At 34.9% G+C, this 144,179-nt stretch overlaps 1 protein-coding gene and 1 pseudogene across 1 annotated transcript; one reads left to right on the forward strand and one right to left on the reverse strand.

Annotated features, from left to right (window-relative positions):
• Positions 1–2,674: 2,674 nt before the first annotated feature.
• On the reverse strand, positions 2,675–84,084 carry LOC127546649 (cation channel sperm-associated auxiliary subunit beta-like). The gene is made up of 5 exons (XM_051973661.1): positions 84,036–84,084; positions 83,691–83,845; positions 80,785–80,942; positions 55,359–55,546; positions 2,675–2,712 (listed from the first exon to the last, which is right to left on the reverse strand). The coding sequence occupies exons 1-5, from the start codon at positions 84,082–84,084 to the stop codon at positions 2,675–2,677; spliced, it is 588 nt and encodes a 195-aa protein (XP_051829621.1).
• A 13,429-nt stretch (positions 84,085–97,513) lies between these two features.
• Positions 97,514–144,179, forward strand: part of LOC127546650 (60S ribosomal protein L24-like) — a 50,520-nt pseudogene continuing 3,854 nt past the window's right edge.

Consider the following 144,179-nt stretch of genomic DNA (forward strand, 5'->3'; position numbering starts at 1 on the left):
TCGTCGAAAGGGCCCATCAAACTCTGAAAAGAATGATTTCAAAATTACAATCAGGCGCTGAAATTCTATATCCTCGCGCTGGCAATTCTAAAACCTTGTTACACCATGCACTTTTTGTGCTGAACTACTTAACTCTTGATGCAGATGGAAAGTCTGCGGCAGATCGCCTTTGGCACCCCTCCACAGCGAACAACTATGCGCAAGCAAAGTGGAGAGACCCAATAACCAACCAATGGCATGGTCCAGACCCTGTCCTCATATGGGGGAAAGGACACGCCTGTATTTATGATTCCCAAGCTCAAAATGCTAGATGGCTCCCAGAACGCTTAATAAAACTCTTTAACTCACCCAGGGACCCCCCCTGAGGTTATATTTCTCCTCTGCTCTCTTTCAGATGGCTCCGGTTTACGCCCTGCTAATCTCCCTTCTGACCCGGGACATCGTTCATATCATCGAGGCACAGTACACCATCATGAACTACACCTGGACAGTCAGTAATGGCGCAGGTGATATTATCTGGAGCACGTCTAAACTCACACACGAGGCCTGGTGGCCCACATTATATCCAGACCTTTGTAAATTAGCCCTGGGGGCTCCTGCCAACTGGGATTTAGAAGGATATTATGACCAACATAAGGCCCCCTCCTATCCCTCCCCTCCCGGGAGACTCGGCCTTGACCCATGGGGAGGCTGTGGTGCGCATAGCAGGAGAAGCATGTTAAGAACAATCACCTTCTATGTCTGCCCCGGTTTCCATAGGGACCGTTCTTGGAATACGAAATGCGGTGGCTTAGCTGATTATTACTGCCATAATTGGGGATGTGAAACAACAGGAGATACTCATTGGGCTCCCTCTTCCTCATGGGATTTTATTACTGTAAAAGCTAACTATACACACCACAGTCCAGGAAGCGCAGGATGGACAAATTTGCCAGAGTGTGCAGGATGGTGTCATCCCCTGCGTATCCAATTCACTGACTCAGGCAAAAGACATAAAGAATGGACTCAGGGTGTCTCATGGGGCCTAAGACTGTATAAAGAACGTAATGATGATGGCCTATCCTTCACTATAAAACTTAGGAAGGAAGTTCCTAGCCAATACCCAACAACAACTATAAGCCACAACCCCGTGCTCAAAAAAGAAATCTACCCCCCCTTCATAGGCCCCAAAACTGTGCCCAAAAAAGAAGTTTACCCTCCTCTCATAAGCTTCCAACCTGTGCTCACAAAAGGAACCTACCCTCCTCTCATAAGCCTCAAAACTGTGCTCAAAAAAACTTACCCTCCCCTCCTCAGAACTCCCCGTTCTATGATCCCTGTATCCTCTGCATTACCTCCCTTTTCTATTATTCCTAGACCTACCTTACCTACCAGTCCCTCTGTCCTCTTCCCAGTTGTTACTATCTCTTGTGCACGCCTCAGCGCATACTCTCCACAATCTTAATTACACCCAAGATAAGGAATGCTGGATTTGTTACTCGGCCATGCCACCCTTCTATGAAGGCATAGCCTGCCAAGGAGACCTGATATTTACAGACGACCCCTCCCATTTCCGATGGAATACAGGCTCAACCAAAGGACTCACCCTGAGTAAGATTACTGGCCTTGGGCTTTGTATAACAGCTCCGCATCAACCCCTCCCTCTCGCCCTTGAGCCTGTTTGTAATACAATAATAGAAATTGACTTTTCTTACATATATGTGGCGGCCCCAAATGGGTCTTACTTCGCTTGTTCCTCTGGGCTCACCACCTTTGTCCCCTCTCAAACGTTTATCTCCTCCCATGACTTTTGTGTTCTCATCACGCTCTTCCCTCACATTACCATTCGTCCACCTGAGGACCTTCTGTCTTTTTGGAACACGGGCACCCTCCCCCATGCCAGGTCCAAAAGGGAACCCCTGACCGCCATTTCACTTGCTGTTGTAATTGGGTTGGCAGGGGCCGGTACCAGGATAGCCTCCCTAGTCACCTCTAATCAGCAATATTCTCAACTTAGTGCTGCTATAGATAGGGATCTCCAAGAGCTTCAGGCAGGTCTAGAACATCTCAAAGACTCAGTTGCCTCCTTAGCAGAAGTGGTTCTACAAAACAGAAGGGGATTAGACCTGTTATTTTTACACCAAGGAGGTCTTTGTGCTGCATTAAAAGAGGAATGCTGTTTCTTTGTAAACAAACTTGGTCTAGTGGAAAATAGCATTCAGAAAGTGAAAGACAGTCTAGAAAAACGTAAGAAAGAGCGAGAACAACAGGAGTCTTGGTATGGAAATTGGTTCTCCTCTTCCTCTTGGCTCACTACCCTGCTCACAAGCCTCTTGGGACCCCTCATTGGTATCCTTCTTTTAATATCTTTCGGCCCCTGGGCCTTTTCTCGACTAACCGCATTTGTTAAGTCTCAGGTGGACACAGCTGTTCAGAAGAAAGTTCATATCTACTATCAAAACCTTCCTAAGGCAGATTCCCATGAAAACCTCACCATCAACGAGCCTGGTGCAGCCTTACAATTTTCTACCATGGTCGTAAATGACCCCTGGTATCGCAGATGGTGGGCTCGGCTGAAGTCCCCTTGTGCCAGCTGTGGGTGAGCCAATGACGGGATTATTGTGGCCCCATATTTCAGGATCATCATACCCTCTGGCTGCAGGTACACCCAATGACGGGATTATTGTGGGTCCGTTTACCAGATGCACACCCCGGAGGCTTGATTCTGGGGTGCTGGGACGGGGGCCACCCACATAGCCTAAGACAGGGGTCCTGCCCTTTTCTGGCCTTTTCAGGTTAGATTACTTGGGTACTGAATATGGATGCCGGTCACATAGCCTAAGACAGGCCTCCCACCCGTGCACAAATAAAAAATTAAAGGGGGACATGCCAGAGACCATGTCCTTGGAATCAAAGAGCTGCATGCCCTGGGAATCAAAGAGCTAAGGAAGTTCCCACACAAACACTGAAGCTATAACCTTGTCATAAATAAACTATTCATCCCAAATTCCTGAGACAAGATAATGTGAGTCCCAGGAAATTGGCCCTATCAGCCCAGGTGCGAGATAGCTGCCAGGCTCCAGGATGTCTGCTACACATTTGGTGTAACACCCCTTACCTTACAACCCCCCATTCAGAAATGTATATAACTGGACTCTCTTCACTCATTAAACTGAGACTTTGTTTCACCCCAACTGGTCTCCCTCCTCATTTCTAACCCCATTACGTTTCAGGCATAGCCTTACAGACAAATTCCAGTCTTGGGACCCGCACTTTGATGGCCCGCTGGACGGGTCAAACAAGTAGTGGAAATGATAAAAGATAAAACTGAAGTACTTCTGCACAAACTTTCATTCTCTTCTCAACCCTTTACAATCTTGCTTCCAATTTTATCATTCCACCAAAACTGCTCTCTTCAGAGGTAATAAAGGATCTCTTTATTAAGAAATATAATGGTCTTTTTATATCCTCATGCTTCTTGATCTTTCAGCAATCTTTGAATTGTTGTTCACTCTTCTGTTTGATACATTCTTTCTAAATTTTCACAATATCACGCTCATCTGGTTTTCCACCTTTTTATATGATCCCTTCTTCACTGTCTCCTTTGCTAAATCTTACTCCAAATAATGCCCTTTATTCACAGATGTCTTTCTGGGACCTAAATATCCATTTATATTGCTTCACTTATAAGCTCCGAGGGATTTAATTATCATTTCTATTTTAATGATTCTCAAATCTACTTATCTTCTCCCACTCACTCCCACAGAACTTTTCTCACATTTCTAAATGTTTCTCAGACTTTTTTAAATGGTTGTTTGGTAGACATCTTAAACTTAATATATTTAAAAACAGAACTCATTTTTCTTTTCCTTTAAATCCTTCCTATTTCTTATCTTCTCTGTTACTATATAAGGCAATACCATCTTCCCAGATTCTCAGGCTCATAATCTATAAGTCATCCTCAATTCTTCCTTATTACCTCCCATATCCACAGTATTGCCAAGGCTATTTCACTTTTGTAACATCTCTCAAATAATCCCCTATTCTTTCTTCTGACTCTCTCTAGAGCAGGCTCTCATCAAGCTCATTCCTGGATTATTGCAATTGTCTGCAGATGGATCTACCAGCCTCAAATTTCTCCTCCATTCTAATCCCGTCTCTAATCAGTCACTAAAGTGGCTACAGAACAAAAATACAGGTCTGATCATGTCACCCTCTTACTCAAAAAATTGCAATGGCTTTCTATTACCTTCAGGAGCAAAATGTTCTGTTTGTCATTCAAAGTCTTTTATACCTTTCTTCCTAACATATTCTCAGTGACACTGGCCTCCTGGCTATTCCAAGATACCCTCTCTCTTGGCTCTTGGCATTTTCTCTGACTGATCTCCATTCCTGAAATGCTCTTCCTCCTATTTCTCTTCTTATACTTTTATTTCTGAATCTAGTTGAGGATGTGATTCAAACTATTACCATCTTTCTTCTCCGAATTCTTCCAAAAAAATTCTTTTGAAATAGACCTAAGAAGTTTCTTTTTGTTTTGCTTTTAATGGATTTTCTTCCATTCAAATCTATTCTGAATACTATTTTCTAATTCATGGCTATTTAATTACTTGTTCCCTCTCTTCTTTTTGTTCCTCTTGGCAATAAAACTTGTGTTTTATTGCATTTGAATTCCATTTTCTTTTATGTTGTTTCTTTTTTAAGTTATTCCCAATCCTATTTTCTATTCTTTCTTAGCCTCAGAAATATCACTTTATTAAGAAAGCAATTTTAAACTGAAGACATGACATATATAATGGAAACAACTTGGATCCCAAGGAATTATCCATCTATCAACAAGCACAAATTCTAGGGATATAAAGGAAAGCAAATCCCATCCTTACCCTGAGGATACTTACATTTTAATAAGAGAGACAACATATGTAAATGTTGATGCATACAAGATACATACAGAGCAGATGGAAGAAAAACTAAAGGGAGTGACCAGTATCTATAGGAACTGGGAAAGGACAAAACACTTGTACTGACACTTAAAATTAGACATTCTAAGAGGCAGAGAGATAAAGCAGATGAACTTTCCAAGTAAGGAGAACAAAAATCAAGTAGTATGACTAAAAGAGAGAGGATTAAACATTTTTCTTTCCAAAATAATCTTTCAATCCTCTCAAAAATAAGAATTACACCAAAAGATAATTTCAAATCATCCATGATCTTGCAGCCCTGTATACACACCACCTTCTTCCTCAACCCCACTTCCATCTATCCCATGGAAACCCAAAGAATAGAGGTTTTGTCTAAAAAGTAGCACAGCCTTATGTACTGTAATATTCTATAACCATACTCAGTGAGAAGTAAACTGGATCAATATATTGTACTTGAATCTACCAGACTTGAAACAAAAGTAACTAGCATCCAGAAGTCATTTGGAACAAAACTCGAGTTCAATAAAATATTAATTATTCAGTATATGAAGAGACTGATAAAGTTTTAAAGTCCAGCCACTAGGTTAAACTCCATTTAAAAAGATAAAATATCAGAAACTGAAAACAGGAAAACATAAGAGAAAAAGATTGAAATTATCAGAGAACTCAGGAGAAAGAAAATTCAAGGACACTGAGAACAAGAAAATAGGCAAACAGGGAAGAAATTAATAGTAGAAGTGAACATGATTTTCAGTTAAGTCAAATGAGTTTAGATTTGAAAATGTGATCCTTACAAACTTGCTGTTAATTTTTTTTTTGTTTTTCCCCACTTAAATATTTCCCTTCTAGTTTTAACTTCTTATGTTTATGTCATCATCCATTTTATCTTTTGCCATCCTCCCTACTCTTTGTTTAATCATGGACTATTTCCTTATCAATATCTTTTAAACCTAATTTCTTCCTTAAGCCTCAAAATGATAATATGCTGTATGTTTAAATCCTGAATCTATTTAGAGCTTATTTTGGTATATTTTGTAAACTCCTGGTTTATACCCAGTTTCTGTCAGACTGTGTATACCAGTTTTCTTTTTTTTTTTTTAAAGGCTACTTTCTGATTTTTATTGTAGCTAAATGGTTTTTAATTACTGCTTTTTTTAGATCTTCTATTTCCATCCAACTCCTCCCACCTTTCAAAAGGAGAAAATCTAGAGAGAATTTTCAAGACTGTTAAAACTTCTGAAAGGATCTTCTTATGACATTTCTGTCATAAATCCAGATCAACCTTAAAGATGATTATGAGTGGCCAGTAGTACAACTTATAGCAAATCTTTCCTAAGAGAAAGAAATCCATAAATTCAATGTTCCCATGACTTACAATGTCAAGATTACCAAGTAGCTAGCATCTGAAACATTGCTGGACTAGGACTGGGTGTGAACACCTAAAATAGAATGCATTTTTACCTCCTAGAAAGCATCACTTTTAAGAATTTGGTAGCTACAAGTTCTTCAAAATGGTTTAGTTAGAAACCTTCTAGATTCTTTTCTATCTTGATTCTCATGGCCTGAGCAATACTATGATTTTATTTAATTACATACAGGTTTGCCAAAAGGAGGAGAGAAAAAGACGTTGTTTGCTTTGAAATGACATGGACATCTGGAACCTGGTTCAGAAGGCAAGCCAAAAGAAAACTGGGAATTTGAAAGGGAAAAAAATGTAAAGAGAAGCTACCATTTGAAAAAATAAATCATTAAATAGAAATGGGGATACTATGTTTTGTATGTACCACAGTACTTAGGAGATAGTGGTATCAGATTATAGAGAGCAGCAGGACATTTAAAAGGGTATTTAGTGAAGTTTTAACAAATGCTCCATGTTTTTCAATTGTCTACAATCAGAACTCTCTCACCTTAGTAATAAACCATACCCAGAGCCATGACAGATTTGGGACATAAAGAGAGACATTGCTATAACAATAGTAGTGAAGGCCTTTTCTGCCCACAAGAGGGACCATGGAAGAAACACTGAAGGCTATCATCCTTCACCAACTTAAATGATCATGATATACATATCAATTTTCCCAGAAGTATTTTTATATAGTGAGTTCTTATCCTAATTACTGTATCCTTTGGTTTTATCACACACCAGGTTACTAGTTGCATTTGTTTCTATAAGTTGCATTACACTAATATACTATTTCTCAAACAATACCAAAACATTTTGATAACATAGTTTTCTACCTGGTCCTATGAAGTTTAATTATTTCCTACTCCTTCCCTTCCTCCCTTTGAGATTTTTTTTTGTTTGTTTCATCAGATGAATTTTGTCAATATTTTTCTGATGGTATAAAGTACTTCTCTAATCATTTAAATACTGGGATACTAAATAAGTGAATTAATGTACATAGTATTGTTATTCCTTATAGTACTGGCTTGGTCCATCCATGAGCAATTAATATTTCCATATTAAGTTTTTTTATAGTTGTATTAATATAGCTCCTGTTTGTGTTTTTGCAGGTAGACTCCTAAATATTATATGAATTCTGTAGTTATGATAAATGGAATTTATCTTCCTATATATTCCTGCTAAGTTTTATTAGTAATATACAAAAATGCAAATTATTTGTGCATATTTATATGCCCTATAATTTTTCTTGTTATTTCAATTATTTCTTACATTTTTTAAATTCTTTTTTTTTAAAATTTTATAATAACTTTTTATTGACAGAACCCATGCCAGGGTAATTTTTTACAACATTATCCCTTGCATCACTTCTATTCCGATTTTTCCCCCTCTCTCCCTCCACCCCTTCCCCTAGATGGCAAGCAATCCTATATATGTTAAATATGTCGCAGCATATCCTAGATACAATATATGTGTGCAGAACTAAACAGTTCTCTTGTTGCACAGGGAAAGTTGGATTCAGAAAGTAAAAATAACCTGGGAAGAAAAACAAAAATGCAAATAGTTTACATTCATTTCCCAGTGGTCTTTCTTTGGGTGTAGCTTCTTCTGTCCATCACTTAATTAAATTTTTGACCTCTAAATAAATACAATCATTGGCAGGAAATGATCATTTTATTTTCTCTTTGCTTATGTTTATTTCCCCAATTTACTTTTCTTGTCCTATTGCCATAGCAGCATATTTAGCACTATATATAATACTAATGTAATGAAAGGATCTCCAACTAATATCTATTATATATAATGCTGATTTTTGTTTTTAGACAGATAATAGAAAAGCTCCATTTTTCCATATCTTCTTTCCTTCTGCATTTATCATTATAATCATATTGTTTTATTGTTGTTATTAGAAAGGTAAATTATGCTTACAATTATATTAATATTGAACCAATCATGCATCCTTGTTTAAGATCTAGCCAGATTGGTATATAACTTATTTGATATATCGCTATAAGAGCTTTTTCTAACATTTACTTAAAATTTTTGTTATCAACACCCATTAGGGATGGTAGTCTTTAGAAAGGATTCATAACTTTTTGTGTGATGGATCCCTTTGTCAGTCTAGTGAAGACCCCTGACCCCAGCTCAGAATAATATTCTTAACTGAATAAAATAAAATATATCATGTTTATAAAAATGTCTCCCAACTCCCAAAATTGCTGCTCCCTAAACCTAAAATTCTCTCTCTCCTCACCTTAATCTCATATTTTTTCTAGGTACCTTCATGTCCCACCTAAAATTTCACTTTTCACAAGAATTTTTTCCTGATTTCCTATTTTAATACTAATGCTTTCCTTCAAAGAGTAGCTCAAATTTATTATAAATACATGTATGTATAACATCTTCTTTCTATAAATTTGTTTAAATATTGTCTTCTACATTAGACTGAGTTCCCTGAAAGCAAGCACTAGTATCTTGTTGAGGATGGATTAGAGCATAAAGAAACATGATGTAGTTAATCAAATTAAAACACTTCCTATAGTACCTTTCTTCAGCCCAGATAATGGCTTTGAGTCTCTTACTTCTGTCTTTGGCCTCAAGTCTTTTTTCTCTAGTGTTCCATAAGCCTTCTTAAACCTGATCCAACTTGAACAAGATCCTGGCCTCCTGTCTGAACTCATTCAAGATATATCTTCTGCTTCTGCCTGATGAGAAATGGGCTAACTAAACTTCACAGGAATTAACATTACGTCTTGCCACTAAGAAGGTAACACTGAGGGAGAAACATGAACAGCCCACCCACCTCTATCTTTCAATGGACTTCCTTCCTGTCAGTGATGTGTCTGAATTTATTTTCAGAAGTTATACTCCCATTTCATCAAATGTTCCTCACTATTCTAATCCCACCAAATTTGTTGCCTACACCTCACTGTTTAAATCCCCTTATTTCTATCTTTATCAGCTAACTTAACTATCCACTAATATCCCATTTAAAATCCAACAATTAATAAGCTTGCTTTTCTCTTAAAACTTTTCCTTCTTCATTCTTTCCATTTTTGTCACTCACTGATGCACTAAAAATTTGTGTGACATAATCTCAACTAGATCTTCCCTGAAACAAAACCTATCTTTTAGACCTTTCTAATTCACTATGTCCTCCTCAAGCCTCTCAATGCATCCCATACTCTCCATTCTCACAAGTAGAACTTTGACTCATTTCTTCCTAAAGATAATATGATCAGCTGAAAGCTTGATCTTATCCCTTCTACCTCAATTCATATCACACAGATACTTTTCCTCACTATTGACTCCATTACCATTTTATATAAAGTGACTAAAACATTTACATGCATTCTTGATTCCATTCTGTTCTATGTTCTTCAGCAGATTGCTCTATCTCCACAGACTCACTACACTTCAATCTCTTCCTGTCTCTTGTATACTTCCCTGCTGCTTACAAATATGCCCATGTCTTCCCATTCTCCAAAAAGCTCTCATTTATCCAGTACATCCCTGTTAGCTATCATCCTACATCTCTTCTTTCAAAAGTTGAACTCCCTGAGAAAATTATTTAGAATTAGTGCTTCCTCTCATTCTCTTCAAAACTTTCTGTAATCTGGTCTAACTTCATCATTCAAATAAAAGCATTCTCTCTAAAATTACCAATATTTTAAGCACCAAATTTAACAACTTAGTCTCACTTCTCATCTTTCTAGGTATCTCTAAATTGACAAGTGTCAATAGATAATATCAATCACCTTCTTCACTTGGAAACAATCTTCTCTCTCCATTTTTCTGATACTGTAATCTCTTTATTATTATATGTATCTGTCTGTTTCTTCTCATTCTTTTTTCTGGATCTTTATCTAAGTCTTATTCACTAGTTATGGGTGTTCCTGAAGTCTTTGTCTTAGATCCTCTATACTATCTTAGTTGTGCTCTTATTGATTCTACGTATTCAATTTTTTTTTTTTCATGTACATGATTCTTAGGTCTATTGATCTAACCCTTATCTTTCTCTTGATTTTGAGTTTTAATTGTCTAACACCTAGGAATGATATCATGTATTTGATTTATTAATCAAACATATCAATATTAGACCTCTCATCTTTCCCCAAAACATTCCCTATTGCATTATCATCTCATTCACCCAGGATCACATCCCATCTTTTACTCACTCCCTCTCCCATCATATATACAATTCAGATATTGTCTTCCCAACTCAACTTTTGCAAAATCTTTTATATTATTTTCTAATATAGCCATTATCCCAGTGTCCTTATATCAAACTTGGACAATTGTGATAGCTATTGGATTATAGGTAATCTAAGGCCAGATTGATCGTATCCTTGGTTTCACTGCTACTCTTAGGTTCTTTAAGCTCACTGGGGCTTCTAATATCCCTGTACTGGATGGAATATACTCTTAAGAGGTGTAACCATTTCACTGAGAAGGTACTGTTCTAATATGGAAATCTATCATTATAATAACCCTGCTTATCCCAAACATATACTTTCTTTGATCTTTGATATACTTCCTTTCTCCCCTTCCCATCGCAGTTCCTTTTCCTCCACTTAATTTATCCAATTTCCCCCAGATCAATTTCCAAAGAAATGATAACTCCTTCATGATTCACCTATTGAGTTGGTAACCCAGGATGTCCTGATCCCCTATGATATATTACCTCCTGTCTTACCATTGACATGATTGCCTATTCCACCTAGTGACATTTATTCAGTTAAACGAGGTCACAGTTCGTAAAATAACTACTGATTTATTTAAATTGCTTTATATCATTAGCTAATTTTCTTTTTTAATCTATTAATTTTTTATGCTTACTTCAATTTCTTAAAAGTAGTATCTTATAAACATATAATAATTGATTTAATTATGTTTTTATCATTTAATATTTTAAAAGAATTTCTCATTGGTATATTTTGTTTTTACTTCTACTTAATTTTCCTCACATCCTTCCCTTTCACTATTTCACAGATATCCATATCATTTTAACCAAGTAGGTTTTTTTTAAGGAAAAAGAAAAATGGGAGAAATCATCAAAAAACAATATATTAGGGGAAAAAAATCTGATAACAGAAGCATGAAAATTCCACCTCTGCAAAACAGTAGGAGAGTGATATCTTTTCATATCTTATATGGATTCAAGTTTGTTCTTTATCAGTCAGCAACATTAATTTTCCCCCAAAAGAATTTTAAAAATAATAAAATGACAGCTAGTTCAACACTGGGTAGAGCACTTGCCCAGAAATCAGTACCATCTGAATTCCAATCCGGCCTCAGATATTTAATCTTTCCTAGCTGTGTGACCTGGGCAATCCCAATTGCCTTGCCAAAAAAATTAATTTTCAATTGTTTTGTTGTTGGAATCCTTACTAACTGCTAAGTAATTAGAGTTGATCTAATCTTACAAGAAGTTGTTTTGGCCAGAACCTGAAACAAGGTACTAAGTAGAACTAATTAAGACAAGGCTTGTGTTCACACCTTTACTCACTGGAGTCCACAAGTATGCTAGCTTCACAAAGTAGACTTTCTACTTTCAGGGAGTTCACACCTCCCTTAAAGTTCATTGGGCCAGAGAGCACTATGGGAGAAAACCCATAATCCCATTCTCTCAGAAGAGGCAGATAAAAGGCCAGCGATGAGGGATCTATGGCAGAATACATTTTTTCCTCTTGGCTGGCTGATCGCGCTGGACTCGAGAGGAACGACTCTGGGGCAGAGAACACTTTGACGGATTTCAGTGGAGCTACGCCAGAAGCCCTCTCTCCACGGCAAGTTGGTGACTGGGCTCCCCAGAAGGAGATAAGAGAGACCTTCCATCTCTGTCTTGGTTGGAGGCAGAAGAAAGCAGAGGCAGAGGCTGAAGGACAGAACCTTTGGATTTGGAGACATCCGAAGGGCTCCAAGCCTCTAAACCGGCTGTGCTTTGAGAAGAACAAACTCCAACATTTGAACTCTAACATTTTGTGGTTGTGCTTTCCATTTATATTGTGGTGTCACTATGTGTAATGTTTATTTCTATGTGCCATCAGTTTATGTGAAGTTTTCCTGAGCTTCCCTGTATTAATCATATTTGTAGTTTCAAATACGACAGTAAAATTGCATATATAAACAACAGTTTATTTAGCCATTTTTTAGGGTATGGGCATCTATGTTGTTTCTAGTCCTCTGCTATCTGAGAAAAGTACTGTGACAGTTTAGTGTATATAGAAACTTTGTTTAATCAATGACTTCTTTATGGTATATATTTAGTAATGGAATCTCAAATGTCAATTTCAGTCGTCTTATTGCATAATCTCAAGTTGCTTTCCACAGCTTCCCCAACAATGCATTTAGGGTGCCTATTTTACTATAATTCCTCCAACACTGACTATTATTGTTAATTTAAAGGCTGTAAGGTGAAGTTTCAGAGTTATTTATAAGATTTATATTTCTCTTATTATTAGTGATTTGGAAAATTCTTTCATTTGATATTAAAAGTTTGAAATTGTTCTTTTTAGAACTGTTTATCCATAGCCTTTGATTACTTATCTGCTGGAAAACATTTATCTTTTTTTTGTTTTTTTCTTGGCTTAAGGGTGTTTATAAGTCAAATATTCTATTCACTACTAGATATTTTTGTGGGCTTGTTAATTTGCTTTTTAATGAAATGTCTCAGATTCCTTTCTTCTGTAAAACTTCTGTATTTTTGTGTTGATTATTGAGCACAACTTGATCCCCATTGTTTTGGTTCATAGTCCCCATGTTCTAAATTAATCCTAAGAAGTATTGGTAATTAGATCCATTTGACAGAGCCACTGAAAACTGCAGTAAGATACAAGACTTAGGATGCAGGGAAATTCTAGTTCTTAAAAGGAAATAATTGAAAAAAAGAAGATACGATGGGGAAAATGAAACTTTTAGACTTAGAAAAAAGTAGAACAGTGGCAGCAACGTACTGCAGTGTCAATAGAGCACCAGCCCTGAAGTCATAAGGACTTGAGTTCAAATGTGACCTGGGCCACTTAACACTTCCTAGCTGTGTGACCCTGGGCAAGTCACTTAACCCCAATTGCTGCAGCAAAAAAAAAAAAAAGATAGAACAGGGTATCAGAGAAGATAAAGACATCAGAAATTGTTGAATTGAATTACTCAAGTCTTTGATAAAATTAAAAATATAAACTAATTCATAAAAAAAAATTCAGGTTGATGTATATCCCCTCCTGAACTCATGGAAAAGTTCAAACTCACAAACTACCATTAACTTGGTTTATAAGGTCTGTTACTACAGTGTTAAAATTGAGAGACCTGAATGGCTGCCAATAGTCCTTTCAATTCTATGGTTGGCCCTATTCTAAGGTAGTCATGTCTTCAAAAATTATGCCATCAAGATCAATTCAGAAGAAAAAAACAATGTGAAGATCTTCACCACTGATCTCAAATAGAGAGACTGAAGAAATAAAATTTTTGAAGAAAAAATAATTACATAAAATTCCCCATAAAATCACAATTGTTTATGGCTCTTTTAAGATTTTTATAATTATATTGAAATATCTTGAATGTACCTTGACAGATTGATTTCAATATCTTTTCTTTTTCATTTGGGAAGTATTTTGAATAAGATTTCCTTTCTGTTATTTACTTTTGAATTTTGTTATTCCTATTTGGAAATGTCAATAATTTTGTAAACTTATTTTGTTTCCCACTAGTTTAACAAAGTTAAAAATTATCACAATTCATCTCTTTCTTATTATCTAGGGATTTCTAAGTAAATCATCCTGTATTTGCAAATACACTTCTTTGTGTTTATGCCTCTAATATCTCTCTTGCTTTATTACTATCAGTAAGAGTTACAAAAATATTCAAAATAATTAGAGACAAGGCATCCTGGCCTTACTCAGGAATTTTATAAACATAACCAGAAGCACTTAAAGGGGCATAATTGAAATATATGCATTGTTTATTGTTGAACTGTATTATTATAATAAAACAATAATTTCATTTAAATTAGACTAGACATTTGGTGCCCCACCAAAAAAAATATGAGGGTGACATTGTAGAGCTAGACAAAATAATATTATTGTTGAGAGACAGAGAGAAGAGAGTGAAGAAGAGAAAGAGGAGAACTAAAAGTCACTATGTGCTGGACACTATACTGAATGCTATTAAATTAATTATCTCATTTAATTCTAATAATAACCCTGGGAGGTAGGTATTGCTATTGTCCCATTTTATGATTGCGAAAACTGAGATTAGTGGACTTTAAGTGACTTTCCCCGAGATTAAACAGTCAGCAAATAATTGAGGTCAGATTTGAACTCAGGCCTTGTTGTTTTATCCACTGCACAGTCAGATACCTTTTTTGAAGAAACAAATAGAAGAATTTTAAAAAGTAATAGTGAACAAGTAGGTAGGAACAGAGGTTAGTATTACTTTATCTCAAACTATATTTTATAGCAGTAATTCTTTTTTTTTTTAATGCATGAAAGATTTATTTTACATTCTTGCAAGAATAGGTGCCTAGATGAGTAGACATATCTTTGAAATTCCACAGGCAGCATTTTATTTCCTATTCTGAAATAGGATTCTTCTTCTGATTCCCCATTAATTGGATGTTACAGAAGTTACATGATCTGAATTTCCCTCCAACCCTCATTACATAGCCATTACATTACATAGCTCTCAAGGAGCTTACACTCTAGAAAAGGGAATATAACAGGAGGACTAAGGGTGAAGAATAAAAAATTGTTTTCAAATCTCCAGACACCATCCCTGATCATAAAAGTAAGTCCCTGATCCCAAGAAGCTTCCATTTTTTTGGGAGAAGATAAACTCCACATTTGATTATTCCTTGATGTCCTTGTGGGTTTCAGTTTTCTAATTTAAGTTTCATTTCTCCAATTTAAACTGTGGAAACAAAATGTCCATCCATTTCTCATAATTTTCTTTTTTTTTTCCTTTTTTAATGATTTGGTTTCCACATTCTTTTCTAACCCGTTTAATCTGACTAATTTTTTATATTCCACCTCATAAAGTCTTATTGACTGCTGCACAGATCTCCTTACACAGGATAAATAAATAATCCGTGAATTCACTGCTAATTCTTCTCATAGGGCTGTACTAGAAGTGAAACTACTTCGAATTATAACACCTTCCTCCTCTTCCTGCCAATAATCTTTTCCCGGCCATTCTCCTAGTGATATCTAACTATTCTGCTATTCCCTTCATTGTTTCTCTGGTGTAACTTATCCAATAATATATACTCACTAGAGTAGGAATGACCCAAATCCAGAACTAGATTCTTAGCCTTGGATTCATCAGTTACTATCCTTGACTTAATTCTTCCTGATTCAGTCTTACTCTCTTCATTGAATACCAAGATAAAAAGAATAGCCAATGGATTGGGGCAGAAGTGTCCACAGTTCCAGGCAAAGATGGTTTGAGAGTGCGGTTTCCACAGTACCACACAAGGTTTCATAGCAGTAATTCTCAAAAAGAATCTGTTTGCACAATGAATCAAGAACCAGCTTCAAAGCCACAAAAACCTGTCCAAGTCCTGCTTATGACATATGTTTGGCTGAGTAACACTGCAAAAGTCACTAAGCCTCTCAATGGCTCAGGTGACTCTCAAAGAGAAATTACAAATTATTTGTTGACCCACATTGTTAGTGAAAATTCTTGCAGGAAAAACTTTTGCCAATGAAATCCCAGGTTGAGACCCCCCCAAAATAAGAAAACAAACCAAAGACACAAAAAAATGAAAACTATTTTGTTTTACTTAAAAAGGCAGAAATGCTTATCGCTACATATTGAAAGCAAGACTTAGAAACAATGAAACATAATATGGTTTTCAATAAACTTAATTGCCGCTGCTACTACTATAGCATTTATAAAACATTTATTATGTGCCAATTGCTGTGTTAAATGCTTTACAACTATTATCTTATTTGAACAAAGATATCCAATTTGGCAAGAACAATTAGAAATCTGAAATCAGTCCTGCAAATTAAGTTTTAATCATATGTTATTTCATAAGTCATAAAAAGCTACAAGTGGAAATATGGCTTAGATACAAAAAGTAAAATCATCTAAAATAAAAGGAAACTAAAAGAACGCATCTTATACTATGGCAGGAAAAATTTTTTAACTAAAGGGAATGAAAAGATCATAAAAGATACAAAATCTTTAGTTATATATATATATATATATATTTTAAATCTTCTGCACTTACAAAAGCAATGCAACTATGAAATGAGGGGGAAAATGTCTTCATAGAAATTTCTCCAAAATAAAACCAAAATTCAAATGGAACAGAGAATTGATACAAATATGTATGTTTTTCCCTTTCTAGTTCACATCTTGTGTACATTCACAAGTTAATAATAATTATTATTATGTACCAGGCATTATGCTAAATGCTTAAATAAATATCTCATTTGATCCTCACCACAACCCTCATAAGTAATTGTTATTATTATCCTTATTTTACAAAGGGAAAATTGAGATAAAGAAAAGTTAAAATGACTTGCATAAAGTCAGAGAGCTAAATGTGCATCTCTGTCTCACTTAAATCTGATTATGCACAAGTAAAAATATCATTCTTGTGATGTCATTGGCTGTTGGAATCCTTACTAACTGCTAACTAATTAGAGTTGATCTAATCTTACAAGAAGATGTTTTGGCCAGAACCTGAAACAAGGTACTAAGTAGAACTAATCAATACAAGGCTTGTGTTCACACCTTTACTTGGAGTCCACAAGTATGCTAGCTTCACAAAGTACACTTTCTAACTTCAAGGGAGTCCACACCTCCCTTAAAGCTCATTGGGCCAGAGAGCACTATGGGAGAAAACCCATAATCCCATTCTCTCAGAAGAGGCAGATAAAAGGCCAGCGATGAGGGATCTATGGCAGAATACATTTTTTCCTCTTGGCTGGCTGATCGCGCTGGACTCGAGAGGAACGACTCTGGTGCAGAGAACACTTTGACGGATTTCAGTGGAGCTACGCCAGAAGCCCTCTCTCCACGGCAAGTTGGTGGCTGGGCTCCCCAGAAGGAGATAAGAGAGACCTTCCATCTCTGTCTTGGTTGGAGGCAGAAGAAAGCAGAGGCAGAGGCTGAAGGACAGAACCTTTGGATTTGGAGACATCCGGAGGGCTCCAAGCCTCTAAACCGGCTTTGCCTTGAGAAGAACTCCAACATTTGAACTCATAACAATTGGCTCTCTTCAAAAATGAAGAACAAGCAAGAAAAATAAGAATTATTCTATCCTGAATAAATTATGAAAGGATATAAATATGCACTTTTCTATATGGAAATGCAAGCTATAAATGATCATTTGAAAGAATGCTCTAAAATACGAATATAAGAGAAATAAAAATTAAAACAACTCTCAAGTTCCACTTCACCCCATTAGATTGGCAAAGATGATAAAAGATGATAATACACTGTGATGGAGTTTGGGAAAATAGGCACCTTGATTCCCTTTTGGTGAAGTTGTAAACTGGTCTAAACTTTCTGGAAAATTATTGATAATTAAAACTCAAAAAGTCACTAAAATGTAAAGCTTATTTCCCTAGAGATAATATTAGTAAGTATATGGCTACTAGAAATGCAGAATGAATGTCCCCATGTATATCAAAATATTTATAGAAACACTTCTAGAGAAGGTAAAGAGGGGGAAAAAGTAGATATATATCAATGGAAAAATAGTTTTTAAAAAACTTTGATATAAGAATGGAAAAATATTACTGTGCTATTTTTTTTAAATGAATATGAAAAGTTCAGAGAAACTCAGGAATATTTTCAAAAAGTGCTACCAGTATGGCAATTTACATAATGGTACAATAATGTAAAAAGGGGTAGAGGGGGAACATTGAAATAAATCAAAACTCTATTAAATGCTGTGAATAGTTGTGACTTCAAACAATTAACAATGAAGCACATCCCTATCAAAGCAGAGAAGTGACAGTCTATAGATACAGATATGATTGATGTATTTATTTTATAAAACTATACTTCTTTATTAAGAAGGAAGGGAATCACTGGAACAGGGAGTAATTATAATATATGTATGTTTATGTTCTCTCTCTCTATCTCTCTCTCTGTCTCTCTAACCACACACACACACACACACACACTTTGTCACATAAATGTATCTATGTGCATACAATATATATCTATATTGTGTGTACACACACATATATACTAGTTAAATATATACATATAAATATATACAAGCCACATTTGTTGACATATATATTTATACATACATATATTGTGTTTGCATATATATACATATACATGCATGATTTTTTGGCCCTATGTGAATATAGAGACAATATAATTTCTCTATATAATACAACAACATATGGCATGCATACACATATGTGTATACATGTGCATATTCCTATGTATGTATACTTACAGATATATAAATATATATGATATATATAAAGTTTAGACCAATATATTTATAACATATACATATGATTTGTACATAGACATATGTATATAATGGTATTTAAAGAATGATCACAAAATATTTGAAATTTAAGTAAATTAGCTATACATGTATGTATTTTCAATTCAAAACTGAGCATAAAGTTTTGATTAACTCAGTACTGAATTTGATGTATTTTAAAAGTTGAGGTTTGAAAATATAAAAGATTTGATATGAAAGCAAAAGAAAATTGTCAGGAGAATAAAAAAAATCTTAAGAGGAACCTCTAAAATGTTCTGCAAAAGAATAAATAAATATTCCAAATGTCAGTAGAAACATATAATAATCAAGACAAGGATGGGAATCCTAAAATTGTGAGCATAATTTACAGAATTTAAGAAAAAAAATGCAACTCACTGTGTGATACAGATGACAAAACCTTAATTTTAAATCCAAAGGTAGCCCCCAGATCAAGATATTTAATTATGTTTCTTCCTGTGTTAACATTATCAAGTACGAGTCCATGTTTACAGGAGGATGTAGTAATGAACCATCCAGAATCATTTGAAACCCCAAATTTATATAAGAACCACTGAGTACTTGGAATCTTCTTAAGTAAAAACACATTATCAGGCATGGTAGCAAGAGCTAAAGCCATAGAACTATTTAAAATATCAACAATTAGGAGGCTGCTATAACCAGGAATCACCACAGTCTTCATAATGTCAATATTTCTAAATACAGGGGTTTTATTTCTGGATTCTGCAAAAAAGAAAAAAGAAAAATCTTGAGACATTTTATTTAAGAGAAATTAATGTATTTTTAGCAGGAAAATGGATTAATACAACTGACAAAAGAATTTTTTATTTGTAGCCTAAATCAAAGATTCTAAGATTAGATCTAAGTTATTCCATGATGCAATAATATATTCCTTTTTTTGTTTGTTAAAGCTTTTTATTTTTCAAAACATATGCATGGATAATTCTTCATCATTAACCCTTGCAAAATCATGTTCCAATTCCACCCCCTTTTCTTCACCCCCTTGCCTAAATGGCAAATAGTCCAATATATGTTAAATATGGTGGAAATATGTTAAATCCAAGAAAAATCAAATCTAACTTGAGAAAAAATGAGAAAAAAATAAAATGCAAGCAACCAACAACAAAGAATGAAAATGCTATGTGGTGAACCACACTCAATTCCCACAGTCCTCTCTCTAAGTGTAGATGGCTCTTTTTTATCATAAGACCATTGAAACTAGTCTGAATCATCTCATTGTTGAAGAGAGCCATTTCCATCAGAACTGCTCATCCTATAATCTTATTGTTGTGTACAATGATCTCCTGGTTTTGCTCACTTCACTTAGCATCAGTTCATGCAAGTCCCTCCAGGGCTTCCTGAAATCTTCCTGCTTATTGTTTCTTATAGAACAAAAATGTTCCATAACATCCATATACCATAACTCATTCAGTCATTCTCCAACTGATGGGCATCCACTCAGTTTCCAATTTATTGCTACTTCAAACAGGGCTGCCACAAACATTTTTGCACATGTGGGTCCCCTTCCCTCCTATGAGATCTCTTTGGGATATAAGCCCAGTGGAAAGATTGCTGGATCAAAGGGTATGCACAGTTTGATAACTCCCTAGGCATAGCTCCAGATTGCTCTCCAGAATGGTTGGATTCATTCACAATTCCACCAACAATGCATCAGTATCCCAGTTTTCCCACAATCCCTCTAACATTCTTCATTATCTTTTCCTCTAATCATAGCCAATCTGAGAGCTGTGCAGTGGTGTCTCAAAGTTGTCTTAATTTGCATTTCTCTGATCAACAGTGATTTAAAACATCTTTTCATGATTAGAAATGGTATCAATTTCTTCATCTGAAAATTGTTCATATTCTTTGACCATTTATCAATTGTAGAATGGCTTGAATTTTTATAAATTTGAGTAAATTCTCTATATATTTTAGAAACTAGGCCTTTAGAGGACTTCCAGCCAAGATGGCAGAGAGGAGGCACATAGCTGTGTAACTCTGCGTTTTCTCTCAGAATCCATTTCATTACAAGCCTCTGAATTAATGCTTGACTGAAAAAAACCCCACAAATAGTTACCAAGAGAAGCCATCCTTGAAATTCGCCAGGAAAGGTCTGTTTTTGCTTGAGGATGGGGACGGTTTTAGATCGGGCACAGGCTGAGGGCAGCAGCAGCGAGAGCACGGGAGCAGACTGGAGAGAGGGTGGGGAGTGATCGCAGCCGTCTCTGCGGGGAGAGCTTCGCTACAGGACTGGATACTTTGCTCTGGCAGCGAGCCAGCAGCCCAGCAGAGAAGCTTAAAACACTGGGGGGGGGGGGGGGAGGGGAGAGGGTGAAGAATACAACCCCAAACAGCTGGAGTCTCTCGGGACCTGGCCACCGCTCCCCCCCACCTCCCAACACACACACAGTGACTCAGCACGCTCTGGGATCTCAGAGCACAAGCACAGCACAATCCTGCTAGTGCCTCACTGCTGCCCCCCGAAGTCTGTAGAGGAAGCTCGATAACACCACCCAGCCCCTCCCCCAAAGAAAGCAGACTCCATTCAGGGGTTTGTTGTTTTTTTTCTTTGCTAGTTAGTCTTTGATTCTTTGACAAAATGAGCAAAAAATTGAAGAGGACGTTAATCCTTGACAGCTTCTATACAGATAGAGAGCAGACTCTAAATCCCGGGGAGACTAAAAACAGACTGTCCCCAGGTGAATACTCAAAGGAGGAGAGCATCTGCTCCTCAGCACAGATGAACCTCATAGAAGAAATTAAAAAGGCTCTCACAAGGGAGCTAGAAGAAAAATGTGAAAAGGAGAGGGAGGTTTGGCAAAAAAGTCTGGAGAAGTCATCCCACTCAGTTAAAGACAGAGTGGATAAAGAAATAAAATCCTTGAAAAATAGGATTAGTGAACTGGAAACAGAAAATAGCTCTCTAAAAAATAAAATTGGCAAAATGGAAAAAAATTCCATAGAACAAAAGAACTCACTTGGACAGTTAGAAAAAGATTTTTAAAACGTGAGTGAAGAAAATACTTCATTGAAAATCAGAATCGAACAAATGAAATTGAATGACCCGAGGAGACAAGAAGAATCAGTCAAGCAAATCCAAAAAAATCAAACAATGGAAAAGAATGTGAAATACCTTCTGGGGAAAACAACAGACCTGGAAAACAGATCTAGGAGAGACAATCTGAGAATCATTGGACTCCCAGAAAAGCATGATGAAAAAAATAGCCTGGACACTATTTTCCAGGAAATTATCAAAGAGAACCGCCCAGAAGTCATAGAAACAGAGGGTAAAATAGACATTGAAAGAATTCATCGATCACCTACTGAAAGGGATCCTAAAGTCAAAACACCAAGAAATATAGTGGCCAAATGCCAGAACCCTCAGATGAAGGAAAAAATATTGCAAGTGGCTAGAAAAATCCAATTCAAGTATCGAGGAGCCACAATAAGGATCACCCAGGATCTGGAAGCATCCACATTAAAGGATCGAAGGGCCTGGAATATGATATTCCGAAAGGCTAAGGAACTTGGTATGCAACCAAAAATAACTTACCCAGTGAGAATGAGCATCTTTTTCCAGGGAAGAAGTTGGACATTCAACGAAGTAAGCGAATTTCACCTATTTTTGATGAAAAAGCCAGAACTTAACAAAAAGTTTGATCTACAAATATAGAACTCAAGAGAAATCTAAAAAGGTAAAGATTAATCTTGGGAACTATATTTCTGCTATAAAGATGTATAAAGAATACATGTATACCTTGTTCTAGAAACTAGATGTGGAAAGGACATTGTACCAGAAAAAGGGTAAAGTGGGGGTACTACATCTCATGAAGAGGCAAAGGAAACCTATTATATCTGAGAGAAAGAATGGAGGGGGATGAATATAGTGGGTATCTTACTGCCTTCAGAATTAGCTTTAAGAGAAAAATTTTAGACATATTCAATTTATGGTGAAACTTCTCCCACCTCATTGAAAAGTGAGAAGGGAAAAGTGAAAAGGGAAGGAATAAGCTAATTGGAAGGGAATACGGAAACTGTGAGGGAAAGGGGTAAAATAAGGGGAGGAACTCTAAGGAGGGGGGAAGGATACTAAAAAGGGAAGGCTGTGAGAAGCAAGTGGTACTCACAAGCTTAATACTGGGAAGGGGGGTAAGGGGGAAAGAAGGGAGAAAAGCATAAACAGGGGTTAACAAGATGGCAAGTAATACAGAATTGGTCATTTTAACCATAAATGTGAACAGGGTAAACTCCCCCATAAAGAGGAAGCGATTAGCAGAATGGATTAAAAGCCAGAATCCTACAATATGTTGTTTACAGGAAACACACCTGAAGCAGGGAGATACATGCAGGTTAAAGATAAAAGGTTGGATCAAAATCTACTATGCTTCAGGTGAAGTCAAAAAAGCAGGGGTAACCATCCTGATCTCAGATCAAGCTAAAGCAAAAATTGATCTAATTAAAAGAGATAAGGAAGGGCACTATATCTTGCTAAAGGGTAGCATGGATAATGAAGCAATATCAGTATTAAACATATATGCACCAAGTGATGTAGCATCTAAATTCTTAAAAGAGAAATTAAGAGAGCTGCAAGAAGAAACAGACAGCAAAACTAAAATAGTGGGAGATCTCAACCTTGCACTCTCAGAATTAGATAAATCAAACCACAAAATAAATAAGAAAGAAGTCAAAGAGGTAAATAGAATCTAGAAGAATTAGATATGATAGATCTCTGGAGAAAATGTAATGGAGACAGAAAGGAATACACTTTCTTTTCAGCAGTTCATGGAACCTATACAAAAATTGACCATATATTAGGACATAAAAACCTCAAACTCAAATGCAGTAAGGCAGAAATAGTAAATGCATCCTTTTCAGACCACGATGCAATGAAAATTACATTCAACAAAATGCCAGGGGAAAGTAGACCAAAAAATAATTGGAAACTAAATAATCTCATACTAAAGAATGATTGGGTGAAACAGCAAATCACAAACATAATTAATAACTTCACCCAAGAAAACGATAATAATGAGACATCATACCAAAATGTATGGGATGCAGCCAAAGCGGTAATAAGGGGAAATCTCATATCTCTAGAGGCCTATTTGTATAAAATAGAGAAAGAGAAGGTCAATGAATTGGGCTTGCAACTAAAAATGCTAGAAAAGGAACAAATTAAAAACCCCCAGTCAAACACTAAATTGAAATTCTAAAAATAAAAAGAGAGATCAATAAAATTGAAAGTAAAAAAACTATTGAATTAATTAATAAAACTAAGAGTTGGTTCTATGAAAAAACAACAAAATAGACAAACCCTTAGTAAATCTGATTTTAAAAAGGAAAGAGGAAGATCAAATTGTTAGTCTTAAAAATGAAAAGGGAGAACTTGCCACTAACGAAGAGGAAATTAGAGCAATAATTAGGAGTTACTTTGCCCAACTTTATGCCAATAAATTCGACAACATAAATGAAATAGAATACCTCCAAAAATATAGCTTGCCCAAACTAACAGAGGAAGAAGTAAATATCCTAAATAGTCCCATCTCAGAAAAAGAAATAGAACAAACTATCAATCAACTCCCTAAGAAAAAATCCCCAGGACCAGATGGATTTACATGTGAATTCTATCAAACATTTAAAGAACAATTAACTCCAATGCTAAATAAACTATTTGAAAAATAGGGATTGAAGGAGTCCTACCAAATTCCTTTTATGACACAGACATGGTACTGATACCTAAACCAGGTAGGCTGAAAACAGAGAAAGAAAATTAAAGACCAATCTCCCTAATGAATATTGATGCTAAAATCTTAAATAAAATATTAGCAAAAAGATTAAGGAAAATCATCCCCAGGATAATACACTATGACCAAGTAGGATTTATTCCAGGAATGCAGGGCTGGTTCAATATTAGGAAAACTATTAGCATAATTGACTATATCAATAACCAAACAAACAAAAACCATATGATCATCTCAATAGATGCAGAAAAAGCATTTGATAAAATCCAACATCCATTCCTAATAAAAACACTTGAGAGCATAGGAATAAATGGACTTTTCCTTAAAATAGTCAGGAGCATATATTTAAAACCATCAGTAAGCATCATATGCAATGGGGAAAAACTGGAACCTTTCCCAGTAAGATCTGGAGTGAAGCAAGGTTGCCCACTATCACCATTATTATTCAATATTGTATTAGAAACACTAGCCTCTGCAATAAGAGTCGAGAAAGAGATTAAAGGAATTAGAGTAGGCAATGAGGAAACCAAACTATCACTCTTTGCAGATGATATGATGGTATACCTAGAGAACCCCAGAGATTCTACTAAAAAGCTATTAGAAATAATTCATAATTTTAGCAAAGTAGCTGGATACAAAATAAATCCCCATAAATCCTCAGCATTTTTATACATCACCAACAAAATCCAACAGCAAGAGATACAAAGAGAAATTCCATTCACAATAACTGTTGATAGCATAAAATATTTGGGAATCTATCTACCAAAGAAAAGTCAGGAATTATATGAGCAAAATTACAAAAAAAGTTTCCATACAAATAAAGTCAGACTTAAATAATTGGAAAAACATTAAGTGCTCTTGGATAGGCCGAGCGAATATAATAAAGATGACAATATTCCCTAAACTAATCTATTTATTTAGTGCTAAAACAATCAGACTTCCAAGAAAATATTTTCATGATCTAGAAAAAATAACAACAAAACTCATATGGAACAATAAAAAGTCGAGAATCTCAAGGGAATTAATGAAAAAAAAATCAAATGAAGGTGGCCTAGCTGTACCTGATCTAAAATTATATTATAAAGCAGCAGTCACCAAAACTATTTGGTATTGGCTAAGAAATAGATCAGTTGATCAGTGGAAAAGGTTAGGTTCACAAGACAGAATAATCAACTATAGCAATCTAGTGCTTGACAAACCCAAAGATCCTAACTTTTGGGATAAGAATTCATTATTTGATAAAAACTGCTGGTACAACTGGAAATTAGTATGGCAGAAATTAGGCATGGACCCACACTTAACACCATATACCAAGATAAGATCAAAATGGGTCCATGACCTAGGCATAAAGAACAAGATTATAAATAAATTAGAGGAACATAGGATAGTTTATCTCTCAGACTTGTGGAGGAGAAAGAAATTTGTGACCAAAGATGAACCAGACACCATTACTGATCACAAAATAGAAAATTTTGATTATATCAAATTAAAAAGCCTTTGTACAAACAAAACTAATGCAAACAAGATTAGAAGGGAAGCAACAAACTGGGAAAACATCTTCACAGTTAAAGGTTCTGATAAAGGCCTCATTTCCAAAATATATAGAGAACTGACTCAAATTTATAAGAAATCAAGCCATTCTCCAGTTGATAAATGGTCAAAGGATATGAACAGACAATTTTCAGATGATGAAATTGAAACTATTACCACTCATATGAAAGAGTGTTCCAAATCATTATTGATCAGAGAAATGCAAATTAAGACATCTCTGAGATACCACTACACATCTCTCAGATTGGCTAAGACGACAGGAAAAAATAATGATGAATGTTGGAGGGGATGCGGGAAAACTGGGACACTGATGCATTTTTGGTGGAGTTGTGAATGAATCCAACCATTCTGGAGAGCATTCTGGAGTATCAAAAAGACTACAGTGTTTTAAATCTTGTTTTTTTCATAAACATATTTTACTTTTTATCAAAAAAAAAAAACTTTCCACAAATACTGTGATTTATATTCTTCATGAACACATGTTCAGCACATTGCTATGGGAAGTGACTCAGGAAACATTCTGATTTTCTTCTCAACCATAAACTTTTGAAATCTTTTATATTTGCTAAATATGGTGTTATACAGAGCAGAATTTGAGAAAGTTGAAATGATATGATTCCTTTTGGCTATAAATTATGCCCAAAAAATTATCAAATTGTGCATACCCTTTGATCCAGCAGTGTTTCTATTGGGCTTATATCCCAAAGAAATACTAAAGAAGGGAAAGAGACCTGTATGTGCCAAAATGTTTGTGGCAGCCCTGTTTGTAGTAGCTAGAAACTGGAAATTGAATGGATGCCCATCAATTGGAGAATGTCTGGGTAAATTGTGGTATATGAATGTTATGGAATATTATTGTTCTGTAAGAAATGACCAGCAGGATGAATACAGAGAGGCTTGGAGAGACTTACATGAACTGATGCTAAGTGAAATGAGCAGAACCAGGAGATCATTATACACTTCGACAACGATATTGTATGAGGATATATTCTGATGGAAGTGGACTTCTTTGACAAAGAGACCTAACTGAGTTTCAATTGATAAATGATGGACAGAAGCAGCTACACCCAAAGAAAGAACACTGGGAAACGAATGTGAACTATCTGCATCTTTGTTTTTCTTCCCGGGTTATTTTTACCTTCTGAATCCAATTCTCCCTGTGCAACAAGAGAACTGTTTGGTTCTGCAAACATATATTGTATCTAGGATATACTGCAACATATCTAACATATATAGGACTGCTTGCCATCTAGGGGAGGGGGTGGAGGGAGGCAAAGGAAAAAATTGAAACAGAAACGAGTGCAAGGGATAATGTTGTAAAAAAATTACCCTGGCATGGATTCTGTCAATATAAAGTCATTATTAAATAAATTTTTTTTAAAAATCCACTTAAATCCACATCTCTATTTCAGATTTCATTGTGCAAATAGAAATGTATATAAATATGTGCATTATATTTGCATGAATTTATAAATATATATTTGTATATTTACATGAAACATGTACATATATGAATACATAGATTGATAAATTTAGCCAGAAAACATGTAACTCCTAATTTCACCCAATAATTTTCCAAAGCATAGATATCTCTGTGGTTTGTGTATTGTAAGGAGGAAATAGATTAAATAATTTTAATCAAATCCATGTATTGATTTTTATTTTTCCTCCAATTACAAGTCAAAATCTTATAAAAATAAATGCTAAAAACTGTCTTGAGTTCCAAATTGTTCTCCATCCCTCATTCCACTCTTATGAAAAGGTCAGGCAACTTGATATAGATTATATATGTGCTATCATGTAAAATCTACTTCCACATTAGTTATGAAAGAAAAAAAAACAATGAAAAGAAAAAAAACATTTAAAAAAATAATAAAATGAAAAAGATATGTTGGAATTTGCATTCAGAGTCCATCAGTGTTTTATTTGGACATGGTTGGGATTTTCCTTCATGAATCTTTTGTACTTGGATCACTGTGTTGCTAAGAGCTGAATCGTTCATAATAAATTGATTTTTATACAACAACAAAAAAAAAAAAAAGAAAAGAAAAGAAACTAGGCCTTTATCAGAACACTTGAATGTAAAAATGTTTTCCCAGTTTCCCAGTTTTATATTCCAAAAGAATCATAAAATCCATGGTTTATAAGGAATCATATACGTCATACATTTTAACTGCACACCTAATGTAGGAATTCCCCTACAACATCATTTACAAATGATGTTTTTGCTCTCTTTAACACTTTTAATAACTGTAAATTCACTCCCTTGGAAAGCATTTTTATGGTCTTAAACAGATCTTTAAAATATAATCATAGATAGTTAATTGTCTGAGACCAGATTCGATCTCATGAAGATGAGTACTTCTGACTCGAAACCAGTAGTCTATCCACTGAGCCATTTAGCTAAATCAATGGTAATCCTAATCCCAAATCAATTTCCCTATAAATTCCATTTATTTCTTACAAACTTCCCTTTTGGTTCAAAGTATATAGAATTAGTCTAATTCTTCTTCCATAAACTAAATCTGTAGAAAGAATATTCCTTCAAATAAAGGTTATGCCTTTTACTCCCCCCCCCAAAAAAAATGGCTTATATAAAAACCTAGGCTGGACTCTGGTTAGGAGTTATTTTTTAGTTTGTATTCCCTCCCCTCCTTTTTTTATTCAAAGATACCTCTTTAAGAATGTGTCTCTATTTAGAGGTAAAATATACTCAGATCTTCGTGTATCAAAAAGACTACAGTGTTTTAAATCTTGTTTTTTCATAAAAAATATTTTACTTTTGATCAAAAAAAAACTTTCCACAAATACTGTGATTTATATTCTTCATGAACACATGTTCAGCACATTGCTATGGGAAGTGACTCAGGAAACATTCTGATTTTCTTCTCAACCATAAACTTTTGGAATCTTTTATATTTGCTAAATATGGTGTTATACAGAGCAGAATTTGAGAAAGTTGAAATGATATGATTCCTTTTGGCTATAAATTTTATAATTCTATATGATGACTTCTCAGATTTCTTTGAAAAATAAAAGATTATTTAAATGAGACTACAGAGCAAACTGACTTTCATGGGAATTTCTTCTTCAATACAAACATCAGAAATAGTGTGGGGCAAGACTCTTTCAAACATGGCCCTATATACTTTGAATGACTTATTTGTATTTTGTAACAATGGCAGACTTTGAAAAAGGTTCATGTTGTACATTGTGGTCTATTCAGATTGAAAGGGTGTCAGTCAGGCCCATTTGCAGTTTATAAAGATCTAAGACAGAAAGTCTTTTCGCACTGCGGATAGACAAAAAGCACCTGAGCTGTTGACTGAGATCATACCCTTTCCCCCTTTGTATAGATTCTCTCAGTGTCCTTTCTCCATTCACCCATATACATAGGTGAGACTGAAAGTTAAAAATGAGGTTAATATTTTTGATTAAGTCAAAAGAAATCAAAGACTGGGTTTTGGAACTGGGTAGAATTCCACTGTCTGTCAGATGTCAGACCTTAGTGTCATGTTCTGGTAGCTTTCTGGAGGTCTTGGGACCAGCCTTCATTTCAGCAGAATAATCACTGCAAGAATAGTCAGGGATAAAGTCCAAAATCTTTATTATCTCCTTTATAAGTCTGTCTCTTTCACCTGGGGCCTGGCTAGCTTTCTGGAGGCCCTGGGGAATGGATCTTAGTTTCAGTGGAGAAACTGCAGGAGGCAGGAGAGACACCAGAGGCTGGTCCAAGAAGGAATCTCTCCAAGTGCAGGAGGCAGGAGAGCCACCAACAGTTTCTATCTTGAAGTCTCTTTTTGGCTGAATTTGTCTTATGTACTCTATTACAATTACATCATTACAGTATACTGAGTATAAACCAATCATTATATTACTAAGGAACCATTATTTGTTGTAAGACTAAATCAATCAAACTGAACTAGAGAACTCACATGCTAAACTAGATAACTATTGTATTATCAATTCCACTGAGTTAACACCTTGTTGTAGGATTAAATTAATCATACTGAGCCTTAAATATTTCTCCAAAGTTCCTGCCCTTTACACCTTAGAGTCTATAAAAAAGAGGTTCCTAGTGGAACAATGTACTCTACCAAGGTGTCTCTCCAAGAGAGAAGCACATGGGAATAACATGTAAGGATAGCAGAGGTCCTGCAGCATCAAGTATGTGGTAGCCTATATGTTTCCTAAATGTGGATCCCTGATATTTCATCTCTGAAACTTAAATTTTACTGGAATTTTTTGCATCACAATCAATAGCCAATTTAATTGTACCTGTTGACTTCAGAGCAAGGTTCAAAAGAGCAATGTTCAAGCCCTTCTAGGTTCCCAGAAGACTATCTAGAACAGAATGTTATATTTGGTGGGCTTCCATTTCTTGGCAAAGGTTTATTATTTCCTTCTCCAGCTCATTTTACAGATGAGGTACACAGGGTTAAGTGACTTGCATAGAATCACAGACATAGTCTGAGACCAGACTTGATCTTATGAAGATGAGTACTTCTGATTCCCAGTCCAGCACTCAATTCACTGAGCCACTTAGCTAAATCAAAGGATAATCTAGGAACTATTCTCCACTGGACTTCAGTAAGAGGGAAGGGAAGATTTCTCTCTTCTCATAACCCCAGGAGTAATATGCTACGACCACATGACAGTAGAAGATGTACTTGAATAGAAGTAAGCTTAAGCCTGTGAATGTATTATCTCATACCCTTTATGTCTCCTTTCCTGAATATGGGTCTATAGATGCCAACTCTAAGAAACAGATATAATGTGGTAGCTATGGTATGAGTTAATAATATGAAGTGTAAGAGTTTTGAAGCTGTGTCAGATATTCCATGAGATGTGATTCCCATAATGCCTCTTTGCATTCTTCTTCAAGGAAATGATTATCAATAGGTATAAAGAGCCAGAATTCTGGAGAAGTATACTTGAAAGAAATATACTTGAAACAAGATGTTAATTCAGAGAAATTGATGCGACAATGGTTATCTAGTTTACAAATATACTTAGTACTTAGCATGGTTCTCTAAGTTGACACATAATCAGTATTCTGTAATGATGTAATTACAATAAGGTATATAAAAGCCAATGAGAACTGGAAGAGAGACATTCCATCTTCCACCATCCTGGTGGCTCTCCTGCTTTATACATTCCTCCACTAAGACCAAGGCCCTTCTGAAGGTCCCCCAGAAAGCTAGCCCAGCCCCAGGCGAAGGAGACAGACTGTGAAGGAGATAATAAAGACTTTGGACTCTATCCCTTACTATTCTCCTGGTGATTACTCTGTTGAAACCAAGGCCCATTCAAAAGACCTTCAGAGAGCTAACCAGAACATTGCAAATAGGATTATTCCAAGTTCCTGAAATCCTAAATAGTCACATCTGATGATGCAGAGGGCTCTGATCTCAGGAATTGCTTGGAGATGAGGTGAATGTAAACTAGCACTGTCATCTCTTTTAGCAATCCCATAAAGCTATCCTTTTTTTCCAAAAAAAATATGTTTGTGATCTTTTTATTGGTCCCTGTGTTTCCATTTATTCAAGCCTTTGAGATATTTTTATGTCTTTTAGCACTTAGCATGGTTCTCTAAGTTGACACATAATCAGTATGTTGTAATGATGTAATTACAATAAGGTATATAAGAGCCAACGAGAACTGGAAGAGAGACATTCCATCTCTGTACACATTCAGTTTGAAATGCCTATACACCATCCAGCTCAAAAAACAGGTAGTTGGTCTTATAAGATGGAACATAAACTGAATGTATGGCTCTGTGAGACACCCACAAAGAGATGATTAAACCAATAGAAACCAAAATCACTGAGATTATAGGGGAAAGAAAAGAAGGCTCAGGATAAATGGGCCATAACCACTATTAGAATATTATAATATGGATAATGCATCAGCAAAACCACTGAGAAGGTGCAATCAAATAAGTATGAGGAAAAATAGAGCAAGTAAGTAGTGTCATAAAAAAGATAAGAGTATGCAGGAGGAGAGGAGGACAAATAGCAATTTTTCTTTTGATTTTTCTTACTTCTTTCCTTATTAACAGACTCTGCAGGCTCTTTGTATTCTTGTTCAGACAATTCTTTCATCTTTGTCAATCCAACAATCAACACATTTAACAAACATTAAGAAATTTAATATGTACATGAAAAGATAGTGCAATAAAGTAGAGAACTAGAGTGAAGGTACAAAGTTTTGGGTTAAAGTTTGGCTCATTACCTATACCATCTATATATTTGTGGGCAACCCACTTGAATCTCAGTGTTCTAAGAGTTCTACTATCTAATTAGCAGAAGTGGCAACCTGCTACCTAATGTTTCCCTATACTTATGAAATCACAGGTATATTTATTCACTCGCTCAAAGCTCTAGACATTGAGAATTTAAAGATGAAAAATTATTCATATTCTGCCACTGAAGAAGAAATAATACACACCTATTGCAGAGAAGAATGAGACATCTGGGAAAGGCACTATGAGAAATTTGAGGAGAGAATGATAGCTATCCTGTTAATGAGAGAGAATAGTTGACTTCATGTCAACTCTAGTTGGGGCTCAAAGGACCAACTTATAATTTGTTTATGCTATTCCAAAGTAAAAATATATTTCCCAATGTGGGAAAGAACTGAATAGAGTGAAACAAACTATCTTCTACCACAAAAGCTGTTATTTAGTCAAATATTTTTGACTGCTGTCACATTATTTATTTATATTAAGTTTGTTGTATGCTAAAATGTCCAAATCTTTTTTTCAAACTGTGGATTAGTTTATTCTTTCCCCAAATGTTTACTTATAATAAATTTCACTTTTAAAAAATTCAGTCCATCATCTTATATCTTGGATTCCAAACCATTTTCTGACAAATTCAATATACTTTCACCTTCTGTTTTATGGCTTCCTTTCTCATCTCAGGTACATATTTTAAAATGTTCTGCATAATTATGAGATAAATGCAAATTAAAACAATATTGAAGTTTCAAATCATACTATACAAATCAGCAAAAATGATAAAGGAAGGGAATAATAATGTTGAAGAGATTCTTAAGATGATAGGTATACTGATTCATCATTGGTGAAGAAGTGAATCAGTACAAGCATTTTGTAAACCAGTCATAACTACTCAAGAAAAGTAATTCAAATGTCTACATTTAAATTTCAAGGATTGATAAGAAGAAAGTCTCCAATTCAACAAATTACTGACAGTCAGACTTTTTGTTGTAAAAAAAGAAATGAAAAGGCTTCCAGGAGTGGAGCCAAGATGGCAGTGAAGCCAGACAGCTATTTGAGCCCTTCAATTCCCTCAAAAAGCGCATTAAATCAAGCCTCTGACCAGGCTGAAGAGCTGAAGAGGCTGACCAGAATGAAACCACTCTCCAGCTCAAGAGAGATTAGAAAAACTTCAAGAAAGGTCAGTTTCACTGCAGTGAAATGGGTGTTCAGCTCATATAGAGTCTGTGAAAGCTAATGAGAGGGTCTTAAGAGATACAAAAAAGACTAATAGGTTTTGTTGTTGTTGTTATTGTTGTTGTTGCATCTGGCCAATTATATTTTTTTAAGGAATTGCTTTCCTTTTCCAAGGTGTTTACTCTCTTTTGCATACTTCTCATTTCTTTTTTCATATTTTCTTCTACATCTCTTTTTTTGCCTTTTAAAGTCTTTTATGAGCACTCCCAAGAAGGCTTTTTGGGCTTGAGACTAATTCATATCACTCTTTGAGATTTTTTCTGTGGACATTTTATCCTTGTCTGGGTTGGTATTTTGCTTCTCCTGTCACTATAGTAGCTTTCTATAGTCAAAATTCTTTTCTTTTTCTTGATCATATTTTTTTCCTTTTGGTATTTCCTCTTTTTTTACTTTTACTTTTTACTTTTAAGATCAAGCTCTGCTGCTGGTCTCAAGGAGGTGCAGCTCTGAGCATTGACTTTGAACACAGGGGCCCCTTATATTTGCAAGGATTAGCTTTATATGGTCTTTCCAAGAAACAGCCTGGTTTCTCAGAATTTTCCTTCTGAGTTTGAACTAGGAACTGCCCTACTGGTTTGCTCTACAAGAATCTCAGTTGCTGATCTGTTGTGATTAAGACCCTCTCATTAGCTTTCCCAGACTCTATATGAGCTGAACACCTATTTCACTGCAGTGAGACTGACCTTTCTTGAAGTTTTTCAAATCTCTCTTGAGCTGGAGTCTGACGTAATGAAACCACTCTCCAGCTGAAGAAAATCATATATTGAAAACATATTAAAAATTAAAGAACAGGAAAAGTGGAAAGTAATGACTCCATGAGACATCAAGAATCAGTTTTTAAAAATTTTTAAAATGAAAAAATGGAAGAAAATGTAAAACACCTGATAGGAAAAACAGTCAACCTGGAAAATAGATCCAGAAGAGATAATTTAAAAATTATTGGTCTACCTAAAAGCCATGACTTTCTTCATGGCATTCTGCATTCTTCAAAAGATCATCCAAGAAAATTGCCCCAATATTCTAGAAACAGAGGGGGAAAATAGTCACTGAAAGAATCTATCCATTACTTCTGGAAAGAGATCCCACAAGGAAAATCCCAAGAAACCTTGGTGCAAAACTCAGAACTTCATTTTCAAGGAAAAAATACTGCAAGCTGCCTGATAAAAACAATTCAAGTATCAAGAAGTAACAGTTAGGATTACCCAAGATATGGCAGCTTCTACAATAAAGGATCGGAAGGCCTGGAATACCATATATCAGAGGGCAAATGATCTGGGTTACAATCAATAATTAACTACTCAGCAAGATTGAGCAATTAACCCCTCATCTTTCAGGGGAGATAATGGATCTTCAATGGAATCATTGGAGATGATGGAACTGAATCATCAGTGGAATAGGTTAAGTTCACAGGACAAAATGTAGTAATCTATTGTTTGACAACCTCAAAGACTCCAGCTTTTGGGATAAAAACTCTATCTGAGAAAAACAGCTGGGAAAATTGGCAAAGAGTATGGCAGAAACTAGGCATTTTCCCACATCTAACACAATATAACAAGATATGGTTGAAATAGGTCCATGATTTAGACATAAAGAATGATATTATAAGCAAATTACAAGAATATAGTATGGTTTACCTCTCAGATCCGTGAAGGCAGGAATTTATGACCAAAGAAGAACTGGAAATCATCACTGAACACAAAATTGATAATTTTAATTATATTAAGTTTAAAACTTTTTGTACAAACAAAACTAATACAAACAAGATTAGAAGGGAAGCAATAAATTGGGAAAACATTTTTATATTCCAGATTTCTGATAAGACTGGCACACATGCATTGTTGGTGGAATTTTGAACTGATCCAACCACTCTGGAGAACAATTTGGAACTATGCTCAAATGGCTACCTGTTGGAATCTTTACAAACTGTTTAGTCGTTAGAGTTGATAAGACAATAATTATCTAATTTAGATTTTATTATGATTGATCTGAACCTACATGGAGATGTTATGGGCCAGAAGAAACAAGGTATGAAGTGGAACTGAGAAACAATGCTTGTGTTCACACCTTTACTCATTGGAGTTCACATGTTTGGGAGATTTCAGGATTTAGTATGAGATATCCACATTTACACCTGCCTTAATCCCTCCCTCGGGACAAGTCAACTTTTGGGAGATCATATATATAGAAGAAACTCTTAGAGCTTCAAGAGAGTTACTTCGAAACTTTCCCAGGGGTTGGAAAGGAGCACTCTGGGAGGAAGCCCACAAGCCCTCTCTCGGAGGCAAGAAAGATTCACTCTATTTTTCACCTGGCTGGCTGGAAGCTGAAGGACAAACATTTGGATTTGGAGACATTCGGAGGGAGCTCTTGGAACCAAGCAGAAAGATAGGCCTCTAAGAAAAACTAACTAGGCTATATTGGAGACAATAAAAGATCAGAACTGTTAGCACCTGGCTGCATTTGGGTGATTATTACTTTTAACTGAAACTAAAGCTGCCTCCAGAAAACCTCCCCAAGAAACCTGCTCCCAGAGAGAACCATTATATTATTTTTTTAAAAAAAAAAGAACACCACAGCTACCAAACTCTGCATACCCTTTGATCTGGCTGTGTTTTTATTGGGCTTACATCCCAAAGAGATTTTGAAGGAGGGAAAAGAAATCACATGTACAAAAATGTTTGTGGCAGCCTTTTGTGTAGTCACAAGAAACTGGAAACTGAATGGATGCCCATCAATTGGAGAGTGTCTAGATAAGTTATGATGTATGAATGTTATGTAATATTATTGTTCTAAATCATCAGCAAGGGGCAGCTGAGTAATGCAGTGGATAGAGCACCAGCCCTGAAGTCAGGAAGACCTGATTTCAAATCTGGTCTGAGACACTTAATACTACCTAGCTGTGTGACTCTGGACAAATCACTTAACCCCAATTGCTTCAGCCAAAAATAAATAAATAAAAAGTAAGAAAGAAAAGAAATGATCAGCAGGATGATTTCAGAGAGACCTGAAGAGACTTACAGGAGCTGACGCTAAGTGAAATGAGCACAACTAGGAGATCATGTACATGGCAACAGCAAGATTATATGATGATCAATTCTGATGGACATGGCTCTTCTCAACAATGATATGATTCAGGCCAGTTCCAACGATCTTGCAATGATGACAGCCAATTACACCCAGAGAAAGGACAATGGGAACTAAGTGTCAATCACAACATAGCATTTTCATTTCTTTTGTTGTTGCTTGAATTTTATTTTCTTTCTCATTTTTCTTCCTTTTTGATCAGATTTTTCTTGTACAGCAATTGTATAAATATGTATGCCTATATTCAATTTACATCTATTTTTTAACCATGTTTTAATACACATTGGATTACTTGCTATCTAGAGGAAGAATGGGGGGAAAGGAGGGAAAATTGGAATATAAGGTTTTACAAGGGTAAATATTGAAAAATTATCCTTGCATATGTTTTGAAAATAAAAAGCTTCAATAAAAAATTACAAAAAGACATATGAGAAGACTCATTTGCAGCAGTAAGAAGTTCATACTTATAATTCATTTTCTATATTTTTAGACTTTTTCAATTAAATGGTTAAATTTGTTGATTCTTTTACTTTTCTTTCTCTCTTTCTGTATGTCTCTGTCCCTGTCTCTGTCTCTGTGTGTCTCTGTGTTTCTATATCTCTATCTCTGTCTGACTTTATTTCTGTCTTTGTCTCTGTCTGTCTGTCTATCTATCTATCTATCTATTTATCTATCTCTAAGAGGCCAGAGGAAGAGAGAGATGCTGGGAAGAATTCCAATGATGTAAAAACAAAAGAAATAATCATTTATTTTATAAAAAGAAATAAGTTGACATTTTAAAAAGTGAATGAATTTAACTAAATATATATAAAGGAAATACTTTTAGAGGAAATATAACTTTAAAAGCAGCTAGATACTGATTTACAATTCTTTTCTAAGGGAGTGGGGTTAAAAAAGAGATGCCCACAGATGTTAGATTTTGAAATGCCTATAATGTCATGTGCAAAATGATACATATTGCCCTTTTAAAATAATACCAATTCATTAATTCATAGTTATATTATCCTATTTCAGCTATACTAGAAAAAAAAAAAACCTATGTTTTCAAGTCTGTGTCATTTCCAGAGAAAATTAATTTTGTAAATATTTGGTCTGGACTATTGACTTACCAACATCATCTTCTTAAGTTCACTTTCTACTTCTTGATATTGAAAATTGAGGACTGAAATGTTAGAATCTACATATAGATGTTTTTACTTTTTCAGTGATGGAAACCATTTGATATAAAAATTGTAGAGGAATGAAATTATTGAGTCAATGCACTGAGGTCAGGACTGCTGAGCACTTGAGGCTAACTACCGATTGGACATATATAATACTCTATGGGCATATGTTTGGAAAATGGTCCTTTCTGCTATCCATGCTGGCTCAATGATTGATGTATACAAAGGATTGCAGGAGGGACTGGGGGTGGAGTAAGACAAGCCAGAGTCACACTCTTAGATGGTAGATGAGAGAGAAGGCGCTTGCGGAGATTCTCTTCCATCCCCTTCACTTCTACCCCTAAAAGCCAAGAATAAAGAACAAGGATTTTTTGCTTATCCTGACTCTGGCTGATTCTGGGGTATCCTGGGTGCTAGCGCAGTCGTCACATTTGGTGCCTGAGTGTGGGGCCTAAGGACCCTAACTTCACTGAAGAAGTCTTCAGTGACCAGTAAATAGGGTGAGTATTTTAATAAACAAACAGGGAATTTACTTTTTTAAGAGCTAAACTAGTAACCTTTTCTAGCTGCAATGGGGCAGATATTAGGAAAAGATTCTCCCCCAATTCCAGCCCCAGCCCTAGCCCCACACCCACCCCAGCCCCAAGCAGGCACTATAGCATGCATACTTAAGCTGATCAAAGGATAAGGATTATTTTTAACTTGGTTGCAGATGGCTAGACTGTTGACTACATTAGAACGCACATCCCTTGGTTCTTAAAGGAAGAAGAGATAGAGCTAGATAATTGGAAGCTGGTAGAAGAGCAATTATGTGAATACTACAATGATAAAGGTCCTCATTCAATTTCCAAGGAGACATTCTATACACACAACATAATACAATTGGGCTTAAAAAATCCTGCAAGTTATAGAAAAAAGAAAAATTCTAAGAATGGCCAAATGAGGAAATGTGAGGAAAATAAAGAGCACAAAGGAGGGATTAAAAGTGATATTGACCAGAGGGCATGGGGAGTTAAGTGAGAATGAAGGGCGTGGTGAAGGATGTGGTAAAGAGTGTGGCAAAGGGCATTGTGATTCTTGCTCTCACAAAACAGCTTCAACCCCACCTAAATCTGAACTGGTTCTTGACATGCCCCCATGAATTTCACCTTCCGGGATGGAGAGGGGAGGAAGAGTGGGAGGGGAAGTGGCACCACCAGCACACCCCTCCCCCCAAATCACCTCCTCCTATAACTAGATTGCAAAAGGCAGTACTTAAAGCCAAGGAAGAAGGCCAGAATTTAAGTGATTTTGCAACTGGAGATGTATCCAGTGATTCAACAGTTTCACTCTTCAGGTCAAGAAAGTAAAAGATACACTCCTTTTGATATAGAAATCCTCAAAGACCTGAAAAAAGCTTGCACTCTTTATGGGGCTATATCAGCTTATGTTAAGATGCTATTACAGAATTTGGCTTATGAAGTCTTAACCCCTAAGGACTGGAAATCTATAGCAAAGACATGCTTAGAACCTGGACAAAACTTGTTGTGGCTTTCTGAATATAGTGAGCTCTGTAGGATACAAGACCAACAAAATAGTCATAGTGGAGTTAATCCACCAATCACCTGTGACCAACTAACAGGTGTAGATTCTTATGCAGAAATTTCAGTACAGATTAATTACCCCTTAGCAGCTTATGGGCAAATTGCTGCTGCTACTGCTATCAAAGCATGGACTTCGCTGCCTAATAAAAACAACAAGGGTGAAGCCTTCACAAAAATCATACAAGGGCCAAATGACCCCTTTGCTGATTTTGTGGGATGTCTGCAGACTGCTGTTGTACAAACTAATGGTGAAAATGCAGTAACATACATTATAATAAGGCAACTTGCTAAAGAAAATGCTAATGAGGTTTGTAGAAGAATTATACTAGTACTACACAAGGATGCCACAGTGGGTACAAATGTCTTTTATAGCCAGGCTATGATGCAGACTTCCCAATATCCAAACATGGGGAGACAGGGTTCCTTCTGGCAAGGGACTTCCAGAGAGACTTCTCAATGCTCTCAATGTGGTAAAGTAGAACATCTGAAAGCTCAATGTTGGTATAGAGACAGAGTGAGAAAACAGGGTGGGAGAACAAGACCCAAAACCCCATGTCCAAAATGCAACAGAGGCTTCCATTGAGCATCAGAATGTAGACTGATTCAGGGAATTGGGAGGAGGGTCCCAGCCCCAGGGCCCAAGACAAAAAATACTTGGGGCATGATGGCAGCCGATGCTATACCCAGAGAGTGTCTAGAAGTCCAGTACCCAGACATGACTAATCAGCCAGGAAGCCATATGATAGGAGAAGGGGATTACACAATCAACCAGCCAGAAAGCAACCTGATAGGAGAAAGGGATTACAATTTAGGAGAATAGAGTTGTATGCAGCTGGGACAACTGAGATACCCCCTGGAGAAGTGAAATCTGTTCTTCTCCAGCTTATGGATCCCTTGCCTCCAGGCACAGTTGGCTTGACCATTTCACCTCCTGAGAGTACATACAAAACAGTTACCATCCACATACTGATGTGGGAAACTGGGGAATGTGTAGATAATATCCCAGTCACTAATACAGGTAGACAATGTGTGACATCAATCAGTAGAAGTAGTAGCATCAGGTTTACTAATGCAGACTCCTAATAAGCAATCTGGTGATAGTCGTCCAGATTCTGACTCCAAGCAACAAAATCCAGGAATATACTAGACAGCAGCTGTGACAGTTGACCGACCTATGCTCACTATCTATATAAAGGGCATACAATTAGAAGGATTGGTAGACACAGGTGCAGATCGTATAGTCATTAGAGGTGCCAACTGGCCCATTCATTGGCCAAAGATTAAGGCAGACACCTACATGTCTGGGTGTAGGGGGATCAATAGCAGCTGAAGTTAGTGCTACCCTTTTGAGATGGATATTTGAAGGTAAAACAGGAGTTTTCACTCCTTTTATAGTTGAAAAAATCCCCATCAATCTGGGGAAGAGACATTTTATAACAATTAGGATTAAAAATGAGTACTTTTGTTTTTTAGGCAGGGCTGCTGTTGAAGGCCTGCCAATACTTTAACTTGTTCCTATCCAGTGGAAAACTGATACACCAGTGTGGATAGAACAGTGGCCCTTAGGTAGCAATAAAATTAGACATAGTAAAGGAGCAACTTGACCAAGGACACTTACAACCTTCTCTAAGTCCTTGGAATTCCCCAGTATTTGTTGTAAGAAAGAACTCTGGAAAATGAAGGATGTTGACTGATTTAAGAAAAATAAATGAACAGATGGAAACTATGAAAACTCTTCAGCGTGGGCTTCCATCTCCTACTCAATTGCCTAGAGAATAGCCTCTTTGGGTTATAGACACTAAGGTTAATTTCTATTGTTTCTATTCTATCCCTCTAGATAAGGAGGATATGAAAAGATTTGCTTTTTTAGTGCCCAGCATTAACTTAGTTGAGCCTTACAAAAGATATGAATGGACAGTTTTGCCACAGGGAATGAAAAACAGCTCTACTGTGTGTCAAATGTATGTTGCTGCTATAGTAAGAAAAGCATTTCCAAAAGTTATGTTATTACATTACATGGATGATATAATGGGATGTGCACTTGAAGAACAAATGGTAGAAGCATGTCTACAAAAGACCATGGAAACACTAAGATACTACAAATTGCGCATAGCCCCAGAAAAAATTCAAACACATGCTCCTTTTCAATATTTAGGATATGAAGTGTATCCTAAGGTGCTCACAGTACAAAACCTTTCCTTAAGAACTGAGAAGCTAAACACCTTAAATGACTTTCAGAAATTGATAGGAGATGTCCAATGGATGCGTTCAGTGTTAGGCTTAACTATCTATCAATTGCAACCGTTATATGACATTTTAAGGGGAGACAGTACTTTAAACTCACCACATCAACTTACAAAAGAAGCTCAAGAGGCTTTGAGATAAGTTGAACTGGCTTTATCCAATGTGGTTGAAAAAGTCACTCAAAAAACCTTGGAAATATCAATTTTTGCTATACAAGAGACACCCACAACAGTCCTTCATCAAGAAGACTGTGTGGTAGAATGGGTGAACCTCCCGGCACAACCATAACAAAGCCTTACACCCAGTGCTTGTGGCTAGAATTTTATTAAAGGCCATTAAGTGAGCAGTACAATTATCTGGAATAAGACCTGACAAGATATACACCTTTTATACTAATGCACAAATTAATGTATGCTGTGAAACCATCCCAGAATGGCAAATTATATTGGCCATGGCTCCAAATTTTGCACATGGGTCTCCATAAAAGATAACCAGACTATTACATAATTGGTGATGGATTCTTGAAGAGAAGGTTTCTAAAGTTCCTCTTAAAGGATCAACTATCTTTACAGATGCATTCAAACATAATATTTGCACTGTATACTCTCTTGACTTAACTATAAAGAGAGTAGTCAGAACTCCTTTTGAATACACTCAGCAGAATAAATTGTATGCAATCATTCTAGCTCTTACTTATTATCCAGGAAATATAAATATAATATCTGATTCAGCCTATTCAGTAGATGTGCTACAAAGAATTGCCACAGCTCAAATAAAATTTGTAGCCTTTAATATATATCAGCTCTTCAAGGAACTTCAAGAGCAAGTGAGAAAGCATCCAGGTAAGATTTATATTTTGCATGTCCACTCTCATAGTGGACTTCCAGGTCCTATTTTTGATGGTAATTCAAAGGCAGATAGCCTTCTAACTATGCTGGCCAATACTCCTTTATTCCAAGAAGGCCAAGAATCTCATTTTAAATATCATCAGGCTGCTCGAGCTTTACGTTTGTAATTTGGAATAACGAGAGGAAGCAAGGAGCATAATAAAAGCCTGTACAGCTTGCCTTCCTTTCCATGCTCCTACACTTCCTCCAAGGAAGAACCCTAGTGTTTAAGACCCAATGAAATTTGGCAAATGGATGTGACCCATTATAAATCTTTTGGTCGTCTATCTTTTATCCATGTTGTGGATTTGATTTTTTTCAGGATTCACCTTTGCAATACCAGCAGCAAAAGAGACAGCCCAAGTGGTCACTGAATTCTTTACATAAGCATTTGCAATTATGGGTGTGCCACAAGCCATAAAAACAGACAATGGACTTGCATATACTTCTAAACATTTTGCACACTTTTGTGCACAGTATAAGATTTTACACACCACTGGCATACCCTTTAATCCTCAAGGATTGTGGAAGAAATCCACTTCCAAGAGATCTAACTCAGTTTCAATTGATCAAGGATGGACAGAAGCAGCTACACCCAAAGAAAGAACACTGGGAAATGAATGTAAACTGCTTGCATTTTTGTTTTTCTTCCCGGGTTATTTTTACCTTCTGAATAGACTTCTTTCTGTGCAACAAGAAAACTGTTTGGTTCTGCACACATATATTATATCTAGGATATACTGTGACATATTTAACATGTATAGGATTGCTTGCCACCTGGAGGAATGGAAGGGAGGGAAGGAGGGAAAAAGTCGGAACAGAAGTAAGTGCAAGGGATAATGTTGTAAAAAATTACCAGGCATGGGTTCTGTCAATGAAAAATTATAATTATGAAAAGAAGAGAAAAGAAAAAAAACTTACAGAAAGTATTATTTGTAATGGAGAGAAGATGGACACATTCCATTATGCTTAAGGATGAAACAAGAATGCCCATTATCACCACTATTATTCAACACTGTAGTAGAAATGTTGGCTTTAGCAATAAGAAGTGAAAACTAAATTAAAGGAATTAGAATAGGCAGTGAGGAAATAAAACTATCACTCTTTTGCAGATAATATGATAATATACTTAGAGAATCCTAGAAAACCATCAAAAAGTCTACTGGAAACAATTCACAGTTTTAGCAAATTTTCAGGATATAAAATAAACCCACACAAATCATCAGCATTTCTATATATTATTGACAAAATCTATCAGCAAGAGATAGAAAGAGAAATTCCATTTAAAATCACTGTAATAAAATAAAATATTTGGGGGTCTATCTGTCAAAAACTATATGAACAAAATTACAAAACACTTCACGCAAATAAAATCATATCTAAATAATGGGGAAATATCAATTGTTTATGGCTAGGCAGAGCAAATAGAGTAAAAATGACAATTCTGTTTAAATTGGTCTGCTTGTTCAATGCCATACCAATCAAACTGACAAAACATAATTTTATAAAACTAGAAAAAACAATAACAAAATTCATCTGGAAGAACAAAAGGTCAAGAATATCAGGGCAATTAATGAAAAAAAAATACAAAGGATGGAGGTTTAGCAGTTGCAAATCTAAAACTGTATTATAAAGTAGCACTAATCAAAACCATTTGGTATTGGCTACGAAATAGAGTAGTGGATCCATGGAATAGGTTAGATACACACAACACAATAATCAAGGCCTATATCAATCTAGTCTTTGATAAATCCTTCAACTCCAGCTTTTGAAATAAGAACTCACTATTTGACAAAAATTGCTGGAAAAACTGAAAAATAATATGTCAGAAACATGGCATAGACCTAAATCTCACACTCCATACCAAATTAACATCAAAATGGATACATGATTTGAGCATAAAGGGTGATAGCATAAACAAATGAGGAGAACAAGAGATAATTTACCTATCGGATCTTTGGAGAAGGGAGGAATTTATGACCAAAGAAGAACTAGTATACATTATGAAAGGCAAAATGGACAGTTTTGATTACATTAAATTAAAAAGATTTTGCACAAATAAAACCAAGAGAAAAAAGATTACAAGGGAAGTACAAACCTGGGGGGAGGGGAGGGAAAGGAGGGGATCTTTATAGCCAGCATCTCTGATAAAGGCCTCATTTCTAAAATATATAAAGAACGGTGTCAAATTTATAAGAATACAAGTCATTCCCCAATTGATAAGTAGTTAAAGGATATGAACAGACAATATTCAGATGACAAAATTAAAGTCACTTATAGTTATATGCAAAAATTATCTGAATCATTATTGATTAGAGAAATGCAAATTGAAACAACTCTGAGGTAACACCTCATACCTCTCAGATTGTCTAAGATGACAGGAAAAAATAATGATAAATTTTGGAGGCAATGTGGGACAATAAATCATATCAGTAACAAAACCAAGAGAAATCATAATAATCTCAATACATGCAAAAAAAAGTTTTTGACAAAATTCAGCAGCCATTTATATTTCAAAACATTGGAGAGCGTAAGGATAAAAGGATCTTTCCTTAAAATACTAAACAGCATCTATCTAAAACCTACAGCAAGCATTATTTATAATGGAGAGAAGTTGGATGCATTCCAATAAGATCGGGGTAAAACAAAGATGTCCATTGTCAGTATGCATTGTAGAGTTGTGAACTGATCCAACCATTCTTTTTTTTTTTTTTTTTTAAATATATATATATATAAATTTTATTTTATAATAACTTTATATTGACAAAATCCATGCCAGGGTAATTTTTTTTACAACATTATCCCTTGCACTCGCTTCTGTTCCGATTTTTCCCCTCCCTCCCTCCACCCCCTCCCTTAGATGGCAAGCAGTCCTATATATGTTAAATATGTTGCAGTATATCCTAGATACAATATATGTTTGCAGAACCGAATAGTTCTCTTGTTGCACAGGGAGAATTGGATTCAGAAGGTAAAAATAACCTGGGAAGAAAAACAAAAATGCAAAGAGTTCACATTCTTTCCCAGTGTTCTTTCTTAGGGTGTAGCTGCTTCTGTCCATCCTTGATCAATTGAAACTGAGTTAGGTCTCTTTGTCAAAGAAATCCACTTCCATCAGAATACATCCTCATACAATATCGTTGTTGAAGTGTATAATGATCTCCTGGTTCTGCTCATTTTGCTTAGCATCAGTTCATGTAAGTCTCTCCAAGCCTCTCTGTATTCATCCTGCTGGTCATTTCTTACAGAACAATAATATTCCATAACATTTGTGGAATACCACAATTTACCCAGCCATTCTCCAATCGATTGGCATCCATTCAATTTCCAGTTTCTAGCCACTACAAACAGGGCTGCCACAAACATTTTGGCACATACAGGTCCCTTTCCCTTCTTTAGTATTTCTTTGGAATATAAGCCCAGAAATAGCACTGCTGGATATGCACAGTTTGGTAACTTTTTGGGTATATCCAGATTGCTCTCCAGAATTGATCCAACCATTCTAAAGAGCAATCTGGAACTATGCTCAAAGAATTATCAAATTGTGCATACCCTTTGACCCAGCTGTGCCATTACTGGGTTTGTATTCCAAGGAAATCATAAGGGAGGGAAAAGGACCTACATGTGCAAAAAGGTTTGTAGCAGCAATTTTTGTGGTAGTAAAGAACTGGAAAAAGAATAGATGCCCATCAATTGTGGAATGGCTGAACAGTTTGTGGTACATCAAGATAATGGAATATTATTGTCTACAAAAAATGATGAACAAACTTCTTATATAAAGGCTAGGAAAGATTTACGTGAATTGATGCTGAATGAAACAAACAGAACCAGGAATACATTGTACACAATAATAGTAAAAACATGTGATGATCAACTTTGAAAGGCTTGGTTCTTTTCAGTGGTTCAGTAATCCAAAGCAATCTCATTAGATTTTGGATAGAAAATGCCATCTGCATTCAAAAAAAGAACTTCAGAGACTGAATGTAAATCAACACATGCTATATCTGCATCTTTTTTTTTTCTGTTTTTTAAAATCTCTCCTGAGGTTTTTCCCTTTTGCTCTGATTTTTCTCTCCTAAGATAATTCATAAAGCAATATGTATTAAAAATAAACTTTTAAACAATTGAAAAAAAAATTTTAAGAGAAGGAACTTCTAGTCTTTTTAGTACCAACAGTTGTAAGTTGTTTTTGTCCCATTTATATCCTGTAAATGTAATTCCTTACCAGCATATTTTATTTTGAATGCACTATTGATGATTTATCTATGGGTGAAGACACCTGAGGTTTTTGGAAGGAATAATGTTTAAACACTGTTGTTTCTATTCCATATAAGTAAAAGCCATTGCTAAGAACTGAATGTATCTCCTGTTACTACAAAGTATATGACACTTTAACATACTTAACATGTATTGGACTACCTGCCATATAGGGGAAGAGGTGGGGGGAAAGGAGGAGAAAAGTTGGAACAGAAGATTTTGCAAGGATCAATGTTGAAAAATTATCCGTGCATATGTTAAATGTTTTTAAAAATAAAAAAAAAAGTATATGGGAGGTAAAGATTGATGAGTCAGCTTAATGAGATTATAAAGTTATTCTCCTAACACTAAAAGTTTGTACTAGAGGAGCCAAGATGGCTGAGAAGGCACACATGACTTTCTAAGCTCCTCTCATACTCTCACTACTAATTACTAAATTCAGCCTCAAAAATAGCGCTTGACTGGTAAAATTCACAAAGATTGAGGTACAACAATTTACCAGCCAAAAATAATCTGGAAGATCACCAGAAAAGGTTGTCCTGATAGGCAGGAGCAGACCAGCACAAGCAGGGAAATAGAACCAGAGGTTAGCATACTGAGCAGATCAGGGTGGGGAGTGGTCTCTGTGACTGGAAAATTTACAGGGAGGATTCTACCACAGATTGGCAGAAATTAAAGCCAAAGGTAGAGGGTACTCTAAAAAATGCCAGAACCTAACAGGATCTGGCTATATCCACCCAAAACTGGAAGTGAGTGACTCAGCACAAACCACAGCACAGCTGTGAAGCCACATTCTGCAGCACAGGCCTTTCAATTGGGGCAGTCACAAATCTGCAGGGGGGGGGGATGAGAGAAGGGGGTGCAGCCTGGGGCAGCCTCTAATCTGCACAATGGGGGGATCAGCCTGGGGCAATAGAACTTTCACAGCACAACTGCATTCCCCAGGGCAGAGACACTTCTGGTGCCATGAGGGGCTATTCACAGGGCAACTGCTAATACCCACAGCAGGTTTTAGCCTGGGGCCATGACACTTTCACTGCTCAATCTCTAAACCCAGGGCAGTTGCAAATCAGCACAACAGGGCTCTTACCAGGGCACTTCCGCAGCTCTACCTGTGCTACCTAGACCTGAGTCACTTCTAGTGTGGAGGTTTTCCCAGAGCACTTCCACAGCTCGACCACTCTTTACAGCTCATTGGCAGGATAACTACTGTACATATACCTATCCCTGCTCTGCAGGGGAAGCTGGTAACCTCCTTGCCCTGAAAGTAGACCCTATGGGCTTTTTAAAAAAAATGAGTAAAAATGTCAAAAGGACCATTGATAGCTTCTATACAGAAAGAGAGCAGGTTTTCAATCCCCAGGACACTAATAGCAGACAGTCTCCAAACAAAATACCAAAGAGGAATATAACCTAGTGCCCATAACATAACTCTCTTCTAGGAGAGAAGAAACTATAAAAAAAAATCTTTAAAAAGAGCTAGAAGAAAAATGGGGGAAAGAAAGAGAAGCTATGCAAGAGAGTAACAACTCCCTGAAATGTGAATTGTAAAAGGTAAAGAACTCCCAGGAAAGTAGGATTTGTGAGTTGGGAAAGATAAAGAACTCCCAAGAAAGTAGGATTTGTAAATTGGAAAAGATAAAGAACTCCCAAGAAATTAGGATTTGTGAATTGGAAAAAGAAAATAATTCCGTTAAAAAAATAAAAATAAAAAATTAGTGAAATGGAAAAAATTCCATAGAGCAAAACAACTCATTTAAAAACTCAATTGGACATATACAAAAAGAAGTTTAAAAAAAAAGCTAATGAAGAAAATAAGAAAATAATTCATTAAAAATCAGAACTGAACAAATAGAAATAAATGATTCATTGAGACATCAACAATCAGTCAAGCAAAACCAAAAAAAAAAAAAAATGAAAATTAGAAAAAAAATGTTAAATATCTGCTTGAAAAAAAAAAACAGTAGACCTGGAAAATAGATCTAGAAGAGATAATGTGAGGATCATTGGACTTCCTGAAAATTATGATTAAAAAAAAAAAAAAGCTTAGATACTATTTTACAGGTAATCATCAAAGAGAACTGCCCAGATGTAATAGAATCAGAAGGTAAAGTAGACATTGAAATTCATCAAACACCTTCTGAAAAAGACTCTAAAATAAAAACTCCAAGGAATATTGTGCCTAAATTTCAAAACTATGAGACTAAGGACAAAATATTACAAGCAGCCGGGGGGGGGGGGGGGAACCACAACAACTCAAATACCGAGGTGGCACAATAAGGATCACTCAAGATTTGGCTGCTTCCACATTAAAGAATCAAAGGGCCTGGAATCTGATATTCTGAAAGGCAAAAAACTTGGAATGCAGCCAAGAATAAACTACCCAGCCTAGCTGAGCATTTTCTTCCATGGTAGAAGATGGACATTTAATGAAACAAATGAATTCCATTTGTTTCTAAGGAAAAAACCAGAACTAAACAAAAAAATTGATCTTCAACCACAGGACTTAATCTCTTGAGCAGAAAAAGGTAAAAAGAACTCTTGAGAACTATATTTCCGTTATGGATATACATAAAGAGTACATGTATAATTTGATTTTACTGATATAACATAAAAAGGGGAAGTAGAAATGGAAAGGGGATAGTATCAGAAAAAGGGAAAAGGCGAGATAAAAAGAGGGAAACTGCATCCCACGAAGAGGCAAAGGAAACCTATCATATCTGAGGGACTTTAGAGAGGGGGAGGAATATTGTGTGAATCTTACTCTCATTAGAGTTGGCTCAAAGAGAAAATAATTGACATATATGGTTTACAGAGAAACTTCTCTCACTTCATTAAAAAGTGGGAGAGGAAAAGGGAAAGGAAAAGAGTAATAAGGGAAAGGTACAAGAAAGGGAGTGGGAGAGATTCTAAAGAGAGGGAGCTGTGTGAGGTAAGTGGTGGCCATAAGTTTAATACTGGGAAAGCAGGGAAAAGGGGTAAGAAAAAGAAAAGCATAATCTGGGGTTAATAAGATGACAGGAAATACAGAATTAGTAATTTTAATTTTAAAAGTGAATGGGATGAAATCTTCCTTAAAGCAGAGGCAGATAGACTGGATCAAAAGTCAGAACTCTACAATATGTTGTTTACAGGAAACACATTTAAAGCAGGGAGATACATACAGAGTAAAGAAGAATCTATTATGCTTCAGGTGAAGTCAAAAAAGCAGGGGTAGCCATCCTTATCTTAGATCAAGCAAAGGCAAAAATTGATCTAATTAAAAGAGATAAGGAAGAAAACTATATCTTGCTAAAGGAGAGCATAGATGATGAAGCAATATCAATACTAAACATATATGCACCAAGTGGTATAGCATCTAATTTCCTAAAGGAGAAGTAAAAGAGTTGCAAGAAGAAATAGACAGCAAAACTATAATAGTGGGAGATCTCAAACTTGCACTCTTTAGAATTAGATAAATTAAACCACAAAACAAATAAGAAAGAAGTTAAAGAGGTAAATAGACTATTGGAAAAGTTAGGTTATGATAGATCTTTGGAGAAAACTGTATGGAGACAGAAAGGAGTAGACTTTCTTCTCAGCAGTTCATGGAACCTATACAAAAAATTGACCATATATTAGGACATAAAGACCTCAAAATTAAATGCAGGAAGGAAAAAATAGTAAATGCTTTCTTTTCAGATCACAATGTAATAAGAACAGCATTCAACAAAAATTTAGGGGTAATGAGACCAAAAAGTAACTGGAAACTAAATAATCTCATCTTAAAGAATGATTGGGTGAAACAGCAAATTACAGACACAATAATTTCACCCAAGATGATGACAATGATGAGACATCATACCAAAATTTGTGGGATGCAGCCAAAGCAGTAATTAGGGGAAATTTTATATCTTTAGAGCTTTACTTGAATAAAATAGAGAAAGAGAAGATCAATGAATTAGGCTAGCAACTTAAAAAGCTAGAAAAAGACCAAATTAAAAACCTCCAATCAAAAACTAAACTTGAAATTCTAAAATTAAAAGGTGAAATTAATAATGTTGAAAGTAAAAAAATATATATTGAATTAATAAATAAAACTAAGTGTTGGTTTTATGAAAAAATAATAAAATAGATAAATCTTTGGTAAATCTGATTAGAAAAAAGAAAGAAGAAAATCAAATTGTTAGTCTTAAAATTGAAAAGGGAGAACTTTCTTTTTTTTTTTTTAAATTTAATTTTATTTAATAATAACTTTGTATTGACAGAATCCATGCCAGGATAATTTTTACACAGCATTATCCCTTGCAATCACTTATGTTTCATTTTTTCCCCTCCCTCCCTCCTCCCCCCCTCCCAAGATGGCAAGCAGTCCTATATATGTTAAATATGTTGCAGTATATCCTAGATACAATACATATTTGCAGAACCGAACAGTTCTCCCGCTGCACAGGGAGAATTGGATTCAGAAGGTAAAAATAACTCGGGAAGAAAGTCAAAAATCAAATAGTTCACATTCATTTCCCAGTATTCCTTCTTTGGGTGTAGCTGTTTCTGTCCATCATTTATCCAATGAAACTCAGTTAAGTCTCTTTGTCAGAGAAATCCACTTCCATCAGAATACATCCTCATACAATATCGTTGTCGAAGTGTATAATGATCTCCTGGTTCTGCTCATCTCACTTAGCATCAGTCCATGTAGGTCTCTCCAAGCTTCTCTGTATTCATCCTGCTGGTCATTCCTTACAGAGCAATAATATTCCATAACATTCATATACCACAATTTACCCAGCCATTCTCCAATTGATGGGCATTCATTCATTTTCCAGTTTCTAGCCACTACAAACAGGGCTGCTACAAACATTTTGGCACATACAGGTCCCTTTCCCTTTTTTAGTATCTCTTTGGGGTATAAGCCCAATAGAAACACTGCTGGATCAAAGGGTATGCACAGTTTGATAACTTTTTGGGCATAATTCCAGATTGCTCAAGGGAGAACTTTCCACCAATGAAAAGGAAATTAGAATGATAATAAGGAGTTGCTTTGTCCAACTTTATGCGAATAAATTTGATAACCTAAGTGAAATGGATGACTACCTCCAAAAATATAGGCTTCCCAGATTAACAGAGGAGGAAGTAAATTGCTTAAATAGTCCCATTTCAGAAAAAGAAGTAAAACAAGCTATTAATCGACTCCCTAAGAAAAAATCCCCAGGACCAGATGGATTTACATGTGAATTCTACCAAATTTTTAAAGAACAATTAACCCCAATGCTATACAAACTATTTGAAAAAAATTGGGAATGAAGGAGTCCTACCAAATTCCTTTTATGACACAGACATGATACTGATAACTAAACCAAGTAGGTTGAAAACAGAGAAGGAAAATTACAAACCAATCTCCCTAATGAAAATTGATGCTATAATACTAAATAAAATATTAGCAAAAAGACTACAGAAAATCATCCTCAGGATAATACACCATGACCAAGTGGATTTATACCAGGAATGCAGGGCTGGTTCAGTATTAGGAAAACTATTAGTAAAATTGACCATATCAATAACCAAATTAACAAAAACCATATGAACATCTCAATAGGTGCAGAGAAAGCATTTGATAAAATCCAACATCCATTCCTATTAAAAACACTTGAGTATAGGAATAAATGGACTTTTCCTTGAAATAATCAGGAGCATCTATTTTAAACCATCAGTAAGCATCATATGTAATGGGGACAAACTGCAACCATTCCCAATAAAAATCAGGAGTGAAACAAGGTTGCCCATTCTCACCATTACTATTCAATATTGTATTAGAAATGCTAGCTTCAGCAATAAGAGTTGAGAAAGAGATTAAAGGAATTAGAGTAGGTAATGAGGAAACCAAATTCTCACTCTTTGCTGATGATATGATGGTATACTTCAAGAACCCCAGAGATTCTACTAAAAAGCCATTAGAATAATCCACACTTTTAGCAAAATTGCAGGATACAAAATAAACCACATAAGTCATCAGCATTCTTATATATCACTAATAAGATCCAACAATTAGAGCTACAAAGAGAAATTCCATTTAAAGTAACTATTGATAGTATAAAATATTTGGCAAGCTATCTGCCAAGGGAAAATCAGGAACTATATGAGCAAAACTACAAAACACTTTCCACACAAAAAAAGTCAGATATAACCAATTGAAAAAATATTAAATGTTCATGGATAAGGCAAGCAAATATAATAAAGATAACAATACTACCTAAACTAATCTATTTATTTAGCGCTATACCAATCAGACTCCCAAAAAACTATTTTAATGACCTAGAAAAAATAACAACAAAGTTCATATGGAAAAACAAAAGGTCAAGAATTTCAAGGGTATTAATGAAAAAAAATCAAATGAAGGTGGCCTAGCTGTACCAGATCTAAAATTATATTATGAAGCAGTGGTTACCAAAACCCTTTGGTATTGGCTAAGAAATAGATTAATTGAGCAATGAAATAGGTTAGGTTCAAAGGACAAAATAGTAAATAACTTTAATCATATAGTGTTTGACAAACCCAAAAGCCCCAGCTTTTGGGATAAGAACTCACTGTTTGACAAAAACTGCTGGGAAAATTGGAAATTAGTATGGCAAAAACTAAACATTGATCCACACTTAACACCATACACCAAGATAAGGTCAAAATGGGTTCATGACCTAGACATAAAGAATGAGATTATAAATAAATTAGAAGAACATAGGATAGTTTACCTCTCAGACCTGTGGAAGAGGAAGTAATTTATGACCAAAGAACTAGAAATCATTATTGATCACAAAATAGAAAATTTTGATTATATCAAATTGAAAGGTTTTTGTACAAACAAAACTAATGCAGACAAGATTAGAAGGGAAACAATAAACTAGGAAAACATCAGTCAAAGGTTCTGATAAAGGCCTCATTTCCAAAATATATAGAGAATTGACTCTAATTTATAAGAAATCAAGCCATTCTCCAATTAATAAATTTTGGTCAATGGATATGAATAGACAGTTTTTGGATGAAGAAATAGAAACTATTTCTAGACATATGAAAAGATGCTCCAAGTCATTATTAATCAGAGAAATGCAAATTAAGACAACTCTGAGGTACCACTACACACCTGTCAGATTGGCTAGAATGACAGGGAAAGATAGTGCGGAATGTTGGAGGGGATGTGGGAAAACTGGGAGACTGATACATTGCTGGTAGAATTGTGAACGCATCTAGCCATTCTGGAGAGCAATTTGGAATTATGCTCAAAAAGTTATGAAACTATGCATAATCTTTGATCCAGCAGTGTTATTACTGGGCTTATATCCCAAAGAGATCTTTAAAAAGGGAAAGGGACCTATATGTACAAAAAAATTTGTGGCAGCCCTCTTTGTAGTGGCCAGAAACTGGAAACAGAGTGGATGCCCATCAATTGGAGAATGGCTGAATAAATTGTGGTATATGAATATTATGGAATATTATTGTTCGGTAAGAAATGACCTACAGGATGATTTTAGAAAGGCCTGGAGAGACTTACATGAACTCATACTGAGTGAAATGAGCAGGACCAGGAGATCATTATACACTTCAACAACAATACTATATGATGATCAATTCCGATGGACGTGGCCCTCTTCAACAATGACATGAACCACATCAGTTCCAATAGAGCAGTAATGAATTGAACCAGCTACACCCAGCAAAAGAACTCTGGGAAATGAGTATGAACCACTACATAGAATTCCCAATCCCTCTATTTTTGTCTGACTGCATTTTTTATTTCCTTCACAGGTTAATTGTGCAATATTTAAAAGTCTGATTCTTTTTGTACAGCAAAATAACTATGGACATGTATACATATATTGTATTTAACATATGCTCTAACATATTTAACATGTATTGGTCAACCTGACATCTTGGGGAGGGGATGGGGGGAAGGAGGGGAAAAATTGGAACAAAAGGTTTTGCAATTATCAATGCTGAAAAATTACCCATGCATATATTTTGTCAATAAAAAGCTATAATAAAAAAATTAAATAAAATAAAATACTTTTCTCACAAATGAAAAAAAAATTCAATAAACCAGTTTACTTTAAAAAATAAATAAATAAAAGTTTGTACCTATACTATGGAGATGTAGCCCATCTATCTTCAGGTCCAGAGGCTTCACCAAGCTACCATAGATGTCCACACCACAAAAAGATTTTTTTAAAAACTTGACAGAAAAAACTCTCAGAACATTGAGTAGAGTTTCCATAGAAGATTTATGGAAATACATGAATAATTTTTTTAAAGGATGGGAAGGCAAGGATTGGTTATGATTTCTACCAGTAGCAAGAAAACCTATACTCATTATATCATTAAGTCACTAAAGCATCAACATAACTGGTTAATTCCTGCCCTAAAAATTATATATATACTATCATATTATAAATAGTAACAATATGAGAAAATAGTCTATGATGTATCTAATAAACTCAGTAAACAAACAATCAGTTGGTCCCAGTCTTTTTGAATATATTTCTCAAGAAACAGTTACATCTTTCTCACAGGAAAATTTCCTACTGTTTCATAGTCATCAGTTACTACTTAAAAAACTTACCAGATATAAGATTAATTTTAAAGTAGTTGTTGTCATGTCTTTGAATGGTAATGGCACCCTTTAAACTGGAATTCACTGAAGGAAATTCAACTGCAAAAGGTTCTAATAAAGTTGCAGATGCTGAGCTCGGAAAGCCTACAAGGTCCTCATGATACATAATCTTCATTATATCAGCTTTTCCATAAGAGCTATGTAAAAAAAAATCAGTCATTTAGGTTCTGTGTTAATAGAAGCAAATAATTAGGGAATTTGGATTAGATGATTGTTGATGAATATATGATTCTATACTTCATTCTAAAGTCATTTAAAAAAAACCTCAAGATAAATACCACTCAAGTTTTAAATTAAAGCAAAGATTTATTGATGTGGTTCTTCCTTTCTATTGTTCTCTGAAAATCTATCACAATAAACAATCTATTTTATTTTATGAAGAAATTGAAGACATCAGAATACTCATTACCTTCATATTTCTACAAGAAGCATATTAGGAGCAGTGCAGTGGGGTAAATCCATGAAGAAATCCATTTTGCCTGCTGTCAAATTATGTTATGTTATGTTATCATTGGCATAATATAAAGGCCAAGAATATACAAGTCTTTTCTTTAAACTTGGAAAGGAAATGCTCTTATGAATTTTTTACATGTGTGACAAACTTAGCAAAGAATTGAAGGGCCATGAAAAAAAAATACAATTTGGATTTATAGTTCTTTCCAGTTTAAGAAAAGAACAAAAATATCAGATTTTACTATGAGAAAGATATGTAGGGACTACACAAAAGTATGGGACTCTCAAGGAGAATCAAAAGAAGGGAAAACTGGTGTATTGTATCCCATAACAACACCATATATTTAATGGCAGTAGGAGTCCACCATATCTGTAATTAATTTGAGAACATGAGAGGTGAAAATGGACAAGCAAAAACATGTTTAACCATGACTTTTTAAAAACATGGAATGCTCACTCCATGAGTTGGAGTGCTGAAAGAAGCAAACCAACAAGAGGAATAGTTGACCTCTACCCTACTCTAAACTTAGTTCTGTTCGATTATGTTTTTCTTTTAGCTCCATGAAAAAATGCCAGCCCTTGAATTGTCTGATGTCCCTTTGTTTGTGGCACGAGGGCTCAAGGGGAGTTAAACTTTTCCTAACACAGAACCCAAAACCCAGCTAGCCCTTTAGATAGCATTATGTGAAATGAATCATTTTGATCCCATCAAATTAAAAAGGTCCTGTACAAATAAATCCAATGAAGCCAACATTAGAAGGAAAGTAGGAAAACTTGGGAATTGTTTAAGTTTCTCTGGTAAAGCCCTTCTCATATATATGAAATGCATATGTACATGACATGAGTCCTATTTATGAGAATATGAATCATTGTCCAATTGATAAATGGTCAAAGGATATGAACAGGTACTTTTCAGAAGAAAAAAATCAAATATATTTATAATCTATATGAAATAATTATGTTTTTTTTAAATTTTGCCTCTTTTATTCAATGCTAAAAATACTCGAGAGTCAAGTTATCATATCTTTAAATAAGCTGAGAAGTGAGAGGCAGTGGAGAAGGGAGATCCAGGAGGATTTGTGGGGGTATATTTTTGTTTGATATATGTGAAAAGAAAACAAAGAATTGGGATAGCATTGGTTCAGTAATAATGATACCATAAGAATAAGGATTTGGGGAAGATGAACAGATGTTATAAAAATTAGAAATTTGATATTTTAAAAATTGGAAACCTCAAAGTAATAGTTTTCTGATAAAATCTCCATTAAGAATAGAGTTAGCACCTTGCTAGTTAAGCTGACTTCTCAACACACCAGGTTTATCAGTTGTATTTCATGAATCATAATATACAAAACATCTTGGCTGGAAAACAAAATAATTTTTTTTAAAATTCTAATCTAAACCAATCCAGTGTGGTTCCAAAAGTACAGGTTCTTTTTCATTTTGGGGTGAATAATGTTTGAACATTAACTTCAGTAACAGCAATAGGCAAATCACAATGTTGCAGTAAATAATACAGTGTAACTCATGACAGGAACCTCCAAAGGAGAAGGGAGAAGGGAGAAGGGAGAAGGGAGAAAGAGCAACATATGCTTCATCCCACTTTAGATGGTTTCATTCAACATGGGACTTATTGTGGGGAACAAAAAGGCAACTTTCAAAAAGGAGTATAAGTTACTGAGGGGGAACATTCCCTATACTCATTCTTTTTTCCCCTTTTTATATTTATTTTCCAAATTTATTTTATTTGAAAAAAGAAAAATAAAAACAGAAAAGCAATACAAAACAAAATGAAACAAAATAAGAGAGAACATTGTCATGTGTCCAGCAGAACATCAGGGAGGATTCAAAATATATAACAATACCTATTTAAGATTTTATATATATATATATATTTATATTTATATGTCCATCTTTTCTTTACTTCCTTGTATATTGTTCTTTTGTTATCTGCTGTGCTTCTTCTTTTGTTTTTTTCCCCCTTTCATTTCCACCACCACCACCAACCAAGCTACAGTTAAAAAAGGATATACAGAGGTAGATATGTGTATATATATATATGTATATGTATTTACATACACACAGACACACATCTCACTTTCATTCGCCCCCATCCTCAAGCAAGCTACAGTTAAAATATATTTATAATTTTTATATTTATATATATACATATACATACTCACATATACTAACACTCCAGATACACACACACACACACACACACACACACACACACACACACACACTTTCCTATTCTTGCTGACTCATTAAATCCTACTCCATAACTTGGCTTACTATTATTTAATATTCCCCCACCCTAGGATCTTTCCCTTTTCTTCTCTCACTCTTCACTTCCACATCCATCCATCCCTCATCTCTTTATTTCTTTATAGATTTTGGGCAATGCTACACCCTTCATGGTATATATGTAGTGCTCCCTATTGAACCCATTCCTGATTTGAATGGTTTTCAGAACTATAAGCTCTCCTCCCCATCTCTACTGCCTCTGTGTCTAGTCTCCCTTTGTACCTCATTTGCATAACATGATCTCTATTTTAACCTTTACTCTGACAATCTTTTGAGCTTCCCTATAGTTGATGTAAATTTTAAACAAAGTATACATTTCCCATGTTAAAAAAAATGTCTATGTTTAAACAGTTTGTCCATGTTGAGTTCCTTAAAATTGTTCTTTGATATTGGCTTATATGTTAATTTTTCTGTTAAGTTTGGATTTGGTTGGTAGAAAGTCCTGAAAATCTACAAATTCATTGAATATCCATTTTTTCTCATTCAAAATTATAATTTTGCTGGATATGATATTTTTGGCCTCAAGCCTAGTTCTTTTCTTATCTGTAGATTCCAGGATCTGTGGTCTTTTATTGTAGCTGTGGATAAGTCTTGTACAATTCTAATGATAGCTGCAGCATACTTTTTTTTCTTGTTTCTTGCAAAATTTCCTCTAGGAGTTTCAAAATTTGTCAATAATATTCCTATGTATTTTCCATAGTGGATTTTTTTTCTGTTTCTACTTTGTCCTCATGTTCAATCACTCCAGGACAATTTGCTAGGATTATTTCCTGTATTATTATGTCAAAGTTCTCTTTTTGGTCATGACATTCTGACAGTTCACTCATTTTATTTTTTCTTTTTAATCTGTTCTCCAAATGTTTTGTTTTTCTTATGGTTCACATTCTGTTCTATTTTGTCATTTTTTTATAATCTGTTTTCTAATTTTTTGGTCTCTTATAGCTTCACTGGTTTACCCTTATCCAAATTCTAATTTTCAAAGAGTTATTTTCATCTTTGAGACTATCTCCTTTTCCAATTTGGTTAACTTTTCATAATCTTGTTTTTCTTGGATAGTTTTAATTTTTTCTTTAGCTTTTTCTCAATGTCTCTGATTTTTTAATTCTTTTTTGAGTTCTATAAATTATCTCTGGACAGGGAGGAATTCCCATTACTCTTTGGGGCAGATACTTTTTTTTAACTAATATGTCTTCCTCTGAAGATGAATCCTGGTCTTCCCTGTTCCTGAAAAATGTTTCAATGTGGGATTCCTTCTTCTTTGCCAGTTTATTATTTTTAATAAGAGGTATTACTGTAAGCACCTCTAATTGTGGGGTGGGAGATGGGACCTCAAGCTTCTTTCTCTTCAGCTTTCCCCTCTGATCAGGAGCCCTCAACCAAGAGCTCAACACAAATATCCACAGCCAGAAGCACCCTGCCTGGATGCTTCTGCAGGTTCACCAGGTGCTGGCTCCTCTCTCAGGGCTTTGTCTAAGCAGCACAGCTAGTCCTGGCATTACTAATCAGCCGAGTTTCACTTTGTCTTCCCAGACTTAAACTCCAACTGAAAACACAGTCCAGGAGGTAAGTTTCAGTGACCCCTGCTGAGAATCCAGCCACACCCAGTCAGCCTGAGAGGTTCCTACTTGATGCCCCTTCGAAGCTAGCCCAGAGGTGTCTACACTCCAGGCAGATTAATCCTGGCCTGGACTGGAGTCTGTTTTCAGATCTTACTGGGTTATATCAGGAGGACCACTGTTCTGCCCCAAATCTTGATTTCTTTTAACCAATCCATGTTCATCCTGAGGTACAAATTTGTTCTATTTGTAGGGGAAATTGGGAGAGCTTGAAATTTACCAACCTACTCCACCATCTTCCCAGAATCCTCCATCATATTCTTCCTTAAAGAGCATCAGTAGAGTAATATCTGTTGCCTGAACCAGATCTGGAAAGAAAATTCAAGTTCTTCCCTCCCCTCCAAAACACCATTACAAAACACATACATATACCTTATACACTGATTAATAGATTTTTAAAAATCAAATCACAACACCAACATCACACAACAAATAAGCAAAATAACAAAATTTAAGATGTCTCTTATTACTTGCTAGGTTGGCAGCAGGGAGAAGCTTCAATCATTTTGAGCCTAGAATTAGTCTATTATAAAGTAGTCACAAACATGTCTTGCTTTTTAAACCACCAACTACCAAAAAACAAAAACAAAACTAGAAACAGTAAACAAAAATTTAAAAACTAGTAATAATCAGTTTCTAACAATACATGATTACTCAAAATTAACTAGCATTTTAAATTTGAATTGGAAGAAAAATGCATCCCCAATAATCCATATCTTACACTAGGAAGGATGCAGAGCAATTGTCATTATTTATAAAAAATGAATTTTAATTTCTCTTTAGTTTCATGGAAACATTGCTTTTAGTATGATGCAGACAACACCTTTGCAGAGGAATGCCTCAAGGGATACTCATAGCAGCATACACTTATGTCTTGTCTTCAGTTCCAGAGGCTCCTGGGGCAGCCAGCATAACCTTGTCAAATGCATGCTTCAAGAAGTTTGCTTCCCTATTAACACTAGAATCTTCACTAAGACTTCTTCCCATTATTATTTTATTGGAGCCTCCACCTCTGACTCTGGAGTTTCTCATATGCAAAACAGGCAAAGGGGATTGCGATGAGTAGTCCCCCACCAAGCTTCTTTATGAAATTGACTCTTTATTTCAAATTCTTCTGAAAGATGATCAGAATCATTTCATAGACTTTTGTCTGCCAGCACCTTACTGTTAATATTATTTCTCAACACAACTGGTTGGGCCTTTCTGTGTGCATAGAACATTCTATGAATCTGATGGCCTTTGGGTCTGAATCCAACTTTTCAAAAGTCCCTGGAGTGATGGGCTTCTGTTTGTTACTGCTAAGTCTCTCAATATTAGAAGTCATCTCTGAGATCAATTCAGGTCCTAACAAAGAAAACAATGGAGCATTTGGACAATTGTGAGTAACCTCTGATATTCACTTTTTTTCACATTTTCAAATGAGGATGTGGATACCACTAAAACACAGACAAGAAACACATCTGTTCTGTGGATGACTAAGGTTGAAAACTATCCAACTATTCTGAAGAGTAGTATTATATCCCAAGTACCACAAATAATGTTCTTTTTCTTTGTCCCAGCAAAGATCCATATTCCAAAAAGATCAAAGAAAAATGAAAATGACTCATGTATACAAAAATATATATAGTAGCTTTTTTATGATGCCAAAGAACTGAAAATTGGAAATGATTGAAACAAGTTATAGTATATGATTGTGATGGAATACTATTGTGCTATAAGAAATTCTGAGCAGAATACTTTCAGAAAAACATGGAAAGACTTACATGCAAACTGATGCAAAGTGAAATGAACAGAAACAGGAAAACACTGTATAATATTGTATAAAGCTCAATTGTGAATAACTTAAGCTATCTTCAGTGCTACAAAGATCCAAGATTGTATCAAAGAAAAATGCTATCTACCTCTAGAGAAAGACCTAAAAGAGTTTATATACAGACTGAAGCATACTTTAAAACTTATTTTATTTTTGGTTTTTGGTCTGTGTTTTCTTTTGCAAAAAGTCTACATGCATATTTTTTCATGACTACACATGTAAAATCTATCTCAAATTGCTTGTCTTCACAGAGAAGGGTGAGAAGAGTACAGGAGAGAAAAAAATTGGGATTCAATATTTTTAAAACAAATATTAAAAATATTTGCTCACATGTAATTGAAAAAATAAAATTTTAAAAAATACTGTTGGAAAAATATCCAAATATGTGTGTGTGTGTGTGTGTTTATATATATATATATATATATATATATATATATATATATATATACACACACATTATGTATAGAGGTATACACATATAATCATAAACATAAAATATCTATAAAATTTGACCATCCTCATCCAAAACAATGGAAAATACAGGAGGTGGGGGAAAATAAAATTGAATGTGGTTAACTATTAAGAGTGCAGAAAGAGAAGAAGAGAAAGTCAGAAAACTAGGATTTAAGCCAGCACATGAAGGACTATAAACTCTGGAACAAGAAAGGAATCATTTGTACCCATCTTTCCATCTGCAGAAGCTCCTAAACTTGGCTTTTACAATTTATCACTCCTTCAAAGAACAAAGGACAATTTGGGCATAAGTGTGTTTGGCCACTTCACTCCTTCCCATTATACTGAATGGACTAAATCAGGCTCACTTTCACACTTTCACTCCAGTCCTTACTCCAATGTTTTGTTCAATGACTATATTTGTTGAGTTTTTACTGTGAACAAGGTACTATTTTTAGGGTCCAGGAACCATGGCCTTGGTCTTGACTTGAAGGAATTTATAATGTAGTTAGAGAGATAAGACAGAAATGTAACTATACTACAAAATAGAAGAATATAAGAAATGGAAGCACAAAGTGCTATTTAAGACAAATGACAGGGCAAAATTTGAAGAAGTCCTAAGATCAAATCCTTCCTTAAGAACTCTAACTGGAAAAGTCACTTAATCTCTCTATACCTCATTTTCCTCATCTATAAAATAGGGGCAATAATGATATCTACCTTGAAAGGTTGTTGTAAAGATTAAATGACTTAACATAATGTAAAATATTTTGCAAATTTTAAAGCACTACATAACTACTAGCTACAATTATGAGACGTTTTTGGAAGGAGAGATTAGTTGCTGACATAATTCCTTTAATGGACATGAAAGCCCATCATTCAACACTGAAGACCTAAAATAAAATGTCTACTTGAAAAACATTTACTGAGAGGATTCTGGGAAAATGGCAGTCAGAAAATTACAAACTCTCCAAATTTCCCCCACAAACAAAACAAAATTACCCCTCTGGGAGAACATAGACGAGTGAAAAATAAGTAAGACTTGGAGAGCACAGGTGTCCTCCTGAGACAACCCAAAAAGGCCCCAAAAAAGACCCCACTCCAGGACTGAAGTTTAACATCTTCAGGCCAGCTCTGCAGGAATAGCAAGCAGAGAGTCTTGAAACTAGTTAGGTTTGAAGATAGTCTCAGCCCAAACCACATTCCAGAAAGCATAAGGAGTCAGGGATCTGAATCTGGAAAGACAAAGAGAATCTCTTTTTTTTTTTTTTTTTTTTTTTTTAAGGAACTCCAGGCTCAGCTGTGCTTCAGAGACAAGGCCTGGGCAAAAAGGAGCCAGCACACCCAATGAGTGCAGAAGCAGTAAGGCAGAGACTGGTCTATTGGCATTTGAAGGAGGCTGGAGCTTTCAGTTTCAGGTCCAGGTCAGAGGAGAGAGCTGAAATGAAGCTGGAGGCCCTATCTCCCTAACCCAGAATTGGAGGTACTTATACTAATATTTCTCAATTAAAAAAAAAATTAACAGGTAAAGAATAAGACCTCCAACCATAGAAATTTACTATGGGAATAGTGAAAACAATGGCTCATCTTCAGAGGAAAAAGTAAATTTAAAAAAAAAAAAGCATCTCCTACCCCAAAGAGTAATGTGGTACCTGCCCAGAAAGAAATTATAGAATCAAAAGAGACTTCAAAAATTAAGTGAGAGATATTGAAGAAAAACTAAAAAATAAAATAAAATAAAACTAACCATCCAAGAAAAAGAGAGTATGGGAAGAAAAAGAAATACAGAATCTTAAATAAAAAATAATTCTTCAAAAATTAGAATTAGGCAGGGGGAAGCCAGTGAAGCTATAAAAGACCAAGAAACAACAAAACAATATATAAAGAATGAAAAAAAGAACAATGTGAAACATCTTATAAGAAAAACAACATATCTAGAGAATAGATCAAGTAGAGAAAACATAAGAATAAGTGGACTATCTGAAAGCTATGACCAAAAAAAGAACCTCGACACAATAACAAAATAATCAAAAAAATTTGTGCTGAGTGCGATAAAACACAAACAGAAAGTTGAAATAGAAAAAAATCCACTAATCACCATCTCAAATTGATCCCACATGAAAAACAAATAGGAATAATATTGCCAAATTTTGAAACCCCCAGATCAATGAGAAAATTCTATAAAAAACAAACAACAATTACAACAACCAGCAAAAAGCCAATTCAAATATGCTAGATCCACATTTAGAATTTGACGGGATTATTAGCAGCTATCATAAAAGACCACAGGTCCTAGAATAATGTATATCAATAATCTAAAGAACTAAACTTGCGACAAAAAAAATCATGAATATGTGTGTATATGTATGTGTTTGTGTGTGTATACACCCATGCTTAACTGTAGACTGATTGAAATATGTGAGGGGATATGAAAAGGGGAAAAAAGAACAAAGTGAAAAGTGAGCAGCAGACCTACAAGGAAGCAGAGAAAAGATGGACTGTCATGAATATATAATCTCCTCTATCATTAGATATGCTTTCTTGAAATGAAAATTTATTTTACATATTTTGACTCCTCCATGTAGTTCTGCTGGGCACATGACATATTTTATTTTGTTTTTATTTTCCTTTTCTGTCCTTTTTATTTTGGGTTTTTTTTTTTATTTTGCATTGTTCTAAATACTTTTTAAAAATTTTTTTAAAAATTTTATAAAGCAAAAAATTTTTAAAATAAAAATGAAAAACATTTACTAAAACTCACCTATATCCAAATTCAATTAGTCAGTGAACAATTTAAACTGAGATGAGAATTTGTTTTGTGAGGAAGGAAGGAATAGTGAGGGAGGAGAAATTAAGCCATCATTAATTTACAGGTTGCAAATTGAAATGGAGAGTCACTGGAATTGGAGTCACTGAAGTTACTGCAAAGTTCCTAGTTTTCCTAAGAATTAGTTATGTGTCTCTCAGCCATCTGTGAACTAAATAGAAACTGCATGTAAAAATGTTTTTATTTAGCAAAGCTTTTGATCTGTATGTGTAGCTAAGCAAGATTTTTGTCATTGAGCCACAGAATACAAGCCAAAACTATTTCATTTGTTTGGGCACATGTTCTTTAAATATGCCCAACTTTATAATAAAAGAGGTACTTCTCCTAATTATTCTTTGAAGTACCACTAAACAATACTCTTTTCCAAATAGAAGAATCCATTTCACTACCTGTACCTGATGATTCAGAGCCTTCTACACTCTTGAGATTAGTTCCTGGTTTTAGTAAGAAATTGATAGGGAGGGAATCAGGGACTTCCGGTTAAGATGGCGGAGAGGAGGCTCACAGCTGCATAAGCTCCGCGCTTTCTCTCACTATCCACTTCATTACAAGCCTCTGAATCAATGCTTGACTGAAAAAAACCCACATATAGTTACCAAGAGAAGCCATCCTTGAGATCCGCCAAGAAAGGTCTGTCTTTACTGGAGGGCTGGGGCGGTTTTAGATCGGGCGCAGGCTGAGGGCAGCGGCAGTGAGAGCACGGGAGCAGAGCTGAGAGGGGGTGGGGAGTGATCGCAGCCGTCTCTGCGGGGAGAGCTTCGCTACAGGTTTGGATACTTTGCTCCAGCAGCAAGTCAGCAGCCCAGCAGAGAAGCTAAAAACACCGGGGCTGAAGAATACAACCCCAAACAGCTGGAGTCTCTCAGGACCTGGCCGCTCCCTCCTTCCCCCCCCCACAGTGACTCAGCATGCTCTGGGATCTCAGAGCCCACGCGCAACACAGTCCTGCTAGTGCCTCACTGCTGCCCCCTGCAGTCTGGAGAGGAAACTCGGTAACATACCCAGCCCCTCCCCCAAAGAAAGACTCCAGTTTTTTCTGTTTTTCTTTGGTAGTTTGTCTCTGATTAATAGACAGAATGAGCAAGAAGCTGAAGAGGACTTTAACCCTAGACAGCTTCTATACAGATAGAGAGCAGACTCTAAATCCTGAGGAGACTAAAAACAGGCAGTCCCCAGGTGAATCCCCAAAGGAGGAGATCGTCTGTTCCTCAGCACAGATGAACCTCATAGAAGTGATTAAAAAGGCTCTCACAAGGGAGCTAGAAGAAAAATGGGGAAAGCAGAGTGAGGCTTGGCAAAAGGAGAGGGAAGCTTGGGAAAAGGAGAGGGAGGCTTGGCAAAAGAGCCTGGAGAAAGTTAAAGAGAGAGTGGATAAAGAAGTAAAATCCTTGAAAAATAGGATTAGTGAACTGGAAACAGAAAACAGCTCTCTAAAAAACAAAATTGGCGAAATGGAAAAAAAATTCCACAGAACAAAAGAACTCAATTGGACAATTAGAAAAAGATTTTTAAAAAGTGAGTGAAGAGAATACTTCACTGAAAATCAGACTTGAACAAGTGGAATTGAATGACTCGAGGAGACAAGAAGAATCAGTCAAGCAAATCCAAAAAAATCAAACAATGGAGAAAAATGTGAAATACCTTCTAGGGAAGACAACAGACCTGGAAAACAGATCCAGGAGAGACAATCTGAGAATCATTGGACTTCCAGAAAAACATGATGAAAAAAAGAGCCTGGACACTATTTTCCAGGAAATTATCAAAGAGAACTGCCCAGAAGTCATAGGAACAGAGGAAAAAATAAACATTGAAAGGATTCATCGATCACCCACTGAAAGGGATCCTAAAATCAAAACACCAAGAAATATAGTGGCCAAATGCCAGAACCCTCAGATGAAGGAAAAAATATTGCAAGCGGCTAGAAAAACCCAATTCAAGTATCAAGGAGCCACAATAAGGATCACCCAGGATCTGGCAGCATCCACATTAAAAGATCGAAGGGCCTGGAATATGATATTCCGAAAGGCTAAGGAACTTGGTATGCAACCAAAAATAACTTACCCAGCGAGAATGAGCATCTTTTTCCAGGGAAGAAGATGGACATTCAACGAAGTAAGCGAATTTCATCTATTTCTGATGAAAAAACCAGAACTTAACAAAAAGTTTGATCTACAAATATAGAACTCAAGAGAAATCTAAAAAGGTAAAGATTAATCTTGGGAACTATATTTTGACTATATAGATGTATAAAGAATACATGTATACCTTGTTCTAGAAATTGATGTGGAAAGGACATTGTATCAGAAAAAGGGTAAAGTGGGGGTAGTACATCTCATGAAGAGGCATAGGAAACCTATTATATCTGAGAGAAAGAATGGAGGGGGATGAATATAGTGGGTATCTTACTGCCTTCAGAATTGGCTTTAAGTGAAAAATCTTAAGACATATTCAATCTATGGTGAAGCTTCTCCCACCTCATTGAAAAGTGAGAAGGGAAAAGTGAAAAGGGAAGGAATAAGCTAAGAGGAAGGGAATACGGGAACTGGGAGGGAAAGGGGTAAGATAGGGGGAGGAACTCTAAGGCGGGGGGAGGGATACTAAAAAGGGAGGGCTGTGAGAAGCAAGTGGTGCTCACAAGCTTAATACTGGGAAGGGGGGGAAAGGGGAAAGAAGGGAGAAAAGCATAAACCGGGGTTAACAAGATGGCAAGTAATACAGAATTGGTCATTCTAACCATAAACGTGAACGGGGTAAACTCCCCCATAAAGAGGAAGCGATTAGCAGAATGGATTAAAAGCCAGAATCCTACAATATGTTGTTTACAGGAAACACACCTGAAGCGGGGAGATACATGCAGGTTAAAGGTAAAAGGTTGGAGCAAAATCTACTATGCTTCAGGTGAAGTCAAAAAAGCAGGGGTAGCCATCCTGATCTCAGATCAAGCTAAAGCAAAAATTGACCTAATTAAAAGAGATAAGGAAGGACACTATATCTTGCTAAAGGGTAGCATGGATAATGAAGCACTATCTATATTAAACATATATGCACCAAGTGGGGTAGCATCTAAATTCTTAAAAGAGAAACTAAGAGAGCTGCAAGAAGAAATAGACAGTAAAACTATAATAGTGGGAGATCTTAACCTTGCACTCTCAGAATTAGATAAATCAAACCACAAAATAAATAAGAAAGAAGTCAAAGAGGTAAATAGAATACTAGAAAAGTTAGATATGATAGATCTCTGGAGAAAATGTAATGGAGACAGAAAGGAATACACTTTCTTTTCAGCAGTTCATGGAACCTATACAAAAATTGACCATATATTAGGACATAAAAACCTCAAACTCAAATGCAGTAAGGCAGAAATAGTAAATGCATCCTTTTCAGACCACGATGCAATGAAAATTACATTCAACAAAAAACCAGGGGGAAATAGACCAAAAAATAATTGGAAACTAAATAATCTCATACTAAAGAATGATTGGGTGAAACAGCAAATCATAGACATAATTAATAAACTTCACCCAAGAAAACAATAATAATGAGACATCATACCAAAATGTATGGGATGCAGCCAAAGCGGTAATAAGGGGAAATTTCATATCTCTAGAGGCCTATTTGTATAAAATAGAGAAAGAGAAGGTCAATGAATTGGGTTTGCAATTAAAAATGCTAGAAAAGGAACAAATTAAAAACCCCCCGTCAAACACTAAACTTGAAATTCTAAAAATAAAAGGTGAGATCAATAAAATTGAAAGTAAAAAAACTATTGAATTGATTAATAAAACTAAGAGTTGGTTCTATGAAAAAACCAACAAAATAGACAAACCCTTAGTAAATCTGATTAAAAAAAGGAAAGAGGAAAATCAAATTGTTAGTCTTAAAAATGAAAAGGGAGAACTCGCCACTAACGAAGAGGAAATTAGAGCAATAATCAGGAGTTACTTTGCCCAACTTTATGCCAATAAATTCGACAACTTAAATGAAATAGAAAAATACCTCCAAAAATATAGCTTGCCCAAACTAACAGAGGAAGAAGTAAATATCCTAAACAGTCCCATCTCAGAAAAAGAAATAGAACAAACTATCAATCAACTCCCTAAGAAAAAATCCCCAGGACCAGATGGACTTACATGTGAATTCTACCAAGCGTTTAAAGAACAATTAACTCCAATGCTATATAAACTATTTGAAAAAATAGGGATTGAAGGAGTCCTACCAAACTCCTTTTATGACACAGACATGGTACTGATACCTAAACCAGGTAGGCTGAAAACAGAGAAAGAAAATTATAGACCAATCTCCCTAATGAATATTGATGCTAAAATCTTAAATAAAATATTAGCAAAAAGATTACAGAAAATCATCCCCAGGATAATACACTATGACCAAGTAGGATTTATACCAGGAATGCAAGGCTGGTTCAATATTAGGAAAACTATTAGCATAATTGACTATATCAATAACCAAACAAACAAAAACCATATGATCATCTCAATAGATGCAGAAAAAGCATTTGATAAAATCCAACATCCATTCCTAATAAAAACACTTGAGAGCATAGGAATAAATGGACTTTTCCTTAAAATAGTCAGGAGCATATATTTAAAACCATCAGTAAGCATCATATGCAATGGGGAAAAACTGGAACCTTTCCCAGTAAGATCTGGAGTGAAGCAAGGTTGCCCACTATCACCATTATTATTTAATATCATAGTAGAAACACTAGCCTCGGCAATAAGAGTAGAGAAAGATATTAAAGGAATTAGAGTAGGCAATGAGGAAACCAAACTATCACTCTTTGCAGATGATATGATGGTATACCTAGAGAACCCCAGAGATTCTACTAAAAAGCTATTGGAAATAATTCATAATTTTAGCAAAGTAGCTGGCTACAAAATAAATCCCCATAAATCCTCAGCATTTTTATACATCACCAACAAAACCCAACAGCAAGAGATACAAAGAGAAATTCCATTCAGAATAACTGTTGATAGCATAAAATATTTGGGAATCTATCTACCAAGGGAAAGTCAGGAATTATATGAGCAAAATTATAAAAAAGTCTCCACACAAATAAAGTCAGACTTAAATAATTGGAAAAATATTAAGTGCTCTTGGATCGGCCGAGCGAACATAATAAAGATGACAATACTCCCTAAACTAATCTATTTATTTAGTGCTATACCAATCAGACTTCCAAGAAAATATTTTATTGATCTAGAAAAAATAACAACAAAATTCATATGGAACAATAAAAAGTCGAGAATCTCAAGGGAATTAATAAAAAAAAACTCAAATGAAGGTGGCCTAGCTGTACCTGATCTAAAATTATATTATAAAGCAGCAGTCACCAAAACCATTTGGTATTGGCTAAGAAATAGATTAGTGGATCAGTGGAAAAGGCCAGGTTCACAAGACAGAATAGTCAACTATAGCAATCTAGTGTTTGACAAACCCAAAGCCCCTAACTTCTGGGAAAAGAATTCATTATTTGATAAAAACTGCTGGGATAATTGGAAATTAGTATGGCAGAAATTAGGCATGGACCCACACTTAACACCATATACCAAGATAAGATCAAAATGGGTCTATGACCTAGGCATAAAGAACGAGATTATAAATAAATTAAAGGAACATAGAATAGTTTATCTCTCAGACTTGTGGAGGAGAAAGAAATTTGTGACCAAAGATGAACTAGAGACCATTACTGATCACAAAATAGAAAATTTCGATTACATCAAATTAAAAAGCCTTTGTACAAATAAAACTAATGCAAACAAGATTAGAAGGGAAGCAACAAACTGGGAAAACATCTTCACAGTTAAAGGTTCTGATAAAGGCCTCATTTCCAAAATATATAGAGAACTGACTCAAATTTATAAGAAATCAAGCCATTCTCCAATTGATAAATGGTCAAAGGATATGAACAGTCAATTTTCAGAGGATGAAATTGAAACCATTACCATTCATATGAAAGAGTGTTCCAAATCATTATTGATCAGAGAAATGCAAATTAAGACAACTCTGAGATACCACTACACACCTGTCAGATTGGCTAAGATGACAGGAAAAAATAATGATGAATGTTGGAGGGGATGCGGGAAAACTGGGACACTACTGCATTGTTGGTGGAGTTGTGAACGAATCCAACCATTCTGGAGAGCAATCTGGAATTATGCCCAAAAAATTATCAAATTGTGCATACCCTTTGATCCAGCAGTATTTCTATTGGGCTTATATCCCAAAGAAATACTAAAGAAGGGAAAGGGACCTGTATGTGCCAAAATGTTTGTAGCAGCCCTGTTTGTAGTGGCTAGAAACTGGAAAATGAATGGATGCCCATCAATTGGAGAATGGCTGGGTAAATTGTGGTATATGAATGTTATGGAATATTATTGTTCTGTAAGAAATGACCAGCAGGATGAATACAGAGAGGACTGGCAAGACTTACATGAACTGATGCTAAGTGAAATGAGCAGAACCAGGAGATCATTATACACTTCGACAACGATATTGTATGAGGACATATTTTGATGGAAGTGGATTTCTTTGACAAAGAGACCTGAGTTTCAATTGATAAATGACGGACAAAAGCAGCTACACCCAAAGAAAGAACACTGGGAAACGAATGTGAACTATCTGCATTTTTGTTTTTCTTCCTGGGTTATTTATACCTTCTGAATCCAATTCTCCCTATGCAACAAGAGAACTGTTCGGTTCTGCAAACATATATTGTATCTAGGATATACTGCAACATATCCAACATATAAAGGACTGCTTGCCATCTAGGGAAGGGGGTGGAGGGAGGGAGGGAAAAAAAATTTGGAACAGAAACGAGTGTCAATATAAAGTAATTATTAAATAAAAATTAAAAAAAAAAGAAATTGATAGGGAGCTCTAAACTTATACCACCTTTGGTTCAATGACATGTTATTTCTAGTTGCATGTTTCCTAAATGTACAGCTCAGAACTTCTTTTTTTTCCCCGAGTTCTGGTTCCATCTGTTATCTAGTATAGTTTGTGTTCTTAGTTCCTATTGGTCTCCTTGAATTCCAGACACATTTCTTGCTCTGATTTTGAATGTGTATGCCTTTAAAACAACTTAAAGTATAAGTTCCTTTACATAAAGGATTATTTCTTTTTAAAATTTTATTTCTATATCTCTAGTGACTAGAGTGTTGCCTTGCACATAAAAGTCACAATTATCTGGATCAAGGTCTCCACTTGCAAAGTTGAGAGCCAATTATAATATTACATGAATGACAAATTTTATAGAATAACCATAGTGGCTTCCAATAAAAGTGAAAGAGAAAGTGGTAAAACTTCACTTTCTTCTAAAACAAACAAAAAAGAGCAACTAGGAAGAACAGTGGAGAGTGTACTGGGCCTGCAAGCAGGAAGAAATCTTCAGAAATTTACTAGTTGTATGACCCTGGACAAGCCATTTAATCCTGTTTGTCTTAAATTCCCTCATCTGTAAAATGAATTGAAGAAGAAATGACGAGCCACTCCAGTATCCTTGCCAAGAAAACTCCAAATGGCGTTATAAAAACTCAGACATGATTGAAATGATGAGAGAAAACAAAAACAAAAAAAGAGAAAAACAGATTAAAATCAAAATTACAGTAAAATAATCCACATAAAATGTAGAGAAGAGTGAAGGAAAAAAAATACAACTGAGGATCATTTTTAACTGACTTAGATCACCAGTGACCCCAGTTTGAATCTATACTATGGAGAGGAAATGGATCTATATTCATCATCAACCATGATTTCAATGTGGCACATGGAGCTAATGCCCTAACTTCCAGGTGCTCTAGCAAACTGACCCTCCTAAAGGTCTCTAGGAGTAAGCCTGCATGGTAGGCATTAAGGGGAGGGAGGGAAGTGGTTAATGCTATAATTCAAGAGCCTCCATTGAAGCACTTTACCAATGATTTTCAGTTGATATCAGTAAACCAGGCTTCACAAGTTTTTAGAAAGGACTATCTACTATAGTAATATACAAAAAAAGATAGTATTAAATCTATTCTACAAGTACACATAGTTTCTAGGAGGCAAGTGAATTCAAACTTGGGGCACCTAGAGTAAATGGTTAACAACTGTTGATTTCTCTCCTCAAAGAGGTAACTCAAAGCTCCAGCATATCCTTTTGATTGGGATACTTGACATGTTTCTTTTAGTTATAGTAGAACTTTTCTGCTTTTCCTCATCAAGTTTGGCCTGTTCTCAGTTCTAGATCCAGACACTGCTGCCAGCTACTTCTGTCCTGGAGATTCTGTTAAGATGCTAATGAAAAAGTCCAAATCATTTCTGGATGTTTCAAAGCTCATAAAGTCCAAGAAGGTAAGAAGAGGATGCGTTCATCACTCTTCTGCTCCTCAGTGGCTTAGGTAGAAAGCTTACACCTTATTCACTACTTACTCAGATCTTCCAAATTCTAAGCCATTCTGATATTTTTGAGAAGATCCATAGGGCAGCATGATCATTTCCTCAACCAATCTGAACAGACTAATCATCCTTCTTGATAAAATGCTTTTTAATTACTATCCAGTCTTTTTTCACAAACTGGTTGATTCAATATGATTTTTTTTATTATAAAAATCATCAGGGCTAATCAATGGAAGGGGAGGGGAGGCAGTTGTAATTACAATTTCTGCTTTTATGCATGACTCCATACTAGTCAACTAGTAGCATGATTCTTGTTAAGAATGAATGAGTGCCTCAGTATCTCCCTTATACAGTACCTTAAAGAAAAAAGACCAAAAAATAATATCAGCAAAACTTAATAACTATTCTAAATCAGCTGGGACAGAAAGTGCTGTGTGGTTGGTAGAAGCCTTCTACTTCCACCTGTGCATTGTGAAGAAGCAGCAATTGGCACAAAAATACCAAGAGAAGTTCAGAATAAAAAACAAAACTGTTTTCTAACAGCTTTTTACTGATAAAGATGTGAATAAATAAGTAAACATCACTGAAAATAAAACTATAGAAACATTTCAGAAATAACCATAAGTAGAATTCCAGAAAAGACAAGCTTAATTCACTCTCCCTCCCCCCAAAAAATGTCTTCTGCCTTTGGAACCCTACGTTCTAAGTCTAGACAAACTTTTACTTTCCCTATTTTATTCTTCCGTTAGAATTTAACATTATTAGTGTAAACATAGTACCTGGCATATAGTATACACTTCATAAATTATTTTCCATTAACTCAAAAATAATCTGTAGAAAAAGAAATCTTGAGTTTCAAAATTATAAAGATTCTTAACTCTTTTTACTTAAGGGCCTCCAACTTCTAGGTATTGTTGATCAAAAATAATAACTGATATATTAATTCCAATATGCATTAGAATCTATAAGAAGATACTAATGTTTATGTGTCAAATGTCTTTTTTATGATACTTTCCTTTGAATCTGAAATTTCAAATTCTTTTGCCTCAACTTGGGTCCCTTGGAATTGTTACTGAATCTCATCTTCTAATATTACAAATTCCTCTTTGATCTTTTTCCATTGTGCTCGATAAACTTTAGAAGCCAATAATAAAAACTGAAAGTTATATTCTCCTAGATTTATCAACAGTTACTTAAAGAATTTTAACTCCAGACAGAAACTATGACATCACTAAAAATAGATTTTCCCATGGACAAAATTAACAAGAATGTAACAAGCAATGAAAAAAGAGTTCAGTCATATAGCTCTGTTTATGGACCTGGAAGACATTATAATATTGATTATAAAAGGTGGGAGACACTGGCATAGGACTTCCCAGCATGGTATGCCTTCATAAGAGAAGGCTCTGTACTGAGCAAATCAGAATTTAATTACCTCAAAAGAAATACAAAAGATGCATAAAGTTAGAAAGTCCACCACAAATATTCATAGAAACTATTTATGTCCAATTGGTGGCAGAGCATTATGAACTTGTGTTGGATAGAAAAGAGTGCTTGTAGTTACAAGGAAGAGCACAGGCCAGGAGATCAGTGACAACACTTCTCCTTAGATCATACCACTTGAGAAGAAATGACGATTTAAAGAAATCCAGAACTAGCTCTGAAAAAAGCAACATAAAAAACCTGAAGCTTGGGATAATGCTCTCCTCACCCCTGGAGCAGAGTCCAATTTTAAAATAAAATTAAAAGTCAATAAATAACCTAGAAAAAATGAGCAAATGAGAAAAGAAAGAACCTGACCATAGAAAGTTATCATGTGTGACAGGGAATATCAAAACAACAAATTCAGAAGAAAACAATAAAAACAAAGCATCTACATCAAAAGCCTCAAAAAATGTATTTGAAGAGCTACAAATGGATTTTAATAATCAAATAAGAAAGGAAGAGGAAAAATTGGGGAAAGAAATGAGTGATACAAGAAAATCATGAAAAGTCAACCACTTGGTAAAAGAATTTCAAAAAATTGAAGTAAATAACATACTTCAAAACAGATCAAATCATAAATGAGGCACAAAAATTCACTGAAAGGAAAAACTTAAAAGACAGAATTAGCCACATAGAAAAAAGATACCCAATAATAAATAGAATTGAACAAGTGTAAACTAGTGATTCTATAAGAAATCAATAAAACAAAATTAAAAGAATGAAACAAAAGAAACTATGAACTATCTCACTAGAAAAACAAACTAGATTAAAGAGAAACAATTTAAGAACTATTGAAATATCTGAAAGCCACTCTTTAAAAAAAGAGCCTAGACATCACCTTTCAAGAAATTATCAAGGAAAACTCTTTTATATTCTAGAAGCAAAGGGTAAAATAGAAATCTAAAGAATATCTTGATCCTCTCCTGAAAGAGATCCCAAAATGAAAACTCACAGGAATATTATAACCAAATTCCAAAGCTCCCAGATTAAGAAAACAATACTACAAGTAACCATAAAAAAATTTCAAAAATTGCAGAGTCATAGTCAGCACAACAAAATATTTAATAATTTCCATATTAAAGGACTGAAGGACATGATATATGATATTCCAGAGGATAAAGGAACTAAGATTACAATTAAAAATCACCTACTCAGCAAAAATAAGTATAGTGCTCCAGGGAGGAAAAAAAAAACATTTAATGGAATAAAGAATTTTCAAGCATTCCTGAAGAAAAGATGAGAACTGAATAGAAAATTTGACTTTCAAATGCAAGGTTTAGAGAAAAACATCAAAAAATAAATAAATTTTATAGGAATCAACACGCTTTAAATGTTTACATTTCGATGTGGGAAAATAATGATTATAACCCAAAAAGGAGTACATACAGACAGGGGGCATGTGTGTGAGTTGACTAAGAAAGGATGAAATAAAAAAAAATACAAAATGTAAGAAATGAGGGGTGGACTTGAAGAATGGGTGAGGAGGGTAACATAGAAAGCTCAAAAAAATTTACACTTCAGAACTTGATTGGGGAAGTGGCAAACAACACCTGAATCTAACTTTCATCAAAGAAGGGAAAACATACACACTCAGCTGGGTATAAAAATTTATCTTACCCTACAGGGAAGAGTAGGGAGTGGGAATAATTAAATAGGAGGTTATAGAAGGAAGGATGTTTTAGGAGAAGTGGTAGTCAGGAAAAAAAAATTAAGGAGGAAGAGACTGAAAGGAGAGCAAAGGATAAGTGGGGGCCAGAAGCAAGATGCAGGAAAATACAGTAAGTAATATAATTATAAATGTGAATGGGAAGAATTCACTCATTAAAGGGAAGCAAATAAAAGAGTGGATTAAAAACAAGAATTCTACAATATGTTGTTGACAAAAACCACACTTAAAGGCAGAAACACACAGAGTAAAAATAAGGGACTAGAGCAGAATTTATTATGCTTCAGCTGAATTTTTTGGTTTGTTTTTTAAAAGAGGAATAGTAATCATGGTCTCAGAAAAAAACAAAAACAAAAAGATATAAAAGAGATAAGCTAAAAAAAATTAAGTCCTGCATTTTGCTAAAAGATTTAAGTTTATCTTTCATTTCAAAGAGGACCAATGACATCATAGAGTGATTTGCACATGAATTGGGTTTAAATGATGCAGAGTTGCAAAAAGTCATGTTTTATTCTCTTTTCTAGAGTCATTAAAGTCCAGTGGCAAGACAAAAGTCAAGCTAACTGGTTTTGGATGCAGTGAACAAACTTGACATTTTCAATGTCTGACCAATCTCTAAACAATCCACAGCATATATTTCAGCCACCTTCTTGGCTGTTAAAACAAATTGTTCTCATTTACCCATTCTGCCAGAGGAAGTCATAACATACTTGGGGCAGACATTCCTCTAACTTACCAATAGGTTTAAGACCTGGTTATTATTCTTAACTTGGTTTAGTCTATCTGCCCAACAGTTTTACTGTGTATATGGTCACTATGCATGCCACAGTTTCTTGGATCCACAGGTGAGTTGAGTGATAGGTAGACTTAAAAAAATGGATGAGCAACCCTAAAAATAGTTCAACAAGTCCTCACACCAGAAATTCTAATCATCCCTGAACATCCCATACACTCTCCCAAAAAGGTGAATGAAGTAATAATACCAAACATATATGCACCAAATGGTATAACATCCAAATAATTAAAATAAAACTGGTGGGGAATCTTAACTTTTCCCTCTCAGAACAAGATAAGTCCAATTTTTTAAAAAGAGATGAATTATATGACAAAGAATCTAAAAATCTAAATGAAAATGCAGAAATATTGCATTTAATCTAATTGCTCAGATTAAAAGAAGAGGAAACAGAACACTTAACCCAATCTTAGAAAAAATAAATTTAAAAAAACTATCAATGAGCTTCATAAGAAAAAACCTCAAGACCAAAGGATTTACAAGTTAATTCTACCAAACATTTGAAGAACAATTAATTCCAATGTTATATAAGGTTTTTTCTTAAATAGGTAAAGAAAAAGTCCTACGAAATTTCTTTTGTGACACAATTACAAAGTTGTTACCTAAGCTGGGAAAAGCAAAAACAAAAACAAAATAACCAGTTTTCCTAATAACTATCAATGCAAAATTTTTAAATAAAATTCTAGCAAGGAGATTACAGCAATAAATCAGTAAGAACATAAATGATGACCAGGTGAGATTTATATCAGGAATGTGAGGCTGGTTCAGCATTAGGAAAACTAATCGGCCACTATATGGACACAACATTTTCCACATGAAAAAAGTCAGATCTAAACAACTGTAAAATTGTTAATTGCCCATAGTTAGGTCAAGCAGATATAATAAAAATGATAATTCATATGCCTAAAGGACTACAAAACTGTGCATACATTTTGATCCATCAATATCATTGATATAGATCTCAAAGAAATTATTAAAAAGGGGAAAGGATCTATACATACAAAAATATTTAGAGCAGCTCTTTTTGTGATGGCAAAGAATTGGAAAATGAGAAGATGTCCATCAATTGGAGAATAGCTGAACAAGTTGTGATATATGAATATAATGGAATACTATTGTGCTATAAGAAATAATGAGCAGTCAGATTTCAGAAAAAACTTGGAAAAATGTACATGAACTGATGCACAGTAAAAGAAGCAGAACCAAGAGAACATCATACATAGTAACAGCAATATTGCGCAATGATGTGCAATCAATTAAATTGATTTAATTATTCTCAGCAATACAAAACTGAAGACAATTCAAAAAGACTTGAGAAGGAAAAATGTGATCCATATTCAGAGAAAAAACTAAAGAGTCTGAATGCATATTAAAGTATACTCTTCATTTTGTTGCTGTTTTTTTTTTCTCTAGTGTTTTTTTTTCTTTTGTTCTGATTTTTTTTCACAATGTGACTAATATGAAAATACATTTAACATGATTGCCCATGTATCACTTATATCATATTACTTGCTATCTTGGGGATAAGGGAAAAAGGGGATAAAAAGAGAAAAATTTGCAACTCAAAATCATACAAAAATGAATGTTGCAAAACTATCTTTACATGTAATTGGAAAAATTAATGTTAAATGCAAAACAAAACAAAAAAAGACAGTTCTACCTTAAATTATTTCTTCAGTTCCATGTCAATCAAACTACTAAAAATTTCTTTCTAGATCTAGAAAAAATAACAAAATTCATCTGAAAGAACAAAAAGTCAAGAATATCAAGGGAATCAATGGAAAAAAAAATGTGAAGGAAGGTGACAACTTTAGAAAATCTGTATTATAAAGTGGTAATCACCAAAACAATCTGGAACTGACCAAGAAATAGTGGTGGATCAGTAAAATAGATTAGGTACACAATACACAATAGTAAATGACAATAGCAATTTAGTGTTTGAAAAACCTAAACATCTAATCTTTTGGGGGAAAAAATAATGTATTATTTAACAGAATTTAGGAAAATGAAAAGTATTTTGGCAGAAACCAGACATAGACCAAAATCTCACACTGTGTAACAAGATAAGATTAAAATGGGCACATGATTTAAATATAAAGAGTGATATCATAAGTAAATTAGGAGCATATGTAATAGTTTATTTGTCAGATCTATGGATAAAGGAAGAAATTATGAACAAAAAAGAGGTAGAGAACATTATGAAATACAAATGTATAATTTTGATTACATTAAATTTAGAGAGTTTTGTGCAAATAAATTAATGCAATCAAATTAAAAGCAAAGCAGGAAAGTGAAGGGAAGTTTTACAGTAAACTTCTCTGGCACATAATTTCTCAAATATATAAAGAAGTGAGTCAAATTCTTACAAATACAAATGATTTCCTAATTGATAAAATTGTCAAATAACATAAACAGGCAATTTTTAGATGAAGAAATCAAAGTTATCATATAAAACTGCATTCAAACATTATTGATTAGAGATATAAAAATTAAAGTAATTTGAGGTACTACCTCATACCTATCAGAATGGCCAATATGAGAGAAAATGAAAAAGACCACTGTTGGAGAGATTATAGGAAAGCTGTGATTCTAATGCATTGTTGGTAGAGCTGTGAACTGAACTAATCATTCTGCAAAAACAATTTAGAATTTCACCCAAAAAGCTATAAAATTGTGAATATTTTTTGATTCAGAAATACCACTACTAGGTCAATATCCCAAAGAGATCAAAGATTAAAGAACCTATATGTGTGTGTGTGTGTGTGTGTGTAAAGAACCTATATGTGTGTGTGTATGCTTTATCTCACGACATGACTAATGTGGTAATATATTTTGTATGACTTCACATGCATAATCTTTCAAATTGTTTTCTCAAGGAGGACTGGGAGTGGGAAGGAGAAAAACCTAGAAAGATTTACACAATGATGCAAAATGAAATGAGCAGAACCACGAGAACATTATACAGCAATATTAATGATCAATTATAAATGACTTAGCTATTCTTAGCAATAGAATAATCTATGACAATTTTAAAGGATCATGATGAAAAATTCTATTTCCAAAGAAAGAATTGAGAAGAATCTGAATCAAAATCAAAGAATAATTTTTTTAACTTTATTTTTCTCGGGCCTTTTTGGTCTATGCTTTATCTCACGACATGACTAATGTGGTAATATATTTTGTATGACTTCACATGCATAATCTTTCAAATTGTTTTCTCAAGGAGGACTGGGAGTGGGAAGAAGAAAAATTTAGATTTCAAAATTTCAAAAAATAAATGTTAAAAAATTACATGTAACTGGAAAAATAAAACACTTAAAAATAAAGCTAATTCTATTATTTATTATATTTAGAAGAAATTATATTCATAAGTGTCTATCTTTTCTTTGCTTCCTTATAGGTTTTTCAATAAGTGATACTCTCCAAGTTGACCTCCATAATCTCACTTGTCTCTTAACTGAGTAAAGCCTGAGTAAAGGCCCTGATTTAAACCTATGGAGTTTGACCTTTGGTTTTAGAGCATATAGAAAACAATAGTAAATTTAATTATATGAAATAAATCACTATATACTTTAGTTGGAGTTTTCTGCCAATGTGACGGGGATAAAATCTTAGATCCTTTTTCATTTTCTTAGTAGCATCCAGGGGTATATATGCAAAAAAGACAATTTCATATGCTGTGATGTACTGTAGAGCTAATACAGTATCAAATTCGGTATCTTCATTAACCTGGAAAGAGGAAAAAACAACAATGTTGTACCATTTTAAACATTCTCCATTTTCCATTTAAATATAACTGGAAAAAGTTGTTTGCATTTAATAATTATGGTATAATTCGTAACAATTGTAATAGCTTGAGTAATAGCCCTTTCTATTGAATATTCTGCTTGATTACCTTATGTGTGCAAAGAACTGTTTATATCCTTAGTGCAGAGTAAAGAAAACTTTCCATCTCCATTCTCCCCATAATCTCCTTTAAGACTGGGACTTTGAAAGTATGGGATCACTAGAAGAAAATTTGTTGAGCCTTCACTTACTGGAAACCTTCTTTGTCTGTTGGGGAGGATTAGTGGGAAGGATTGGTTTGAAAAGCATAAATATAGATTTCATTAGAGCAAAATGCTTGGGTGCCTGAACAATATTGGATACCATTCTTCTTTATTCTTTTCAAGAAATTGTCACAAAGTGGCATGTTGAAATTACATACTTCTGCAGGGAAAAGGAATGGCAATTGGAGCTGTGGTTTTGTTGCTGCAGAAAACTACCAGACAAGGAAAGACCATTTACCAATATAGGTCAATACCTTCTCTATAACCTGAAGTCTTAGAACTTGAGTTGTCTAAAACAGTGAGTAGAATGGGGGGTCACATAACTAGTATGTGTTAGAGATAGTCCCTGAACCAAATAACTTCTCAAAGTGGAGAGAACTGCCTTTCTACAAATTCCTAAGATTTGGTGTGTCTGGTTTTTTGAAGCACTGGCTAGAGAATTGATTTTGTATAGTTTTTAAATTCAGTTTTAAATTCATGTTGTAATTAAACATAGCAATTGGCCTGAGTGAACCAGGGAAAGAGCATTCAATTGCTATTTCCTGACTTAAAAATTACTCTCTCTTTCCCGGTGAGGCCTTCCAAGAGTCCTGCCTTCCATTCAGTGTGTCCCTGACTCTTGGTAGAAATGCCTTTTTCCCTCAAGCTAGCAAAAGCACTCATCCTCATCATTTCTTGCTGAGGAACTTCTCTAGCTGTCAGCTACCCCAAAGACCTCTCCTTTTCAATTACTGGTGCTTTGCTTTTTAGTGCTTCACTATTCTAATCCAGTGTTTCATTATTGCCTGGGTAGCTTTGGGGACTGGTGGAAGGAGAGGAAAAAAAGTAGAAGCTGGCCCCAGCAAATCTTCTTCCAGAACTCTATGGATAAGGGCTCAAGAAATAGAGATGCAGATTGAATGGGAGCATACTAAAGAAAAAGTGTTTTGCAATATTATCTGCCCTTATTCGTTCATAATCTGGTCTCCAACTGTCTTTCCAACTTTCCAACAATTGAAAATACTTGATTTGCTGATTCTTACCTGTCTTCCATTTTCTTACACATTAAGAGTCTTAGAGAAAAATGGGAAATGTAAAAGGAAAGAAGAATGAAGGCAGGAAAGGATGGTGGCCTAAGGAATCAAATAAGTTAATTCTTCAACCTGAAAAATATTTCTGGAGATGGACAGAATACTAGATTCTATCTCCAAAAGAAACAACCATGTGTGGTCTTGTACAAGAAATGTTAGTAGATTGATTAAGTACAATAGCATAAGTATTGTTAAGGTATATGCTGAGAATATCATATGCCCTGGGCTACAAGTGTATACTGATTGCACATTTTATATATACATACATATGTATGTATGTATATATACACATAATTTTGAAGAGGTTAAAGTGTGTGGTTGTGGGAACTAACCAAAATATCAAAAAGTTTGATATCATAATCAGTATTTCATACCTATGTACTATAACTCTGAAGAAAAAGAAAAAAGAAGGTTCACCCTTCTCTTGGGTGTCAAGCTCAATCATTATAATTTCATAGCATTCAGTTTCCATTTTTGTTTTCTTTCAATTCACACAGTTATTGCTGTGTATATTATTGGCCAATTTCTGCACTGTTCATTTTGGGTCAGTTCATTTAAGCATCTTCATGCTTTTCTATATTCATTAATCTAATTTCTTACAGCACTATTAATATTCTATCACATACGTGAGCTACATCTTTAGCCATTCTCCAATTGACATGAGATTTGCTGTCAGGTTTTTTGCTACTACTAAAATGGTGCTCTAAACTTTTTACATATATAGAACTGCAACATTTCTTTTGTCATTGATCTTTTAAAAGACATATGCCTAACAGTGTAATCTATAAGTCAAATAGATTATGACTCACTTTTCTTGTATAATTGACTTCCAGAATGGCTAAACTAATTTATAGCTCCAGCAAAAAATGCATTTATGTGATTTTCTTTCCACAACCTCAACAAAATTCCTGTTGATTGTCATCTTTTCCAAATTACTGGAGGTTGAGGTATAATCATAGGTTTCTTTTGATTTGCATTTCTTTTGCTACTGAGGACCTGGAACATCACTTTATATTTGCATAACTCAAACTTCCATTACCTACCATTTCAGGCAGGTAAATTGAGTCTAATGTGGAGAGTTAGCTCTGTAATCTTAAAAGGCCCATGGAACTTTTTTATAAATATTTTGCCTCCAAAAAATCTATTTGATTCTACACTGATAAGTGCTGATTTTCATAATTGGTGTACTAGATTATCATTAAAGACTATAAAGCAATGGGATATATAATTTAGGTTTAAAAGCTTGTGTTTAAAAGTAGTACATCATCTCCCTCTAAGGAAGCTATTAGACCTGTGATTCTATGCTTAAATCATACCCTAAAAATATTGTACACATTATCAGCACATTTTTTACCAACCTGTACAACTGTTGTATTATCAAATGCCGAATATATGTCTATAGAATCCTCAGTTTTCCTACTCACTGAAATTATAGTATCAGTGCCCACATGGTCATAGTATAAATCAAAAATGACTATTTTGCTTCGACCTATTTTGTGATAAGCTTTAACTCCTATTGGAAAGAAAATTTAAAAAGTTATTTTTGAAATTCAATCCTTTACTCTGATGTAAGCAAACACATTCTTAAGTGTGATTGGAATAAGTTGTCAGTCACTCTGTCCCACTGTCCCACTAGCTTTTGTTGGGCCTCCTACAGGGCTTGCTTTGGGCTTACATGACTTAATTTGTAACATCCACCTGACCCCCACTGGAAGAATGATTTTTGATGAGCTTGGTATTACCAGGTGTCATGGAACACTGAGAAAATGAAATCTCTAACACTAGCTTGTCTAGCCTCTAGGCTTTGCTTTCTGTCTAAAAGATTTCCTTTTTTATGTTGATCCTAGACTCACCATAACTTCTAGGTGAGAGCAACAGCATTACTTTAGTCAAAGAAAGTTACTCTTAGAAATGTTACTTCACTCCTCTGAGCTAATCCTTAAAAAGAAGGGATGAGTTATAAGAGCTCAAAGTCATCCTGTTGCCCCAGTCATTCCATTATGCAGAGTTTTTAGTTCAGTGTCTACCTATCTCTCCCCAACCATCTTTTCACCATGCTTTGTGTAATCTAGTCAAGTCACTTTCCTCCCTGACAACAAAAAAATGGACTTAATCCCTAGAGCATGAAGGTTTAAGAGATTAACTTTTATCTTCTAGGCTTCTCCACATCATACTATTTCTCTAGCCCTCCCTTTATAATATAAGTAAGCTCCTTGAAGTTAGGGACTGTCTTGCTTTCTTACTTTTGTATCACCAAGATTTAACACAGTGGCTTGCACATGGTAAGAACTTATTTCATCTTCCTATCAATCTATCTTCTAGGCCAGTGGTCTCTATAAATTTTTAAATTCCTATCAGCAATTGGGGAAACCCAAGTTTTCCTGGCTCTAAGGCCCCTTTTTTAATCCACTATTTTAAGATGAGTGCATTATAAAACACACAAAGTAAATATTTTTAAATGAGATGAAAATGAAATAATTTTAAATCACTTGTTTTATTTATTGAGACAAAACCCTTTCTCCTCTTACTAAAATTTATCAATATTTTAGTGGAAATAAAAAGCTTGAATGTACATTGTTATTTTAAAAAAACATTTCCTTAATACTATACTTTGAGTTTAGTTCAATTCATTCCAATACTTGGTTTTTATGGATGTCAGCTGAAAAAGATGTTTCACAAATGTGAAGTTTATATTGATCAGCACACTAATTATTTAGGTTGTTTCACTAATTAAAAAAAAAAAAACAAACATTGGGGCAGCTAGGTGACTCAATGGATAGAGTACCAGCCCTGAAGTCAAGAGAACCTGAGTTCAAATTTGACCTCAGACACTTAACACTTCCTAGCTGTGTGAGCCTGAGCAAGACACTTAGCCCCAATTGTCTCAGCTAAAAAAAAAAAATAAAAAATTTTAATTTCTGTTAAAATTTGATTTCTAAAATTCCATCTTCCATTATATCATCAAGTGTTTGTGCAAGTACACTGAATGGTGTTGCATTATTTTTAATTTTCAAAAACTACTGAAACTTCATTAACAAGTTTTTAGAAACCTGGCTGTTGTTTTGTTGATTAGTCAAGTCTGAGTCTTTGTGATCCCAATTTGGGGTTTTCTTGACAAATGAGTGGATTGCCACTTCTTTGTCCAGGTCATTTTACAGATGAGGAAATTGAGGCAAACAGGGTTAAGTGACTTGCCTAGGGTAACACAGATAGTCAGGAGATCATATTTGAACCAGGACCTGTGCCACCCAGCTGCCTCTTTAAAAGAACTTAGAAAATATTTTTCCAATTTTTTTAGGGGTGACATTTTTCAGCAACAAAAGTTTCATTTTTAAATGTTTTGTTTTGGAATATGATGTCATCAGTAGCTAAATATCTGCAAACACTATATAAAATTTTTTATTAGAATTCTCTTTCATTATAAAAGTTAAGTTCATATTTCAAATAATCCTCTTGATAACTTTGATTGGAGAAGGAGGGTAGATATTCCTTAGATTCTAAGTGGTTCTAAAAGTATGGTCTAGAGAATCCTGGGGATCTCTGAAACCCTTTTAGAGGGTCTACAAATTCAAAAATATGATAAATATTGCATTTTTTCCAATATGGTAAACATCAATAAATGTAATCCAGATAAACAAAAACTCTTTGGAGAGATTCTCAATAATTTTTAATAGGATAAAGATACTGAAAACAAAAGTTTGAGAACCACTGTGCCTTAGAATATAGTTGATAAGCACTCCCTCTTAGAAATTTTAATTCTTCCACATTCTTGTTCATTCATGTCTTTTGTCTTGGTATCCCCCGTGAGTTAGTCAATTTGTTTTTAAAAGTTAGGGGGCCGGACCTCTGGCCAAGATGGCGAAGAGGAGGCACACATCTGTGTAAGCTCCATGTTTTCTCTCAGAATCCATTTCATTATAAGCCTCTGAATTAATGCTTGACTGAAAAAAACCCCACAAATAGTTACCAAGAGAAGCCATCCTTGAGATTCTCCAGGAAAGCTCTGTTTCTACTGGAGGGCTGGGACGGTTTTAGATCGGGCACAGGCTGAGGGCAGCGGCAGTGAGAGCACAGGAGCAGACTGGAGAGGGGGTGGGGTGTGATCGCAGCCATCTCTGTGGGGAGAGCTTTGCTACAGGACTGGATACTTTGCCCTGGCAGCAAGTCAGCAGCCCAGCAGAGAAGCTAGAAACACCGGGAGTGAAGAATATAACCCCAAACAGCTGGAGACTCTCGGGACCTGGCCACCCCTCCCCCACAGTGTCTCAGCACACTCTCGGAGTCTCAGAGCGCAGGTGCAGCACAGACCTGCTAGTGCCTCGCTGCTGCCCCCGAAGTCTATAGAGGAAGCTCGGTAACATCACCCAGCCCCTCCCCCCAAAAAAGCAGATTGCTTTTGGGGTTTTTTTTTCTTTTTTTCTTTGCTAGTTTGTCTTTGATTCTTCTCTGACAAAATGAGCAAAAAAATGAAAAGGACCTTAACCCTTGACAGCTTCTATATGGATAGAGAGCAGACTCTAAACCCTGAGGAGACTAAAAACAGACAGTCTCCAGGCGAATCCCCAAAGGAGGAGATCATCTGTTCCTCAGCACAGATGAACCTCATAGAAGTAATTAAAAAGGCTCTCACAAGGGAGCTAAAAGTAAAATGGGAAAAGGAGAGGGAGGCTTGGCAAGAGAGTCTGGAGAAGTCATCCCACTCATTTAAAGACAGAGTGCATAAAGAAATCAAATCCTTGAAAAATAGGATCAGTGAACTGAAACAGAAAATAGCTCTCTAAAAAACAAAATTGGTGAAATGGAAAAAAATTCCATAGAACAAAAGAACTCAATTGGACAATTAGAAAAAGATATTTAAAAAGTGAGTGAAGAAAATACTTCATTGAAAATCAGAATCGAACAAATGGAATTGAATGACCCGAGGAGACAAGAACCACCAGTCAAGCAAATCCAAAAAAATCAAACAATGGAAAAGAATGTAAAATACCTTCTGGGGAAGACTACAGACCTGGAAAACAGATCCAGGAGAGACAATCTGAGAATCATTGGACTCCCAGAAAAGCATGATGAAAAAAAGAGCCTGGACACTATTTTCCAGGAAATTATCAAAGAGAACTGCCCAGAAGTCATAGAAACAGAGGGTAAAATAGACATTGAAAGAATTCATCGATCGGGATCCTAAAATCAAAACATCAAGAAATATAGCGGCCAAATGCCAGAACCCTCAGATGAAGGAAAAAATACTGCAAGCGGCTAGAAAAACCCAATTCAAGTATCAAGGAGCCACAATAAGAATCACCCAGGATCTAGCAGCATCCACATTAAAAGATCGAAGGGCCTAGAATATGATATTCCGAAAGGCTAAGGAACTTGTTATGCAACCAAAAATAACTTATCCAGCCAGAATGAGCATCTTTTTCCAGGGAAGAAGATGGGCATTCAACGAAACAAGCGAATTTCACCTATTTTTGATGAAAAAACCAGAACTTAACAAAAAGTTTGATCTACAAATAGAGAACTCAAGAGAAACCTAAAAAGGTAAAAAGAAATCTTGGGAACTATATTTATGCTATAAAGATGTATAAAGAATTTATGTATACCTTGTTCTAGAAACTAGATGTGGAAAGGACATTGTACCAGAAAAAGGGTAAAGTGGGGATACTGCATCTCATGAAGAGGCAAAGGAAACCTATTATATCTGAGAGAAAGAACGGAGGAGGATGAATATAGTGAGTATCGTACTGCCTTCAGAATTGGCTTTAAGAGAAAAATTTTAGACATATTCAATTTATGGTGAAACTTCTCCCACCTCATTGAAAAGTGAGAAGGGAAAAGTGAAAAGGAAAGGGATAAGCTAAGCTGGAGGAAATACGGAAACTGTGAGGGAAAGGGGTAAGATAGGGGGAGGAACTCTAAGGCGGGGGGAGGGACACTAAAAAGGGAAGGCTGTGAGAAGCAAGTGGTGCTCACAAGCTTAATACTGGAAAGGGGGGAAAGGAGGAAAGAAGGGAGAAAAAGCATAAACAGGGGTTAACAAGATGGCAAGTAATATAAAATTGGTAATTTTAACCATAAATGTGAATGAGGTAATGTTGGAATCTTTACAAACTGCTAACTAATTAGAGTTGATCTAATCTTACAAGAAGATGTTTTGGGCAGAACCTGAAACAAGGTACTAAGTAGAACTAATTAGTACAATGCTTGTGTTTGCACCTTTACTCATTGGAGTTCACAAATATGCCAGCTTCACAAAGTAAACTTTATAACTTTGGGAATTCACACCTCCCTTAAAGCTCTTAGGGCCAGAGAGCACTATGGGAGAAAATACATAATCCAATTCTCTCAGAAGATTCACATATAAGGCCAGTGAAGAGAGAGCTATTCCAGAATATATTTTCCATTTGGCTGGCTGGTCAAAGAAGAGAGTTCAGCTGCATTGGAGAGGAGCACTCTGGTGCAGACACAGAGCACTTTGGGAGATTTCAGCGGAATTACGCCAGAAGCCCTCTCTCCAAGGCAAGGAGAATATTTTCCATTTGACTGGCTGGTGGCAGAAGAAGAGTTTTCAGAGGATAAAGCTACGAGTGGAGAGTTCAGTGGACAACCAGATTCATCTTCATCTCACACCACTGTGATCACCACATTTTGGCGCCCGAACAGGGACGCCATGTTGGGTTCTTGTTCTTCTATAAAATATTATAAAAGTTCTCTCTGGGTGCCTTCCCTGGAATCAGGATTTTGTCGGTCCCTGTTCGGGTGCCAAAATGTTGGAGTTCTTGGAGTTCCTGTTTGGGCGCCAAAATGTGGTGAGCTTTTTCTTCTCAAAACACAGCCAGGTGATAAAAGTTCAGATATTTTATTGTCTCCAATATAGCCCGGTTAGCTTAGAGGCCTATCTCTCTGCTTGGTTCCAAGAGCTCCCTCCGAATGTCACCAAATCCAAAGGTTTTGTCCTTCAGCCTCTGCCTCTGCTTTCTTCAGCCTCCATCCAGCTCCACTCTTCATGTCATTCCGGTGAAATCTGATAGAGAGCCTCTGTCTGTTTCTTTTATACAAGAGGGAGGAATTGTGGGATAACGAGAGAGAGGGATTATGGATTTTCTCCCATAGTGCTCTCTGGCCCTAAAAGCTTTAAGGGAGGTGTGAATTCCCAAAGTTACAAAGTTTACTTTGTGAAGCTGGCATACTTGTGAACTCCAATGAGTAAAGGTGCAAACACAAGCATTGTACTAATTAGTTCTACTTAGTACCTTGTTTCAGGTTCTGCCCAAAACATCTTCTTGTAAGATTAGATCAACTCTAATTAGTTAGCAGTTTGTAAGGATTCCAACACTACAATATGTTGTTTACAGGAAACACACCTGAAGCAGGGACATACATGCAGGTAAAAGGTAAAAGGTTGGAGCAAAATCTACTATGCTTCAGGTGAAGTCAAAAAAGCGGGGGTAGCCATCCTGATCTCAGTTCAAGCTAAAGCAAAAATTGACCTAATTAAAAAAGATAAGGAAGGGCACAATATCTTGCTAAAGGGTAGCATAGATAATGAAGCAATATCAATATTAAACATATATGCACCAAGTGGGGTAGCATCTAAATTCTTAAAAGAGAAATTAAGAGAGCTACAAGAAGAAATAGACAGCAAAACTATAATAGTAGGAGATCTCAACCTTGCACTCTCAGAATTAGATAAATCAAACCACAAAATAAATAAGAAAGAAGTCAAAGAGGTAAATAGAATACTAGAAAAGTTAGATATGATAGATCTCTGAAGAAAACGTAATGGAGACAGAAAGGAGTACACTTTCTTTTCAGCAGTTCATGGAACCTATACAAAAATTGACCATATATTAGGACATAAAAATCTCAAACTCAAATGCAGCAAGGCAGAAATAATAAATGCATCCTTTTCAGACCACGATGCAATGAAAATTACATTCAACAAAAAGCCAGGGGAAAGTAGACCAAAAAATAATTGGAAACTAAATAATGTCATACTAAAGAATGATTGGGTGAAACAGCAAGTCATAGACATAATTAATAACTTCACCCAAGAAAAAAATAATAATGAGACATCACACCAAAATGTATGGGACGCAGCCAAAGCAGTAATAAGGGGAAATTTCATATCTCTAGAGGCCTATTTCAATAAAATAGAGAAAGAAAAGGTCAATGAATTGGGCTTGCAATTAAAAATGCTAGAAAAGGAACAAATTAAAAACCCCCAGTCAAACACTAAACTTGAAATTCTAAAAATAAAAAGAGAGATCAATAAAACTGAAAGTAAAAAAAAAAACTACTGAATTAATTAATAAAACTAAGAGTTGGTTCTATGAAAAAACCAACAAAATAGATAAACCCTTAGTAAATCTGATTAAAAAAAGGAAAGAGGAAAATCAAATTGTTAGTCTTAAAAATGAAAAGGGAGAGCTCTCCACTAATGAAGAGGAAATTAGAGCAATAATTAGGAGTTACTTTGCCCAACTTTATGCCAATAAATTTGACAATTTAAATGAAATAGAAGAATACCTCCAAAAATATAGCCTGCCCAAACTAACAGAAGAGGAAGTAAATATCCTAAACAGTCCCATCTCAGAAAAAGAAATAGAACAAGCTATTAACCAACTCCCTAAGAAAAAATCCCCAGGACCAGATGGATTTACATGTGAATTCTATCAAACATTTAAAGAACAATTAACTCCAATGCTAAATAAACTATTTGAAAAAATAGGGATTGAAGGAGTCCTACCAAACTCCTTTTATGACACAGACATGGTACTGATACCTGAACCAGGTAGGCTGAAAACAGAGAAAGAAAATTATAGACCAATCTCCCTAATGAATATTGATGCTAAAATCTTAAATAAAATATTAGCAAAAAGACTGCAGAAAATCACCCCTAGAATAATATACCATGACCAAGTAGGATTTATACCAGGAATGCAGAGCTGGTTCAATATTAGGAAAACTATTAGCATAATCGACTATATCAATAACCAACCAAACAAAAACCATATGATCATCTCAATAGATGCAGAAAAAGCATTTGATAAAATCCAACATCCTAATAAAAACACTTAAGAGCATAGGAACAAATGGACTTTTCCTTAAAATAGTCAGGAGCATATATTTAAAACCGTCAGTAAGCATCATATGCAATGGGGAAAAACTGGAACCTTTCCCAGTAATTTCTGGAATGGAGCAAGGTTGCCCACTATCACCATTATTATTCAATATTGTATTAGAAACACTAGCCTCTGCAATAAGAGTCGAGAAAGAGATTAAAGGAATTAGAGTAGGCAATGAGGAAACCAAACTATCACTCTTTGCAGGTGATATGATGGTATACCTAGAGAACCCCAGAGATTCTACTAAAAAGCTATTAGAAATAATTCATAACTTTAGCAAAGTAGCAGGATACAAAATAAATCCCCATAAATCCTCAGCATTTTTATACATCACCAACAAAATCCAAGAGCAAGAGATACAAAGAGAAATTCCATTCAAAATAACTGTTGACAGCATAAAATATTTGGGAATCTATCTACCAAGGGAAAGTCAGGAATTATATGAGCAAAATTACAAAAAACTTTCCACACAAATAAAGTCAGACTTAAATAATTGGAAAAATATTAAGTGCTCTTGGATAGGCCGAGCGAATATAATAAAGATGACAATACTCCCTAAACTAATCTATTTATTTAGTGCTATACCAATCAGACTTCCAAGAAAATATTTTAATGATCTAGAAAAAATAACAATAAAATTCATATGGAACAATAAAAAGTCGAGAATCTCAAGGGAATTAATTAAAAAAAAATCATATGAAGGTGGCCTAGCTGTACCTGATCTAAAATTATATTATAAAGCAGCAGTCACCAAAACCATTTGGTATTGGCTAAGAAATAGATTAGTTGATCAGTGGAATAGGTTAGGTTCACAAGACAGAATAGTCAACTATAGCAATCTAGTGTTTGACAAACCCAAAGATCCTAACTTTGGGGATAAGAATTCATTATTTGATAAAAACTGCTGGGATAACTGGAAATTAGTATGGCAGAAATTAGGCATGGACCCATACTTAACACCGTATACCAAAATAAGATCAAAATGGGTCCATGATCTAGGCATAAAGAATAAGATTATAAATAAATTAGAACATAAGATAGTTTATCTCTCAGATTTGTGGAGGAGAAAGAAATTTGTGATCAAAGATGAACTAGAGACCATTATTGATCACAAAATAGAAAATTTTGATTATATCAAATTAAAAAGCCTTTGTACAAACAAAACTAATGCAAACAAGATTGGAAGGGAAGCAACAAACTGGGAAAACATCTTCACAGTTAAAGGTTCTGATAAAGATCTCATTTCCAAAATATATAGAGAATTGACTCAAATTTATAAGAAATCAAGCCATTCTCCAATTGATAAATGGTCAAAGGATATGAACAGACAATTTTCAGATGATGAAATTGAAACTATTACCACTCATATGAAAGAGTATTTCAAATCATTATTGATCAGAGAAATGCAAATTAAGACAACTCTGAGATACCACTACACATCTCTCAGATTGGCTAAGATGACAGGAAAAAATAATGATGAATGTTGGAGGGGATGAGGGAAAACTGGGATACTGATGCATTGTTGGTGGAGTTGTGAATGAATCCAACCATTCTGGAGCGCAATCTAGAATTATGCCCAAAAAGTTATCAAACTGTACATACCTTTTGATCCAGCAGTGTTATTTCTGGGCTTATATCCCAAAGAAATACTAAAGAAGGGAAAGGGACCTGTATGTGCCAAAATGTTTGTGGCAGCCCTGTTTGTAGTGGCTAGAAACTGGAAATTGAATGGATGCCCATCAATTGGAGAATGGCTGGGTAAATTGGGGTATATGAATGTTATGGAACATTATTGTTCTGTAAGAAATGACCAGCAGGATGAATACAGAGAGGCTTGGCAAGACTTATATGAACTGACGCTAAGTGAAATGAGCAGAACCAGGAGATCATTATACACTTCAACAACTATACTGTATGAGGATGTATTCTGATGGAAGTGGATTTCTTTGACAAAGAGACCTAACTCAGTTTCAATTGATAAATGATGGACAGAAGCAGCTACACCCAAAGAAAGAACACTGGAAAATTAATGTAAACTATTTGCATTTTTGTTTTTCTTCCTGGGTTATTTTTACCTTCTGAATCCAATTCTCCCTGTGCAACAAGAGAACTGTTTGGTTCTGCAAACATATATTGTATCTAGGATATACTGCAACATATTTAACATATATAGGATTGCTTGCCATCTAGGGGAGGCGGTGGAGGGAGGGAGGGGAAAAAATCAGAACAGAAGCGAGTGCAAGGGATAATGCTGTAAAAAAAAAATTACCCTGCCATGGGTTCTGTCAATAAAAAGTTATTATAAAATTAAATTAAATTTTAAAAATAAATAAATAAATAAATAAAAGTTAGGGGGCCAGTCCCCAAAAGATTGCTCTTTTGAGATTTGGGGTAACTATTCTACTATGAATAGCTTTTCTTTAACACTGTAGGTCATGAGATCCCTATTGGTATGTTTCCCATTAATAGGCAAAAAATGCAATTTGCTCAAAGAAAATGATCTCACACAAATACGCAAAAGTATATTATGGGGAGAGAATGTTACTTATAATACATAAGTGATAGTAAGGCTTACATATGTTGCCAATACAACTCACAGATACAAAACTATCGGAATGATTAGAAGAATAGAATCAGAGAAAAGATAGCCTTAGAACTGAATTATAGTGAAATAATGAGAGATCAAGCCTCTTTACTCAGAACACAAAAGAATGTCACACTCCATGATATTGCTTTTATTAAATTTTACTTTCTTCATAAATAGATATTTTTGAAAGTATAGTCTTGCAGGAAAAAAAAATCACTGGGACATGGAGGGAGAGAGGAAGAGAGATACCAGTACAAAAATAAAAAGATAAAAACAATCATCAAAGAACAATCTAAAGTAAATGTTCCAAAATTGCAAATAATAAGAAATTAAGGGAACAAGAAATTATTATTCTTTGGGGCTTAATTAAGCTAATTTGGAGCTTGCTAAATTTTATATTCATGAAAGAAAGAGAAAGAATGGGTCCATCCCTGAAATTGGATTATTATAGGAGCAACATTTATCCCATATTGACTAGGCTAGTTTATTTTTTTTCTGAAAAAGCTATGATAATATCCTCAAGACTTGATTGGTTCCAGGGACAAAGGCTGGAATAAACATTTATTAAGTATCTACTATGCACCAGACACCGTGCTAAGCTCTGAGATCAACAATAGATTCCTAGCTACCATAGTACAAAAACAGAATTAAGGGCTACATTTTTTTACTTGTTGGCCACTGTACCAAATTCTGGATGAATAGAATTGCAGGGAGGGGATATAGTCAGTATTCTTCCTTTGACCATGCTAGGATAGGAAAAATGATAATTCTACCTGAGCTAGCATATAGTTAATGCTATACCAAATTAATAATGAGGTATTTTATGAATTTTTTAAAATGAAATTAATTTGGGGGGATGGCCTAAAATTGAAAAATATATTTTTAAAAGGGGAAGCAGGGAGGCACTTCCAAATCTCAAATTATAATAGAAAGTGATAATCTTTATAAAATGTATTATTACTAGTTAAAAATAGAAAGACAAATTAGAGAAATGGATGATATGAATAGGAATCAGAAATAAGAAATAACTCTAGTTTTTTGTATCTTCAAGAATTCAATAAACTGCGTAGAAAGAGTTCTCCATTTGATAAGTATTTCTGCGGAGGGGAATGAAATTTATTTTTGCAGAAATTGGGTTTTATACCAATAGTGTCAATATATGCCACAATTAGCTCAAAATAGGCTCAAAATTTCCATATAAAAGGTCGTATCACTAAAAACAAAAGTAGAAGACAATGACTTTACCTTTTTCATTAAATATAGTTATGATTGAATGTGAATCTAATCCAAAAAGGTAAAACAAATTATTCTAAATAAACTGAATCTAAAAGTACAAAAGTACATGTACAAAATCAAAACTGCATTTAGAGCAAAAAAAAAAAAGCATCAACTTGGAAAAATTTTGGTATAAAATATCTCTGAGGAGATATCCAAGGACATATCCAAGGGCATAAAGAATTAAAACAAATAAAAAAGACTAATCCATCATCTAATTGATAAATGATCAAAGGATATGAATAAAATGGTTCTCAAAAAAATGAACATAGAACGTATGAACATAATTGGACATAGGCTAAACAAATTGTAGTATATAACTATACCACAATGTTTTTATTTTGTAGGGAGGTTCATAAACCTCATGAGGGGATCACACTAAAAGTTCTTTAATAATATAATTTCAGATTATTATGAGTATTCTATCAAATTATTCTTGGGTTTCACTACACATTTGTTTAGGAGTTCACAGGAGGTAAAGGAACAAAAACTCTTTGTAGAAATATTGTTATAATAGAATATTACTATGCCATAAAAATGATGAATATGAAAAATTTTGAGAGTATTGGATAAACTTGATGTATTGTTAAGTTCTTCATATTAAGTAGGAAGAACCAAAAGAAATTAGATAATGATTGCAACAATATAAATTTTAAACATTTTTAATAAACTAAATACTGTAATTTTAGAACAATTTTCTTTTCAGAGAGCAATTTCAGTTAGAAAGCCAGGTCTGAGAAATGATTAAGTGGAGGAAAAATTGAAGGTAATGATTGCAGACAGTTTTCTAAGAATTTGACTATGGAAGAGAATGCATATATATACATACACACACATAAATGCATAAAATAAGAGATTTGAGGGTTTTTTTTTTAAGAATATGGGAGACAGATATAGTCATAGGCAATAATAGGGAGCATACCAATGGATAGGAAGAATTTAAAGGTTGGTGGTTTTTTTGGGAGGAGAAAGGGAGGATGGAGGAAAAACAAATCTTCTGAAGAATTTCCTCTTTGTCAGAGGCTGACATAAAAGAGAAAGGACTGGTGAATAATGTCAAAGGGGCTTTGAGATGAACAAAAGGAGAGATCACAGCAAATAGTTTTTGTAAAGCATAATGCAAGATCCTTTATTAGAAAGAGCTATCAAAAAAAGATGATTTAGAATGATGAAAAAAAGAGATTTAGAATAGCTTCTGTATGAAATAGGATAAAAAAAATTAGATTCATCATAGGAATTACCATATAAGGGTTGTAGAAGTGGTTCCTCTAAAAATCTTCTTAGCTATTTAGTCATATGATGAGTAACTAGCCAGGCATTCACACAGCAGAGTCCTAGAAGCAGTTTCTTATAATGAATGGAGGCTCTCAGTTTTTACTATTACTACTGTTGACCTCCAAGAATTAGATATTGTCCTGGTTACAGAGACATTAATAGGCAAGTAATTCAAACACAACTGAAAATCATCTTATCTATGTTATAGGTATAATTATGTTCTAGGAAAGAAATCTCAGACTCATAACCCACAGGTTGTTTTGTAGTGCTCCCTAAGACATGTGCAACTGAATATGTAAATGGATTAGTCTTTGTGGTAAGAAAAAAAAAATTCAATTCAAAAAACTTTCATTAAGTACCTATTCCATACTGCACACTGTAATAAAAGATGGTGATACAAGAAAAAAAAAAAAACCCTACCTTCAAGGAGCTTATAATCTTGTGGGAAAGACAATATACAAAAGAAAGATGAAAGCAAAGAGGAACACAAGAAGGGTACCTGTGGAGTGAGAAATCAGTAAATTAAATTGATGATAAAATACAGAATTTAAATACCACATAACTACTTTAGGAAATGAAATACTCTTTGGAATCTTCTTTTAATGACAATAATTGTGGAGAATTGTCCCTGTACTATTTGATAATAGTATACCAGGCAACTTTAATGATCTGTAATCTCATTAGTGTGGTTAATCTTTCTGTCAATGCTGACAACAATCCTTCTGTGCCTTAATATCTAGGTAGTCTTCATAAGACATTGTAATTGTAAACATTTATTACGTGTTGATCAACATTTTATAGATAAATCTTTATACATTTGGGCTGGTCTTCCAAAGAAGCTTATGGAGTCCATTATTAGTCCTGTTTCCAGATACCTTTTCAATTTGGTAGGACCTGCCACAACTTGTAATCAGCTGCCATGGCTTTCAAGAACATGGGATCACTTCCATGCCATGATGAAGGTATCAGAGAAGGATTTTAGCTAAGCCGATATCTTTAGGAACATTTAATACCAAAGGAAAACTTAAATGAGTCTGCTTATAAGAAAAATATTAGAGGACTATGGGTTTTACACAAGCATTTAGGGATAAGGTAGTTAAAAGAGTTTGATTACATGGTTATATTAACTAGATTCTAGCATCTATTCCTTATTTCCATCATTAGATCTGAATGCCTCACCTGCTTTAGAAAAATATAATTGTAAGTTCTGAGAAAGAAGGATCATATCTAAAGTATGAAAGCTATGGTAGGTTTCAATTATGACTTCATCGAAAAGGTTTGCCACTATCTCAAAAGTGTTAGCTCCATCATATGAAATCCAGACCTAGAGAGAAGAGATAATAGCAAATGAAGAACTATTGTTTTCTGTATTGAGTAATATTTTATTACAAAGGTATTACAAAATGCAATCCAATTATACAAATAATTATCAAGTTCCTACTTTGTAAAAAAAACAAAAACAAAACTATTAGGTGCATATCAGTTGATGGTATGCACCAGCACCAAAAATTTCTCATCAATAGCTCCCTGCACTGATGAAAATGGATTTCTGCTTCAAATAAGACAGACAACAAGGACATACAGACAAAAATGATAGTCCTGCCACCAGATTGCTTAGCAGAGAATACACCACATAGCCAGAGAAGCAAATGGCTAATTTGAAAAAGGTGTAAGAGCCCCAACAAATGGAAAAGTCAGAGAAAGTGTCGTAGAAAAATCTGAAACTTGAAGATGAGTATTCTGCGAGATATGGGAAGAAAGGAATACATTATAGGTATAGAAGATAGTCTTTGAAAATATTCTACAAAGTTACAAAGTGCTAGGCAAAACTTTAAACTTTTTTATTTGGTTGAGCTATTATTCTACAGGCTCATTTTTCAGTGGAATTGGAAAATGATAACATGATAACATATTGAACTCCCCGGATTTTGTTTTTCCCAAATATTCTATGCTATATTTTTATTCACCTACAAGTTTTCCAATAGAAGAAGCCATATTACATCCACAGAGCATCTGGCCATTTAATAAATGTTACTGTGGTAGTGAAATATTTGCTCATTGGTAAATTTTAATTACGGAAATGTAATTCTGACCTCTAAGTCAGAAGGGAAATGGGATGAACATTTTATGCATAAAATTTTGAATGTAAAGTCACTAGTTAGAAATATATGTTAATGTCAGGCTTAATCCCAAGTTAATCATAGTTACATTTCCTTTTTAAACTTAAAACATAGCAGAATCAAGAGGAAGAAATAAAAGCTAATAACTGACAAGCTTCCCCCAAAACCTCTCCTACCGAAAAATAATAACAACAACTATTGTTGGTGCTGAGTCATGTTTGACTCTTCATGAATCCAGGGACCATATCATATTAGGCCCTTCTATCTTTCACTATACCCCAAAGTTAGTCTAAGGTTCATGTCAGTTGTTTTCATGACACTATTTATCTCATCCTCTGCCATTTCTTTTTTCTTTTACCTTCAATTTTTCCCAAAATCAGGGTTTACTCCAATGAGTCCTGTTTCCCACTATGTGGCCAAAGTATTTAAGTTTCAACTTCAGTATTTGATTCTTTAATGAATAGTCTGAATTAATTTAAGTTAGATGCTGTAATTCATGCTCAGAGAGGACCAAAATGATATCACTATGTCCAGGTCATGGTGTAGTATGTCTGACTGTGGCTGATCAGACCAATACAAGCTGAAAAGGCTCTACCTCAGGACATGCACAAAAATACCCCATATGAATATTTGCAGTGAAATTCTCTGAAATTTGCTTGTCTCACATTTCTTTTGAGCTACTACAATTCTGCTTTGCCCATAAAGTATGGGGCCTTCTTTAATGTGGGCTCACCATGCTGGGCAGTCCTGAGCTAGTCTCTCCCATGGTCTCACAATCAATTATAAAGTTCTTCAGAAAGATCTTAAGAGTATCCTTTAATTTTTTTTTAAATATTGACTGATTCGGTTCCCTTTCTGAGTACCACAATCAAAAGGATCAATTCTACAGCACTCAACTTTTCTTAGAGTTCAGTTCTGATTCATCCAGTCTGTCATCTTACATGTTGTATTCTGCATATAGGTTAAATAAGGTGACAATATATAACCTTGTTGTACTTATTTTTCCATTCTTAAACCAACCAGCCATTCCATGTTCAGTCCAAACAAACCATTGTTTCTTGACCCACATACAGGTTCCTAAAGATACCCATAATATGATCTAGTATTCTTTTAGAGATTAGCCACATTTTGTTGTGATACACACAGCAAAAGTTTAATTTAGTTAATATGGGAAAACTAGATGTCATAAACTCCCTTGCTTTCTCCATAATCCAGAGAATGCTGACAATTTGGTCTCTTGTTCCTCTGCCCCTTCAAAAACCAGCCTGGTCTTCTAGTATGAAGTATTTCCTTGATATCTCTAATTTTCTTGAAGAGATCTTTCTTATTTTATTATTTTCTTTTACTTCTTTGCATTATTCATTTAAGGAAATTTCCTGTCCTTCCTTGTTATTCTCTATAATTCTGTATTCAGTTAAGTATTATCTTTCGCTGTCTCCTTTACCTTTCACTTTCTTCTTTCCTCAGCTATCTCAAAGGTCTCATCAGACAGCCATTTTGTTTTCTTGCTCTTCTTTTTCTTTGGATTTTTTTTGTTGTTGTTGCCTCCTGTACAATAGTTCCTTGGACACTGTCTACCAGATCTAATCCTCAAAATCTATTTACTTCCACTTCATAAGGGATGTTATTTAGGTTATTCCTTTAAGGCCTGATGGTTTTCCCTACTTTGTTCATTTAAGTCTGAATGTTGCAATAAAAAGCTCATGATCTGAAGCCATACTCAACTCCAGGTCTTGTTATAACTGACCATGATGAACTTCACCTTATGCTACAAAGTATATAATCAATCTGGGTTTGAAGGTGGTGATGTCCATGTATAAAATTGCCTTTGGGATTATTGGAAAAGAGTACTATGAGGACTGGACTTCTGTGAATAATAAGCAATGAATCATCTTAATCATCTCATGTTCATCTCCAGGCAACCATAAAATATCACCACAAGGTAATTCCTGGAGCAGTGGAAGCACCAAGAAAATGGGACAAAACAATCTGTTAGCTCAGGAAATTTGGATGATCAGAAGGAGAAGTCTCTCATTCAGATAAAGGAAAGGCAATACAGGAAGCTTTTCAGCACACAGGCAGCAAGTCCTATCTCAGAAAACCAGCAGGAGATCTTGAGCCCCAGTGATGGAGCAGGCAGCTACCAACAGCAAGATCCCCTAAGAGCCCTGGCCCAGCCAGGGGGACTCCAGCTCCAGGAACCACTATGTGCTTCAGGGTAGCCTCAGAATAAGCAGTTTGTCTGTCCTCCAGAGGTCATATGCTATATGGCTATGGCACAGCCTCAGGAAGGCCAGAATTCTCCAGCAGCAGGATCTCTGCTGCTTGGGTATGGCCTCAGGTGTCCCCTGGAGGCCAAAGAATCACTACCTTGGCACAATTCTGAACAGGCAGGCATACTTTACCTGGCAGATGTTCTCCAGCTTTTAGACCACCATGTGCTTCTCTGCAGCCCCAGGAAAATATTGAACCTCAGCACATACCATATAGCACCACAAGGACCCAAACTCAGCACCAAGGAAGCTGACAGAAGCTTATGGCTTTCAGCAGTGCCAGCAACTGCTAACTCCAACCCCCTGATGCAGCCCCAGACACAAGGGTCTGCCTTAGGGCAACATCAGGGGAGCACCAGATAAACATTCAGGGTCTAGCACAAGAAGATAGACAGTACTTTCACCCTAGGAATACAGCTCAAATTTAAAAGAAACAGGAGCTGGGGGGGAGAGAAGAAGATGAGCAAAAAACAACTAAAACAAACTGACAACAGAAAGTTATTATAGTGACAGGGAAGGCCAACAGAAACTCAGAAGAGGATCAGAACACCTGTGGGCAAAATATCAGAAAAATAAGGAGTGGAGGATAGTTCAAATAGGAGCTTAAAATCACATAAGAGAGAGTAGGGAAAAGAAATGAGAGTGATGCAAGAGAAGTATGAAAAATTAATTAACTGCTTGGAAAATTGCTCAAAAAATTGAGTTGACCAAATACAATACCAAATCCACTGAAAAAAAAAACAACTCCTTAAAGAGTGCAATTGGCCAAATAGAAAAAAGTATAAAAGTTGATTGGAAGAAAACAATAGTTTAAAAGTTAGAAATGGGTAAATGGAAGATGATACCTCTATGAGACATCAATAATCAATAAAATTTAAAAGAATGAAAAAAAAAGAAAAATTGGGAGCTGTTGGAATACACTGGAGCCACCTGACAGTGGCTGCTGGAGATCCAACCCAGATCTGCGGATGGATCTCTTCTTGTGGGAGGATGATACAAGGAGACTGAGAGGCCATTGCTGTTCTCTGACCTCTCTGACTGAGATGCCGTGCATTATCTGACCTCTCTCTAAGGCAGGCACTGCCCTGGTTGAGAAGGAACATATTTGGTGAGTGCAAAAGCAGTGGGGCAGGGAAACTGCTGACTGTAGATACTTACAGAAGGATAGAGTTCTTGGTTTGGGGTTCCAGGATAAGAGTGGAGAACTGAAGGAAGAAGACCTGAAACTAAAAGCACCATCACCCTCACCCCAGAATTAGAGGTGAAAGGCACCCAAGCATGGACAGTTACTATGGGAATAGAGTCTACTCTAGTATAGACTTTTGCCTAGATAAATCAAATTAATATCCATGACGCAAATCTTACTGCATTCCAATGCATCTTTCTTTCATTTTCCAAAGTGATTTTCCTAAAGTTCAGGTTTGACCATATCACCTTCTAGTCAGTGAATTTCAGATTCAGTGAATAAATCAATAAACTTGTATTGTGTCTGACACATGCCAGGTACTCTGCTAACTTCAGGGGGTATGTTGGAAAGAAATATAAGTTCTAACATCAGGAACCTTAAAATCTAATGATGGAACACAACAACTACCAAAAAAAAAAGAAGAAGAAGAAAGAAAGAAACTGAAAAGCAGAAGGTGGAAGGATAAAAAGGTAACAGGTACAGGGCAGGATGGGAATGCAGTTCAAAGTGAGTGCAGTCACTCAAAGAATTGATGGACTTGGGATCCTCTTTACATTGAGACTCTAAGAAGAATTCTTTGTTTTCCACCAACCAAACTCCAAAAAGATTGATAGAGGGTACTGAGAGTGTTGATGAGGTGTGAATTCTTTCCAAGAACAAATATGAAGTCCTCCATTTGGCATTTAAAGACATTCATGAAATAGTCCCCTCTTAATTTTCCAATTTTCTAAGACTTTGCTATTCTTTCCACACTCTAGGATCTGCCTCTGCATTACTTTTCCAAATTTAGGGTTTGTTTTGCTTACAATTAGTCCCTTCCGAAAGTTCTTCCTTCTTATATTTCATTTTCCCTTTTTTCTGTATCCCTGATGTATTTAATATATTTCTATACCAAACTGTGTATGTATGTGGGGGTGTTCTGCTTTCTTTTAATTAGTTTAGATATAAGTGAAATTCAAGTGACAATTGATGCTCCCACTCCTTCTACATTTGTATGGAGTTCTACTTGTGCAATTAAATCATGTGTATTAACAAGTTTCTCCTTCTTTTCTCCAATTTTCTTTTAATGTATCCTTCCTCTCTTTTTCCTCTTAAAAAATTAGTTTATTGATATCTTCTGTTTCTTACATCACAGCAATTGCCCCAAGTATCTCTTCCTCACTCCCTACCAGAGAGCTATTTTATATGGCAAGCAGTATTTTTATAGAGGGAAATGAAATCAGCACAAGTAAATAATACATTTAGAAAGTTCAAAAATATATTCAATGTACACAAATAACATGTGCAAAGATCCACACCCTGTATATCTTCCACATTCATGAACAAGGGCTGAAAATATCCTCTCACATCTTTTCACTCAAGTCCTGTTTCATCTTTTTAATTTTGTTATATTTAATTTTGATTTTTTTTTAGTTTGTAGTTATTCTTTCCATTTATATCATCATAGTTGCTGTATATATTGCTTTCTTGGTTGTGCCTGCATCACCATCAGTTCATATAAATCTTTCATTGCTTTTCTTTATCCATAATTTACATCACTTCTTACAACATAGTGAAATCCATTATATTAATGTACCGTAATTCCTTTTTACATTCCCCAATTGATGGACATCTATGATATTTCCAATTCTTAATTATCACAAAAAAGGACTACTAAAAATCTTTCGGAGTTAATAGGGACTTACTTCTTATCAATGATTCTGTATTTCCAGCAGTAGTTTTTCTTGCCTGTCAACTGAGTCTTTGGTTCTATGACCATTTTAATCACTTCATTTGCATAAGTCCAGATTGCTCATAATTCTATCACCAATGTACTAGTTTGCCTTACCCTGCAATGTAGACTAGTGCCATTTTTATCACTTTTACCAATTTGCAAGGTGTGAGGTAAAATCTCAGAGCTGTTTTTATTTGCATTTCTCTTACTATTTGGAGCTTTCTTTTATATAATTCTGAATACTTTGTAGTTTCTTTTTTGAAAACTATTTGTTCATATCTTTCAATCAATATATTGGAAAATGACTACTAGTATATACACATATACACATTGATGTATATTATACATATGTATGTATACACAAATATATATACACATATACATGCAGACATAAGTTTCTATATCTTGGATATCAAACTTTGATCAGAAAAATTTGATTAAAAAAATCCCCCCCCATTTAATCAATTCCTTTCTTATCCTAGGTGCTTTAATTTCTGCAAAGTGATCAAGTTTCACTTCAAAGTTTCAAGTGATCAAAGTTATATATTTTATCTTTTGTAATTGTCTCTTTTTTGTTAAAAATATCTCTCTTACAAAAAGATGTAAGAGATAAATGATCTGCTTCTGTTCTCATTTTTTATAGTATAATCTTTAATAATATCATGTGGCAATGTGGTGTGAAACATTGGTCTAAGTTTAGCTTCTGCTAGACTACTTTCCAGTTTTCTCAGAAGTTTAAATGAAATACAGAATTTTGCCTGGTAATTTATGTTTTCCACTTTATCACACACTGTTATTAAGTTCTATTGTTTCTGAATCTCCCTTTTCTCCCTCATCCTATCCTTCTATTATTTAACCAATACCAGATAGTTGAAAACTGCTGCTATACAGTTTGCAGTTTGGAAATACTATTCCCCAATCCCCTTCATCTTCAATTTTTAAAAATCTTTCATTAAGGGACCTTTTTAAAATAAAGTTTTCGTGATAATGTGGTCAGTAAAAAATATCATGTTTAATTGTTCTGTTTTTAGGTTTTATGATTTTTTATGTAAAAATGCTATGCAATGCTGAGAGAAGTGTGATTCTTTCTATTTTTATCAATTATTCATCAGAAATCTAGGATATCTAATTTTCTAAAATTCTATTTAGGTATGTGATTACTTGCTTAGTTAGATTTTTCTAGGGTTTAAATAAAGGGATGCTTGAAATCCCTTACTATTATAGCTTTAATGTCTACCTATTTCTATGATTTTATGAAATTTTCCTATGAGTATTTGCTATTTAGTTCATACATATTTAGGACTGATATTACCGTGTCTATAGTGCCTCTAAGTATAATGTAGTTTTCCTTATCTCTTTTAATAATAATAATAATAATTATTATTATTATTATTATTATTATTTCTGCAGCAGGATGAAGGCAGCCAAAACAGGAGAACAATTTATACAATGAACACAAAGTGCTACACACATGTAAAGCAATGACACTCAAAAGTTTTATAGTTTCAGAATTCAATATCACCAACTGACCACTGCCTACATGGTAGGCATTCAAACAATATAGTTGAAGCAACAAGGCACCCTGATGATGAAAAAGGGAATGACACACATCACACAAATCAAGTTACTGCTACCACATTCTCTCAGGTGCTGATGGAGACAGCCCAAGACCCTCAACCAAATTGCCCACTAGATGACTAATCCTGCTTCTATCTCATCATTGAAGTACTATAGTAGTTCCTGTGAAGAGAGGGGCCAAATATCCCCAACAACTATAGACCAACTACAACTCACAGGACAGGACACCCAGCCTGCTGAAGCAATGAGGTACTCTGATGGTGAGTAATAGATAGTAATAGATAAGATGCCATATCATGCCATGTTTTTTCTGAGCTAGATAACAGTTTATTAACAATGACATATAGCTATTAATAGTGTGTGTCAGACTGGCCTTCTCTGTCAGGACAGCAATTACAATTTCATGAGGGAAGAGGGAAATCCTCTTTATTGAGACAAGAAAAGAGGAGTTCTAAGTGGTTGAAAAATGTCACAATTGGCTACAGCTGGGAAAGGTGGGTTGGCTTTCAGTGTACTGGATGATCACACCATTCCAAAAATTAAGAAATGTCTAGTGTTTTACAGATTTCAGCTGCATCTAGTAATTTTGAATAAAAAAATCAGAATCACTGCAATTAGGACCACCCAGTTAGTGCTTTCTTTGGATTTGAACCATTATTAATTTCTGGAGAGAAAAAGGCAGAATTCTCCCTTCTGAAAGGGCTTGACATAAACTGCTTTCTTTTTATAGGTAAACAAAACAGATGTCTCTGGGGCTAGATGAAAGGGAATAAAATCATTCAAACATGCCTTTAACTTGAACTAGAAGAAACCACATTTTTAGCTTAACTGAGAAATGGAACTTAACAAAATAGGGAATAGGATCAATTACAGAGTAGAAGCAGAATTTTAATTTCCTCATTGGCATGTGTTTCACAATTCAAACCACCAACCACTACCACCTCCCCTCAGAGCCAAGTGGAGACAGCCCAGGGCCCTAAGCACAAAAACCCTAAGAATAACATTACCCCCTCAGATCACCAAACTTGCTTCTAACCTGATCTCACAGCCAACACTGAAATGGTGCTTACTTTTTTCACCAACACCAACTCTTGACTCTTATCAACTGGGACCAATAAATAAGTAGTTAAGTCCAAGAACCTCTAAGAATGGCAATGCTCTCCAGATTACCAGTTGATTTCAACCCCATGCAATTATCATCTTGGGAAAAAATCCCCTGGAGCTTAAATTGCTTGTGCAGTTCTAAAAGCCACTGCCTTTTCAACAATCACAGCCTGGCCAACAGCCTGACAAGTGAAGAATCAAAAGAACAAAGTTTATGACAGCAAAATTCTTGACATTGCCAAATGATATAAAACAAAAAGCAAATATGAAGTTATCAGTGAAAATTAAAATAAAGAAGATCTATTACTATATGCTTTGGCCATTCATCTTAACTTTAACACATATTCATTAGACAAGAAAATTAGATGGCTACATACCTGGCTTCCATAAACATATAGAAAATGAGTCCCAGGATGAAAAGCCATTCCCATAGTGGTATGAAAATCAGAAGGAAAAAAAAAAGTTGGAAATACCAGTTCAGGCTTTGGAGACTTATTTATAAATTTCCTCACAACAACATAAGAATGAACCTAAAAAACAAAACAAAAAAGGAAAAATCATGGAGATTTTAATCATTTTGATTCATTTTCAACATATTTTCAATAGAATATCTTAGTATGCCCTGGAGGTTATCATAGGTTCTTAAAAAGCTATGGTGGCAGAATATAACCTCTAGCAAATTTCTATCAATTTTGAAGATTTTAAATAGTAGCCACTATGTCCATCATCCAAATATGTGTAATGAGGCTCATCTATGTCTGTGAGATCAACCATTAAGCCAGAAATTGTTTTTCTTTAGATGTACAATTTATGAAACCATTCCCTAATGCACAAAGATGTTGCAAAATCAGAGGAATAACATGGCAGATTATATTTGGATTTCATGAAGCTATTTGACAGTTTTCCATTTCCTTACGGACAAGACAGAAAGCTGTGGACTAAATTATAGTGTATTCAGATAGATTTGGAATCAATGAATTTCCCAGCAGTTAGTACAAATTCTGGCACATTGTTGTTCAGCTATTCAGTTGTGATTGATTTTTTGTGGCCCCATAGACTTGTCCATGAGGTTTTCTTTACAAAGATAACTGCAGGTTATAATTTCCTGCAGAAAAAAAACTGCAGTATTTCTCCTGTGTTTTCCCATTTTACAGATGAGGAATTGAGGAAAATGGGGTTGTATCTTGCCCACTTTCTTAATAGCTCTATGTATCATTGTTAATGAAGCCAGATCTTAACTCAGATTTTCCCAACTCCAGGCCTAGTGTTCTCTCTTCTGCACTACCTAGGTGCCTGGCACACAGAAGATGTTTAATAAATATTGATTGAAATGGTATAACATGCATGAGACAAGAAATTCATGATACATACAAAAGATGAGAAGAATTAGAAAATAACATGATGACTGATGATAATATACTGTAGTACTCATAGATTAGTTTCTTCAATGAAAATATGTACTAGTTTCAGGTAGATGGTGATCAGGTGGTGATATGTTATATCCACTTTATTTTTGCCTAACTACTTTCTGATTATGAGTCACTCTAAATTTAGCTAGAATTTTCCTTTAATGACGCATACACACAATTTATTGCTATGCTCCTTTTGAGTTTGGTAACGCCAGCTCAGGCATGTGCTCTGCCATCATACATAGCTTTTGAGGTGGCAAGTTTAGTGTAAAGCCATAATGAGGCACAAATGGAATTCAAGTGAAGAGATAATGGTAATAACACAGACCTGAAAATATCCTATAGTATTCCTCTAATAAACCGAACTGGAACCAGAGCACAGTCACAGTCAAAGCCTATCATTATCCTATCCAGGAATAGCATACATAGATTAATAAGAACATTTTTAATATATGTCATCATCCCAAGTCATCATCATCTCCAAGTTATATGGAACATAAATAACATTTTTCAAATACAGAGCAAAAGAGATCAACATCATGGAGGAATGAATTATTGGTAAGGATCTGTTCAAAAAGCTTATATTATAATGATTCTATTAACCTATAAAAGATAGTAATTTTATCCACTCATGTAACAATCCATACAATTTTAAATATTAAAAAATAATAGCAGGATAGTAGCTTGTCTCCACATGATTTCAATCTGAACAAAAATAAGAAGAATGAGGTTGTGGTGATGAAGAGAAGGGAAAGGGAACTTTTTGTAGGATAATAAATAATGATTATAATTATGTAGTTGAGTCATTGCAGTTATGTCCAACTCTCTGAGACCACATTTATGGTTTTCTTGGCAAATGTATTTTTTGTCATTTCCTTCTCCAGTTTGTTTTACATATAAGAAACTGAGACAAACAAGGTTAAGTGACTTGCCCAGTCTCATAGCTAGTCAGTTTCTGAGGCTGGATTTGAACTCAGAAAGATGATGCATTTTCCTAACGCCCAGCATACTATCTGCTGTGCCACCTTGCTATATAACAATTATCATCATCACCATTTAGTAATTGATTGACATTTAGAGAAGAATTTCTTACAATAAACTAATCTTAAGATTAAGGGTATAAATATTACTATTACCTTTTTTTTTAAACAACTGAGCTATCTGTGATTCAAAAAAGTTAAGTGTTTGCTTACAGTCATACAATGAAGAACTGAAGGAAATAAGATTCAAACCTTGATACCCTTGGTAGAACTACATAATGCTTTAAGTTTTACAGAATATTTTCTTAATAAAAACTCTGTAAAGTAAATATTGCAAATTTGTTGTTCTTATTTTAAAGATGAGAAGTTTAAATTAAGAGAAGTAATGTGACTTTCCTGGGGTCACACAACTAGAGAATGCTAGAATTGTGATTCAAATTTAGGTATATCCTGGTTATAATTCCTGAATTATTTCCACTAAAATTTCATGAAGATGAATTAATATAAGGCTGAAGGGAAGTTTTATGGCAGAGTGTCTAAGGGAACTATCCTAGGACACTCATCAAATTGCAGTGACAGAAACTAGAAGCAATAAGTAATATGTTAGATGACAGTCAGAATCCCAAAGAAATCTCAAAAATAAATTTACTTAGGTGAAATTTTATATGGATGAAGAAAAAGTTCTCAATTTGACTTTTTAAAAATCAAATGACTATAACAATATAAATGAAAAGAACAACCACAACACAATCAAAAGTGAATGTCATATTACAAAAGGAAAAACATGGCCTCTAAAAAGTCATAAAAAAAAAGAAAAAAATAAAGGAGAGGCAGCTAGATGGTGCAGTAGATAAGAGCACCAGTCCTGAAGTCAAGAGAACCTGAGTTCAAATCTGACCTAGACCCTTAACACTTCCTAGCTGTGTGATCCTAGGCAAGTCACTTAACCCCAAATACCTCAGGAAAAAAAAAGAGGCATGAGAAAACATCCCCACCTCTTTCTTTGCAAAAAGAAGTCTCTTGGTATCATATGCACAGCTTTAGCTTAGGGGGAAAAAAAGAAAGCTTAATTGGGAAATGCCACTGTCCAAAAATATTTTAGAGTTGTCAAAAAGATTTGTTTTTCTTGGCCTTGGGGACCAAAAAATAGATCAATGTGTAGAAATTAAAAGGAGGCAGGTTGAGTTGTGATCTAAGAAAAAAATATTCCTGTGGTCCTGTGGTTCCTTGGATGACAGTGAATTCCAGCAAAAGTTGAATGAAACCTTGGCAAGGAAGATCTTTTTCTTCAGTCATTTCATGTGCGATTCTTCATAATCCCATTTGGGGTTTGTTTGTTTTTTAACTTTTTTTTCTGAGTCAATTGGAGTTGATTTCAGGGTCAGTGCTCTATCCACTGTGCCATCTAGCTGTCCCCATGTGGGGTTTTCTTGGCAAAGATACTGGAATGGTTTACCATTTCCTTCACCAGTTTATTTTACAGATGAAGAACATGAGGAAAACTGGGTAAAGTGACTTGCTTGGGATTACATAACTAATAAGTATATAAGATCAGATTAGAACTCAAGAAAAGGAGTCTTCCTGATCTCAGGTCCAGCATACTATTTACACACCAAGCAATTGCTCTAAGCATCATCTAACTGAATACAATTTTAGGAAAGGATTGAACTAGATGACTTCAAGTTCTAACTGATTCTAAATTTTTGATACTAGCTGAAGAATATCTAAAAATATAATGGGCATAGAATTATTCATCTTAACTTTCCAATTACAATTCAATTATGTAATATTGCCACCAAGCATAAACTTAAATTTGGATATGATTTTATGAATTTTCATTGCCAACAAAAAAAAAAGAAAAAAGAGAAGAAAATAAATCATCTTGAGATTACAAAACATACCTTCGTAGAAAAGAGGTAGATTCCAGTTTTCATTTCAACATCAACAACAAATGAAACCAGTCGAATATCACTTCTTTTCTTCCTTCTTTCTCTAGGATTGGGGATGCAACTTTTCCAGTCATCAAATGGAGCAAAACTATAGAAACAAGTAGCCACCTACAAAAAAGAAAAAAAGAAAATAGAAATAAAATTTAGAGTTACACTTCATATGATACACTATTTGACATCACTGTCTGTGAACTATAGTATTATTCTACTGGATCTTGGTTGGATATTGAAAACAAAGATTTGTAGAATTACTAAGCCAGTTTGCAAATATGAAGTAAGTCCAATGAGTGTTGCAGAGTATTTCACTCAGTAATGGAAAGTTTCATTTGGTAAGTGTTTTGTTAATATTGTGACATATTCTTAAGCTAGTGAAAATTGTTCATTGTTAGGAAGAAAGAATATAAGCTTTCTAATCAAGAAAACTGAAATTCATTTTCAATTATAAGACATATATTTTTTTAAACAACATTCACAACAAAAATTTTTACCTCCTTTTTAAGGCAATAGTTTACCTGACTCAAGGTCCTACTTCTTTCAAAAGTGATCGCAATGTAATCATCTGGAAAACAGACAATGACAAATCATAACTATAATCTACATTTCTAAAGGCTATAGGATTCAACTAATTAATATATCTGGCATTATAATTTTTTAGCTTCAAAACTATCTTACACTATTTACTTACTGATGAATATTATTTGAAATTTTAAAATTAAATTTTCCCAACTACCTCAAATATGGTAATACATCACTATTTTGAATTTATTTTTTATTTAAATTGTTAATATATTCAAATATATTAAAATAGCAATTTACCTTCAAAATCTTCTTTGTTAGCTAAACATATTTCAGTATACCATAGATTTGCATGAAGATAATCTGCCTATTGAAAATAAAAAAGAATATACATAGCAGCTATATCGATTTAGAAGAGGAAACTGCTACAATTATTAAAAATCCTCAAAAGATTTGCTGAAAAACTGGGATGGGCAGAGACCAAAGGAAAAAATATAGATTCTGGAAAAGATAAAATAAAAAGCTGGAGGTGAAAGAGGATAAATAAAATAAAAGATAAAATTAGTAAAACATTTCAGGAATGGCCCATGACTACACAACATTTTTTTGAGGCAACTAAAATCTATTGCTATTCCATGATTAACTGAAAACTGGCTAAACAGATATCTTTTTTTCCCTTTATATCTTTAAATTGTGAGCACCCCTATTCACATTCCTCAAATACAAGACACCTTTATGGGCCCTCAGTCCAGTTCAAAGTTAGTATCACTTTAAGATTCTATAAAAAGCTCCTTGAGAACAGTTTGTAAAATAACTTTTTTTTAGCTTCACCATAAATACTAATTACTTGGATTTCTATTACCTTTTGATGTATCTCACAATAACCCTTTTAGACATGGAGTGCAGTTATTATATTTCTTTTATATATGAGAAAAAAAGAATCTGAGAAAAGTTGATTTAAACATAGAGAGTGACATCCAAGGAAGTAGAAGCCAAGATGGCAAAGAAAAAGGAGGAAGGTGTTTAAAATCTCAGCAATTTTCCTTGAAACAACTTTAAATCAAGCCTCAAAACTGATTCTGGATTAACAGAACCCACAAAAGAACTACATGAAACAATTGTTCAGTCCAAGATAAATAATGCCAGGGAAAATCTGTCCCACTTACATAAAAGGGGAGCACAGCCCAACACAGGTAGTATCCAGGCAAGCCTAGACCTAGCACAGCAGTAACTTAAGACCCTCAGCTCAGCAGGTCAGCAGTAAAGACAAACAGTTATAAGGCCTCTACCCCCAGTACAGCAGGCCAAACACCAGCCTCAATCCCCCTCCATTTGCATCCCCAAAACAAGCTAGTTATCAGGTCTAGATCCTCCTGAACAACAGGCCAGTTGCCAGTTCCAGTGGCCTAGGTGAAGAAAATAAATGATCAGGCTCCTGGCCCTCAGAACAAGAAGCTTGGGACAGTGTCACCTATATCCCAGTAGAAGAGCTCATTTTTAAAAGTCACAAAATAGTTTGGGAAATGAACAGAAAAACAAAAAAGCCTGATCATAGAAAACAACCTAGCAATAGGTTTTTTTTTTTTTTTTGAGCATAGAAGATGACAAAAATGACAAAAAATGCAAAGCCTCAAAGAAAAATATGGGTTGGTCCCAGGTCCAAAAAGTCCTCCTGGAAGAACTAAAAAAAAAAAAATTAACTAAAATAAGAAGGTGGTAGAAAAAATGTGGAAGAAAAAATGTATGACTATGAGAGTCATGCAAAAGAATCATTACAAAAAAGTTTGAAAAGGTTTGGTAAAAGCAGCACAAAAATTCAGACAAAGATACATAAAGTCACCAAGAAAACTCATTAAAAATAGAATTGGACAAAAAAAAAGATACAAAAGTTCACTGAAAAAAAATAATCCCTTAAAAATTAGAATTGGGAAAAAGGAAGTTAATGACTATGAGGCATCAAGTGTCATCAAAAAAAAAATCAAAAGAATGAATAGAAGAAAATGTAAAATACCCTTTTGGAAAAACTTTTAACCTGGAGAATAAATCCAGGAGACATAATTTAAGAATTACTAACTATTTGAAAATTTTTATTTAAAAAAATTAATTTGGATAGCATTTTTTCAAAAAATATTATCAAGGAAGACTGCCTGATATCATAGAAGTAGAAAGAAACTGAAAGCGTCAACTGATCATCTCCTTAAAGAGAGTCCAAAATGAAACCTATCAGAAATATTATAGTCAAATTCCAGAACTCTCAGGTCAAGGAAAAATACTGCAAGCAGCCAGAAAGAAGCAATTCAAATTATCAAGAAATCAGTCAGGATTACACAAGATTTAATGGCTTCTATATTAAAGAATCAAAAGGCTTGCAATATGATATTCTAGAAGAAAAAGGAGCTGGGATTATAACCAAAAATCAACTATACAACAAAAATGAACATAATTTTACAGGGTAAAAATGGACATTAAATGAAATGGGACTTTTGTTTGTTTTGCTGAGGTTTTGCACCAACCAATTGAGGTTGGTGATTTGCCCAGAGTCACACACAGCTGGTAAGTGTTAAATGTCTGAGGCCAGATTTAAACTCAGGTCCTCCTGATTTCAGGGCTGGTTCTTTATCCACTACACCACCTAGCTGCCCAGAAATGGGAGGTTTTTTCCCTGCTGGAAAGACCATAGCTGAGAAAAAAAAATTTCTCTTCAAATACAAGAAAAGAAAAATTATAACTTATTCAATAATGTTATGCTGTTTATATCCCTACACAGGAAGATATTTGTAATTCTTAAGACCTGTATTAGTTGTAGTTTAGAGATTATATCAGCATAACACAAGATTTAACCATTTTGACATTAAAGGACTAGACATTTGGAAAGGCAAAAGAGCTAGAATTACAATCAAGAATTACCTAACCAGAAGAAATGAGTATAATTCTTCAGAGAAAAAAAAGTGGATATTCAATGAAATAAAAGACTTTCAAGAATTCCTAATGAAAGACCAGAGTTGAATAAAATATTTGAGTATCAAATACAAGATCCAAGAGAATGTGAAGTGCCCAGGTGAAGAGAAAAACAAGGCAGCCAAAATAATGAAGTTTTAAGAGCATTTATTACTGGCCAGGACTGATCCCCCAACACCAAGACTGGAGGGGTCAGTAATGAGTGGCCTCAGGACCATATATTTATAGAAAGAAGAGAGAGACATCAAAATGTTTCTTGATACATTTGTCATAATAAAGGAATTTCTATTCTAAACAGGAGGCAAAAAGTTATCACTCTAAGGGGGGTCATTCTCAGGCAAAGCAAGCAATATTTCTTTAAGCTTATCAGGTTGTCAAGGTGTCAGGTCTCTCAGGATAGTACATCTGCGTTGTTAAAAATACCATGTTCAGTAGGGAATGAAGAACTAGTAATAAACTTCTAACTACAAAGATTCAAGATTATGTTTCTCACAGTCCCATTTGGGGTGCTTTTCCACTTCAAATGTGAGAAATGGGTTTTGATTTCTGACATAAATAAGACATGAACATGAAAGAGATTTTACAGTGAAATAGTGGGGAAAAAAACACATGAACTTTAATCTCTTCATATTTGGCTCATGGAGGAAACAAGGTACACATTCAGTTGAGGGTAGAAATCTATTTTATCGAAAAATTAAGTAGGAAGGGATAAGACACAGGGGTCCTCAAACTTTTTAAACAGGGGGCCAGTTCACTTGTCCCTCAGACTGTTGGAGGGCCAGACTATAGTAAAAACAAAAACTTTGTTTTGTGGGCCTTTAAATAAAGAAACTTCATAGCCCTGGGTGAGGGAGATAATCATCCTCAGCTGCCACATCTGACCCATGGGCCGTAGTTTGAGGACCCCTGGATAAGAGAATAAGACGAGGATAAGAAAAGGGGAAGTTGATAGAAGGGAGAGCACATTGTGGGAAGTAAAAGTCAAAAGCAAAATATGTTAGAATGGACAAAGGAAAGGAAAAGTAGGATAAATGGAGAAATTAGGATGGAGGGAAATGTATAGTTAATAATAAAAATTGTGGGGAAATTTTTTACAGCAAGTACCTTTGATAAAGATCTTATTTCTCAAATATATAAACAATTGAATCAAATTTATAGAAATAAAAACCATTCATTACCCAATTGATAAATGGTCAAAGGATATAGACAGTTTTCAATCAAAGTAATCAATGCTAGTTTAATTAAATGAAAAAATGCTTTAGATCACTATAGATTGGATAAATTCAAATTAAAATAACTCTGAAATGATGAGCAGGCTGATTTCAGAAAAACCTGAAAAGACTTTCATGAATTGATGTTAAGTTAGCAGAACCAAGAGAACATTGTTCACAGCAACAACAAAATTGTGTGAGGATCAACTGTAATGGATTTGGTTCTTCTCAGAAATGTATTGATCCAAGACATTTCCAAATAGACTTGTGATGGAAAATACTAACTGCATTCAGAGAGAGATTTATGGAAATAGAATATAGATCAAAGCATAGTAGTTTCACTTTTTCTTTGTTCGTTTTTTTCTTTCTCCTGTTTTTTTTTTCTTTTTGTTCTGACTCTTCTTGTACAACATAAGAAATGTGGAAATATGTTTAAAAGGATTCTACATGTTTATAACTTACAATGCTTGCTGCCTTGGAGGGGGAGGAGGTAAGGGAGGAAGAGAGAAAAAATGTAAACCACAAAATTTTACAAGAATGAATGTTAAAAACTATCTTTACAAGTGTTTGGAAAAATGAAATACTATTGATTGAAAATAAAATAATTCTGAAATTCATAGAGTTATTAGATTGGCTAATATGACAGAAGTTCAACATGAAAAATGTTAGAGATGGGAGGAAATTAAGATACTAATGTACTATTGGCAAAATTTGGAGCTATTGAAGCAACTTGGAACTATTCCCAAAGGGCTATAAAACCATGAATACTCTTTAATTAAGCAATATCATTATTAGGGTATCTATTCCAGAGATAACACAAAAGAAAAAAGGACTTATATGTACAAAAATATTTATAGCAGATTTTTTTTATTAGTGGTATAGAACTGGAAATTAAGGGGATACCTATCAATTGGGAAATGGCAGAACAAGTTGTTTATATGATTGCAATGGAATACCTTTATGCTATGAGAAGATGAGCAGGATGCTCCCAGAAAAATCTGAAAAGACTTAACCTAGACTGATACAAAATGAATCAGGAGAACAATGTATTCTATGACAATCAACTGGGAATGGCTTGGCTATTCTCAGCAATGTAATTGTACAAGACATTGGACTTATGATGAAAAGTGCTATACATATCCAGAGAAATAATTGGGGAGTCTGAATGCATTTTGAAGCATACTTTTGCTTTACTTTATTTTCCTTGGGGCTTTTTGTATATTTTTTCTTCACTGCATGATTGACATAGAAATGTGTTTTGAAAGACCATAAATGTATAACCTTTGAGAAACTGCTAATCTTTTCCCTGGGTGAGAGGGAAAAGGAGGAAGAAAATCTGGAACATAAAATTTGAAAAAAACAAAATTAAAATTGGTTCTTTACATGTAATTGAAGAAAATAAAATATTTAATTTTTAAATGTCAAATAAAAGCTTTATTTTAAAAAAGAAAGAAAGGCATATCTATTAGCACAGTTAGAAAGAGTGTACATAGAGAGTATGGGTATAAGCTAACTTTGATGGCAAAACATAAAAAATTTAAAGAATAAGAAAGAATTGCACTGGGAGAAAAGAGAAGGGAGATGCAGAATGAGGAGAATTAATATCTCATGAAGTGCTGTGTAAAACTTTTTACAGCAGAAAAAAAGAAGGGGATTAATCATTTATGACCCCTTACTCTCATTAGATGTGACTCCAAAAGGTAATAACATACAAACTCAATTGGATATAGAAATTTATCTAACCCAATAGAAAAGTAGGAAAGGGTGGGGGGAAGAGAAAAGAAGGAAAGCTTTGATAAAATAAGAACTTATAAAGGGGAAGCAAAGGAATGAGGAGGATAAAAGGAAGAGAATCAGAAATATTGATGAGAAAACTAGGAGGGTGGGAAATACACAGTTAGTAATAATAATTGTGAATGTGAATGTGGTAGACTCTCATAAAACACAAGCAGATAGCAGAATAAATCAAAACCAGAATCCTACAATTAGTTATTTACAAAAAACACATTTTGAAGCAGAGACAAACACAGTGAAAGTAACAGGTAAAGCAGAATCTATTATGCTTTAACTGAAGTTTAAAAAAAAAAAAAGAAAGAAAGAAAAACAACCAAGGATGGCAATCATCATCCCCAACAAAGCAAAACAAAGCAAAACCAACAAAAGCAAGAGAATTAAAAGAGAAAAGACAGGAAACCACATCAAGTCAAAATATTACAGAGATAATGAAATAACAAAAATGCTAAATATATATATCAAGTTGTTAGAATTCTTACAAGGTGCTAAGTCACTGGAATTGATAGACAATAATTATCTAATTTTGCATGGTTCAGTATGATTTATCTGATCCTACAAGGAGATGTTATGGGCCAGAACTTGAAACAAGGTACTAAGTGGATTGATGAGATAATGATTCTCTAACTGACATGTACTTAGTACTTACTATAATTCCACAAGATTCACACCTTTAAGAGAGTATATATATGGAGGAGCTCTCAGGGCCAAAGAGGAAAAGCCTACTGAAGGACAAGCTCACTAAAGGACAAGCCCACTAAAGGAGAAGCCCACTCTCGGAGGCAGAGACAGATTCATTCCATTTTCCACCTTTGTGCTGGCTGGAGGCTGAAATACAAACCTTCGGATTTGGAGACTTTTGGAGGGAGCTAGAGACAGAAGCTGGCAGAGGCAAAGGACTAGCGGCAAGATCCAGAAAGCCTCCAGAAAACTAGCCAAGCCCCAAGTGAAGGAGATAACATTTTGATGGAAACAATAAAGGATTTGGACTTTAATCACTGCCTGCATTTGGGGTGATTACTCTGAACTGAAACTAAGGCTGCCAGTAGCCCCCCAGGAAACCTGCTCCCAAACAATATTATATTTTAGAGAACATTACACCAAGTGACATAGAATCCAAATTCCTAAAGGAGAAATTAAATGAGTTATAGGAGTTAAGAGAAAGTAAAACTTTACTACTATGAGGACCTCAAATAAGATAAATTTAATCACAAAATAAACAAGAAAGAAGTTAAGGAGGTGCGTAGAATTTTAGAGAAATTAGATTATGATGAACCTTTGGAGAAAACTGAATGAGGATAGAAAGGAATATGTCTTTTTATTAGTTTTATATGCTACCTACACAAAAACTGACCCTATATTATTAGGGCATAAAAACTTCACAATCAAATGCTGAAATGCAGAAATATCAAATGCATCCTTTTCAGGTCATGATGCAGTAAAAATTACATATAATAACAGGCCATGCAAAGATAAATTCAAAATTCATTGGAAATGAAACAATCTAATCATAAAGAATGAATGGATCAAAAAATAAATCATAGAAAGAATTAATAATTTTATCAAAGACAGTGATAATAATGAGACAACATCATAAAATTTACAGATGAACAAAACAGGTTTTTTTTTTAAATATCTCTAAATTCTTTTTTTTTAATAACTTTTTACTGACAGAACCTATGCCAGGATAATTTTTTACAGCATTATCCCTTGCACTCACTTCTGTTCCGATTTTTCCCCTCCCTCCCTCCACCACCTCCTCCAGATGGCAAGCAGTCCTAAGCCATGTTAAATAGGTTACAGTATATCCTAGATATAATATATGTGTGCAGAACCGAACAGTTTTCTTGTTGCACAGGGAGAATTGGATTTAGAAGGTATAAATAACCCGGAAAGAAAAACAAAAATGCAAGCAGTTCATTCATTTCCCAGTGTTCTTTCTTTGGGTGTAGCTGCTTCTGTCCATCTTTGATCAATTGAAACTGAATTAGCTCTCTTTATCGAAGAGATCCACTTCCATCAGAATACATCCTCAAACAGTATCGTTGTTGAGGTATATAATGATCTCCTGGTTCTGCTCATTTCACTCAGCATCAGTTCATGTAAGTCTCTCCAAGCCTCTCTGTATTCATCCTGCTGGACATTTCTTACAGAAAAATAATATTTCATAACGTTCATATACCACAATTTGCCCAACCATTCTCCAATTGATGGGTATCCATTTATTTTCCAGCTTCTAGCCACTACAAACAGGGCTGCCACAAACATTTTGGCACATACAGGTCCCTTTCCCTTCTTTAGTATCTCTTTGGGGTATAAGCCCAGTAGAAACACTGCTGGATCAAAGGGTATGCATAGTTTGATAACTTTTTGAGCATAGTTCCAAATTGCTCTCCAGAATGACTGGATGTGTTCACAATTCCACCAACAATGCATCAGTGTCCCTGTTTTCCCACATCTCCTCCAGCATTCCTCATTATCTTTCCCTGTCATTCTAGCCAATCTGACAGGTGTGTAGTGGTATCTCAGAGTTGTCTTAATTTGCAGTTCTCTGATTAGATGATTTGGAGCATATTTTCATATGTATATAAATAGTTTCAATTTCTTCATCTGAGAATTGTCTGTTCATATCCTTTGACCATTTATCAATTGGAGAACGGCTTGATTTCTTATAAATTAGAGTCAATTCTCTATATATTTTGGAAATGAGGTCTTTATCAGAACCTTTAACTGTAAAAATGTTTTCCCAGTTTATTATTTCCCTTCTAATCTTGTCTGTATTTGTTTTGTTTGTACAAAAACGTTTCAATTTGATATAATCAAAATTTTCTATTTTGTAGTCAATAATGATCGCTAGTTCTTCGTTGGTCATAAATTCCTCCCTCTTCCACAGGTCTGAGAGGTAAACTATTCTATGCTTTTCCAATTTATTTATAGGCTCATTCTTCATGCCTAGGTCATGAACCCATTTTGACCTTATCTTGGTGTACGGTGTTAAGTGTGGGTCAATGGCTAGTTTCTGCCATACTAATTTCCAATTTTCCCAGCAATTTTTGTCAAATAATGCATTCTTATCCCAAAAAACTGGGATCTTTGGGTTTGTCAAACACTATATTATTAAAGTTATTGGCTGTTTTGTCCTTTGAACCTAACCTATTCCATTAAATATCTCTAAATTCTTATGTGAATAAAATAAAGAGCACATCAATGAATTGAGTATACAATTAAACAAGCTAGAAAAAGAACTAAGTGAAAATCCCTAATTAACAGAAAATTGGAAATCCTGAAAATTAAAGGATTATTAAAACTTTAAATAAGAAAATCACTGAACTAATAAATATAACTAAGAGCTGGGGGTTTTTTTTGGGGGGAAGGGGAGAAGCAATAAAATAAAACATTGGCTAATTTGATTTTTAAAAAAGAAATAAGAAAAACAAATTAAACCTATCAAAAATGGTGAATTCACCACTAATGATGAGAAAATTAAAGCAATAATTAAGAGCTATTTTGCCCAATTGTCTGCCAATAAATCTAACAAACTGAGCAAAATCAATGAATATTTACAAATATATTTATTTTGCAGATAAACAGAAGTAGAATACTAAAATAAAACCATATTTTAAAAATGATTTTAACAAGCCATTATTGGCTTGTTAAGAAAAACTCACCAGGACCAGATGGATTTACTAGTAACTTCTAAAAACTTATAAAGAAAAATCAATTCCAATACTACAAAAATTATTTGGAAAAATTGTCAAAGAAGTCCTGCCAAATTTCTTTTATGACACAAAGATGGTACTCATATTTAAACTGAGAACAGCCAAAACAGAGAAAGAAAATTATATATCAATTTCCCTAATGAATATTAAAGCAAAAATTTTAAATAAAATATTGTCAAGATTATAGCAACATATCACCAGGATAATACACAATGCCCAAGGGGAAATTGTACCAAGAATGCATTCCTAATTCAATATTAGAAAAAAAAAATAGAACATGACAATAAAAAAATAAAGAAATCACATAATTATCTCAATAAATACAAAAAAAGCTTTTGACAAAATGTAACACTCATTCCTATTAAAAACACTAGGGCACGTAAGAATAAATGGAGTTTTCCTTACAATGATAAACAGTATCTATCTAAAACCCTCAGCAAACATTATCTGTAATGGAGAAAAGCTAGAAGCCTTCCCAATGAGATTAGGGTTTGTGAAGCAAGGCTGCCCAACCACTATTATTCAATATTGTCATGGAAATGTTAGTTTTAGCAATGAAAAAAGAAAAATAAATTAAAGTAATTAGAATGGGCAATGAGGAAACAAAGCTATCACCTTTTTGCAGATGATATGATAGTATACTTGAGAGAATCCTAGAGAATCAATTTTAAAAAAAAATTCAAAAGAATTAACAACTTAAGGAAAGTTGTAGAATATAAAATAATTTCACATACATCATTGTCATTTCTACATATAATTAAAAAAGCCTAATAGCAAAAGATAAGACAAATTCCATTTAAAGTAATTGAAGACAATATAAAATATTTGAACATCTATCTATCAAGACAACGCCAGGAACTATATAAACATGACTATAAAACATTTTTCACAGGAATAAAGCCAGATCTAAACAACTGGAAAAATATCATTTGCTGAGTCAATATAATAAAAATGATAATTCTACCTAACTTAATTTACTAATTCAGTGCTAACTGAACCAAACTTACCAAAAAAAAAAAAAAAGTATTTAGTAGAGTTAGAAAAAATAACAAAATTCATCTGAAAGAATAAAAAGTCAAGATCATTAATGGAATTAATGAGGGTAAGGAAGAAGAAAAGTAGCCTGATCATACTGGATCTCTCTCTCTCTCTTATATATATATATATTGCAAAGCAGCAGAACCGATTAGGTGCAGAAGATGCAGTGGTTAAATGACCATAGTAATCTAGTGTTTGAAGCTTCTGGGATAAGAAAGAACTATTTGACAAAAATTGCTAGAAAAACAGGAAAACAATATGACAGAAACTAGGTATTTCTCTCTTATATTTGTAACCAATTATTGAGATAAACCTTTTCCCTATTTTCTCATATATAATAAATGTCTGCAGGTTATCAGTCTCTGAAAGATATTGCTAATATACAAGATTGCCTAAATACTCAGGGTACATGCTTTTCAATATTGGGTGAGATGCCACCCAATTTAAAAACTTTAGATGATAAGCCCCTATGTTTGCAGTTTTCCATTAGCATTTAGGGTGGCCTAGCTTATTAAGGGAAAAACAGGCCAATATGGTTAGGGCAAAGTTAGATTCTTTTGTCCAGATTACTAGAGATGACTGATTCTCATGATCAAGTCATCTCTCAGCCTGAGGAACTGAAGAATTTTTTCCCACCTCCTCATTAATATGTCCACCTTTTTACTCAAATCAGTTGATTTCCATGCTTCAGAATGATGTAAACCATCCACCTGATCTTTGAAGGGGGAAGAGTTGGGCCCCATCCTCCAGTTTATAGGAGAAACTCCACATAAGTAATCTCCTCCTACAATTCAATTGGAGATCTTGGCCTGGGGCGTAATTACTGCCCTCTGTTGAACTGAAAATTAGTCTCTCAAATTCATCTGGAGATTGGTCCCCAGCTCTGGGCCAAAAAACCCCAATATAATCAAGCACTGTGTGCCCAAACTTTTGCAAAAATCCTAACAGGATTTTGCCTGCTAAGAAAGTTGTTTTCTTCTGTTGTGCCACAGTTCTCTTTTAATGTCCTGACCCAGTTTCCCTAATTGTCCTATTCAGTTACTCTGCCTCAGGTTATAACCTTTCCCTCTTAATATTAGGATAAAGGTCTTATATCTTAGACCTTAGGCTATAATCATTCCTTCTTAATGTTTGATGGGATAAAGGTCTTTATCCATTTTAGACATCATTAGAATATCTGGAGCCTCTCCAGTACCTCCCATTATGTCATACTAGGTGCCTTCCCCCATTAGGTCATCCCCATCCAGGTACCTCCTCCATTATGTCATTGTTCTTGTTACCTATAAAAGAATCTTATATCTGACATTCACTGCTGGCTTCTTTGAGATGATAGTCTTGTTCAGCCCTGGGACCAAACCATGGATCCATTTGGGTCCAGTAAATCTCTCCCATTTAAATAAATTACTAAATACTCTCTAATCTCTATCTTGCTCAGTTTCTCTGGCATTACACTTAGTGTAATAAATCTAATTTTTTTTGCCGCAAACCTCATATCTGTATTCATTTGGGTTTGTGAATTCTTTCACAAAGCCTGCAACTGGCCAGGGGAACCAATTGCTGTCAGGGGATCTCTCAATCCTCATTTCTCATACCTCAACAAGAACACCCCCTTTTTCAAATCTATTTAAACATTTAAACATTCAATATTTTCCAGAGGGCAGGGTGGTTTTGCTTTATAAGAAAGTCAAGTGATGATCATTTTATTAATTATCTACTAGCCATAATTAATAAAATTGATTGTTAATTACCTAGAAACTATGTCTTAGAAATTTTCATTCATCACACTGTCTTATACCATATATCAAGATAAAGTCAAAAGGATAATTCCATAAGCAAATTAGAAGAGCAATAATTGACCTGTCAGATCTATGAAGAAGAGAAGAATTTATGATAAAAAAAAAAGACAGCTATATGAGATGTAAAGTAGGCAATTTGGATTATATTGAAAAGATTTTGCAATCACAAAAGCAATAGTAGAAAGCTGGGAAACAATTTTAACAGCAAGTATTTCTGATGAAGACCTTATTTCTCAAATATATAGTCAAATTCATAAAAATAGAAATCATTCATCAATTGATAAATGGTAAGAGGATATGAACAGATAGATTTTAGAGAAAGAATCCAAAGTTATTAATAGTTACATGAAAAAAAAATCTCTACATCACTCATAGAGAAATACACATTAAAGCAACTCTGAAGTGCCTTTGCACTTATGTCATATTGATCAAGATGAAAAAAAGAAAATGACAAATGACAAATTCTGGAGAGGATTGGGGAAAATATGTATACTCATGCATCATTGGTAGAATTATGAATGTAATGCCAAAGAAACTGAGCAAGACAGAGATTAGAGAACAATTCAATAGTTTATTAAATGGAGAGAAATACTGGAAACCAATGGATCCATGGTTGATCCCAGGGTTAGATGAGACTATCATCTCAAGAGTCTAGCCCGAGTTTCGGGACAGCAAGCTTTTTATAGAATAACAAGAACAATGACATAATGGAGGTACCTAGATGGGGATAACCTAACAGAGGGAGGTTACTGATATTCTAATGACATCTAAAATGGATAAACTTTTATCTTGTCAAACATTAAGAAGGAATGGCTATAAAACCTTTAATCTCAAACATTAAGAGGGAAAGGTTATAACCTAAAGCAGAATAACTAAATAGGACAATTGGAGAAACTGGGTCACGACATTAAAAAGGGAACTTTGGCACAACATGAACTGGTCCAACTATTCTGGAAAGTAGTGTGAAACACTGTCAAAAATTTTTTTAACTTGTATATGACTTGTGATCCTGATCCCTACTAGCAATAGGATCTCCTTGGCTGGTGGCAGGTTTTGCAAAAGAATTTGCAAACCCCAATGAATATAGGCATGAGGTTTGTGACAGAGAATGGTATTTATTCATCAGTGAGCCAAGTTCAGAAAGACAACTATCTCCTTATTAGGAGTTAGCAAAGGTGGGTTAAGAAAACAGTACCTAAAACAGCTTTCTTAGCAGGCAAAATCCTGTTGGGACTTCTCTAAAGATGTGTGGGCATATACAGCCCTAGATATATTGGGGCTGCTTTGATTTTGGCCCTGAACTAGCGGCCAACTCCGGAGAGACTGATTTTCAATTCAATTCAAAATTGAATGAGATTACTTAGCTGGGAATTTAAACCACTCAATGGTGACTATGCCCCAGGCCAAGATTTCCAATTGAAAAGAGATTACTTATTTTGGGATGTGGCCCCTCTCAGAGGAGAACTTGAGACTCCGAATCACCCTTCCCTCACAGATTAAAGGGGACACACTTTCAGGACTCCCCCAAAGGTTAAAGGGGACAAATTTACATCAAGTCTATCTGGATAGAAATTAAAGAGAGAGGAAAAGGACTCATACATACATAGATATTTAGAACAGCTCTTTTTGGGGTGACAAAAAATTGGAAATTGAGAAAGTCATCAAGTAGGGAATGATTAAAACAAGTTAAGGTATCTGAATGTTTGTAGAGGGCCAGGATTGACTGAATCCATGAGTGCAAAGCAATTCAAATTTTTGGTTCACCATCTCCCTAACAATTGTAAAGACATATTTGGTAAAAATCAGGATAAACTTGATGGAGAATGCATGCAATAGAAAGAAACAAAGCATTTTAAGTGTACCTCTCAACAATGAATTAAAGACAGATTTGAGGTAAATACATTAGTATGATAATTTCTGCTGTTTACTACTCTGTTTCAACAAGTATTTTGGTATTGATAAAACATCACAACTATTTGCAATTCTATTGATGTTGTGTTGATAAGTATCTTGATATTGATAGTTAAGGTGGATACTGAAATGTCAAAGTATGGAGTGTGTATTAACCTTGGGGGATAATGAGGTCAACTGAAGATAGCTAATGTTGTAACACTAGTCTAAAGGGATATATTTAAGATTAGCATTTCAGATTAATAAACGAAGACTGCAGAGCATGTCTTACTCCTGGCCTCCGGTATTCATTTCAGATTCACATTCTCAGTTTTCATTGGAGCTGGACTAACAAATGTTGGAATACTATTGTGTAAAAAAAATTGAAGAGGGGACCCCAAAACTTTAAAAATCCTTAAAGGAGAACATCTCCTTCAACTCTGCCTCAGTGAGGGTCCCTGCCCCAAGCCACAAACAGTTTCATGCTTGTTATCTGTGTGGGATGGGCTCAATCCTGAAACTCATTGAATTAAATTCAAATTCCAGCTCAAGCTGAATCCCACCCACGAGTTCCCTTCAACTAAAGCTCCTATTATAAAAAAAGTCAAACTAAAATCCTCTCTTGGCAGAGGTTCTGACATGCCAGCTGTGCCATGCTTGGGATGCCAAGGGCCTCTGTGCTCTGGAATATTCTTTTCCAGTTCCACCCTCTCTTTATCCTCACCTATTTCCCTAACCAGACTTCATGCCTCTCTGTCAGGATTTCTAACCTTACTTCCAATCCCCCTTTTATCAATATAGGTTTTGGGGTCTGTAAATTCCTTTACAGAGAACTTCTGCGCCACCAGAAGGGAGTCCCCAGAACTCCCTACCCTTGTACCAAATTCCAAGGGGGTGCAGGGGAGCCAAACCTGAATCCCGAACCTACCACTAGACCTTATCATTTAACTCCCTGACCACCTGAAACCCTAATCTCATTTTGGTTCCCTAAATCTAACCTTATCAAAATGATAAAGGGAATGGTTTCAGAAAAACCTGTTCAGAAATGGGTTCAGAAAAAAAAGTTCAGAAAAACTTATTTTGGCTGATGCAAAGTAAAGTGAGCAAAACCAAGGTATTAGTTTATATAATAACAGGAATATTGAGCAGTTAGGTGGCACAATTGATAAAAGGTCAGATCTGAAGATTTCAGGACTTTAAATTTAGCTTTTAACACTTACTAGCTATGTGATCCTGGACAAGTCACTTAACCCTGTGTGCCTCAATTCCTCACCTTTACAATGAGCTGGATAAGGAAATGGCAAACCACTTCATTAATTTTGCCAAGAAAACCCCAAATGGGGTGACAAAGAGTTGAACATGATTGAAAAAAAAACTGAATAAACATCAACATATAAAAATAACCACTTTAAAAGAGTTAACTCCGATCAAAATAATGACCAATGACATGTTCAAAGAATTCATGATGAAATACACTTATCACTTTCAAATAGAGAGACTTGACAGAATTGGAGTGTAGATCAAAGCATATTTCCTTTTTTTTTTTTTTTTTTTTTTGGGGGGGGGTACATGACTAATGTGCATATTTGATTTGTAAGACTACACATTTGTAATAGGCTTTGTTTTTCTCACCTTCTAAACAGGTATGGAAAGATAGGTAATTCAAAACTGAACATTAATTTTAAAAAATAAAAAAAAGAATAAGTCATTCTCTTTTGACACAGTTCTCTTTTTTGGAGGGATGGTTGGGGGAGGGGGGAGGGACTTTTCTGTACAGTTCCCTTTTAATGCCCAGACCTAGTTTCCCTAATTGTCCTCTTCAGTTACTCTGCCTCAGGTTATAACCATTCCCTCTTAATGTTTGATAGGATAAAGGTCTTATATCTTAGACCTTAGGCTATACTTATTCCCTCTTAATGTTTAATGGGATAAAGGTCTTTTATCCATTTTAGACATCATTAGCATATCAGGAGCCTCTCCATTATGTCATCCTAGGTGCCTCCCCCCATTAGGTTATCCCCATCCAGGTACCTCCCCCCCCATCATGTCATTGTTCTTGTTGCCCTATAAAAGAATCTTGTATCAGACATTCAGGGCTAGATTCTTTGAGATGATAGGCTCATTCAGCCCTGGGACCAAACATGGATCCATTTGGTCCCAGTTAATCTCTCCCATTTAAATAATTATATTGTTCTCTACTTTCTATCTTGCTTAGTTTCTCCAGCATTACATTTTGGAGGCCCCAGCGAGATGTTAGAAAACGAGCAGAATTAAATATAAGAGACTTTCGGATCACTTCCTTGGGCCTCAGGATGGCTGCGGATCTGAATTCTTGGCCTGGAGAGGCCAGCCCCCGCCCTGGATTTTTTTCCCAGAGCCTCTGGGAAAGAGAGAAGTTTTCAGCCACAACAGTCTGATGGTAGACACCTCCATTTTGGCCAAAGGAAAGTAAGTCTGTCTGGGTATCTTTTGGGATATCATCTGGTTAAGTCTTAAGACCTGTTCTATTCTGTCTGTATAAGAGCTGTTCTGTTCTGTTCTGTATGCTAGCATCTGGATTCCCAGAATTATGAAATGCTGACGGCCATAAATTCTGGGAATAAGGTCTTCTGCACGCAGGGGACTCTACCTGGACGTCTAAGACACATCTGTGTGCCAGTTGGCACAACTCTGGGCATTCCAGAGTATAAATCTGGATTTTTTTTTTTTTTTTAAAGACACCATCTGGCTTTAAAAAAAAAAAAAAAAAGGCTCCATTTGGATTATGGAAAAAAGACTGGAGCCGACAACTTCCCTCAGGGATATTCTTTCCAGATAGCCCCTGGTCTGTGTTAAATGTTTTGACTACACAGTCTTTGTGTATTCTGTCTTCTGTGTGATTTGTTTGTCTGTTTTGTTAATTTTAAGAGCTCTGTTAAATTTAAGAACAATGATCAAATTTGGGGATTGGTTATTTCAATACTGAATTCCAGCTGGAAAAAACATTAGGAATTTTAGGATGATTCTAAATTTGGAAAATAATTTTACCATTGGCTTTGCATGCCAGATCTGTTCTTAGTATTTTGGGCAGTTTTAAAATTGTGGGAAATAATGTTACTGTTGCCTATGCAGGTTAGATTTAGTTATCTTTAACTATAAGATCTTAAAAATAACAATAGCTTGTTAAAGAAGTTCTGTTAACTTGCCTGAAAGGGGTCATGTGCCTCTAATTAGATAAAGTATGTAGCAAAAAAGATCTAACTTTTCTGAAGGCTCCAACTCTGGCCAAGTTGCAGCTTAGGAGAAGTCCATTGGGAATAATGGCCACATGGGGCCAGAGGGAGAGAAAGAAAAACTATGCTGTTTCATTATTTGAAATACAATAGGAAAAACAGTTTTATATTATTGGAAATTTGAAGCTGTATTTTGATTCAGAGTTTGTTATCTATATTACAACATTGTAAGTTATGTTTTAAATCCAGCTCTGCTGGACATGGAAGTTGTATGCAATCTTCCCCCTTCCCCATCCTCCACTGCTCTCTACTACTTCTATGGAGCTAGACTCTGGAGTTAGCCTGGAGTGAAGGTTAGTTCACCTCCCCTCCCTCCTGTCTCTTTGGAGGTGGAGTGGAGGGCAGCCACGTGGTATTCTTTCCTTCCTGCCTCCCTCTAAACTGTTCCAGATCTTTTTTTTTTTTTTTTTTAATCAAGTTGTAGCCCTCTGGTTTTGGCTAAAAAGGAGCAAACTGATTTGTATAAATACAAGGTTATGGTAAATATCTGAAATTTTGGTTAATGGGATTGTTATTGGAGGTAAAATTTCTTGAGTTTGTAGTTAATATGTCACTGCATTTTTTCCTATTGTAACTGATTTCTATAATCAGAGCAATGGTCAATAAGAAATTGTTAATGCAATTCAATTATGTCATACCTTGCTGTTTTCAATCTGGTTATATGTAATCATTATACCCTAAATACTTGAGCAAATAAGTATTTAGTCTGGTCAGCTATCAGTTATTAGATATTGTGTCTAGATATTCAAGTTTTTTTTTAATGTTTATAACTAATGAGAGGCCACATCTTGTAGCAGTCCTTGTAGACCAGTCTTTCTCAGACTGTTCTAACTTTTCTTTGTTAGATTTGTTTTTGTTTCTAGATTTGTTTCTGGGACCTAGATCAAGCTTTGATTGTCAGCACGCCACACTACACCCATTCACCTCCCTGGACTGGGCATCTCTGCCCATCTTCAGCAGGAAGCAGTTTTTGAGAAAATCATTGCCCTTGCTCCTGATGTAATTGGACTGATATGGGGGAGTGGGAAAGTGTCTGAATTGTTAGAATTTTAATCGTATTACTGTGTTTAAGACTTGGAATGGAAATTGTTAAATTTGTGCAACTATTGCTGTTATGTTTAGTTTGTTGTGTATGTGTATATGTATCTCATTTATATGTGGGATGGTTATTTGATAATGCCTTTCTGTGAAAAAAAAAGGGGGGAAGGAAGAAATAGGAAATTAGGGAAACTGGTGTATTTTCTTAGGTACTTCTGCCCACTCCCTATCTTACTAGTTCAGATTTAATTGGAAGTCCTTTAAACAGTCCTTTTCATTTTTCACTCTTTGCTTAAATTTACTGGACTATGATTTGCTGGTTATGCTTTAACTTTGGAATTCCTTATTCTGTTGAATTGCCCTGGCAGACTCAGTTTTGGACATTATTTTTTAGAAACAACCAGAAATCAGACACCTGTCCTGGGACTGGCAGTTTCTCCACTCCTGTTACACCAGTTTTAGAATCCTTACAAAGTGTTAACTCACTGGAATTGATAGAAACAATGCTTAAGTTTACACCTTTGAGAGTTCACACATTAGTTCACACGTTAGAGTTCACAAGTCTGGGAGAATCACAGAGTTACACCTCCCACAATCCCACTCTCTCAGAGGAGGAGTCAACCTTTGGGTTCACACCTTTAAGAGATCATATATAAGAAGCTCTTAGAGTCGGTGAAGTCAGTCAATGGAGAAGACAGTGAGGAGTCAGTTCGGGAGATTGACAGAGCCAAAATTCAGTCGGGAGGTTGAGAGCCAGGATTCAGAGGGAACTGGAGGCTGAAGCTGAAGCTGGAAGAGACAAAGGACTGGCAACAAGAGCTCTCGGAACCAAGAAAAGCTTACCGGGCTATTTTGGAAGAGATAATAAAAGATGGATTTTAACTCCTGTTTGCATTTGAAGTGATTATTGATTTGAACTGAACCTAAGACTGCCTCCAGAAGCTCCCCAAGAAATCTGCTCCCAGAGAATGATTATATATTAGAAAAGAAGAGAAAACTACACCCCAGGTCCTTAAATTAGTATTTCAGCATTCTCAAAGGCCTCTAAAAGTTTGTGGTTTGCCTGCCTTGATCTAACTGCATAATCTGCTCAGAAATCTGTTCCTTTCTGCAGCCCTGCCTGTCCCTCTGGGCAGGGACAGGTGGAGCTACTCACCCTTCTCCTCTGGACAGGTTGCCCTTCTGAATGGGCAGCACAATTGTCTTGAGTCTGCTGCTCTGTAAGTAGAGGCCAAGTCATGCACAAATGACCACAGACCTAACTCACAGTGAACTGTCCATATACTCCCCAACTGCAGAGGACCTGACATGATTGTATTGAGGAACTTTGTGTATTGCTGATTAACTCTGGGGTTACCAGGGAGAAACTTGACTCTGCCATAAGTCCTTGCATTGTTCTAGCTTTATTTTGATTTTTATTTGGACTATTTACTTCACATACGGTTGGTCAAAATTATGGTGCTGAGACCTTTTAGAGGAAGGTAATTCAAAGATTTGAATAGTTAGAAGAAATAGTGTGTGGAATGTTGTGCCACAGTTCTCTTAATGACCTGACCCAGTTTCCCTAATTGTCCTATTTAATTATTCTGCCTCAGGTTATAATCTTTCCCTCTTAATGTTTGATAGGATAAAGGTCTTATATCTTAGACTTTAGGCTATACTTATTCCCTCTTATTGTTTGATGGAATAAAGGTCTTTATCTATTTTAGATGTTAAAATATCAGGAGCCTCTCCAGTACCTCCCTGCTTTATGTCACCCTAGGTGCCTGCCTCCATTATGTCATTCTCATCCTAGGTTTCTCCCCGCATTAGGTCATCCCCATTCAGGTACCTCCCCCATTATGTCATTGTTCTTGTTACCCTGTAAAAGAATCTTGTATCTGACATTCATTGCTGGATTCTTTTAGACAGTAGTCTTTCAGCTCTGGGACCAAACATGGATCCATTTGGTCCCAGTAAATTTCTCCATTAAATAAATTATTAAATTGTTCTCTAATCACTATTTTGCTCAGTTTCTCTGGCATTACACTCTTAATACCAGGGATGCCTGTGATAAAAAGCATGAACACAAAGGTTCTTGTTAGGGGAAAAAAACTCCTAGTTTAGTGATTTCTTTCATTATTGAAAACTTCTTTCCAATCCAGTGACTCTTCCTTCTGTATAATTTTGCTCACTGTCATCTCTGCAGCTTGTGATGTTTTACCACAGTTCTTTTATTGTCCTGACTCAGTCCTGCAAAACCTCTCCCTCTCTTTTTATCAGAGTATTTGATAAGGATAAAAGATATATTTTAGAATATCAGAATGCCTCTCCCTATTCCCAAGCTACCAGAATGTTGTACTTATCAAGATGTCTCTCCCCATCTCCAGGGTTCCTCCCCCCATTAGGTCATCCCATTCCCCCATGCCCTGTCAGAACCAGATGGTCAGAGTCCCATTCCTGCTCTCAGCACCCTGAATCCGCCCCCACCTCAGTCTATCCCCTGAGTCATGTGTATATATGTCATTGAGAACTCATTGTTTGTTGGATTCTCAGAGACGATAGTCTCATTCAGCCCTGGGACCAAACCATGGATCCATTTGGTCCCAGTAAATCTCTCCTTTTTAAATAAATTATTAAATACTCTCTAATCTCTATCTTGCTCAGTTTCTCTGGCATTACAATGATACTGCTGGCCAATCCTTCTCATGTAAATCAATTTAAGCTTTGGTCTCCAAAAGATTTCAGTGACCAGAATGTAATTACCAGTCTAATTGTTTCTAAAGTTGAGCTTTCATCTGGTCATTCCTATGAAGAAGAACCGATAATAACTCCCCATTACCCATCAGATCAAGGTTAAGTTTTACAATTATATATCCAAGCCCCTTATAATAAAGACAGCTATATACAGAGTATTAAACCTGAATTTTAAAAGACATGAATTCTAATCATTTTGTCACAATTCTTTCCTAGTTCTTGATTCCTAGGAAGTCATTCCATTCAGCCTCAATTTCCTCATATATAAAATGATAATAATAGCACCTGCTTCACAGGGTATTGTGAGGATCAGTGAAATAAATATACTTTGCCAACCTTAAAAGTACTATAAATGCTAGCTATTTTACTATCATTATCATAATAATTATTATTCATCCTATTCAACTTGCCAGTTGATCTATATCCTGACTTACCTTCCTATTACTAAACTCCTCGCATTTATTTTTGTTAATTTTATCATACTATTTCCCATTCTTAGAATGCTCTTCTCCCTCCTTCCCAGTGATCCAAATCCTAACAATACAAGATGTCAAGATCCACCTGCTATATAAAAGTCTTCAAGTTTCCTTCAACTGATGATTCTTATATCTTGCAGCTTATCTTTTACATTTATTAACTATTTGGCATTTTTGGCATTTTTTTAAAATTTAAATTGTCAAAGGTACAAATCCTTACCCATCTCCTCTACCCAGACTCTATTTTCCAGACCCAGGAATTTAGAGTGTCTTACCGTGTCAAAGCCACAAAAATTTATTCTTGAAAACTAAAAGAGAAAAGAAGAGGGGAAAAATGATAATATAACTGAGTATGTGAAAGGATGCAATGAAACAAAGTGGTTTAAATTGCAACAGAGATAAAGGCATGCTCAACCAGTTATTTAGGTTTGTCAGATACTGGAATTGGTTTCTGAGGTAGTTATATATTACAGAATTTCACTTATCTAATTTTACCCCACAACATGAGGTTTAGCCAGGGAAATTAATGAAAACCTGCTCTACTAGGTATACCTGAAGAATCATTCTCCTTGCTGATTCTTCTTTAATTGTTCTGTTATTTTAATATTGTTGTGTTACTCTACTACTTAACTTTCTTTGCCAATCCTCAGGATGTGTATAGTCACCTCAGTTTCCCTATTTTCTAATTCAAAAATCACAATTTTTCTTCATTTTCCTCCATGCTCCTTATGAGAAGTACCTGAGTAATACATTAGAAAAATCACAGAATATGAAAAAGGGACCTCAAAAGCAATCTAGGTTAATTAGTATATGCCTCATTCCCTTACCTCAACAGCAGTAGCAACAAAAAACATTCCCAATATTCATAAAGCCTCCAAGTAAAGACCACTGACAATTGGAAACTTACTGTTTTGTCTATTCCAAGATAGTGTAGTTCTGCTTACCCTACTCAGGAAGAAGATTTTCCTTACATCTAACTATATGCTCTTTTCCTTAGCTTTTTCTCATATTTCTAATTTCTGGGGCCAAAACAAATTATTCTAATCCTCCTTCCACAAGATTAATTTTAGAACCCTTGAGTCAAGCCAATCACAAACTCCCTTAATCTTCTCTTTTTCCACCTCTATGTCCTTCAACTAGTTTTTGCCATGATATTATCTCTGCATTTTTTTTTCCTCACTCCCTCCTACTCCTTGTAGTTCTCAGCTTTGTATTCTGACATGATGATGTTTGATATGTGTTATATGCTGTTTCAAAGCAAAATATATTTCTTCATCCTTTGAGAAAACATCTATAAAGACATTAAAAATAAAGCTAGTATTATTCCTCATAAAGTGAGTCTACCCAAACAAAACCACACCAAAGATCAGAATGAAAATATTCAAAATTCTCCTTCTATAGGACACTGACCAAATTTAAATTTAAGTGAGAAGGTACACTTTTTTAAATTTTTACTAATATATTGTTTTTACATCATTTACATGCTTTGCTCTGTCCCTCTCAGAAAGTCATTCTTCCTAACATAGAACAAAAAAGAGGAATAGAGAAAAATTCAGCAAAATTAATATCAGTCATCAAGTACATGCATTTTATATGTGTATTTGTGTGTGTCTATCTATCTTTCTGTGGATATTCATAGCCTCCATATCTCCATGTGGTAGGTCCTTCTCATATTTTTTTTTCCTTTGGGGCTAAATTTTATCATTATAATTTCACTGGAAACAACTTTGATTATTTTATTGTGTTTTTTTTTAATTTATTTTGTAGTCATTGTGTGAATGCTGTTTTCCTACTTTGGCTTCATTCACTTTAAATAAATAAATTCATATAAACTTTTTCATGCTTCTCTCTATTCATCATATATGCCATTTCATGTAATGCAATAACAACTTACTACATTCTTATGCCACAGTTTGTTTAACCATCCCCAAGTCTACTTTATCTGCTTTGTTAACAGTTCTTTGCTCCTATAAGAAGTACTGCTATAAGTGGTTTGTTTTATGTGGAGTCTTTATTTTTAGTATTGAATTAATTGGGTTATAGACTTAGCAGTGGAGTTATGAGCTCAAAGAATACAGATATTTTAATCAGTCAGCATATTTCCAAGCTGCTTTCCAGAATGGCTGGACCATTCTAGAGTAGCTTTTCATCATGTCTCCAACATTGACCCTTCTGTTGTCATTTTTATCAGTTTTCTAGGTGTGATGTTAAATCTTAGTGTTGTTTTGATTCAACACAAATACTTTATTTAAAAAAAAGGTTTAGCCGCATTATTTGTGTCAGCTAGACCAACTGTATACACAAAAATAAAAATGTCTACATACTTTCAAAGATGTTTCTCCTGGGACCTCTAATTTTGCCCAAGTTGCATTGTATTCCTTTTCTTACCCTGTTTTTAGTTTCTGGGCTTTTATACCATGTATCTGCCATGGAATTTCCCTAGAAATGGAACTTCCCTTAGAATTCAGGCATCCTGACCTTAGAATGTATAATTACTTTAGTGGCTTTCTCTATCTGAAGATCCATCTGTAAGGCTCACTCTCTTCTCTCATTGGTGAGTTCCTCTTAGGGTCTCCATTTTGTAGAGCAGTCCAACCTTTCCGGAAGCCCTTCTCTTCCAGTCCTTTTCCTGGCTAAGATTTCAAAATCATACCTTCATATTTAGTATCTCAATTTCCCATTGCTCCCTTCCTAGGCTTTTCAACTTATTTTGTTGTGTCTTCCCAGAACATAATATAGGCTTCTTGAATGCATGGCCATTTATTTTATTTGTATTTGTATCTGTAGCACTTAGCATAGTGACTGATTACTTAGAAACTGCTTAATAAATGTACATTTCTTTCCTTTGTTCTTTGCTTCTTTCACAAAGGTCTTAAGAATCACCATGATGAATACAAATCCATCATGTCTTGATGCTATGGTGATATCTATGACAGATATCTACAGAGATGAAATACATACCAGTAAAGTACCATTTGGATAACGGAGATCTGAACTTATATAAAGGCCCACCGATGTAAGGAGCACTAAGTGATAATTTGTTAAGACAAGTCTCACAATACTAGCTCTTATGCATTCTAAAGAAAGAAAAAATAACAAAAGGTCATTATGATTTGAAATCACATTCACAGGGATTAAGGTTAATGGAATTCATTTTCATAACTAGCTTTGATTTCTTTTCATGAGATAGATAAGGAAAGATAATACTTGGATAAATGTGATTCAGTTAAGTTGGCACAACGCAATCCTGGGAATCAAAAACTCTTAGTTCCTAAACCTAATTTGACTGGTTTATCAATGAGCTTCAGGGAGCTACAATGTTCCTACATTTTATTTCCTATTTATTCCTTTGTGATCATAAGGAACAATAATTAATCAAGTATGCTCTGAAACTTCATAAACCCTTGGAATTCTATATTTAGTGACTTAAAAATTAACTAACTCAAACTTGTCATTTTACAAATGAAGAAACCTGAGTCTCAGGAAAGCACTTGCCTGATCAAGAGGTGGGAATAGAAGTGCTATCCCTGAAATCTTTGGTGAAAAAAATTTACCTTCATCATTGTAAGGGCAAATACCATCTTTCACATCAAACCAAACAGTGTCACTGTCCTCCCAAAATCCAGAATGAGTCAAACCTATGTAAATTCCTAAAAAATAAAATTATAAAATAAAGTATTAAATGAGGATAAACACAATTGGGGCAACTAGTGGCAAAAAAGACAGAACCTTAATTCAAATCTAGCCTCAGACACTAGTTATGACCTTGAGCAAGTCATTTAAACCTGTTTGTCTCAGTTTCCTCATCTGTAAAATGATCCAGAGAAGAAAATTTCAAACAACTCCAGTAACTTTTTCCAGGAAAATCCCAAATGGAGTCACAAAGATTTGGGCATAACTAATCAACTAAATAATAGCAACAACCACCACAAGAAAAATAAATATAAATGCCCAAGATCAGGTCATTCTAAAAAGATTATTAGCAAATTATGGCCAGTAGGCAAAACTTTTATGGGGCTACCACATACTGCTCTTTATCTTTATCACATTCTTCACAAACCAGAAAAATACATTATTTTAATTGGTCAGATATATTATAAGTCCTCTGAAAGAATAGTTGATTGGATTTTGGGTTTAGAAAAGAAGCTTACATTGTTATAGTATTTTTTCCTTTATAAAGTATTCTTCCCAGTGATATTCATAATCAAGGAACCTATAAAGGTATGACCAATCCATTTTTAATGAGATGAGAAAATGTCTCAGAATGAAGTAGTTCAAATAAAAAACCATTGCAATGCAGAAATTCTACTTATTTTCAGGCTAAATATTAACTATTGGAAAGAAATTATATAATGACATCTAAAAGGTAATCAAACCATGAAAATAATCAGCTAAGTGGCATAACTCCTCTTATAAAAAAATCAAAGCTACCAATACCTATAAACATAGATGGAGATATTAAAAAAAAACTTGTTTTGCAAGACTTGATACAGAATGTATGACACTGTATGACACATACACTTAGTATCGTTATTTATGAAAGATTAAGTTAAATATATAAATATATTATAGATATACATATATATTTGTATGTTTATTGCACACTTTCCCCATTAACTGTGAGCTCCTTCAAGGCAGAATCTGTCTTTCGCCTTTTTTTTTTTTTTTGTTATCTCTAGCACTTAGCATGGTACCTGGCATATGGTAGATTAATAGAAGTTTATTGACAGATAAGATAAATAAAGGAACAAAGAGGCAAGGAATAGACACAAACTGGTTGTAATAATATCTTCTCAACAGCATGGATCAAAGTAGTAGTTTGTTTTCATTTCCAGAACTATTTCACAGCTGTTAATTTAGGGAAGATGTCCAAAGATAAGAATGCACTTTGATTTCTTCTCTTTCTTCTGAATGTAAAACAAATGGTGTAAGGTTCAAGGGCAATAATACTGGGGTTGTCTGATTTATTCTATATATAGGATCTTTTACATTTATTTCAGTTCAATCCCTAAATTGTTTATTAAGTACATACTATGTTCAAGGTGCTGGACATACTAGAATGTTTCAATGACTCCATAATCCTGTCAATATGAGTATATCATCCATCAGTTAAAATGGTGACCCAATGAATCAACAAGTATTCGTTAAATATCACTGTCAGACATTGTTCTAAGACTACAAGCAAATAGTCAAATAGTCCCTATGTTTAAGGAGTTTATATTCCAATGAGGGAAATAGTATATATGTATATACAGTATGAGTATACAGAAGATACATATAAAATTAATTCAAGATAAATAGGGAAGGCAAATACTAGTATCAGGAAGGACTAGGAAATGCTTCCTAAAAGAGGGATGCTTGATCTGAGTCTTGAAGGAAGCCAAAGATTCTTCAAACCAAAAGAACAGAAGGAGTGAATAGATCCCAAGAAGGGAGGCCAGTTATCACAAAGAAAGGTCTAGGGGTATGAGATCACATATCCTGGGTAGGAAACAGAAATACAGTTTTGCTAAATTAAAAAGTATGTAGAGTTATGTATAAGAAGCCTGGAAAAATAGGAAAGAGTCAGGTTATGAAGAGCTTCAAATTCCAAACAGGGGAACCTCTATTTGTTCCCAGAGGTAATAGGGAAGCTGGAACTAATTAGGTGACATGATCAGAATTTCACTTAAGAAAATCACTTCAACAGCTATGTAAGAGACATATTTCAGTGAGAAGTAAGTTCAGATGGGGGTGGGGGTGGGTGGGGAGGGAAGGACTAAATAGAAAGCTATTGAATAACTCTGGAAAGAGGAGAAGGAAGTCTAAAGGATATCTTTCATAGGTGTCAGATAACTTCTCTTTATTCACATAGAAGAAAATTCCATGTTGCCTCTAGTTCTCATAACCTTCTAATTGGTCTTGTTTCTTCCCACTCCAGTACACCTTTTACACAACTATTACTAAAGTAATATCCATAAATATGTTTGATCATATCAGACCCTACACACTCACCCAACATGAAGGGTCAAATATAGTCTTCTTAACTGCATATTTCATATATATTGGGTTACTTGATGTCTAAGGGAGAGGGTTAGAGAGAAGGGGGGGTGATTCGGAACATAAGGTTTCGCTAGAATGAATGATGAAAACTATGCATATATTTTGAAAATAAAAAGCTTAAAAATATAATCTTCTCATTTGTATTTAAAAACCTTCACAACCTTCTCCTTTTCCTGCTTTTTCAGTCTTCTTACATATTTTTCCTCCAAGCATTCTAAGGTCTGGTAATGTTGACTTACTTGCTATTCAATACATGTTCATATCTCTGTGATTTGTTGTTGTTTTGCACTGGTTATGCCCCATGTCTGGAATGATCTCCCTCAACCTCCTTGGAATTCAAGGCTCATTCAAATAATAAACTGCTAAAACTTTTCACCAGTTGCCAGAGAGAAAAATGTATAGATATCTACATACATAAATAAAAATCATAGGTAGAAATAGGCATTTGGCAACTGGTTAAAATTTTCAAGGCATTCAGGCTTAGGTAAGGTTTTTCCATTCTAGGGTGTCAATTTTCCTTGTCATCCTTTGGTCTCTAACTTTTCCAATCTGCTTCAATTACCACAGGTACTCCTCCAGTCCTTGTAACCAGAGTATTTTGTTTGTTGTTTTTTCCTCTGAGAATTTACTTAGACTCATTAAAGAACTGGTATCCTCTTCAGATTTCAACTCCTATACATCTCTAAAACTAGCAGATTTCCTCCTGGTCCTCCCTGACTTGCTCATAAAAAACATAGTGAGTCAAGCTCTTTTCAATATAGTGAACAGAGCCTATTCTGCTTTGAGTATAGTGGTCTAGAATAGGCCCCTTCTTCAAAGGTCTCCAGGGCTCTACCTGCATTGCTCCATTTTTCACAAGGCTCTGGACTTATAGACTTACAGCGTTATGTTCTTTCGGATTGCTGTTAGGCTCAGTGGTTATTCCTGTACTGGCCAACACAAGCTTTAATGACCTCTTGAGCTGGAATTTACCTATATCCTTTTTCCTGAAGCTTGACTGGGCCAATGAGACCCAGTGGACCAATCAGAAATATTCTGAGGCTGATCTCTCTGCTAAACTAGAACTGGATTAGTACCCTATTGGGATTGGATCAGGCTCAAGACTATTTTGGAACTGTACTGGACAAACCTTAAATATCCTGAGGCTACTTACTCTCTCTCTTTCTGGAACTAAATGTAGAAGGCTTTGGATTTGGGAAAGATGTCTTAGCTAGGCTTGGGTGTTCTGGAGATCAGAAATGGAATACTGAAATTATGCAGATGACTTCAAGGGATTATTCCAACAACTCTGCAGAACCCTAGATTAACCCTCTGTGGATTTCTGGCCATGATAAAATTCTGAAAGAAGTCTTTCTATGATAGAGTAGATATCATCACTTTGACCAGATGGAGAGTTTGAGAAGTATCTGAAATTCTCTGTGTTCTAGTGTGCAACCATAATTAATCTGGGCCTGCTTTGATTTGCTTAACTAATTCGAATTAATTATAATCAAGAAGACAGGAAAGATCTTGCATTTTCTAGATCTTTCAATTATTTATGTGCCTGTAAAAGAGGCGGTCTTTACAGATTCTTCAGAAGAGCATTGAAAAATCCATCCTGTGAGAAGGCATATTGAAGGAGGGATGATCAAGAGCAAAACACTTTTGAGGAGGACCAGGGTCAAAGGAGAGAGAGAGAATAGAATAAATGGAGAGTACAGTTAGCAATAGTAATTGGAGAAAGAATTGTGAAGAGGGATCCTCTGACAAAGGCATCACTTCTCAAATATATAGGGAACTGAGTCAAATTTATAAAACAATAAAATAGGAGGCATTTCCCAACTGATAATCAAAAGATATGAACTATACCTAAAGGGTTATAAAATCATGCCTATTCTTTGACTTAAGAATACCATTATTAGACATGAAAAAGGACCTATATGTACAAAAATATTTATAGCATCTCTATTCACAGGGCAAAGAATTAGAAAATGAGGGGATGCCCATCAAGGGGAGAATTGCTGGATAAATTGTAGTATGTAATTATGAAGGAATACTATTGTTCTGTAAGAAATAATGAGCAGGATTCTCTCAGAAAAACCTGGAAAGCCATGAATCCAAGCAAAGTGAAATTTACTATGTACAAAGTAATAGCAATGTTGTGAAGTGATCAGCTGTGAATGACTTTGCTATTCTCAATAATACAATGATCCACAACTCTGAGATTTATGATGAAAAGTGCTATCTATACCCAGAGAAGGAACTGATGGTATCTCAATACAGATTGAAGCATACTCCTTTTTTTAACTTTACTTTTCTTGAGGGTTTTTGTTGTTGTTATTTTGAGGGGGGAGGAAATCTGTTTTATTTCACAACATGACTTCTATGGAAATGTTTTGCATAATTTCACATGGCACATGTGCCTTCTTAAAAGAGTAAGAGTCAGGGTCAGCTAGGTGGAGCAGTGGATAGAGCACCAGCCCTGAAGTCAGGAAGACCTGAGTTAAAATCTGGTCTTGGACAATTAACACATGCTAACTGTGTGACCCTGGGCAAGTCACTTAAACCCAATTGCCTAAGCAAAAGAAAAAAAAAGGGGTGGGAAGGAAGGGAGAGAATCTGGAACTCAAAAGTTTTAAAAACAAATGTAAAAAATTATTTTATGTGTAACTGGGAAAACGAAATTATTAAAGGAAGAAAAGAAAAAAAATCTAACCTGTCCTCAGATTTTTCATCAAAGATACCTTTGACACATTTACATAAAGATTTTTATAAAAATGAAAAAGATCTTTCACATACTTTTTTTGTTAAAATGAAAAAGCACACACTAATACAGAAGTTGTTTATATTCTATTGATTGTTTGGGGGCAGGTAGGGAATAATATTCACATCCATGATTTTTTAACTGTTCTCTTCCTCCTTTTTTCACTAGATGAAATATTGCATAAAATGTACCACAATTCTTTTAATATTTTCTTCCCTCCAACACAAACTTCTTCAACGTATACTTAGTCTAGTCCAACTGTCTTTTCTATTATCTTCTAAGATTTCATTTCAAATTCTTCATTTAGCATAGCAATCTCAAAAGTATTAATATTCAAATAAAGCAGTCCCTCTCTCAGTATAGCAACTGTAATGTATAAAATGAAAAATTTGGTCTATTTTCCTACTATTTGTTGACCTGTCAGTTTCATCTATTTCTAAAATGGTTCTGTTGAGTTGTTTCACCAATTTTTTTTTGTATGCTTCTTTTCATTTCCACTGCTTCTCCCTGGATTGTAAAATAAATTTGCTAATTACCACATGCAATCTGACTACAGAGGGTTTTACAATTGAGTTTACAACTTTCAACAGCATTGCCTTTAACTATGAAATCTGTATGCTTGAAAAAGAGATCAAGTATCTGTTTATTAAGTAGTTTCTGAGTTTTTTTAAGCTTTTCATTTCAGTAACTGATCAATATTAGTTAAATTTTTGCAAGAAAAAATGATCATCATGATCAATATGTTTATCTTTTTTCATTCTCCACCCCCGCTTTTTTATTTTTATTGTTTGCATATGATTTGTTTAAACAGATCAGAGTGAAAGTGGATACAGTTATATATAGGAATATTTCACCTTTATAATTTCTTCTAATTTGGTGTTAATTTTATTTTTGCTCTAATTAATGAATGGTCTGCATACAAAACCAAGTAAACTACAATTCCCATATCGATAGTTTTGTTTTCTTTTATATAAATAGAAAGTAGTTTTTCATTGTCTGTGATGAATTGAGCTTCCAAGGCTTCTGAAATCATTTATCATAAGTTTTTAGTGATAATATTGACTTTATTTCTGCTTCAGATCAAGGGATAGAAAGGGGAGGGAGATGATAAGCATGGTTTCAGGATAAGATGTCCAGGATGATTGAATATGAAAAGCATGGATTGGGACCCACTAGATGTAGTGCTTTGGACAAGTTTGAACTCACTCACTAGTGAATTAAATAGTCCCAAGAGTAAGTACCAGGACAATGGATTAATCATCTAGGTGAGGAGGTATAGTCTCTATTCCAAATAGATCTGTTAAAGAAAAAAAAGTGGTGGGGGTAAGGGGGGTTAGGAGGGTGTTCAGGGAGCAACAGCAAAACCAATGATAATAAATCTCAAAACCCGAAAAATTTGAAATACAATCTGTCTGTAAGGAGACAGAGAGACAGATAATTGGCCAGAAATACTGGTACCAAAACTAGACTTTGTGCTATTGTAAACTAGGACTTCAGACAACAAACTGAATGACAGAAAAAATAAGTCTTCTGACACCAACATTGACACAAGAGCAAGTATATGCTTCACATTGAATATTTTCTCATCTTGAGTCATTTGGAATTTAATTATTACTCTGATAGAATTCTGAATTAAGTCCAATTATGTCTCAGGTGATCCAAAACTGAGACCAAAATTCCATTGTCTTTATTCCTCCCCACCAACTAGCCAATACTTAAGAGAGGTTTGAAAACTACACCTAATCCTGTCCCTCCAACATTAAAGGATTCATAGATAATCCAAACCAATGATATCTATGACAAGTAAATCTTATTCTCTTGATCCCAGTAATTCATAGTCTTTGTCTGCCATGGTAAATGCTAAACATCCCTTGCTATTCCTCTTTGCTGGTAACAAATACCCTATGTCATTTAATTTTGTTATTCTTCAGTTTCTTTTCTCCTCTCTCCTTTTCCCTTGTTTCTCTCTGTATATTCATATAATTAACATAATTAATAAAGCAGAAGAAAGGAAAGGAGGGAAAGAGACAGGGAAGGAGGGAAAGG

This window comes from Antechinus flavipes, chromosome 2 (genome assembly GCF_016432865.1).
Source record: "Antechinus flavipes isolate AdamAnt ecotype Samford, QLD, Australia chromosome 2, AdamAnt_v2, whole genome shotgun sequence".
Lineage (NCBI taxonomy): Eukaryota > Metazoa > Chordata > Mammalia > Dasyuromorphia > Dasyuridae > Antechinus > Antechinus flavipes.

Bases quoted from the DNA above. Each gene is read 5' to 3' on its own strand.
- LOC127546649 (XM_051973661.1), bottom strand. From the start codon at position 84,084: ATGACACCTGGTAATACCAAGCTCATCAAAAATCATTCTTCCAGTGGG. The intron at 80,943-83,690 runs GTTGGTAAAAAA...TCCTCTTTCCAG, and splicing joins ATAATACAACAGTTGTACAG to GTTAATGAAGATACCGAATT. The intron at 2,713-55,358 runs GTAAGTTTTTTA...CCCCCGTCCCAG, and splicing joins TAAAATTAATCTTATATCTG to CACCCCAGAATCAAGCCTCC.